The 109,481-nt window shown below is 34.2% G+C and overlaps 12 protein-coding genes across 16 annotated transcripts; 8 read left to right on the top strand and 4 right to left on the bottom strand.

Annotated features, from left to right (window-relative positions):
* The first annotated feature begins 5,120 nt into the window (after window positions 1-5,120).
* On the top strand, window positions 5,121-6,665 carry LOC147412123 (Leucine-rich repeat (LRR) family protein). The gene has a single exon (XM_086456545.1). It carries the CDS (start codon window positions 5,140-5,142, stop codon window positions 6,409-6,411), a length of 1,272 nt encoding a protein of 423 aa, XP_086312671.1. The 5' UTR covers window positions 5,121-5,139; the 3' UTR covers window positions 6,412-6,665.
* A 2,454-nt stretch (window positions 6,666-9,119) lies between these two features.
* LOC147412122 (profilin-1) lies at window positions 9,120-13,833 on the top strand. Its single transcript, XM_086456535.1, has 3 exons — window positions 9,120-9,365; window positions 10,570-10,707; window positions 13,372-13,833. The coding sequence occupies exons 1-3, from the start codon at window positions 9,243-9,245 to the stop codon at window positions 13,504-13,506; spliced, it is 396 nt and encodes a 131-aa protein (XP_086312661.1). The 5' UTR covers window positions 9,120-9,242; the 3' UTR covers window positions 13,507-13,833.
* Window positions 13,834-16,861: 3,028 nt separating this feature from the next.
* On the top strand, window positions 16,862-19,317 carry LOC147412121 (profilin-1). The gene is made up of 3 exons (XM_086456526.1): window positions 16,862-17,074; window positions 18,413-18,550; window positions 18,869-19,317. The coding sequence occupies exons 1-3, from the start codon at window positions 16,952-16,954 to the stop codon at window positions 19,001-19,003; spliced, it is 396 nt and encodes a 131-aa protein (XP_086312652.1). The 5' UTR covers window positions 16,862-16,951; the 3' UTR covers window positions 19,004-19,317.
* A 6,900-nt stretch (window positions 19,318-26,217) lies between these two features.
* On the top strand, window positions 26,218-27,171 carry LOC147412120 (uncharacterized). The gene is made up of 2 exons (XM_086456516.1): window positions 26,218-26,664; window positions 26,772-27,171. The coding sequence occupies exons 1-2, from the start codon at window positions 26,372-26,374 to the stop codon at window positions 27,058-27,060; spliced, it is 582 nt and encodes a 193-aa protein (XP_086312642.1). The 5' UTR covers window positions 26,218-26,371; the 3' UTR covers window positions 27,061-27,171.
* A 6,147-nt stretch (window positions 27,172-33,318) lies between these two features.
* Window positions 33,319-36,421, bottom strand: LOC147412119 (protein IQ-domain 26-like). Its single transcript, XM_086456507.1, has 4 exons — window positions 35,867-36,421; window positions 35,030-35,452; window positions 34,279-34,485; window positions 33,319-34,182 (listed from the first exon to the last, which is right to left on the bottom strand). Exons 2-4 carry the CDS (start codon window positions 35,408-35,410, stop codon window positions 33,517-33,519), a joined length of 1,254 nt encoding a protein of 417 aa, XP_086312633.1. The 5' UTR covers window positions 35,411-35,452; window positions 35,867-36,421; the 3' UTR covers window positions 33,319-33,516.
* Window positions 36,422-41,561: 5,140 nt separating this feature from the next.
* Window positions 41,562-47,509, top strand: LOC147412118 (nuclear poly(A) polymerase 4-like). The gene is made up of 10 exons (XM_086456498.1): window positions 41,562-41,739; window positions 41,819-41,896; window positions 42,073-42,180; window positions 43,692-43,754; window positions 43,828-43,989; window positions 45,661-45,774; window positions 45,855-45,917; window positions 46,008-46,337; window positions 46,420-46,584; window positions 46,743-47,509. The coding sequence occupies exons 1-10, from the start codon at window positions 41,620-41,622 to the stop codon at window positions 47,022-47,024; spliced, it is 1,485 nt and encodes a 494-aa protein (XP_086312624.1). The 5' UTR covers window positions 41,562-41,619; the 3' UTR covers window positions 47,025-47,509.
* Window positions 47,510-48,630: 1,121 nt separating this feature from the next.
* Window positions 48,631-56,677, top strand: LOC147412117 (nuclear poly(A) polymerase 4-like). 4 transcript variants are annotated; one of them, XR_015182283.1, is made up of 12 exons: window positions 48,631-49,307; window positions 49,409-49,486; window positions 50,623-50,730; window positions 52,078-52,140; window positions 52,236-52,397; window positions 53,835-53,948; window positions 54,031-54,093; window positions 54,185-54,514; window positions 54,597-54,761; window positions 54,920-55,783; window positions 55,885-56,056; window positions 56,159-56,677. XR_015182283.1 is itself a non-coding variant. In XM_086456479.1 (12 exons), exons 1-12 carry the CDS (start codon window positions 49,179-49,181, stop codon window positions 56,181-56,183), a joined length of 2,178 nt encoding a protein of 725 aa, XP_086312605.1. In that variant the 5' UTR covers window positions 48,633-49,178; the 3' UTR covers window positions 56,184-56,677. The 4 variants fall into 4 exon arrangements, 3 of the variants coding, with proteins under 3 accessions (XP_086312608.1, XP_086312612.1, XP_086312605.1); XM_086456479.1 differs by having other exon boundaries at window positions 48,633-49,307; window positions 55,980-56,056; XM_086456482.1 differs by lacking the exon at window positions 55,885-56,056.
* Window positions 56,678-64,078: 7,401 nt separating this feature from the next.
* On the bottom strand, window positions 64,079-65,361 carry LOC147412116 (6-phosphogluconate dehydrogenase family protein). Its single transcript, XM_086456474.1, has one exon. It carries the CDS (start codon window positions 65,276-65,278, stop codon window positions 64,256-64,258), a length of 1,023 nt encoding a protein of 340 aa, XP_086312600.1. The 5' UTR covers window positions 65,279-65,361; the 3' UTR covers window positions 64,079-64,255.
* A 2,699-nt stretch (window positions 65,362-68,060) lies between these two features.
* LOC147412115 (mitochondrial import inner membrane translocase subunit TIM17-2-like) lies at window positions 68,061-71,713 on the bottom strand. The gene is made up of 2 exons (XM_086456467.1): window positions 70,911-71,713; window positions 68,061-68,360 (listed from the first exon to the last, which is right to left on the bottom strand). Exon 1 carries the CDS (start codon window positions 71,595-71,597, stop codon window positions 70,935-70,937), a length of 663 nt encoding a protein of 220 aa, XP_086312593.1. The 5' UTR covers window positions 71,598-71,713; the 3' UTR covers window positions 68,061-68,360; window positions 70,911-70,934.
* Window positions 71,714-75,447: 3,734 nt separating this feature from the next.
* Window positions 75,448-77,537, top strand: LOC147412114 (tRNA/rRNA methyltransferase (SpoU) family protein). The gene has a single exon (XM_086456466.1). It carries the CDS (start codon window positions 75,679-75,681, stop codon window positions 77,416-77,418), a length of 1,740 nt encoding a protein of 579 aa, XP_086312592.1. The 5' UTR covers window positions 75,448-75,678; the 3' UTR covers window positions 77,419-77,537.
* A 4,505-nt stretch (window positions 77,538-82,042) lies between these two features.
* LOC147412113 (uncharacterized) lies at window positions 82,043-90,183 on the top strand. Its single transcript, XM_086456459.1, has 14 exons — window positions 82,043-82,431; window positions 84,257-84,312; window positions 84,443-84,617; window positions 85,283-85,384; window positions 85,813-85,884; window positions 86,333-86,449; window positions 87,109-87,186; window positions 88,026-88,088; window positions 88,209-88,305; window positions 88,611-88,689; window positions 88,777-88,988; window positions 89,203-89,348; window positions 89,556-89,678; window positions 89,817-90,183. The coding sequence occupies exons 1-14, from the start codon at window positions 82,345-82,347 to the stop codon at window positions 89,967-89,969; spliced, it is 1,560 nt and encodes a 519-aa protein (XP_086312585.1). The 5' UTR covers window positions 82,043-82,344; the 3' UTR covers window positions 89,970-90,183.
* Window positions 90,184-92,091: 1,908 nt separating this feature from the next.
* On the bottom strand, window positions 92,092-95,556 carry LOC147412112 (auxin-responsive protein IAA26-like). 2 transcript variants are annotated; one of them, XM_086456449.1, is made up of 6 exons: window positions 95,083-95,556; window positions 94,268-94,960; window positions 93,326-93,597; window positions 92,902-93,049; window positions 92,493-92,557; window positions 92,092-92,389 (listed from the first exon to the last, which is right to left on the bottom strand). In XM_086456449.1, the coding sequence occupies exons 2-6, from the start codon at window positions 94,852-94,854 to the stop codon at window positions 92,343-92,345; spliced, it is 1,119 nt and encodes a 372-aa protein (XP_086312575.1). In that variant the 5' UTR covers window positions 94,855-94,960; window positions 95,083-95,556; the 3' UTR covers window positions 92,092-92,342. The 2 variants fall into 2 exon arrangements, with proteins under 2 accessions (XP_086312575.1, XP_086312568.1); XM_086456442.1 differs by having other exon boundaries at window positions 95,193-95,556.
* Window positions 95,557-109,481: the final 13,925 nt, after the last annotated feature.

Here is a 109,481-nt window from a genome sequence, read left to right as displayed (position 1 = left end):
CGTTGAATTTTGTAAAATTTGTCGGACCATGATGTCAAAACTTTCATTGTTGAATTTTTTCTTCCGACAGGTCGAAATCATCAAATTAATGGAGGATGAGAGAAATTCGATGGCTCGAAGCCGTCGAATCTAGGGAACATGACAAGTTACAAAAGCCCTAAGCCATCGAATTTTTCAGTTTTCACGTAGTGGTCGACCTCTCTAACCCAATTAGTAAATGAGTCATATTTAGGTGAGGTACGTCAATCTGCTTAACTCTTTTAATTTTCGTGTCATTATCATGTCGTGTTGACCTTGGTACAAGCCAACTTGTATATAACTTGTTTAAATCATAAAATGCATGAGGTATCTCAAATATTAATAATCATTTAAGGGTTTCTAAAATTATCTATTTTCGCCATAATTTCCTAGAATTTTTTCACCCATATTTTCATAATATATATTTTAAAATTAAGAGGGTGTTTAAAATATTTATCAAATAATTACAAGTTAAATTTTTAATTTAGGAAATCCTCTCAAAAAGACAAATCTGGATGCAAAATACATTAAATCCTTATTTTCTTGGTTGCAATTCTCTGTGATAATACAATTCTCTCTTGTATGATTCATCTCTGCAATTTAAGAAAAACTGCAATTTAAGAAAAAGAAGAACGTCATCAGGCTGCATGGTTGACAGGTACTTCTTTATCCCCTTATCTCTTTCTTACTCTCATAATTTTTGCCATTTTTTTAATCAAATTAGTAGAGATATTTAGTTTTTGTAGTAGGGCATGGAGAAGTTTTCTTTATTTTTTTCCCATCCATTCAAGAATTAAGATTGTGTGCACTCTGGATCGTGCAATGAAACTCTCCTCCCACACCTCATTACATGCCACGTAATACACAATTCAAGGAAATTTTGAAAAATGAGAGATTTTAGACTTTGATTTATGAGATTATAGTTTATGTGGCATGTATTTAAGTTTGGGGGGAGTGTTTCATTCCTTCATCCTGAGTGTATAAGATCTGGAATCTCCCTTCAATTGGGTGTGGAACATTTTTTTGGTGGTGAAACTAAATTTATATTTTGTAGTACTTTATTTATATTGATAGATATTGGTTTATGTTTGTGTGACTTTATTTTTAATAATGATTTTTTATTTGGTTGTGAAAATAGAAATTCTTTTTTTCACATAAGATTAGAATTTTATTAAATAAGTTACATGGGTCAAGTCAGATTATCTATTTATGGATGTATTGTGTTTGAGTTAAAATTTTTAACACGATTATTAAATAAGTCGGGTTTGGGTTGGGTAAATTTTCAAAAGAGTCCGACTAACCTTACTAACATAGTGAGGAAAAAAAAGACTCAAAGACGTTTTTATAAATCTCAAAGTCTCTTTGACGGTGGATGAGACTTACTTAGGCCTTTTCCCCCACTATCTTAATTAGTAAGGAAAGGGTTTCTCTTTTCAGAATATCCTTAATTACCTCAACCCGACCTAACTCATTGCAACCCCTACTTTCAGTCAAAAATTAAATTAGGTCAAGATAGAACTAACTGGTTGGTAGGTAGAATCGACAGGATGGTAGGTGCAGGTGCAGTAAGTGCCTGGTCTTAATAAGTAGGGGTATAAATGGGCTGGCACCGTTTTGTACATTTAGATCCTTGTTTAACATGTTTTTAAAACTCATCTAATTAAAACTAAGATGAGTCAAGCAAATGATCATCCTGATCTCGAAGGCAACCAGATGAGATTATCAATGCAAATCATTGATCAAATTGACTCATCCAATATTTTGAAAATATTAGCCAATATGTTGTTTGATGAACAATGGAAGTTTATAGAATGGTATTTTTCTAAAAAAAAAATACTTTTTAATACGAAAATTCTGTAAAATAATCAAAAAAATATATTTTTTTATTTACTTTTTTTTATGTTTATCTTCTGTTTTGACAAAATATTAAACAAACTTTTGAATAACAATTCCTAAAATTCTCGATCGAACTTTCATGTATCAATCTTTCAGTTTGCCCACCATCGCTGAATTGATATCAAGGGATCATATTAATAAATTGAGGATTTGGGTCCTTTAAAAAATAACCTATTGTTTCAATTAAATTGAAATAAAAATAAATAAATCTCTGATTTTAAGATATATTATTCAATTGTAGGAAGTTGAAATAGTATAGAGTGGGGAGTCATCATGATATTGATGTTCTATAAAAGAAGTGGGAGACAAGACACCATTACAGCCCACCCACCACTATGTAGCAGTGCCACTCATGGATCGGAACATACCTGCACCTAGCTACACCACACCTTAAATGTATAAATAATAAAGAGTACGCATTTTAAGTAATTGTATTTTTTTTTTTCAACTAAGAGATAAGTATGCAGTTGATTAACATAAAAATATAGTAAGATATAGATAATATTAAAAATAAATAAATTGATACAACAAAGAGTGAACAGTCTAGATCTTCTAATAAAATTGGTTGAATTAAAAAAGAATTAGGGTTCTTGAAGGAGAAAAAAAAATACTATATTAGAAACATGGTTTTAAAAGTCGGCTGCCAAATATCAAGTTGTCTCGGACGAGTTTTCTGATACATTTGAGACATCTTGTTAAAAATTGAGAAAAATGAACATGGGATTTTAAATATCGTCTGAAAGTTTGATTTGTTCGTCCGTCTCGTCCATGCCTAATACAAAAACGACTCAGGCGAGTTTTGAAATCATGGTTAGAAAAAGATCAAGTACGATGAATGCTTGTCATCAATTAGACAACACACAAACATATCAAACATTAACAAAAACATGTAGTTGTATCTCTAAATAACTTATAAAAAATAAGATAATTTTTTAAATAATTACAAAAGTTTTTAGTATTTCCGAAATATTGTTAATGTTGACAATTCGATAACATTTTGTCAACATTTTGTAGTAGTTGTGCCAACACAAGTAACACTTTTGATAACTTTTAAAATTTCAATAATAATTTGAAATTTTATCATAAATAATATGGAGTTTTTGTTTCTCTTGTCATATTTAAAATAAATTGAAGATATAATAACATAAATAATTGTGATTTTTCTCTACAAAGTGCAAGTACACCCACATTGTACTATTATTGTAGGACTTTCAGCTAATAGTGTTGCACTTGAAATTGGGATTGAATTTTGTTTATTGTTTTTTCTTCCTTCTTTTGTCTTTTTCCTCCGTTAATTTTGATTAATTGTTATTGCTTTGGGATTGGGATGCTAACTGCCCCAACATTGAGATAAGAAATTGCACGCTCTCATCATTGATTTCGTTTTCACATTTTCTTTTTCAAAATACAATGACATTGAGATAGCAACCTCTCTCTCAAATTCTTCGTGTTCATATGAGGCAACATTGTATGTTGTTGTTTGCTAGTGATAGTTGTCCCATATATTGACTTGCTAGTATTCATGTTATGGGTTGGCAGGTTTTAATAACAGCTGCCAACTTGACACAATCCCTTTGGTAATATAATGTGATAGGCAGAGTTTGAGCGGATATGACTTTTCTACAGTACTTCGTGACAGTTGCCTAACAATTAAAATAAAATAAAATTATAAGACGGTGGTAAGATCAGATATGTTTTATGGATTTTGTCAACGTGTAAAATAAATACACTTTGAAAATTGATAAATGAGGGTATTTCGATAAAAAAATAAATGTTTTTTATAAAGACATTTTTAGTACAAAATTCAATTTTCAAAATGTATTTATTGCACTTTAACATGTACTCCCTAAGCGCACATGTTAACAAAACCCATATTTAATAATAAAAAAATATCATATTAATAAAGTGAGCGAAGCAGAGATGAGGATGTTGAGATCTTACGTGAGTGGAAAGACTAAAAGATAAAATTAAAGAAGAATACATTAAGAGAATTATAGGAATAACTTTTATAGGTGATAAATACAGAGAATGTTAATTAAAATGATTCAGTAATAAAATAATATTTAAGCTGAAAATCCCATAAGAGAGGAAAACTCAATAGAGCGTGGATGGTGATAATGAAAAATTGACAGAGTGAAATTGAAGAATAATTCATTAATCATTGGGATACGACTTCATTGTTCCTTAATATAATTTTAATTTATCTTTGTCATCATCAAAGTCTTATCACACTTATTCCATATTGGTTATATAGATTTGTGTCTAAGTTTGTTCAATTTGTGTCTATGTAATATATAGTATTTATAAAATAAAATAAAAAAAATTTAATCTCAAAATTTCATGAAAGAAAAAAAGAAGAATAAGGAAGAAAGTGTACAAACTAGTAGAATCTAGCTCTGAGGACCGAGTTAGGACTCATCCAAACCCGACCCAAATCATTCGTGGTTAGCGTAAGGCTGTGTCTTGCAAGTCATGGGTTGGATGTGGATTGTATAATTAGGCCGTTTATATATGTTAGGCCCAATTTATATTTAATGGGTATTTTATAATGTAAATACATATCTATATATTTTCAGGTCAACCGTGCCCGGACAATAAATAGGCTCCAATACGTACAAGTCATGATAGGCTTGGACATATTCAAATAATTATTAGGCCGACCCAATTGTCAAATACACTGGTCTTAGGTTTGGGAGCCTGGCCCATTTCTGTCTTTTTTCTCTTGTTGGTTACATAAAAGGAAATTAATTCCCTAGATAACCTATATCATCTTTCCTTTTTGTAACTATCCCATTGGTTTGAATTACATTAGATTCTTGATTCCAAGATTTTTGGATATTTTGTATCCACAATCAGTTACATAGTAAGATGTTTGAATATACGTATGGTAGAAAAACAAAGGCCAAAATGAAATAGGCTGCGTAGATTCTAGATTCCACGTGGCACAAATTAATTGCTCTTTAGACCCTTTTGTGTCCAACTTTCTTTGACTATTTTTATAAAACAAAAATAAATAAAAATATTATGAGCTGTGTTAGGATGGTCTGGTCCTGAGTCCTGACCCCAGTATTAAAGGACCACAAGAGGAAATGTAGTCAACACTCAACAGTTTCGATCTACGTGTACACTTCTCCACACATTCTTTCATCAATGCAACTGCACAATAATCCCATTTAAGACAATTTCACCAACAAATCCCTCAAAGTAACTTGTTTTCTCTGAAAAATGGGGATGAGTTGTTACTTTTTTGCTCTTCTTCCCCTCCTCCTCCAAATCATTCCAACAAAGGCTGCTTTTGGTGTTGGGGTTGGGGTTGGTGTAGGTGTAGGTGTAGGTTTTGGTGGTGGTGGTGGTGGTAGTGGTGGTGGTGGTGGTGGTGGGTGGATGGGTGGAGGAGCCCCAAACGAAAACCCATTTGGATCTCCAAATTCAAGGTTCAAAGAAGCTTACACAGCTCTCCAAGCATGGAAATCTGCAATATCAGAAGACCCATTTGGTATCTTAAACTCTTGGGTGGGCACTGATGTTTGCACTTACAGAGGTGTCTTTTGTGCAGACACTCCAGACAGTATGTCTTCATCACCAACCCCTGTTATTGTAGGAATAGATCTTAACCATGCCAATCTCCAAGGCTCACTAGTCAAAGAACTCTCACTCCTCACAGATATCTCTCTCTTTCACCTTAACAGCAACAGATTTACAGGCACAATTCCAAACACCTTTAGATCTCTCACATTTCTCAAAGAATTAGACCTCAGTAACAACCAATTCTCAGGTCATTTTCCTACTATCACTCTTTTCCTCCCTAACCTTATTTATTTAGACCTCAGATTCAACAACTTCACAGGACCCATTCCTGAAGATCTCTTCAACAGGAATTTTGATGCTATCTTTCTCAACAACAATCAATTTGAAGGTCAAATTCCTTCAAATTTAGGTAACTCTCCAGCTTCTGTAATCAATTTAGCTAACAACAAGTTTACTGGAGACATTCCAACTAGTTTTGGCTACATGGGTCCTGCATTAAAGGAAGTATTATTCCTTAATAACCAATTAACAGGTTGCATTCCCGAGGGAATTGGGTTTCTATCAGAGATGGAAGTGTTGGATTTTAGCTTCAATTCATTGATGGGTCATTTGCCGAATTCGATTTCGTGTTTAAATGTGATTGAAGTTCTTAATGTGGCTCATAATAAGTTATCTGGGGTCTTACCTGATCCAGTTTGTTCTTTGAGAAGCATTGTTAATCTTACTGTTTCTTATAATTTCTTTTCCGGGTTTAGTGACGAATGTTCCAAGTTGTATTTTAGAAATGTGGGTTTCGATTTCTCGAAGAATTGTATACCAGGAAGAGGAATGCAGAGACCAGGACCAGAGTGTTCTTTGATACCTGGAGGTGGGTTGAATTGCTTGAGAATTCCTATAACAAAGCCTTTGATTTGTGCTTCATTGGGTCAAACACCAGAGACTAATCCAAGCCCTTCTCCTACATCTTAGCCCCACCTTATTAACCTTTCTCATACTCATGTATGTGTGAGATGGAGAGAGAGTAACAGAGGTTAGTGATGTTTAATTCACTTTATAAGAGTATATCAAAATCTCCAAAATTGTAGTTTTTTTTTTTTCATGAATTAAGTGTTTTTTTTCTGTTTAAAAGGCATTTGAAGCTTACACTTTGAAGTTCTTGTTGGATTGGCAATTCTCGAATATGTTACTCACATGGGTTCTTTACTATTTTTTTTTTTTACTCATATTCCTTCTGTTTGGGTAAAAATTCCATGTAGCAGTAAAAATGTCTTGGATTCATTTGGACAATAATGATTCAATGGCACATAATACATTGTAACTTCACATCCTTAGTTGGAATTAATTCACTAAAGAAATCAACGTAAATATTATAAGTTGGATTTGATTGCCCAAGATAGAACTCCTCAAAAAGTTCTCATTTTTCTTCATGATTTTAATTTTATTTGTAATAGGAGGTTTTCAGCTGAAGCATTGTATCTAAAGACCATTCTTTAGTCTTGTAATGGTTTTGTTATCTCAATTGAGTCAATTTGAAGATCATACTTCCATTGGTATGATTTCAATTTGATTGATCATGTTGTCATTTATTTGATTCCAAACTTCTAACTCTCGATTAGGAAATCTCTAAACTAGAATTAAGTAGACTACTGACTGGAGATTGAACAACTTCACAACAAGCGACTTTAACATCTCAACTAGGAATTAGGCAAACCTTCCAACTATGAGCTTAATTTATTTCTTGTTTTACAGATTCATGATGTCAAATACACAAATGTTGAAGTCGATGAAATTTGCTTAGGTTTTCTTGTTATGACAATGCAATGGGATTGATTCTCTTTATAATCGACTTAACTCGTTTTTTGAGGACGTCGCATATCTAGCCCAAATTAATGTAATTTTAACATAACCAACACCTTGCATCGAAGGTATACTATGTTCAAAAATTTGGTCGTGTGATTAAATTTGAAAATTAATAATAAATAAAAGAAAAAATAAGAGTACAGACAAGATGAGGAAAAGCAAAACAGCTTTTGAATTGTGGTGAATTAAGTATAATAAAAAAAAAATGGAAGATAATTGGGTGTAGCTAATTTCGATTTTTTATATTATCAAATGATTGACCCTCCTTGAATTATTGTGAATAATTGCTTCTTGTGAATGATGATCGTTACTCTTGATCTTGGCTGGATCCATCTGTATAATCGGGCCTAAAAGTCAAAGCCCACCAATTTTGCAAGTATCGTAGTGGCCAACAAATTTTTATATGAATATTGCTACACTTACTGCATTCGACATTACATTCAACACCGAGTTGACGTGTTAGCGCACAGATAACCATAGATTTGTTTGACAAACCAATTCAGTGTCGAACGCAGACAGTTTATCATTTTCCTTGTTTGAAACTATAAAGTGATGGACTTAATCAGTCAAATATTCATTAATGGAGTATCTTATTACTCGTGAAGAATGACTCATGAAAAAAACACATAATCCCAATCCCAACAATGTAAAAATGAAATACAACGGTAAGGATTTGTCACCGGAATAAGTATGTTTGAGATATGTATAAATCTTGACAATAGTATATTTTGTGTTTACTCTGTTGGGATCTTGTGTTTTCTAATGAGTCATTCTTCATAAGTCGTTGACCCCGAATCTTGGACAATATAACAGGTGGATTTGAACAATTTCTTGGATCTAACAAACATTCAACATGACACCAGGGAGGGGATTATCGAAATTTTGAAATATCCTTCTGCACGCCCCATCATGGGAAGTTCAAGAGCATACCATGTCTAAGCATGTTCTACGCAATGAACATTACTCAAGGAGACGTGGTGGGGTGACATAGTATTTACTGTGATTCTCACAATTCTGACTTGGAGATGCATGTATAACTGTAGATGGATTTTACTCGTATGACAATAAATATGGCTATGTGCACATCCCACGTCAGACTTGTGAGAATAGCAGTAAAAACGCTGTGCATTTCAGCATTTTCCTTACTCAAGATCAATAAATAGGTCCTTCCTAAAATTTGATAATTATTTGATTGGGTTCCAATTAAGTCAATTCGGATAAATTTAAAAAAAAATAATAAAAGTACAAAAACAGGAAATAGTTTGCAAAATATACAAATGGTGTTCTTAATTCAAACCCATCATCTTTATCCTCCCTAAAATATTACATTTCTCGTATGATTTGATTGTTGAAGAAAATAAAATTGAAGATGAAGGATAATATGTTGTCATATTCCCTGATTAATCGATAAATCACTAATTAATTCATTGAATTGTCAATTTAATTGACTAGTCCCTTACTTATTTGTAGAATTTTACAAAAAAAATTAGTAAAAAATGGGACAATATTGTGACTATGGGGGTGAGACCCATTGATCGACCTAAATAGACGGTTCTGATCCCCTTTCAATGATGTGCTTATTGGCAGTTATTTCCAATTCGAAGTACAAGAACGGAAAGTTTGACAGGGGTCGTTTCGTAATTATGATCAACACCATGAGCATATTCATGCATTTTTTTTCCTTTAATAAAGGCCACACATTGAATCGGATTGAATGGACGGTTGAGCGAACTTCAGATCAGAGATCCATCATCGCATATCCCTCCCATTCGTTTCAAAGCAAAATTTTCTATTTATTATTTTTAATTTTTACACAAATTTCTTTAAGGAAAGAAAGAGAGGGAGATAGATTCATATATAACTTCAAAAAAAAAAAAAAAACACAGAGAAGAGAAAGAGAATCTCATCTCATCTCAGAAGAGAAAAAGAGAAGAAAGAAGATGTCGTGGCAAACATACGTGGACGAACATCTGATGTGCGACATCGAAGGTCAACGTCTCTCTGCCGCTGCGATCATCGGTCACGATGGTAGTGTGTGGGCCCAGAGCGAGCCTTTCCCTCAGGTCTCTCTCACTCTCTGTTGTCATTGGTGAATGGTGATTGATTTGAACTCCATGGCGATGATTTTGGTTGTTTTAGTTCTAATTTTATTAGAGTTCGATTTTATGATTTAATCCAAATTTTGATTGATTGAGTATTTGTTGGTTTGTTCAAATCCAGTGATGAATGATGATATATTTGATTATATATATATATATTTTTTTTAATTTTATTCTATTTAGCTGATCTATATCTGATCTGGTAGTTTATATCAGATTTTCATTGTCAATGAATGGCGATCAATTAGCTTTGGCTATAGTTGATTTTGTTGGATATGTGTTGATTATGTAATTCGAATGGACAGACAACATGATAAGATCAGCACTTTTGGGATCTGTGAAAATGTAGTTCATTTCATGGAAAACTACTTGGTTTGAATGAATGTGAGGTTCGATTTCTTTTTTAGGATTGAATTACTGAATTGCTTTGCTTAGTTGATCCAATAATTCTTATAATGTACCTATCAATAAAAAAATCCAAAATGAAAAACACAAATAGTGATGGTATTTAGCCTTTTTTTTTTTTTTGTAATTTCCTAATACAATAGTACTCTGATTCTGATCATGGCGGCACTTGCTCAAAATGGATTCCAATGAGCCTCTTTGTATTAGGTTTGTTAGTTGTCTCTGTTGAGTTTAGCCCACATCGGACACTAATTGCCTTGTCTCTCTCCTTATAAGATCCTGGGCCTCTCACTGCCAATTGGTTTTGAGTTGGACCCCGTCTTTCTCACCTCCACGTCACCCAGTTCATATCTCCTCGTGCTTTGGCCCAGTCCGGCCTACACGTGCAGGGTCGTGTTGAGTTTAGTCCCACATTGGACACAAATTGCCTTGTCTCTCTCCTTATAAGATCCTGGGCCTCTCCACTCATTGCCAATGGGTTTTGAGTTGGACCCCCAAACTTATCAGTCTCTGTAGCGGGTGACCTACAGCTGACGTTTCTTGCTCATAGATGATTGATATTGCTTAATGTTTGAAATGTCTTGTTAGCCTTTTCTGTTTTTGATGAATCTCGGTTTGCTAGTTTCTTTGTAGGCTTCTCTAATTTATTTGTTGTCATGATGGTATCAATCTTGGATGATCTTTAGTTAGAATCATTTTGATATTTTTTCATTTTTTAATTAAATAGTTTGAACTATTAACCATTTGGATATTTTATTTGCAGTTGAAGCCTGCAGAAATTACTGGCATCATGAATGATTTTGCTGAACCGGGATCCCTTGCCCCAACTGGATTGTACCTTGGCGGCACAAAGTACATGGTAATCCAAGGAGAGCCTGGGGCTGTGATTCGTGGAAAGAAGGTGATATTTTTGTTGACTCTTTTGATTTCATACTGTCGTACTTTTATTTTGTTACATACGTTTCAACTTTCAATTTTATTTATTTATTTATGGTAGATGCAATTTTTAGTATGCAATGCTTTAAAGTAACCATATACTTAAAGCTCAGACCACATGGGCACATATGTATGTGGACATTTTCATGTGCTTTATATGTCCTCAGCATGCCAAATGGGCAGAAGAAACTTAGACGAATGATGCAGGACAACTTGCAATGGTACCAAATTTGATGTAAAACACTTAGGGTTCTGTTTGAAGTAAGGTTTGTAAAGTGTAAAATATGAAATTGATATGGGAGTCAAGGCCTATGTTGAATCCACAAGTTGTAACATTGGGGGTCTTACCCTCAATAATTTTTAATATATCTGGTTTAAACAAACTTTGAAGATCTGAAATTTAGGATAGAAACATAAGAGGGGAAAAAAAACTACATTACTGATTTTTTAAGCAAATAGATAGCTAGATTGTCTCATATCCCAAAAAGAACAGATTTTTGGAGTCTAACCAAATTTCTGTAATTTCGGATTGATTGGAGTTGCACCAACCGAGAAAACTGTTGTAATTTGCAGCCAACACATCATAAACATTCTCTATCAGAAAAGTTGTGGGGATTTCATCTATTTATAGTGGCATGGGACAGGTCTTACTCGTCTTCAAATTAATGATGTATATCATACCTCGATTGGACGACCAACAAATAAATTAGGTACAAATTTTCAGCAAACATAATGAGATTGATTATTATGGTTGGTGTTTCAATAAGAATCTTTGGCCTTCTCACATAAAGCTCTAGTTTTTTAAGTTTTTGGCATTCTAACATGGTATGTTTTTCTATCAATGTAGTAATAAAGTCAATTAGAAACACTTATAGGCCGATGGCACATGCACCGTATAAATTAGATTGATTGAGTAAAGTAAAGGAAGAAAAAGATTAAATTCATCTTTAGGGTTACTTTTAGGATAGAAGTTAATAATAAGAGATAAATAAAAAATAAATAAAAATATTATATGTCAAGCCTGCTGATCTGAGGCTTCAGCTTTGCTTGCACTACATGCCTTGAGGCTTAAAAGCTTCAATTTAGTGAGGCATAAGCTTCCTATAAGTCAACTGATGTGAATGCCACAATGTTCTAGAACATTGTGCATCGCCTCAAGGCATAAGCGTCATGTGCCTCGGGACGAGATCTTTTAAATGATATATAGGACCTTTGTATTTTTCCTTTTTCCTATTTTCTTTTGTGTTAGTTGTGCTATTTCACATAACCGTAACCCAGTACAAGATAAATACTAAGACCCAGATGTATCTAGAATTTGAAATCTTATGTAGATGCTTTTTAAACACTAGCACACACTTAAGTCTCCTTCGACTTTCCATTTTCCTCGAATAGCATCTTTCATACTTTTTGGGTTGGTGGATCCAACAATAAGTGCACCTTCTGAGATCAATAGGTTCATTTTTATTGATTAGGTCACTCAATAGAACCACCTGTAGAAATAATAGACGATTATAAATCTCAAATGAGATGGTCCTCAACCATAGTCACCAAGTAGGGGTATGGGCTTAAAACGGTAAGAGAAAACGTTGGAAAAGGGTAATACATACTCAGTAGACATTTATTCTAAGTTTTCAATGTATTTTTGTTCAAAAACATACAGTTGAATATTTATACACGATAACATTTTTCCACACGTTGTTAAACATGCTATGATGCTAAACAAGTATAGCCATCAACATATATTTTGAGCAAAATAAAAGACTATTTACTAATGATCATAACATTAATCTCACATTAAACACATTCATGAACCAAATCACAAGTGAAAAAAATGTGTTTGAAGAAAATTATTATTTTTAGTTAAAAAATCTGTTTTTTTGCATTTAAAACATAAAAACAAATTCTTCCATGAAAAAAAAAATTCACATTTTTGCTTATTTTATTCATTAGAGGGACAAAACATAATATAAAAAAAATGTTTTTTTTATACTATGCCCCTAACAAACTTTTTTCAGTTTGCTTTCACTCTTCACTGGACTATTGAAAAAGGGGGCCCAGATTGAGCATGGCTTCCAGCACCAGCTTGCACTTTATAAACATCATATCAAAGAGGGTCCTCCCCCATTAAGTGCATGTTAGTAATCTAGGCCAGAATCCAGCACAGACACACATGAAAGCAAACACACGGGCCTGGATTGGTTTTGCTTTTGCTCTTTATCAATCCCGTCAAGAAAGTGTTATCGTCTTTTGGGCGCTTTTTTGGACTATGGAATCCAATGTACTTATATTTATAGTCAATTATTGGATGAACACGGACAATCCATTGTTACAGAGCAGAATCTCCAGGGAAAGTATTATTAAAAAAATAATATAATAACAATAATACCTCTTAAATAATCTTAGTTAGATATACATGCAATAGAACGTATTTCCTATGATACCCAAAAGTGTATAGATTGTTGGATTTCAACGGCATTATCTCAATATCTAGATGTTTCATAAATATTGAATTGTTTTTATTGACGTTTCCATCTATATAAGTGGCCTGCCTGAGATGAATGTAGATTCCGAAGCAAAGTTCTCACATGTGTGTGTGTTTGCACTTGTACATGTGTATTCCATTTGGCAGGGATCAGGTGGAATTACGATAAAGAAGACTAACCAAGCTCTAATTTTTGGTGTCTACGACGAGCCTTTGACTCCAGGACAATGCAACATGGTTGTTGAGAGGTTGGGGGATTACCTCATTGAGCAAGGCCTGTAGGCCCAGCCTGCTTTCATGATTTCCTTACCTTTTTTTCTTTTACCCTAAGGGATGCCATTTTTTATTTTTTATTTGTTTCATTTTTTTATTTGTTTGGTTCTGAGCTTGCATCTTCTTCCATTTGTGGCTATGAAGTTATTGCAGACAATAACCTTTTTGGATGGTGTCACATAGGTCCTTTGATCTCACTTCTCTTCATTATTTTTGTGTAGTAAGATGTATGCCTTGGGCTTTTTGTTTAGGGATCGTGATATTACCACACCATTATGTTACGAATAAACATTAATTTATGATTTTATGTGGTAATATTCCAGTTGTTGACTCCAACACCTTGGGTGGTGCATAAGGGGAATCGGGTTGGTAAATTCTTGATGCTAACCCAATGGCAATTACATCCGTTAGAAGTAAATAGGTGCAGAAAGTTAAAAGTCCTTATCTCCTTAAAGTTGTAACATAATCATGTCCCACAGCCATCGTTAACCACAGTTTTCGCTCGATTATCCTTCTTTTGGCAGTTTTCACTCTTGAGGGGAATAAAATAGTCTTTCCCCCTTTCCCTTGCACCAATGTTCTCAATGCCAACTCCAATACCACAGATTACATGAATGAATCAAAACAATACACAGAAAGCACTTGCATGGTGATGGTGTGTGGCAAGTCAAGTTCATATGTTTTGGGGGTCGTAATAAATTGGCCATATGGTTTGAGCATTTACCTGATCTGATTCCCCGGTTTAGATGGATTACTCACAGATCCACTAAATCATTTTCACTTTATAATATCTATATATATATAAAGAAAATGCTGACTGATTGTACTGACGTGGCCACGTGTAACACTGTACGAAAGATATCTATGATTATGTGATATTTTATGTAGTGGGAATGGGAAATAAAATATCTGAGTCACCGGAAAAAATACAAATTACGTTTGACGCTGTACATACAGAGAGATATTCTTATGGATTCTATAAGTTATTATTATATTAATATATGTCCCTAGAAAATCTGCTGTTTCTTTCACCTAGAAGTATCGATTGACAATGGGACCCAGAAAAAAAATGTAATTTGGAAGTACCCCTCATACTTATGCTAAAATTTAGAGACACCTCTGTGGGAATGAAATTGATGAAATGCCCTTTGACTATGGTCTTTCACTAAATATTGATATAAAATGATTGAAATGACTTCATCTTCAACGTCTTAAAAAAACCCCTTGATTTTTTATTTTTATTTTTTCTTCTAAGAATCCATTCTTTAACTCTATGGTAAAGTTCTTCTAACCCCTTTTCAGCCTTATCATCAATCTTATTTCTCATTCCTTGTCAAAGCCTATAATTTTTCTTCCCAAAAGCCATTGTCTTTGACCCGTCTAAAATCTTATCTTCTTATTAAGGTTTGAAAGTTTGAAGGCCTAAAATTTTAAGTTTAAAATAGATAACATTTTTTTTTACTTAATCTTTCTATTGAGGGTATTTTAGTAAAAATAAAAGATTTTTTACAATAAATTGAAAATGAGGGCGTTTCAATCATTTAATATAATAGTTTCTCATGGAAATACCAAATAAAAGAGGTATGGCATCGATTTGAAAGCATGCGACATATAACTTTAACCAAAACCTAGGAGGGCATGCCTCAAAATTATTCAATTATGATCAAGAAGGACTGCCATGCTTGCTTATAAAATGTAAAAAATAATTGAGTGAAAAAGAAAAAAAATAAAAAAGTGATAAAATTAGAAAAGTATTATTGGCAGTCCAATGCTTACTTATTACACCCTCGACTTCTTTAATTATTTATCACACTCCAATTAAAGATTAAAACACACTCTTCAAACATTACAAAAGTTTTGCTCAAATTATAATCTCAATATTACAAAACAATACAACACTCAATTCAAAGAATTTCTATAGTTGTTTACCATTCACTTATTTTCTTTAGTTTTAATTGGAGTGTAATAGGTAAAAGTTGGTGTGGCAATAGAATCTCTCCAAAATTATATAGTTCTTGGTCCGTAATCTAAGTGGATAATGATTGATTCTTTTCAAAAGGGAGTAATGAATACATCATTGCAAATCATTATAACTACAGCTATAAACCATAAAATAATCATAAAATTTGCCCTAGAGTCGTAAGCATTATATAATGGGAAAAGTACCCAAATGTTCATGCATAAGACAAAATTATAACTAAGTCTTGCTTTTTAAAACGACTCGTGATTTTCTAACCCCCCCCCCCCCCCTCTTCTGACATACTCTCTTGATGTGGCATGTGTTATAATATAGATTTTTCCTTGGGATTCACAACTGCACATCCCCATAACTATGTGTAGTTATGTATCCCATTAAAAAAAAAATTTGTTCTAGCACCTACCATGTCAGGAGAGTATGGGGGAGTATGTTAGAGGGAGAGAGTCAAGAATCATTATTCTTTTAAAATAGTAGAGATGCATGTGTTCGAAATGTTCTCAACCTTAAACTCATGCCAAACCATTTGATTTTTTCAACCCATGCGTAAGTATGCAAAGAGTCTTAGAGCTAGAAGGGGTTCCTAGATCAAAACCTTTTGGTGCTTAAATTAGTGAAAATTAGAAGAAAAAAAAAGTAAAGTCGGAGAACAAAGTCAAAAGTCATTTACCTTACCAATTTCCCTATTTATAGATTTGTTGTTTTCTTCTTTCTTTTTTTAGAGTAATTTCAATATCCTTCTTGTTCTTGATTAAGAATTCTCTAATCTTATATGTTATGCTTCCAAATTCATTTAGATCTCTTTCTATTTTCATCTTTCTTTGATAGTCTTTTTAAGTTTTCCAATTACAAGGGTATCGAACTTATAGGCCCAACTAGCAGAGACGAGGCAACTGACGTCTTAGAACATCATATCTCGCCTAAATACCTTGGGTACATGCAATACCCCACAAACCACACATACTAGATAAGCAAGGATAGATCCCTAAAGGTGACCAGTGAGAGGGACTTGAACTCCAAATCTCTCTCTTTTTGGAGGGATGCCCTAGCCAATATGTCTAAGACTTGTTGATTCTCTCTAATAGACTTTCTTGTATTTAAAATTTTAAAAATCTTAAGAAGGTGGGGGGTGAGTGGACTGAATGTGCCCTGAGGATTACTCAATACTCCTCACGAAAAAAAAAAAAGAAGAGGGTATTTCGGTCAATTTATATTAGTCTTTCGTGGAAGATTGATTCAGTCAAGGACATGCTGTCAGTTTGATAATAAAAAAAAGGGGGTATCTTTAAATTTCACCAAAACCCTAGGGGCATCTCAAAATTACCATTTTTTTTGGGTGCCACATTTCGTAAATTTGACGCTATTATTTAACTATTCTCTTGGCACACAACACGTAGATGCACACAGCACACATACAGAGAAAACAACAGAGAGAAAAGAATAGAGAGATCGAATCGAAGAAGAAAAAATCGGTAGAAGATGTCTTGGCAAACTTACGTAGATGAGCATCTGATGTGCGAAATCGAAGGCCATCATCTCAAGGCCGCAGCGATCATCGGGGTTGATGGCAGTGTGTGGGCCCAGAGCGCGTCCTTCCCTCAGGTTTGCTATTTTCTGCTCTACTCTGCTTCATAATTAGATCTGTAAGATCAATTTTTTCTTGATTGTTATGGTTTTATGTTTATTGGGTATTGGAAATTATTGATGGGTTTTGTAGATAATATCGGATTTGTCAGGAATCTGTATTGTTTTTGTTTGAATGGATGATTAGTTTTATATGGTCAGATGAAAATTTGTTTTTTGTTCGTTATATTTGTCCTATTTGATTATTGAATCGATCTGAAATGAGCTAATCTGATACCCATTATCTATTAAAATAATAATTATTATAATAATCTGATACCCATTTTCTGTCAATGTTTATTAGATTTGATGCTGTAAAGTTATTGTAGAGAATTTTGTTTATTTATTAGATTAATGATATTCTTCTGGATTATGTCAATCGGTTTTGTTAGATTAAATATTGTAGTGGGTGTTTTGAATTGGGTTATTTTTGTTGGTTATATTTGTCCTATTTGATGTTTAAATCGATGTGAAATGTGATAATTGATAACCCATTATCCATAACAAATATGGTTTTAAATCTTGTCAGATGACTCGTCTGATACGCTTGTATCTCTACTAATGAGACGGATAGACAAGTCAATGTATTGGACGAGATTTAAAATCCACATTCATTTTTCTCATTGTTGAACGAGACGTTTCAAACGCATTGGAAAATTCATCCGAGATGACTCAGTCTTGTTCACAGACTAGAAATCAAAACGACTTTTAAAACCATGATAACAAAAGATAATTATAATAATCTGATACCCATTCTCTCTCATGTCCATTAAATTTGATTTTGTATAGTAGTGATTGAGAATTTCGCCTCTATCAGTTTTATTAGATGAGTGATATTCTTCTAGATTGATTTCGAGGGAACTCCTAATGTGCAACATATGATGTATATATATTTCAATCTCATTTGAGATAATATGGAATTCCGTTGACGGCTCTGCAAAACTTGGATTAATATGCATATGATGCCGAAGTCACAATTAATTAATGTGAATATGAATCTGCATCAGGATGGATAGATGGATCTCATAAATGAATGAAATTCCCCCTTAGAGATATGAGCAGAGGAAGTCTATATAGACAATCTGTCACCCAACCATTGGGTGCCAAATATTTTAATCCTGTTTCAATTATTGTTGTAGTTTTTGTTATATTATGTTCTATTTTAAGATAATTATTGTTGTATTTGTCAATATATTATGTTCTATTCAAAGATAATTTTAACTAGGATGTATGTCTGATTGCTGAAAGAGAGTGATCTGTGTTGTTCTTTTCCGTTAAAAACCCTTTCTCATTGATGTTACATTGGAGGTGATGTAGTTTAAGCCCGAAGAAATAACTGCCATCATTAACGACTTCAATGAGCCTGGATCGCTTGCACCGACTGGCTTATACCTTGGTGGCACAAAGTATATGGTGATCCAAGGCGAGGCTGGGGCTGTCATTCGTGGAAAGAAGGTAATTATTTTGTATACTATCCCAGCTAACGGACTTGTATATTTTTCTTCAAAACATAAAATAATTATTTATTATAAGTGATAGCCAACCCCAAATTGTTGGGATAAGCTATGTTCCTCACCATTTTGTCTAGTGTTACAAAAATCTCGTCTGGTTTTTTTTTTTTTTCCTTTCTTTCACGATAAGTAAAAAGAGATCTGTTAAAGTTAACAATCCTATTGGGACAATGTTACAGTTAGATTTTCGCACTATTTTTTATCTCAAGGTCTTACTGTTCTCTGGTTTCTTCTTGGTGTCTCCATTGTACTTCATTTGCAGGGCGCCGGTGGTGTTACTGTCAAGAAGACAAATCAGGCCTTAATCATCGGTGTCTACGATGAGCCCATGACACCTGGCCAGTGCAACATGATTGTTGAGAGGCTTGGTGATTATCTCATCGATCAGGGTCTTTAAGTCCCACTTTGGTTCGTGCACAAGTTACTCTCTCACTATTCTTTTTTTGGTTTCTTTATCATTGGCTGGCTTGCATCTACCTATCTATTCTGTAATGAAGTTGCAATGAAATAATATTACATAATTTGTGTTCATGGAGAAGTCTGTGTTGGAACAGAAGGTGTTTGGTATGTTGTGGAAGGTGATGATGATATGGTTTTTCCTTTATTTCAACTCTCTTTGTATTTCTCTCCCTATGGAAGTGAAGTGGTTATTGTGGATTTTTAAGTGTGGTATCTCTAATCTATTTATTTGGGAGTTTTTTGGTTTCTCAATTGTGTTTGTTAGATTTGATTATTTCCTCATATTTGTTGGCATTTGTTGGTGTCTCTGAAATCAATTACTGGATCTAAAGCTTTTGTATTTTTGCAAAAGTTTACTACTGTGTGCACTAATATCCTTTATTTCTTCTTCTTTTTTCCCTCTTCATTCTTTATTTCACAATTTCTAAAGCTAGACAAACCAACCAAAAACAATTACCACCACAACATGATCTAATTAGATAATGAAACAGTGTTATCTGTATGCACTATAGTATAATACAACCTAATCTAATATATTACACTTACAAAGAAAAAATTACAGTTTTCAAAAGATTGAAGACTAGAGTTCTTGTTGAGCAAATGTCATTGGACTTTTCATATAATAGAGGCCATCATGTTCAATTGTTTCAAACAGACTGGCCGTAGAAGCTATAATCAGCTCAAGTGCTTGAAATCTTGAAACTTAATTGATGCTTTCAACACATGGTTTTCTTTGTTCGAGTTCATATATTGGTTCACATTGATTAGATCAGTTTGATTATATGTACAATTTAAGCATATAAACAAGTTACAAGTACATTTGTAAGTAGTCTCAAGCTCTCTTGTCGGCCTAAAGGGTTTTCAGAAACTTAATTCACAACAAGGACAACAAATCTAAATCTAAATTCATACATTTTGATTTTGAAAATCTTCTAGAGAAACATATTCCTTACTAACATAGGAAGATTTTAAGTCTTACTTACTAAGGTTCATCTTGCACGATTGGATTATCACATCAGCAATCCAACACCATGGCACCCTCAGTTTCACCGTCAAACTCTGATAAAAAATAAAAACAATCACAAAACAATTTCTTTTGTACTTGATCCAAGGTTTTGAAAATAGATGGTTGTCGAACCTCCACATAACTCCCAAATTTAAAATTGAAATTCAACAATGAAAAATAATTTCTTTTGGATTTTTTTTTACCTTTTTCAAAATTCATAGAATTTTATCCTCTACAAATCCGAACATGGTTTTAAAACTCGTCCGAGACCGAGACGTATCGCCCGAGTTAACTCGGTATCAGCGGTGAACGAGACCAACTCACAATGAGTTATGAGACGAACGCGTCTCGTGAGTTATGCGAGTCGTCTCGGACGATATTTTCGCAAAACTCGTCCGAGACAAACGAGATATCCGAGATATTACAGATTTTACATTAACTCGCGAGACAAACGAGTTGTATCGGACGAGATTTTCAAAATCTCGTCCGAGTTAACCGAGACAACCGAGTTTTGTGAAAAAAAAAGTTAAAAATGAAAATTTCTATTTTATTTTTACAAGCAATAGCTATTGAGTGATATTATTACTTTCTTGTGATAAATACTTAAATGTATTTTTGATAATTTGTTTTATTTTTTCTTTAGAAGTTTTTTGATGAAAATTTCAGTAGAAATTTATACTAATCTTTAGGAAACATGTGTTTTATTTAATGGGTAGCATTCAATGACTAACTTTTTGGCAAAACATTTTTCAAAACATGAGTTAGAAGTTTTGGAATGGGCTGATTTTTGGTGAGGATGATCTCTATGGTGAGGAGATCATCCTCACAAAAAATCAGCCCATTCCAAAACTTCTAACCCATGTTTACAAGTTGAAAAATCGTGGACCGTCCATTTTTTGTAAACTATTTTTTATGGGGTTAGAAGTTTTGGATTGGGCTGATTTTTGGTGATGATAATCTCCTCACCGTAGAGATCATCTTCACCAAAAATCAGCCCATTCCAAAACTTCTAACTCATGTTTTGAAAAATGTTTTGCCAAAAAATTAGCCATTGAACGGGACCCTTATTTAATTACCTTGAATTTGATTGATAGGTATATTATAATTTTTTTTTAATTATATATTTTTTGAGGGGTTCATTTTTTTAATAGGAATCAATTCTGAATTTTTCCTGATTTTTTCAGATTTTTTAAATGGTTAAAAACCATTGTTTTAATGTTGAACGAGACGACTCGACGAGACGAGACGTATCGTCCGAGTCAACTCGGTATCAGAGGTGAACGAGACGAGACCAAATACCGAGTTTAAAAACCATGAATCCGAAGCATATTTTTGGATCCCACAAGGTGAGTCCAAGGACTCTTAGTAAGGGTAAAATCCGGACTTAGTAAGGCTAGTCAGACTCGATCATCTAACCTTAATATATCATCCTACCTAGGCCTAGGGGCATCTCAAAAATTATATAAATACCCCTTAAGTCGTCTCAAAGTCGGGACTTTGGAGGACAACGCTTTCCAAGTCCATAAACTAGTTTCAGCGAATTAGAAGATAAAAATCAGGAAATTATTTTCGTAGATCATCCATTCTCACATACAACTTTGAAATACCCTTGTGTTTTTAACTAATTACATGTCCCATTTGAAGACGACATTGCCTCCAAAATGAGTCTTGCTCGTAGATTAATTTAAAATGATCTAAATATCATTTTCTTCAACTTCTAATCATAAATCTCTGAAAATCTTCTAGGGATTTAGATATCTTATCCCACTTGACTGAAAGTCATTTTTACTGACTGATGGTGAAGTAAAGGTGAAATTTTGATTTTATTCCAAAATACTCAATATACCCTCCAAGTATTTGAATTATTAAAATGCCATTATTCCTTTTTCTTACACAAGAACAAATAAAGATTGTTTGGTGAATCTACACTTGGTTGGGTTAAATCAATTGAAATCAAATTCATTCGATCGAACAAATTATTCTTCTCAATTGAATCTTATCAAGAATCAAAAAGATTCTTAATCATTTTTTATTAGGACCTTCTTCATCATAGGTCTTCTACACCCACACGAAATGTCCGGGTCCACCATCCCAATCATGATTTTTTTTCATTCCAAGAGAGGTAAATGAAATCGTGAGAGCATCCTAAAATGGAATTTTTCCTCAACTAAAACATTTTTTCACCTAATCTTGCTTTATTTTGGGTTTGGAATCAATAAAGTTGGGTAAAATAAACAAACCACAAGTGGTAAAATCTTTTCATTTTTTTCAAGTATAAACTCTATTTTGTTTTAATAGACTTTTTCACAATATTTTTTAATAACTTTACTTATTTAAAAAAAAAGATTAAAATACATTTTTTTTAAATGATCTCAAATATTCAACAAAGGTAGCTTTTATTGGCACTCCAGCTTTTATTTATTACACCTCAATTAAATTTAAAAAATAAAAAAGTAATAGGGTGAGAATAACATACTCCCACCTCAGAAAAGAACATTAGGTTTGGATTTTTTTTTTCTCTCTATTTGATGGAGAGATATCAAAGAGAGAAGAGTACGAGGTCAATATCAAGAGATCAGAGTAGATGATCGTCGTTGATGTCGATATGAGTGTCAATGGGTACCCATTTAACCGAAATTGAATGAAAACCAATACCCCTGGTTCTAATTCTTTTTTTATTTGAATCGATTAGAGTTATTTATTTATTTTAAGTTATTTATTTATTTTAATATAAATTATTGATTGGAGTTTAAAATCAATTCTCTTCTAAAAATTTATTACTTTTAAATAAGATAATTTTTATTTATAAAAAAAAAAATCATGAACTTATATCTTTAGTATAACAAATTATAACTAAGTCAATAATTTTGTAGACAATATACTAATTATTTAAAAAAAAAAATTATAATGATTTCAAATACTTTTTTTTTCTCATTCAATTCATAAGAATCAAAACCGATGGTACTTATGTTTTTTGATGATTTTGATTCCAATTCTATTAATCGAAACAAATATAATGATTTTCTAAATTCCTTAGGAATCGATCCATTGATAGTCGTGATGGTAATTTGTTCTTTTGATGGATTATTCTTAATAACGAGAGTTCATGAATTTTTTTTTTAATTAAATCTTGTGCAAGCATCATGATGAGAATTTTGATGTAGAAATGTTATTCCTATTTTAATTGACGCACGTAAATTTTTAATTGGTGAGCAACCGAGTAATAAATAACTTAAGTAATTAGGGTGTAATAATAAGTTGGAGTGCCGATAGAATTTCTCTTCAACAAAACGTTGTCCCTACTCATGAGTTTTTTCTCTTTAGAGAGAATATATTAGTTGGGTACGGAATGGTTAATTATTTGAAGGGATGGGACAGGACTAATCAATCATGTTGAGTGGTGGATAAGAAAGTGGGGGATACATGGATTAGAAGAAGCGGTGGAGCTTTTAGTGCCCATCAACACCGTGACTTGTACACGCGTCGACTCTCTTATCCTCTCTATCTCTCACTTCGCTTATCCTCCCTTCACTTATTCGCTATCTTTCACTTTATAGAGAGGGACCCATTCACTCTCGATAATTAATTACTCCTAAAGTCAATCCCTTTGAACTTTAGTCTTAATTATTCTAGGGTTAGATTTAGTGCCAATGAAATCCTTTCTCATAATTTATTGTCACTTTGAGTTCCTTTCTCATAATTATGAGGGAATTATATCTTGACTTTTCTTGTGCAACTTCCTTCTTTTTATTTATTTTGGAATCTACATTCTTATCGTAGAAGATTAAGTTTAGGAAAATGTTGATTCTCACAAGTCTGACGTGGGATGTGTATATAATCATAGATGTATTTTCTCGTGATACAAGTAAAAATCATCTAGGATCATGTATGCATGTCCATGTCAAAATTGTGAGAATCACAATAAATCCTGTGTCACCAAGCACGAGTCTTAAGTTTAATATCTGATAAAAATGAAACTTGATTGGGGGATCAAAATATAGATTTAAAATCTCATCTCAAGATAATTTTCGATTAGGAGAAAGATCAAAATAATCTTGATCAAAATGTTTCAAGACCAAAAATATTCTCGAAACATACATTCATTAGTTCAGGGTCAATATTTGATCACTATGGTTTAAATCAAAATATCTTAAATGAAACATTTCGAGATGGTTCACATAATTTGCTCTTGTTACTTGAATTAAAGTTAATTTTGGGCCTTTCTCTTGGCCTTCTTATAACCTTTAATTTATTATCCACTTGTTATTGATGTAAGGACAAACATTACATTTTGGATTTGGGAGAATTAGTTTTATATTAATAAATCTATAATTATGATTAGAATTGTAATCATTCTCAACATAGTAAATCTCTTTTATCTCTCATTCGTGGACATAAGCTCAAACAAAACACATAAATCTTGTATTTTCTTGATTAATAATTTTCCATTGCATATATCACTAGATCTAGGGCCCACTCTCACAATTAGTTTCATATGCATGGGTTGTTAATGGAACGGGTTAGTTGATCATCCAATCAATCCAATAATATCGAGCCTACATTCAGGTGGGATTGGTCCGAATCATAGCGACAAAATTCTTTGATTTTTTTAAAAAATTCACAATTAATTCAACGAATTTTCAATCAGCAATTTATTTACAATTTTTTTTAAAAACATTTTATATTTTATTTTAATGTGATACTTTTGTAATTTTTTTTTTTTTTTACTTATGTTAAGTAATAGTATATTTTTATTTTATTTTTTCCCCAATTTTTCAAAACATTTTATTTATTTTATGTTAAATCCATTCTTGGATCTACCCAAAACTAATCCAAACAGCTCTAATAATTAAGAGTGCTGATTTTCTACTTAGAAAGTCTTCACTCCATCAATACTAGACTGATGTGGCACAAAATCATAGATTTTTCATCGGGATACACAATTGCAAATTCTTATAAAAGATGTACAGTTATATATCCCGAGGATAAAGATCTATGGTTCTATGTCCATGACACGTCAGCCGAGTATTGACAGGGTGAAGACTTCCTATTTTGCAAATTATTATTCAATCATTAATCCTCCTTGAAAATTGAATCATTTTCAAGAGGCCCCCATAATCTCCTAATCTAAATTAATCTAGAAACTATGTTTGTTTGACCATAAATTTGTGACAGCTCATAGACTTTGACATGAATCTCACACACATGAAATATGGGGTCGGAGGAAAAAATCTGACAAGAATCGGATTGGTTTGAATTTTTATTGGATCTCAATATTAGGATCCAAATCCAATCTGATAATAATTATACAGGTCTAGATCTGATAAAATCCGATTTCTTTACAAAATATATAACATTATTTACCTAATTTTTGACATTTTATCGGATCAGGGCACTACAGAATTGTCAAATAGATCCTTATTGAACCCAAACCCTCGATCCAAATATGAAGTCTAGGCTGATCTAATCCATTTACAGCCCTGTTGAAAGATACCCAAATCCTCCAAAATTGCGTCTACATTCAAAGTTTTGACATAAAATTCTCTGCTAAATTTAGAAGAATCCTTTGACATTTGATGTTACATCTCGTTTACATGAACTATGGGCTGGTGGAAGATACCTAAATCCTCCAAAATGGCCTCTAGATTTACCTAAAATCCTTTACTAAATCTAGAAGAATCCCGTCGAGAATGATACAAAATAAAATAAAATAGGGGAATTTTGATACTTTGACATCTATCTTGTTTACATGAAATATGGGTTGGTGGAAGAAACTCTAGTCCTCCAAAACAGCCTCTTCAATTTATCCTAAATGCTCTTCTAGATTTACTTTAATGCTTTAATATTAAAAATATAAAAAATAAAATAAAAAAAAGGGTATTTTTCTTATGGGGGCAGAGATGGTGACTTGGATATATGGATGCCTTCAAACTTTAGACCTTATCCTCTTTCCTCAGTACAATGTGAAGGGTGTGGAATTCAAACCATAAAGATGATAATGTCGAATCTCAAGATAAAGCCACAATAATACTTAAAAGATTAAAACAATTAAACTACTACTTTTTCGTTCCCACCATATATTTTCACATAAACAACTCCATTTTTTCAATTATAATAAAACCCAAGAATTCAACAAGAACATGTCTCTCTCTCTATATATATATATATATATATATATGCTCCCTCATAGACCTACCCAATGTGTGTAAAGGTGTCTTTCTTTTGGTCTAAGACCCTGTAAACTATTTCTTCATCTTTTCTTCCTCTTTCTCTCTAGCTACCTGAGGTTTGATTGCCACAATGGGTCAAGGCACTAATCAAATTTTCAAGAATCACCAGATCGAAATTGATGTTTTTCGTTCCACTGATGTGCGAAATGATCATTGGGTGATCATGGATGGTGATGATGATATTTTTGACATTGGATCCAATTCATCTTCCTTCGAAGATTTGACGACTTCTGTTGAATCATCGTCCACGTCGGATTTAATAGAAGATGCATCTTCTTCGGCATCGTATTCGTCGTCACCGATACAATCTTCTAAAGGGCCTTTATATGAATTATCTGAGTTAATGGCTCAACTCCCCATCAAGTGAGTAAATTTGGACGATTTTGTTAGAGAATCTAATTATTGTTGATCATTAAAGCATCAAAACTTCTTACTAAATAATTAGATTGATGGGCTTTTGATATTTGCAGGAGAGGACTTTCTAAGCATTTTGAAGGCAAATCTCAGTCCTTTACATCTTTATCGAGCGTGAGGAGTATAGAAGATCTTGCTAAAAGGGCGAATCCTTATAGAAAGAAGATGAAGACATGTAAGAGCTATGGGGGTGGATTGGATATAAACAAATCATTTGCCCCTAAGACTTGTTCCAAGATCATATCAAAGAAGGCTTCAAGGGGTTCATTTTCTTCTTTACTAGGTAAGAGAAGTGGCTTCAGTGGGAGTTTTAGGCCTCCCCTTCATGTACAAAGGAATTTGTGAAGCGAAACTCTGTTAAAGCTGGCATGATTTTACTGCCAACCAACTTAAGATCATATGTTTATCTACAGGAAATTTTAACAAATAATAATTGATTTCTATTTATTTTTAAAATTTCTTGAAGATTCAGATTATTTTTGCAACTTTGAAAGAAGTGTTATTATATGATGGGAATTTGCAAAAAAAAATAAAGGGCACTTCTCCAAAAGGAGAAATCCGAGGGGTTGGACTCACAATTGTTAGACACCAATGGATAAGGCCTTAACTTTCACATCATCGTCACTTAGGCGTTATTGGTATATTTGTTTGTGTGCTACAAATGGTATGAGATCCACCCCCACATCTAGGGTTTGAACAACTTAATGCAAACTTAAAATTAGGATTGGAATGTGATTTGTGATTTTTTTTCTTAATTTAAGAATTTATTTGTTAATACTATGAATAATTTGGGTTTAGGTTGAATTTGTTGAGAGATACCAACAAATAATTGGGTTCAAGTCCAACTTACCTACATAAAAGTTTAAAAAAAAAAAAAAACAAATAATTAGAATCAGACTGGCAATTCTAAGAATAGATCATTTATTTGTTATGTCCCCAAAGATAGATGGGCTTTTAAACATTCTCCAAACACCTTGGAGCTTTTGGTGCATTAAATTTGTGTATATCATTTGACATTAGAGCCAACATCATGTCTCTTCGAACATTGGATGAGCGAGCAACCTGGGAACTCTGCATAATGAGCGTCAAGGGCGTCGGTAAAAGGGGCTTGAGAAGGGTAAGAGAGTAGAGTCATGCTCGTTAACTATGGTAGAAATGTTTGCACTTTCTAAAATTAGATATACAAGACAAACTACTTCTAAAGCAATCGATCAGATTTACTCTAAAACAATAATTAATGAACAAGTGTTTGAAAACAGATTGCAGAGGCAATTTTCCCTTGTCGAGAAACTCTCGTGATCTCTCTCTAGGCATAAATGAAGTGGGTACATTGTCTAATGCAATCTAGATTCAATATTTACAAAAGACAAATGATAATCGGACTCGAAATTCTTTCACTCAGCCTGTACTTGGTCGACATGGAAAGTGCATAGAATCATAGATCTTTTTCCACATGTATCCTGAAGGAAAAGATCTATGGTTTTAGTGCACTTGCCCCATTGACCAAGTACAGGCCGAATGAAAATTTTCAAGTCAGAATATCACAACTCTTTACAAAATGGCTAAAATATCAAATCAAAATATTATCATATTTTCTGAAATACGCTCTCATACGACCCCTAACTTGGCATGTGCTAGAACCATATATTTTTTCCCTCAAAATACACAACTGCACATATTTATTGGGGTGTACAATTGTATATCCCTAGGAAAAAATCTATGGTTCTAGCCCATGCCACGTCAAGGAGCATATATCAAAGGGGGCGTCAAAAAATCACGACTCTAATTTAGGAGATCCACCAAAATACAACCCCAAGGTTGGCAAGCCAAACCTTGATACGCTCCTCAGGAAGGGTAACTCAAGTGTTTGAAACCCCACGAAGCTATGAGTTCCTTGGGGCCACCCTCCAGGGTCTAGTTGACCCTTGACTCAACCAGTTGCATGTAGGACTTTCAGAGGGGGCAGTGTACGTGACCGTAGGATTAATCTCATCAGAAGAAAAGAAAAGAAAAAAAGATCCACCAAAATGCAACAATGAAGTCCAGGACGATCTTTTGAAATCGTTAAAAGAGCATTTTATTTAGAAAAGACACAAACAACCAACATAATATATATTGGACTTTGTGAATGTATGCCCTAAGGATACACGTTAAAGTGCATTAAATACACATTGGGATCTACTTTTTGTAAGAAAATTACCCTAAAAAATTTTATTTTTGACAAAAACTACCCCCAAGTGCTTGTTTCCTTGGTGTATCTAATACATTTTACCGTGTGCCCTACAAGACCCATATATAATACAAGAGTGGGTTTTGTTAACGTGTGCCCTAGGGCACACGTTAAAGTACAATAATTACACCTTCAAAATTGGAATTTGAGGATATTTTGGTAAAACAAAGTTTTTTTAGGGGAATTTTTTATACAAAATCCAATTTTCAAAGGGTATTTATTGTACTTTAACACTTACCCTTAAGGGCACACGATGACAAGACCCTACAAGAGTAGTGATAATCTGACTCCCTCCTCTAACATACTCTCCTAATGTGGCATGTGCATAGAACCATTGATTTTTCCTTGAGATATACAATTGCACATTCCCATAAACCATTTGAGGGTCTGGGTTGACCGATTTGACCTATAACCCATTTGACTCAATCAGATCATTAAAAAGAGTGTAATCCTTCTAGTGAAAATCCTGTTATGGATAACACACCTCACACTTTGGTTTTTTTTTTTTTTCTCTTATTACAACTTAATCTAAAATGACCAGAATGTCTCATCTTCCAAATTCCATCTGCAACTAAAAAGCGTATGGATCGTTCTTTCAAAAATCAGCTATTGACAACAACTTCAACCTTTATGGTAAAAAATTTAAACCTAAACCCTCATCTTCTATACATCATTTTTATCCTAGATAAATTTGGAAGTTCAATTCAAAATCAATTAACAATGAATAGAGAGGCCCAGGAGCTTATAAGGAGAGAGATAAAGTAATTTGTGTCTAATGTGGGACTATAACACGTCCCCACACGTGAGGGTCGAATTGGGTCAAAGCACGTGGAGATATGAACTGGATGACGTGGAGGAAAGAAAGGCCCGCTCTAATACTATGATTAATTTGAGGGTCCAACTCAAAACCAATTGACAATGAGTGAAGAGTGAGACAAGGCAATTTGTGTCCAATATGGGACTATAAGAATCATCATCTCAATCTCTGATAGAAAATCCTTGATTTTTTTCTCCCCAAATCAAGGCATTTTCTTGTTTTTCAAAAAGTTAGTTTTAAACAAATGAACTTTATCTTCAATCCATTATTCTCAATCTAGCCTTAATCTCTTTTAGAAAATCTTTGATTTTCTCATTTAAAATTTGATCATCTTTTATTTCAAAAATCTAATCTTATTTGTGAGATTTGAAGGTTGAAGAAGTACATAGAGAATGGTAAAACTTTAATTGTGTTTGGATTAAGAAAAATGAAGAGAAGAGAAAACAAGTGAGTTTCTCTCATGTTCTCTTATTTGGATTGTTAAGTCGGGAGAGGAGAGAAGAGAGGACAAAAAATGGTGAGTTTTCTTTCTCTCCAAAAGTGTAGAAATTTGATGAGAAATAGAGAAAGACCTTTTTAAAATATTTTATAATTCCAACTCTGCCCCTAAAACTCTTTTTAAGACATTTTAAAATTTCAAAGTTTTCTAAATTTCTCTTATGTCAATCCAAACATGATGTAGAGAAACTGAGTTTCTCTTCTCTCCACTTCTCTCAACTCAAACAAAGTTTAGTGAAGAGGTTGAAGATGCAAGATTTTAGATCTTGGTCATTATGTTTGGATTGAGAGAAATGGAGAGAAGAGAAAGTCGTTAAGAGAAGAAAAACCCAATTTCTCTCCACCATGTTTGAATTTATAGTAGAGAAATTGGGATAACTTTGAAATTTTAAAATGTCTTAAAAGAACTGTAGGGACAAAGTTGAAATTATAAAATACTTTAAAAGGGTTTCTCTTAATTTATATTGATAGATTTACATATATTTAAATTAAAATAATTATAATTTTTTTCATAAAGTAAGATAAATTAGAAAATGTTTAATCATAAAATCATGTTTTAATTATTTTAATCAAAATCCTAGTTGACTCGGTTGAGTCGCCCGAGACATCTTGTTTATCTTACAAGATGATGTGAATGTTGAGACACCATGTATTTCTGTATCATTGATGAATGAAACCGAGACGACTCTGGCAAGTCATCTCAGTCTTGCACGAGATTTAAAACCATGGCTGTTAGAGGATATCTAAAAATCCACCTCACCAGGAACGCCACAAGGACAATCAATCTATAACTTTTTCTTTTAGTTTTAAAATTCAATTGGTGAATGAGATCGATTGACCAAACTCTTGTGTAATTCGGCATTAGATCAGTGGAATAATGGAACATCTTTGAACGTGAGATATTAAGGGTATGGAGCAACGCTAGTCAATTGCGCTTGTTGGGTTGCCGAAGATATGGAATTGTATTGGGATTGATTCACCTTAATTGGAAATCATCGAAGCAAAAGAATATTTAGAAAATTAAATATACGATAAAAGAAATTAAATAATTTTCATCAAATTTCTTTATGTTTTATGGGTGGAGTATCTAGATGTTAGAGTTTACAGGAGAATATATGATGTGGAGTTATAACACTAGTAGTTCTGATTGATTGTATACAAGTGGTGCATAACGGAAAGATCCACTACGTAATCTACCATTTTTTTCCTCGAATCTAAACTTTGTTACTATGTTCACCATTTTTTATTTCTAGAGGTTTTGAGGTGAATCAAGTTCTGAAACCATGTTCTTGTTAGTTATGTGAAGACGTCAAACCAAGTTCTGAAACCATGGATTGAAGTCAGATTTATGTTTTTTCTTATTTTTCTCAGTAGTTTTTCTGAATCCTAATATGGGTTGCCTCTGATGTTCTTGTTAGTTTCTCAGTAGTTGTTGTAGCATTAATCAGATCAACATCTTTGTTGATCTAGAGGAAGGTCAGATTTGATATTTCTGTTAATTTTTCGCAGTGGCTATTCCAGCACTAATCAGATAAACTTCTTCGTTGATCACAAAAGTTTTCTCCTTAATTTGTTTGTTTTCATTTTTCGTTTATATTGCTAATCTGTTAAGTCTAAAAATAGCATAAAGACCTTTTTTATGTTCCTCACGTCTCCCTCAATAGAATATCTCAAAAACGTTTTGAGAAAGAAACCTAAAAGTCATTATGTTTTTCATTTGATGAAAATATAAAATGTTGGGCTTAACATTTTTCAAACACCTTGGAGCTTTTGGTGTATTAGAATCCCTTAGATTGTGGCTTACATGGTATGTGCTGAGGTGTGAGAGGAGGGTTTCAATCCCCCATCCACTACTTCAAAAGATTAATTTGTTGGAAAGGGAGAGAATTATGAATATAAGAGAGTCATGGGGTTTAACATGGGTATTATATACTTGAGTGTGGAGGAAAATATACACTCAACACTCCTCCTCACCCATAAGGGTGAAAAGAATCAAATCTGTGACTTATACAAATCTAACGCTCCGATACCATATTAACCAGCCAACTACTCAAAAAGACCAATCTATTGGAGATGGGGAGAACATTAACATGAGTATTATATACATGAGAGTAGAGGAAAATACACACTCAACAGCACCATGACTCTTGAAACATTGGACGAGCAACTTGAGGCCCAAAATGAATGTCACCAAAGTAGAACTCGCACAGTGAGCTTCAAGGGGGTTAGGGAAAGGGGTGAGAGGGGCTTTAGAAGGCCAATACGAGAGTAAAGTCATCAAAAAGAGCTACCAAGGGTCTTAAAAGAAATGTACCATAGTGAAAACCACCAAGTGAGTATACAAGTAAAACCCTATATAAAAGTGTACACGGAACCCAACCCATACATGTAATTATAATTATAATTATTTTCATATAAATATATATTAATCAAAATTCGTCCCAATCAACTAAGATTTTATATATTTTAATTAAAATAATTAATTTTTTAAATTTAAATATTTATTATCCAAATAAAATATGATTCTGATTAAACATCTTCTAATCTATCATATAATATAAAAAAATAATTTATAATTATTATCATATAAATATATATATGATAATAATTATAAACCAAGTTAAATAATTTATCACTTCTGAGACAAGTTGACTCGTCCGAGACAACTTGGTCTTGCCCATGAACTAGAAGACATCAAACTAAATTTTGAAACCACCATGGAATGAAGATGACATATAAAGCATAATGAGGGTGGACAATTCTAGATTCTATGAAATCCCAAATCAACTTTTTTGTGCTAAAAAGAAATTCTACTTTTTGTTCCTTCAACAGCATTACATTACAGTTTTTTTTTTTAATCAAAATTTGCGGGATGTTTTGGTGAATATTTGAGAGAGACCCTGTTTTTTAAAATTGATTACATGCCACCTTGTTGCCCCTTCAATTTTTGGGGAAAATTTGATTGACATGCCCCCCTCCCCGATGTCTTCAAACTTATAAAACCTTTGACCTTGTTCTTCTTTTCTCAAATAAGAGAAAATAACCTAATAAATACCCTCATCCTTTAGCTTGTAAATTTTAAAAACATTCAGAAGATTCAACATTTCATTACCAAAAATAAATTCCTACTCCATCATATCATGAGATACAAAGAAATTCAATAAGATCCTGTTTTCAATTTACACACATTTTGTGTTCTATTCTACTGATTATTTAAGAGAATGGGAAGCACTGTTAGCTGATTTACTCTCTGCCCTCACCATCTTGTGTGCAAGTCATCCATCTCTGACTCCCTAACAAACTCAGCTGATCTATCAAGCCTACCCATTACAGCATTCTTGAAATTTATAGCTTCTTGAATTTGTGAACATGATCGCCTCATCCGAACTCCACTTAGACTTGCCCTTGACTCCACCATTTCACTCAATGTAAATCTTTTCTTAGGCCCCGGGTCAGGCCGTTGCTTCGGTGCACTGTAAGACCTTAGTTTGGCCTTAAATGACTGAGTGTTTGCCATGTAATTAGGGAAATTTGAATATCCACAGATGCTTTTAGCTGGTGTGACCGGGGCATTCGACCCACTAAAATTTGTAAACCGAGGAGTGCTATGTGCAGTTGAAAACCTACATTCATCGCCCATGTACCCCCAATCAAAATCTTGGCAATTTTTGTTTTCGGATATGGGTGGACGAGCCAGAATTTGGCACGAAAATGGAGATGAGGGTATTTCATAATGTGGGTCTTCACAAGAATCAGACATTGATGTGTTGGTTCTACGGAAGCGAGATTTAGTCCTGTAGGTGTCGATTTCAACAATCTTTGGGATTTCATCCAAGGCGTTGATGGAAGATTCAATGGATGCTGATAGCCTCCTACTGTGAAACGATGTGGTGTGCTCACTTCTTGAGTCATCATATCTTTCCTGAAGATAAGAAGTGCACCAAAGATAAAAGCTTTAGACAGCAACAACAAAAACAAATTGATATTCTTAAGAAATAGTACTTCAATTAAAGCTTACAATAGATTTTCGGGGTCGAAATTCTGGATGAAATCTGTGATCTTTGTTGGCGAGGTCACGTGTTTTCTGCAATCTAACTGAAGTTTGAGCTCTTATGAGAGCTTGCATACCGAGAAGAGTTGCAGTAGCTTGTTTCCTAACAAGATAACCTCTAACAAGAGCTTGTAACTTAACTAGTCCCTTTAGAGCTCTAAGAGCTTTTCTTGCCTGAATAGAAACACATATTAGATCCAAAGAAACAAAGCTTACAGAGTAAATCAAGACGACCAAATTCAGCAAAAACAGAACTAAATCTAGAATAACTTCTAAACTCAGATTATTTCATCAAAAAACTAAAACACCCAAGTAACAAGTGAACCAGAAGAACACAGAGAAACCAAACACAAAACTGAAACAGAGAAAGCAAACAGAACCAAATCAAAAATAACTTTTAAATTCAGATTCTTCCATTAAAAAACACAAACACCCAAGTAGCAAGTGAACCAGAAGAACACGGAGAAACCAAAAACCAAACCGAAACACAGAAAGCAAACAGAACCAAATCAAGAATAGCTACTAAACTCTGATTCTACCATTAAAAAAAACACGAGTACCCAAGTTACAAGTGAACAAGAAGAACACAGAATATAACCCTTAAACCCGGCTTCAGCCATAAAAAAACACAGAGACCCAATACTTGAATCTCTAAATCAGAAGAAAAAAATCAAAACTTTTTTATCAAAAAATTAGGTAAAGTGGAGAATCCACTTACCAAATATCCACGAAAAACAGTCTGGATCTTCATTGCAGCCCATCTCTCTCGTGCCCCACCAAACATTGTTCCTCTTCCATGGCTTGTAAGCCTTACAACGGCTACAGCCGCTTGAGCCGCCGCAACAGCAGCATCAGCCGCAGCCGCCGTCGCTGCAGCCACCGCAATTGCGTGCTTGTTCTGTTCCTTCTCGGTCTCTGTGTAATAAGATCTCGGCCAAGCAGCCTCAGTAGCCGGAATATGAGTCACGCTGCCGGAACCCCTCCCAGACTTCCCAAAACTCCATCTTGACTTCTCTTTCCAGTCGTTAGCAGTCGAATTCTCTTTCCTTTCTTTCTTCATCCCCAACAAGCTCTTAAACCATCTCATAGCTTTCCCCATTTTTGTGAAAAACTGAACAAATGGAGAGATACCCAATGAACCCTACAGAGTACAGATAGAGAAGATGATAAGAAGGGGAGGAATCGAAAACCCAGAAGGAATTTTTCACTTTTCAGAGAAAAAAGTTATTAAGGATCTCTACATGTTGCAATCAGAGAACAGTTCTATACAGAGAGGAGAAGGAAAGAATAAATAAAAAGCAGTAATCTTTAGAAAGGGAAAAAAGGGCGATAAAGATCACAAATTAATAATTTAAAAAAGAAAAAAGAGCAAAAATACTGGCACCACCTCGTGAAGAACTGCATTACAAGACAAAAAGATGTGACAGAGAGATAAAGAGATTAAAAAAGATAAAAAGGGTTAAAACCCAAATAAACAAACATAATTTACAGCCAACCCGGTACAGAGAACCATTGAAAAATCTTATAATTAAAGAGAGAGAAGAGACTAACCCACCTCAAATTCAAAAGAAACTCGAAATCTACAGAAAGCACCTCTCTTTCTGTCTCTCTCTCTCTCTCTAATTACTTCTCTCTTTAACTTTCTGGAGCAATGTGTCCTTTAAAAAGTAAGATACCTCAGTGTTCTCAGCATCTGACAATGTCGTGAATTTCTTCAGTTTTGACGATTTTTCTATCACCCCTAGTGTTCTAGTCTCTCTGCAACTATTCTCTCTCTAGAAATTTAAATTACTCTTTTGTCCTCTTTGCTCACTTCTGCTACAGTAACTTTGGGGTTTTGCAAAAGAGGAACAAATAGAGAAATGGGTATCAGACATCTTTACATCCCTCTGCAACACAAACTCTGAATCTCCATTAAAGCTTGACCATTTAAAGGATTTTCTTTCTTCAACGACCCACCAAGACCTGTAACTTCTTTCTCTCTTTTGGGTTGTTGAAGATCTTTCCGTTTTGCAGTTTCAAAATTCTCTTACTGATCTTCCATGGTTTGTTGTCACTCTTCTGCAAAAGATCTCTGAATCGAAGCTTTAGTGAAAAAGCACTAACGTAAGAAAAGATTCATGAACAGTAATTTTTCCTCGTTTTTCAAAAATAGCAAGTGTGGTGATATGGTGCTAGTGTACGCTAATTTGCTAACCAACTCCAATTTATTCTGCCTAAAAACAGAGCAAAAAGTCCCATTGAACGGCTGAATATAATCAATCAGGCCGGTTTTATAGGATAGAGACCTGTTAAATAGTTGCTAAATATTAATCGATCAGTGGGCCCACAAGAGCCTAACAAGTGGCGTATAAAGAAGACGTGAACAGGTAAATTATGCAGTTCATGGAGTACATGACTCTAAATCTTTCTTTATTTTCTCAAGAGAATTAAAAAAAATATACCAAATAAAGGAAAATAAAGTGCTCATCTTATCTACATTATTTACGAAAATGCAACTACCATGCAGTGCAAGTGGACACTGTGTATGGGTAGTTTTGTAATTTTACTTAAATCGTGTCGGTGTCTTAGCTGGTTTTTCTGTAAGGCAGGGACGTGCCACATAATCCACAGATGGTTTACTAAAAATGCTACTTTTTTTTTTTTACTAGAATACCCCTCTTGTTTGGTAGAGATAAGCGTCACTTTGTACGGATTCTACTACAAATATGGCAGGCGAAAAGAAAGCCCCTGATTGGTTAGACAATTACGGAAATGCACGTTGTGTTGAAAATGTCACCCGAAATCGACGCATCTGTTGTACAACAGTTACCAATTTGGGCAATTTCGTAATTTTATCTATCCGGCAGTTCATCCATCTTTTCAAACGAATAAATAAAGAATAATAATGAATGGTCCACCATCATACCCTCTACTAGTGAGAGGGTACAAGATATGATCTCAACCATCCGATCAATTAATTTTGCTGATAATATATAAGAGGTTTAGGGATGTACGAAGTACGATTTACGAACTAACTATTATCCTTCGAGATTCGTTTTAAAAAAGATCAATGGTCTGGATCTAGGGACGACCAATAGGTACCATGGGTAAGGATGGTACCATGACTTTCCTTTTTCGAAGTTCCCGCGTAGATCAAGAATCAGCCAAATTTTGAAAATTGAAAGCTTATAACTAATTGTTCTAAAATTGTATTAGGGTCAAGTTCCATGACTCGTGGAAAAACGCATTATTCAATGAGTTTGATTACTAAATCTTGGAAATACGTATATCTCGAGAATGTAAACCCTTGACATATTTATTTGAAGGACAAATCCTGATCGTTGGATTTCATGGTTGACGTTCTCCAAAAGTAACCTGAAAACTCCAATGCAATATCAATCGTGCGACCCATCTCCAATCAATTGCCAATTTGGGTCGTGGAGCAGATAAATTGCAACTCCAACACATGAACCCTTGCCATATTTTAGGTCTTTTGATTCTCACGATTGAAAATCGATAACTCCTCCCAAGTTCCAGACAATTGGAGTAGGGTTTAGGGGAAGGTTTTTGACCTTTGGAAATTCCTTACTCTGTTAAAAATCATAGAATCAAATCTTCAATAGCAACACACGCACCTACATCGAATCTCTATTAACGATGTCGTCTCAACATGTCGGTCTCTCTCTTTTTGTGTGGCATCGAACCAATTGGGGGCAAAGATAAGGTCCTCGATCCTTTCTTTTGGCACCCCAACGTTTGCTCATTTACAACCCAAGTAAAAAAAAATAAAGAAAATTAGTGAATGGTTGAGATCGTAATAGTTGGGGCGCCAAGAAAAATTCATTTGGATATCATTTGAAAAATAATTTGGATTAAAAAAAATATTAAAATATTTATGGATATCCAATTTGGGTAGCATGGTTGGAGTACATACCTAGGGTTAGCAATGGGTTGGATGAATCTATTTTCATATCCTTATCCAAGTTGGATATATATACCTCATTATGAAAATGATGGAAAAACTTTAATTTTGGATTATACATGTATTTTATTATGAATTTACCATATTAAATTCGGATAAACAGATAATCAGGTTGGATAAAATCCATATCCATACATGGTTCTAAAAATATTTAGATAAAAATAATTGCAGATAAATTTACCCAAATTCTTAATTGAAAAAATAAAATAAAATTCAATACATACCCGAATAACTTAGGTAGGATGAGTAGGGTAAGCAGATATTATCCGACCCATTACCACCCCTATGCATACCCCATGGATATCCATAATCACTTGATGACCCATAAAAGGGTGAGGCTATTGGTATTTGTGTGGAGTTGCACTTATAGGGTAGTGTTCACTTATCAAATATTTGGCCGACATGTTTTATGTTACAGGGGTTAGAAATTTCATAATTGGTTGATTTTTTTGTGAGGATGATCTTTATGGTGAGGAGATCATCTTCACAAAAATCAACCAATTCCAAAACTTCTAACCCTATAAAAAATGATTTGCAAAAATTGAACAGTCCACGATTCTTCAACTTGTAAATGTAGGGTCAGGATCAAGGGTCATATGAAAAAACATATGTAAAAACAATGTAACATTAATAAATTTTCAAAATATAGGTTAGAAGTTTCGGATTGAGTTGATTTTTTGTGAGGATGATCTCTATGATGGGAAGATCGTCTGAAATAAAATAAAATAAAAAAATCAGTCCAATATGAAATTTCCAACCCCATTAAAAGTGATTTAGAATGTGGATCGTTGATTTTTTTATCAATTTTTGTCAATAATTTGTAAATCACTTTTGATGGATTTAGAAATTTTAGATTGAGCTGATTTTTTGTGAGGATGATCTTCTCATCATAGTGACCATCCTCGCAAAAATTCAGCTCAATCCAAAATCTTTAACCCATATTTTGAAAAACCATTATTTTTACATATATCCCTTGAACCGCCCCCATATATATATGCATGGTATTCTTTTGACATTTTGACAAAAATTTCAGAATGTGCTGATTTTTAATTAATTCTGAAATTTCTAACCCTAATTTATAAGATGAAGAATAAAAAATCGTCAATTTTTACCGTTAGTTTGTGACTACTTGTCATGGGGTTAGAAGTTTTGGAATGGACTATAGAAATCATCTTCATAAAAAATCAGTCCATTCCAAAAAAATTTAACAATAAAAAATAAAATTTTGTCTAAAAGGTTATTTAGGATTGTATCATATATATATATATATATATATATATATATATATATATATATATATATATATATATATATATTAGTCAAACTAACTACCTAAGGAACATATGTCTGACTTCCTATTTCCAACTCAAGTGTGTTGGTATCAAATATCAAACTCGACATAAAGCGCCTGATTTCAAAGTCAAGCTGGAGATCCTGACTTAGTGACTCATATCTTGAGATTACACATGTCACCACCTTGACCGATTGTGATTCATCTATGGTTCCATCTATCCATCAAAAGAATATCAACCAATGAGAATCATCTACTGTGACCCCACTGTCCTCTTCGCTGGCCTAATGTTCTTCTAAACAGAGAGAACGGTACTATAATATATATTTTTAATTATATTTAGTTGGGGTTGAGATAAAGTTGGGGTGCTAATAGAATCTCTATAAAATGTGACGAGGATAGGGACTAATAACTAAGCCAATAGCACACTCCAAGTACGTGGTATGAAGCTTTGTTGTTGTTGTCTTCATGGTCATCTTTATTGCACTCTGTTGTTAGATCTACAAGACTGTTTTATTGAGAAAATAAATTATGAGATTAGCCAAAATCACCTTATAAAAGAAAAAAAAATATTTTTTATGGTGAAATGGCTAATTATACTTCAACAAATCGTATTTGCTTGAGATACTATCCAACCTAAAATGAGTTGAGTACTTGGAGTTATAATTTTATATTTTAAACATACAAACTTTGATAATTCTCATCCTAAAAATGATTTATTGCGCATTTAATTGAACTCACTAAATGAAGTATAATGTAAATTCTGAGGTTTGAGGGGGTTGGGAGACTCCATGTCAAGGTGTAATATTGAGCAACAATCCGAGATAGTCCCAATACTAATTCAAATTGAAAATAATACCGTTATTGATATTTTGAAATTGAAAGTATTTGGGATTCTGAGATGGAAAAGACATACATACCAGTTCTCTCAAAAGGTCGGTCATGTGAGTTGAATGTAAATCTCGAATTGAAACAAGAAAGATAATTGATCTTGATAAAAAGCATCTATGATTCTGACATACATCCATGTCAAAAATGTCCCTCCTGATGTACATTTCAATATTAATCTAACACGACTCTACTTAGAAAATAGGACAATGGCATCATTTTGACACATAATGATAGGCATGTGAGGAAAATCATAAACGAAGCTTCCATACCAACGCAGGTCAACATCTACGTAATGATTGAACTAAACCAACATAAATTACAACTAGAGTCATTGCAACAATAAATAAGTAATAGACAAAGGTTTAGCCAATAAAAATAACAACGAAATTGATATAGAAATTGATGAATCAATCACAAAAAATTATTAAATTTGAAATCAAATTTAATATTTGATACATATTTACCAAAGATCCCTTGTACAAGGTTAATGGACTCAAAATGGTCTTACAAGACACAACTACATCAAGGGTCCCTATCCGTGGCCAACAGTTTGGCAAACACTTTTTCAAAACATGGGTTAGAGGTCTTGGAATGGGCTGATTTTTGGTGAGGATGATCTCTACGGTGAGGAGATCATCCTCACCAAAAATCAGCTCATTCCAAAACTTCTAGCCCCATTTTACAAGTTGAAAAATCGTGAACCGTCCATTTTTTATAAACCATTTTTGATGAGGTTAGAAGTTTTGGAATGGACTGATTTTTGGTGATGATAATCTCCTCACCATAGAGATCATCCTCACCAAAAATCAGCTCATTCCAAGACCTCTAATCCATGTTTTGAAAAATGTGTTTGCCAAAATGTTTGCCAAACTGTTGGCCATTGAACGCTACTCCTACATCAATCTCAATAACTAGTTTTACTTTTAATGACGTAACATCCTAAACTAGATTTTATTTGAGTCACGCTGGGGTGACACAAACGGAGACACAAAGGTGATAAAATGATGTGGTGTCGCCTACATTACTGTAGATGTTTTTCCTCCAAATACAAGTAAAAAGGCATCTATGATTATATGCACGCCACCACATCCTTTTTGTCAACTCTGTGTCTCGTTTGTGGTGTTTTGAGAATTAGGGTTGACTTTTTTTTTTCTCGGTAGATATGGCGAGTTCTATGGGTTCGCCGTCCCTATCGCTTGCAAAACATCTTGGGGTGACAGAACCGATTTCCATTGCTGGGCCGACGGACGCAGATTTTCAGATAAGTTTGGAATTGGAGAAGGTATGCTTTGTTTGGTACATTAAAAATTGCTTTTTTTTTGTATTAATTTTTCTGATAATAATTGTTTGCTGAATTGAAGTTCTTGGTTGATGCTGGGCTTCATGATAGCCGGGACGAAGCTATAAAGAGAGAAGAAGTTCTTGCACATATCGATCAGGTAACATGCAGACTCAAAATCTTTATGAAAACATATTATGGTTATGTGATCATAAGTGCACCATTTGTTCTCCAAAGCTGTTTATATTTTCTGCATACTATTTTTCAATTTGCTTTGGAAGTTTCAGTTTTCCACTTCTTGAAACACATTTCATTACTGTTTATTCTATGTTTTAGGTTGTAAAAGCTTGGGTGAAGCACTTGACTCGTCAAAAAGGGTACAATGAGCAGATGGTTCAGGATGCAAATGCTGTTATATTTACATTCGGATCTTATCGATTAGGGGTAAGATATGTGTTTGAGATTGCACATTTGTAAAAAAATTATTTTTAAATACATGTCCCGAATTGTATAGCATGGAATAATCATGAAATTTGAATCTTGAGTGTTATGATCTTGACTTGTATAAAGTAGCATTCGAACTATGTAGATAGTTATGTTATCATTGTCAAGTACAGGATATACTAATTGACTCAGGGAACAAATTGGTACCCAAATATAGCTGAAAATCTAAATTGAAGAATACTAATTTTGAGCTGTTGTATCTTTACTGTAGTCGGAAACTTATTTGTTTGTCAATTTTAGCCATCTAGACTTTTGGGGAGCTTTTTGGGATTTCAGTTGGTGCGATTGGCCATTTGATATCTCATCTGCAGTTTGCGGACAATACTCTAGTTTTCTTGGATGATTCAGGTTCTCAGTTGAGATTTTTGTGTGGTGTTTTGTGCTTTTTCGAAGCTATTTTGGGTATTCCGGTGAATTTCCACAAAAGTAAGATTTTTAGATTGGCGATATCCCAATGGAAAGGCTTATGGTGGCTTCTTTTGGATTCCAGGTTGGTTCGCTTCCCACCACTTACTTAGGGTTACCTTTGAGGCCCCCTTATAATAGCAATAGGTTGTGGGATCCCGTCATTGAGAGAGTTGGGAAAAAATTCCTTTCTAAGGGTGGAAATTTGACTCTTATTAAGAGCTCTTTGGCAAGCATTGGGCAGATTATTGAGGTGCTTGGATGGTTTCAACTTCATCCTACTTCTAAGGATAAGAGGTTAAGGGTGGACTCGAATGATGGATTGTTCTCGGTTCGGTCTATGTATAAGCTCATTACACACTACTGAGGAGGTCTTACAAAAATTCTGACCAAGATCCCTATTTTCATTTGGCTTGCAACATTGGAGAATATTTTGACTTTGGACCTTCTAATCAGGAGAGGATGGGTAATGCAAAACTTTTGTCGTCTTTGCAAAGCGAATGGGGAGTCTTCGAGTCATCTTCTTTTACACTGTTCTTATGCCAAGCAGATTTGGGATCATTTCCTTTCCTTGTTCGGGATGCTTGGGTGTTTCCCTTGTTCAGTCCAAACCTTGTTCAAAAGTCTGGCCCCAATTGGGGTTCTCCTTTACTAAGGCAAAGAGGATTTTGTGGAGCATCTCCCCGTTTGCCATTTGTTGGACTATTTGGAAGGAACGCAACAGCCTGAGCTTCGATGGGAAAGAGACTGATGTCAGGGACACAATGGTTTCAGTTCTAACCTCACTCTTTAAAACCCTGCATGGTCTAGGCGGCCAGAACAGGGCCTAGACACATCTTTGACATCACTGCAGTCACCCATAAATGTGTAATCCTGCTTTGGACACTACTCAGCAGGTAGCCTGCTGCCAGAAACTATTATAGAGTTCCATCACTTGGCCAATTCTTTACTGTCATATCTCCTGATATTTTTTCATTTTAATGGAAATTATTTAATTCCCCTTTTTATTGGGAGTTCCAATGAGAACTTACTTGGAATGTTGATAGGTACATGGTCCTGGAGCTAACATAGACACTCTGTGTGTTGGGCCATCATACATAAATCGAGAGGTACAATGCAGTTGGCTTATTCGTGTTGATCATTGTATTCAGGTGATTTAAATTTATTGGTTGTTTTTAACAGGAAGATTTCTTCACCATTTTACATGGTATCCTGGCTAATATGGAGGAAGTGACTGAACTACAACCAGTTCCGGATGCACATGTCCCAGTAATGAAATTTACGCTATGTGGAATATCAATCAATCTACTTTATGCGAGTATTTCCCTTTTAGTTGTTCCAGAAGTAAGTCCATGTGAAACTGCCTCAGTTTTAAAAAAAAAAAAGTTTTGACTTAAATCTTATTTCCAATTTTCCTTGGCTTTATGGTTATGGAAACCTTTTTTTTCCCTGTATATGTTAGTATTGTTACCTACACATCAGCGTATAGGATATTTAGTTCTTGTTTTTGTTAATTAGCTAATGCATTCAAAGTTGCTATGACTTCTTGATATTTCCCTTGATGAGATATGAACTTGTAAATAATCTCTGACTCCTCCATGTTGAGCTAGAAAACATCAAAATTTTCGTAAGATTTGGTCTTTAAGTTGCAGTATAGGTCTTGACTTTTGGATTGGTTCTGCTTGGGTATCTGACTATCAAATCTATTCTTTTGGTTGAGCTATTGCTTTCACATCTTTTTTTTTTTTTTTTCTCTTTCTTACCTTTATTTGTATATATTGGACATGCATCAATAGGCTCTTAGTTTTTACTTGAGTTATCCTTTTTTTTTTCGTATCTGCAGGTAGGGTTTATATTAGAGAGTTACTCTCACCACACCAACTATGTGCAATTCTTTGGTGATTTACATAGGAATTGGAGTGGCATTAGTAAAAGTTGGTGTGGCAATAGCAGTTCTCTTTATGTTATTCAGATAATATAGTAATCTTTCTATAACATATTATACTTAGTCAAATGATTAAAAAAAAATCTAGAACACCGTTAAGATGGTGTATGAAGTGGTTACATTTAAGGCTTCATGTTATCTTTAATTGCTCATAATCACATGAATACATTTTTATGTGGAAGAGGAGATTTTTAGATTTTGATCTCAGGGTGCTTCTGTGAGGATATGGTGACACTCCTGATTTATTGAGTGGCATGACCTGTTACCAATATCTTAATATGGTGGGTACTGATCGTGTAATTTTTTAAGAGAAGTTTCATGGTTAACCTTTGTTGGGGTTGTGCGATATGGGCTAGTAGTTGTATTCAATTGTCTAACCCATCACCTCCATCTTAAATCCCTGACTCTGGTCCAATGCCATGATGGGAGTTTCTTGAAGCATTTTCTAAGTCCTCTCATGCCATAGTTATCTGCAGGAATTTCTGGTTTGTAAATTTAAGATTTAATTTTCTGATAATTGATTGTTTAAAGATAGTAGCTTCCTACATGCAATTATTAGAAAAATGGTAGGGGCAATGTTGCTGGTCTCCACTTAGGGAGATAAGATTTGCCACCACATTCCACGTACTACTTTTCTACCATGGCTGCATTTATTGAGAAGTTCTTTTCCAATGTGCAAAATGTCACTCCTGGAACATTACATACCGTCTTGATGTGAACTATTGTGAATCCAGACAATCTTGCTTTTAATTCATCCCCATGAATTCTTACAGTCGGTCTCATGGCTGGAAACTTAACGGTTCAAACATAGTTTGTTCTTCTGATGCACGATTGGTAAAGAAAGCTTGGATTGGATTCCCTCATTGCCTTTGCTTCGTGCCTTTATCCTAAAGATTTGGGGTGGCTTGCATTTTCATTAGCTCTTAATTTTTTCATGTTGTGCCATGTTAAGCTGAATTTCCTGTTTGATGTTAATAGATACTCATAATTTCTCATATATCAAATTAGTTATATATTGTTGCTTTTGTTTGGCTTTACCATGTCCCGTATCTGTAACCACTTTTGTACAGGACTTGAACATCTCCTGTGGGTCTGTACTGAACAACGTTGACGAGCAAACTGTCCGAAGTCTTACCGGCTGCAGGGTTGCATATCAAATTCTCCGACTTGTTCCCAATGTTGAGGTGAACATTTAAAATACTTAATCTTGGAATTATAGTTTATGGGTTCTCAGATCCTTATTTGGAGCCGTATCTTTTTTTAGCATTTTCGCATGACACTCAGATGTTTAAAGTTTTGGGCTAAAAGGCGTGGTGTATATTCAAATGTAAGACATGCTCCTTAACTGTTACATTTCTCGTTTGGCGATCAGTTTAAGATTGCAATTTTCAATTTTTTCCTGCTCTGCTTTGTTCAGGTGACTGGATTTCTTGGTGGTGAGAATTGGGCTCTTTTAGTTGCTCGTATATGCCAGCTTTATCCTAATGCCATTCCCAGCATGCTAGTTTCCCGATTCTTTAGGGTTTATACACAGTGGCGCTGGCCAAACCCTGTGATGCTCTGTCCGATAGAAGAGGATGAACTTGGGTTTCCTGTATGGGATCCTCGCAAGAACCCACGAGACCGAACTCATCATATGCCGATTATTACACCTGCTTACCCTTGCATGAACTCTAGCTACAATGTCTCAAAGAGTACTCTTCGGATTATGATGGAGCAATTCCAGAATGGTAACAATATTTGTGAGGTAAGATTGTGCAGAATTTTCTAACTATTATTTATCTACTCTTGGTTACTAACATACTCGTTTTTTCATTTCTTTGATATAGGAGATTGAGCTGAATAAAGCCCGGTGGAGTGTTCTGTTTGAGCCATACCTTTTCTTTGAAACATATAAGAATTATTTGCAAGTTGATATTGTTGCAACAGATGCTGATGATTTGCGTGCTTGGAAGGGATGGGTAGAATCCCGCTTGAGGCAGCTGACTCTGAAGGTAAAATATATGTTATTGGGATTGAGCTAAGGACTAAGAGACACAAAAGTCCATACTTCAATCAAAATCACTACCTGTCTAAAGACGGGTAAAAAAGAACAAGACAAATGACGATTTTTTTTTTCTCATCCTTGCTCTCCATTTGAAACAAATTGCAGATAGAGCGCGACACACTTGAGAAGTTGCAGTGCCATCCATACCCTACTGAGTACATAGACACTTCCAAGCAGAGTTCACATTGTGCTTTTTTTATGGGTTTACAGAGGAAAGAAGGGGTTGTAGTGGAAGAAGGACAGCAATTTGATATTCGTGGAACAGTCGATGAATTCAAGCATTCGGTGAACATGTACATGTTTTGGAAACCAGGGATGGAAATTTGTGTTTCTCATGTACGTAAGAAGCAGATACCTTCATTTGTGTATCCAAAAGGGTATAAATGACCTCAACCATCAACAAGGCTTACTACAAGTCATGAGCCCGGGGAGAAGAAATCATTTCATAAAGATGATGGTGAAGAGTGCAACGTTGGATGTCTAAAGAGAAGGAAGGATGCTGGACGACAAGTGGATGATTTGAGGCCAAATAAACCAAAGAGACGGGCTACTGTTAGTCCACAGATGCCTGAGTCGATCCTATCTCCTGAAAGTAGTAGCAGGTCTAATGTGCTGCCCCCAAAGAGAAAGGGGTTGGGCTTTAGGATTTTATATTTCAGTTTTTTTGCCATTCTATTTGGTTATGTCCTTTATTTTAGGTTTCTGAGATTTCGACCGCAAACATCTTGAAACCAATCCCTTGCAAGAGGAGAACACATGTAACGTAGCTTCACAACACAGTCACCACTTGCCTTTCGCCATAATGTAGACATACTATGATTTGGTGCTTGAGGTCCAAAATGTTTATGTAACTTTTTTTGTTTTTTGTTTTTTTTTTTAATTGTTGATTTTAGGGATACAAAAGAAAAATGATTATCGTAACAGGTTGAAGATGAGGGAATTTCAGTCATCTTCTATTTTAATCTCCCGATAATAAGACCAAGGTAAAGGGTTGTTCGCACCAATTTGGAAAAACGTGGAGTATTAAGTGATATATATGATGAATCAATCTTTCACTAAAATCATCATATTCAGTCTTTGGGGGTAAAATTGCCTGCCCATGTCTCTAATTTTAAGATTTGATTTCCTTCAACTTTCAAATCTTAATAATCGATTCGGTAAGTATTTACTAAACAAAATTTTCTCATGTGAATGATTTTGATTTGATTAGAAGTGTTTGTAGTAAAAAATTAAAAAAAAAAAAAATCAATACTTAAAATTCTTATTGAAATCTTTTAAGATAGAAATAAGAAAAATAAGACATGCACGTGTATGTGTGAGAGAGAGAGAATAAATGATTTGATACCTTTAGATGTGTACAATAAATAATGGAGGTTAAAATAAATTATTAGGTGTGTGCAAAAAAATTAGGAGTGTGTAAAAAGACATTATAAAGTTAAGGAGGGTATAACAAACAAGTAGGTGAAATGAGTTATTTCGGTGTATGCAAATAGACCCAATCTTAGATAATAGGATGATAACGCCATTCAAATACTCACGTGAGGGTAGGCACGAGAGGAAATTGATAAGGGAAGCTTCCATACCAACACTTGTCAACACTTATACAAATGCAATTATTCTCAATTAAATCGACATAAATTACAATCATAGTCATTGTGACTATAAATAAGTAATCATCAAAGGTTCATCCAATAAAAAAAACAATTAGATTTATATAAAAATCGATCAAGGATTCATCATGAAAAATGATTAAATCGAATGGTTGGAAGTCGTCAATTTGTGTTTAATGTTTACATATCGTGACATCAACCAAAGACCCTATATAAGGTTAGTGGGCTCGTAAATATCTTCCAAGACAACTACATTGATCTCGGCAGTTGAGTTTTGTCATCTATGACGTGGCATAAAATATAGATAGTGAGGAGTACGTTCGACGTGGAGGTGGATTCGAAATCGGAGTTCGAGATAGAAGAGAATGATTACGTCACAATCCTTAATAGAAATAAATACTAGCATATTCCGCCCATTGGCCGTACGTTTGGAATCTCTCTCTCTCCGCGTCGGTCTTAGGGTTACTGTTCGGAAATATCAATGTTCTAATCTCACACTCAAATCTCAGTGTGTGAAATCTAGGGTTGCAATCTTAGATTAATTTCATCGTTTCTTGCTCTCGCCCTTTCTGCACATCTCGATTTGCCTTGTTTCTTTGATTTAGGGTTTTTAATCTTTGTTTCTATTCGAATCTTGCAAGAACTTCTCGTTGAGAATTTAGGGTTTTTTAGGTCTCTCTTGTCCGTTGGTTTCTTCAAGGTCCGTTGTTCTTTTGATGGTTGTAGGCTTTTTTGTTCATCGATTTCTCCGTTTTTGGTAATCCATCGCCATCGATCTGATTCCATTACCGTCTTTATTTCATTCTATTTGCTCGGGCTTCAGATTCGATCTCTTCCTTCCTCCGTCTTTAAGAATTAGAGCAATTTTTTTTATTTTTTTATTTTTTTATTTTTAAAATTTTTAGGGTTAGGGTTTTTTGTTTCCGTAGAGATGGTGAGTTCTGAGGGCTCGAATGGTTCGCCATCCCCACCGCCTGCGAAACAGTATGGCGTGTCAGAACCGATTTCTGTCGCTGGGCCGACCGAGGCAGATTTTCAGAGAAGTTTGGAATTGGGGAAGGTATGTTTTGGTACATTAAAGATTGCTTCTTCTTTTTTATATTCTTTACTTGTTATCCAACATGCAGATTTTCTGATAATAATTTTTTGACCCTGTTGAAGTTCTTGGTTGATGCTGGGCTTCATGAGAGCCGGGAAGAAACTATAAAGAGAGAAGAGGTTCTTGCCCATATCGATCAGGTAACAAACGAAATCTCTATGTAAGAAAAATCTTCATGCTTTGTTTACATGTTTGGATTATTGATTCACACTGAAAACAGTAGTACATTGTGTGGAAATATTTACATTAACCTTTTTTTTTTTTAAATTATACAAAAGCACATAGACAAAGAATAGATCTGATGACAAAACCATTTTTAGAACATAAGAAACTAATAATTTCAAAGAGCATATGAACATAAACAAAGAGATTTTTCACTAGTTCTAAGAAAATGGTAAGATATAGTGGATATGGCATATGAACAAGTTTGGACAAAGGGAGGTGCTACCTTGTTTAGGCTATCTGTTCGTGGTGATACCCACTGATCTGGGATTTAAACCCCACCTTCACGCTTCTTTACTATTATAATGTGAGAAGGTGAGGTAGAAGTGGTTAGATACCGAATTTTGGATCCCACAAATGCCACACCTTTACATTTTAACCTAATATAATCAGGGTCATTTTGGTCAGAAACTAAGAAAATTGTAATCCATGACTCTTGATAATCATGTTGATTAGCTTTCAAAATTATAAGAATGTCCTTTAACTATGTAATATTAAAAAACCCTTTAATTAATATTTTGAACTACAAGTAAGCCTTTTTATACATGTGAGTTTTTCATATGCCACCTTTTAGTAAACCTATAAAAAAAATTGGACAACATGATTCGTAGGCCAACCCATGTTGATTACTCTTTTCACATTCTTCTGTTTTGTCCTTATATATATATTAATATAAATTTATGTTATAGCTATTTGTAATTTGCAGTTTCCTTCATATATTCTAGGAGTGGTGTTCTTTTTGTCCTGTGATCGTAAGTGTTTTCATGGTAATCATATGTGGCAGTTTATAATGTGAAATTTCTGCCATGGGCGTGTTACAAGCCACTGTAGCAAATAGTAATAAAAAATCAAAGAGTTGTCATTTTTTCTCCTTTAAATCAGAAATGCCATGAAAAAAATATTATGGTTATATGACCATGAGTGCACCAGTTGTGCTCTAGATCTGATTACAATTGTATTCTATATTTTCTGCACACATATTTCTCAATTTGCTTTGGAAGTTTCAATTTTCCACTTCTTAAAACATTTCGTTATTGTTTATTCCACATTTTAGGTTGTAAAAGCTTGGGTGAAGCACTTGACTCGTCAAAGAGGGTACAGCGATCAGATGGTTCAGGATGCAAATGCTGTTATATTTACATTCGGATCTTATCGATTAGGGGTAAGATATGTGTTTGAGATTGCTCATCTGTAATATTTTTATTTTAAAATACATGCCCCAAAATGTATAGCATGGAATAATCATGAAATTTGAATCTTGAGTGTTATGATCTTGACTTATATAAAGTAGCATTGGAAATATGTAGATGGTTGTGTTATCATAGGTGAACGTAGGCTTTCTCGTCAATTACATGATATACTAATTGACTCAGGGAACAAATTGGTACCCAAATATAGCTGAAAATCTAAAATGAAGCATACTAATCTTGAGTTGTTGTATCTTTACTGTAGTTGTAAACTGAGAAATTGATGAGTGCTTTAAAGACAAGATCATTATGAACATTGTATAAAATATTAGAGTTGCATGAAAAAATAAAAAAGACAAATTGAGCTAGTTTTTTTCATGCAAAATGAAGATCAATAATAGTGTTAGTGAGGAGGAAGTCGTAGGTGAAAGAGTCCAAAAAGATGGTATTTGGGCCAAAACAAAAATTGTGGAAGGATGGTATTAAGTTCAAATATCAAGGAACTTTCCGTAGTGGATAATATGTTTTTTTGACTGGAGGTGTAGTTGAGAATTGATGTTATATATTTGTTGTGATGCACTAAGACATGTGGAGTGTTGTTCCCACGTCCCTAGGTTCAAACCCCTTGAACACAACTTCATTTGCTAACTAACCCCTAACCCTATACCAAATGTATATATAATGAAAGAAAGTAGGGAAATTGCAAACTTGCCAATAAAGCCATAGATTCAGCCATCCAAGGTTGTTAAAAGTGTTGTGGAGCCTAGGCGGTGGACTCCTTTGAGGCCTAGATGAGGACGAAGGGTCTAGGTAGGGCTTAAACGACAAAAAAAATTAATGTTTTAATTTTTTAAAGTGTAGTCAAGTCTTTCTAAGAAAGAAAGAAAGAAAGCAGAAAGCATAATCTAAATATGTCATTACTAATAAGATAATACTAACTACCAAGCAAGCTGGTAAGTCAACACAACTAACATTTAAGCAGTGTTTTCAAGTAGCGTATGAGGTGATATTTGATCAGGATTTACCATGCACATAGGTGATCCACATAGCATATGCGGTCGCATAAAACATTTTTGTGCTTTTTTTTAATAGTAAAAATTGAAAAAATGAAAAAATTGCAATTATTAAAATAGTATTGGAAAATATTTTTATGGTCTTTTTATATCTAATTTCATTATCATTTACCATATTTTCAGGTTTAGCAAATATGTAAGAATGAATAAACTCAAGAATTTTGAAAAAAAAAAAAACAAGAAGTCTTGCTTGTTGAATATTGAATTGTTGATTATGGCAATAATCCTTTAATCTTACTATATTTTTAGGTACATGGTCCTGGAGCTGACATAGACACTCTGTGTGTTGGGCCATCATACATAAATCGAGAGGTAGAATGCAGTTGGCTTATTCATGTTGAATCATTGATAAATGAACCCTGGCTATAATATTCGGGTGATTTAAATTTATTGGTTGTTTTTAACAGGGAGATTTCTTTATTATTTTACATGATATCCTGGCTGATATGGAGGAAGTGACCGAACTACAACCGGTTCCTGATGCACATGTCCCAGTATTGAAATTTAAGCTACGTGGAATATCAATCGATCTTCTTTACGCGAGTATTGACCTTTTAGTTGTTCCAGAAGTAAGTCCATGTGAAAGTGCCTGAGTATGTTTTTAAAACAGTTTTGACTTAATTCTTAAGTCCAATTTTCCTTGGCTTTATGAAGACCCTTTTTTTTTTTTTTCTCTGTATGTGTTTGTATTGTTACCTACACATCGGCGTTAGGATATGCTAAGTTCTTGTTTCTGTTAATTAGCTAATGCATTAAAGGTTGCTCTGACCTCTTGATATTTCCCTTCGATGAGATATGAACTTGGAAATAATCTCTGACTCCTTCATATTGAGCTAGAAAACAGCAAAGTTTTCATAAGATTTGGTCTTGGGTTGCAGTTTAGGCCTTGACTTTTGGTTTGGTTTTGCTTGGGTATATCTATTATTTTGGTTTAGCTATTGCTTTCACATCTTTTTTTCTTTCCTTTATCTATGTATATTTGAAAAAAATTAATGATTGAGTAATTATTGAATTTTATTTTTCTGTGTTTCTTTGTTGCATTTAAAATAGTCCCCCCACCCACCTTTTTCTGTGGTGTGTGGTTGTCGTCCTTTATATTATTCAGATAATATAGTTATCTGTCTATGTCATTACATCTGGTCAAATGATAATAAAAAATCTAGTACGTCTGGACTGGTTATAAATTTCCCGTCATTAAGATGGTGTATGAAGTTGTTACATGTAAGACTTCATGTTATTTTTATTGCTTATAATGACACATGAATACTTCTTGTAAAGATAATAGCTTCCTTCATGCAATTATCTGAAAAATGGAGGGGCTATTTTGCTGGTCTCCACTTAAGAGACAATTTTTGCCACCACATTTCACTTACTACTTTTCTGCCATGGCTCCATGTATTGAGAAGTTCTCTTCCAATGTGCAAGATTTCATTCCTGGAACCTTACATACCATCCTGATGTGAACTATTGCAAATCCAGACAATCTTGCTTTTATTTCATCCTTGCGAGTTCTTATATTCGAACTCACGGCTGGAAACTAAACTGTTCAAACATAGTTTGTTCTTCAGATGCACGGGTTGCCATTTTGTCCAGCATTGTTTCTTATTTGCCAAATCAGCACATCAATAGTAATATTGAGCTTTAAATTTTGGGTTTGACACTCATATTCATGGAATAATCAAATTGGGGAAGAAAGCTTGGATTGGATTCCTTCGTTGTCTCATTGGATTCCCTGTTTAAGGCAATATTCTGCTAAATATTGACTGTATACTGGTTACTAAATGCTTAATGCAAAAAAAGAAAAAATATTGGACATGCATCAATTGTCTCCTAGTTTTTTCATGTTTTTCGGGATATTGACTGTTGTGCCATATCAAGCTGAATTTCCTGTTTGATGTTAATAGATACTCATATATCGAGATAATTTCTCATATATTGAATTAGGTATATATAGTTGCTTTTGTTTGGCTTTACCATGTCCCGTATCTGTAACCACTTTTGTACAGGACTTGGACATCTCCTGTGGGTCTGTACTGAACAATGTTGACGAGCAAACTGTCCGAAGTCTTAACGGCTGCAGGGTTGCAGATCAAATTCTCCGACTTGTTCCCAATGTTGAGGTGAACATTTAAAATACTTAAATCTTGGAATTTTAGTTTATGGGTTCTCAGATCCTTATTTGGCCCCGTATCTTTTTTGTAGCATTTTCGCACGACACTCAGATGTTTAAAGTTTTGGGCTAAAAGGCGTGGTGTATATTCAAATGTAAGGCATGCTCCTTAAGTGTCGCATTTCTAGTTTGGCAATCAGTTTAAGATTGCAATTTTCAATTTTTTTCCTGCTCTGCTTTGTTCAGGTGACTGGATTTCTCGGTGGTGTGAATTGGGCTCTTTTAGTTGCTTGTATATGCCAGCTTTATCCTAATGCCATTCCTAGCATGCTAGTTTCCCGATTTTTCAGGGTTTATACGCAGTGGCGCTGGCCGAACCCTGTGATGCTCTGTCCGATAGAAGAGGATGAACTTGGGTTTCCTGTATGGGATCCTCGCAAGAACCCACGAGACCGAACTCATCATATGCCAATTATTACACCTGCTTACCCTTGCATGAACTCTAGCTACAATGTCTCAAAGAGTACTCTTCGGATTATGATGGAGCAATTCCAGAATGGTAACAATATTTGTGAGGTAAGATTGTGCAGAATTTTCTAACTATTATTTATCTACTCTTGGTTACTAACATACTCGTTTTTTCGTTTCTTTGATATAGGAGATTGAGCTGAATAAAGCCCGGTGGAGTGTTCTGTTTGAGCCATACCTTTTCTTTGAAACATATAAGAATTATTTGCAAGTTGATATTGTTGCAACAGATGCTGATGATTTGCGTGCTTGGAAGGGATGGGTAGAATCCCGCTTGAGGCAGCTGACTCTGAAGGTAAAATATATGTTATTGGGATTGAGCTAAGGACTAAAAGACACAAAAATCCATACTTCAATCAAAATCACAACCTGTCTAAAGACGGGTAAAAAAGAACAAGACAAATGACGATTTTTTTTTTCTCATCCTTGCTCTCCATTTGAAACAAATTGCAGATAGAGCGCGACACACTTGAGAAGTTGCAGTGCCATCCATACCCTACTGAGTACATAGACACTTCCAAGCAGAGTTCACATTGTGCTTTTTTTATGGGTTTACAGAGGAAAGAAGGGGTTGTAGTGGAAGAAGGACAGCAATTTGATATTCGTGGAACAGTCGATGAATTCAAGCATTCAGTGAACATGTACATGTTTTGGAAACCAGGGATGGAAATTTGTGTTTCTCATGTACGTAAGAAGCAGATACCTTCATTTGTGTATCCAAAAGGGTACAAACGACCTCGACCATCAAGACTTACAAGTCATCAGCCAGGGGAGAAATCATTTCATAAACATGGTGAAGAGTGCAGGGTTGGATCTGTGGAGAGATGTTTAAAGAGAAAGAAGGATGCTGAACAAGTGGTTGATTTGAGGCCAAATAAACCAAAGAGACAGGCTACTGTTAGTCCACAGAGGATGGAGTCTCTATCTCCTGAAAGTAGCAGTAGGTCTAACATGCTGCCAAAGAGGAAGATTGATACTGAAAATGATCTGAAGCCCGAGAAACCAGAAAAACGGGCATCTATTAGCCCTCGTACTCCATCTGAAGGTAGTAGTGGCAGGTCAGATATAACATGTGAGGTTAGTTTGGAAGAGAGAAATGCAGAGGATTCTGCTTTGAGCAACACGAGGAATGATGAGGCTGGATCTTGTAGGAGACAGCTTACTGTTGAGGATAATGGACAGGCAGTTACACCAGAGGAGACTTTGAATGAGAAATACATTAGGGTTGAACCTGTAGTTGGTAGCACTGGTGAGGGAGATTCGGAATTACTTTTGGAGAGGGGGACATTTCAGAATGGCCTCACAGAAGAATTAGAGGTCTTGCATCTTTTTTCCTTCTCTTTTTCCCGTTTCTTTTTCTGATTCATTTTTTTAATTCTGGATTATAATTATTGGGGTACGGCGGTTTTAATTTCAAGGAACCCCAAACTTGAGCATCCGGACGAGTATAGCACCTTTTTGGCTAAGATCTTTCATGTTGCTTTTTTGTTTCTCTTGCTTTTGCAATGTGAAGCCAAATCTTGCACGTGGGATGGTCGTTCAAGCTCGCACGGGAGTCAAGTCTGAATCCTTGCAGAAACCGGTTATAAGGCATGTGTTTTGAATCGCTAAATTTTGATGAAGGATTAATTATTCATGATGTTTTACTCTTTAAGCCTTGTGTTGTTTTTTTGTGGGAAATCTTTGTGGCAGGTTGAGTCTTACAACAACAGCCTGAAGATACAAAAAGTTTGGCTGTAGTCGAGAACAGCTGAGGAATGGAAAGCCAGCAGTTTGGAGGGTAAGTAATAGTATTAATTGCTGGCTTTTCATATTGCTTTTTCAGGTTGTTTTGTGTTATTCACATATTTGGAACGAAGGGAGGACACTGATATGAAGATCTGTGCTAAGCTTGGGAATTTTGTGTACAGTTGTGTATTATGAAGCTGTGCTGCAGAAGCTGTTAACACCCAAAGCTCTTTACAGTGCTTTGGGTGTTTCTAATCTTAGCAGCCAGTTTTCTTTTTCTTTTTTTGGGGGTAGTAAGTCATGTCTTGGATATTTGTTCTAATTGGGTGGGAATTCTTTGAACTGTTAGGGAGATAGGAATACTAAAGGGGTAGTAGTTTGATTTAGTAGAGGTGGTTGGGGGTGTATCTATAGCTTTTTTACGTATGTCTAATTAATTTGTACGCTGGTGCGTTGTAATACAAAAAGTTCTCTTTCTCTCTCTGTTTGTGTGTGTGCGCGCTCTTCTGATTTGATCTATAGTGTTTATAGAGGGGTGTGAAAAGTCAATGTAATACACCTCACCCATTGAGACCTTTTTAAGATGATGAATTGTTTTATGGAAGACTGAGGTGGCAGTGGGCTTTTGTCGTTGTTGATGGATGGCCAAGGCTTCTATTTGTCCATCAATCTTACCTCTAACCATGGAGATGAGGTAGTACCCAAGACACCCCTTGAAAGATATGAGAAAACCAAAGCATATGCAGTGACGACAGAATCATTATTTAGATTTCTATTGGGTTTTCAGTGTGTTCCCCTTAATACATATTTCCCTGATTTTTAGTCAAGTAGAGTAAAAAAAGACCAACACATCTTGTAGTCCTTGGGGGATTTAGAAGGTAAAATTGAAAAAGTATGTATGGTTCTTGTCCACTTTCACATCAAAGAAGTGCCTTGTGAGGTCACTGCAGACTCTTATTTTAATGGGACACATGCCTGTCAATTGGGGCCCATTGTACCATATCCACTAGTTTATAATCAAAATATTAAACCCATTGCATTAATATCCGTATGATTTTTAAACTTTTATCAAAACTCTAATTCGTCACTGGACAACATGGATGACAAACAAAATAAAATTGGTATTAACTTAATTTCCACCAATCCTTCCAAATGCAAAGCAGTCGTCTTTTCACACATTTCACTTCTCTTATTTTATTCAATTCATGAATCTAATTGATCTCTTTCCCTTTCAAACATTATTTTTCAATTGAATCTGGGTTTATCCTTCTAATTGATCATAAAGGGAATTGGGATCACACTTATTTCAAAGTAATAACAGGTGGTGCAGGTAACTCAGTGGTTAAAGTCTTTAGGTGATGATACTAGAGACTTAGGTGTTGTTTGTTAAACTGAAAAAAATAAGTGTCGAATAGCATTAAGCGCTGAAACTTATAAGCGCTGAATTTAAGTGCTGAAAAAGTTGTTTGTTTAGATGCTGAATCATGTTTGTTACACATTGTTGAAATTGGTAAATTGTCTTTGTTACCCTTACAATCATATTATACATTATTTGCATGTTTCAAATGCTTATTTATTATCAAACACAATAAAATATATTATTTCTTATAAAATTAAAATATAATTTATTTTTAAATAATAAATAATACTCAAATCTTCAATTTATAAATAATAATTTCTATTTATAAAAATCCACAAATTTCAAATTAAAAATAATAATGTCATACAAGTCACCAAAATTTGAAATTAACTTTAAAAGAACTTAATTTTTGATGAATAATTTTCGATGGAAATGAAGGATGTGTAATTATAAAAGCACCTTATGAATTAAGAAGGGCAACTCACACTATAGCCATTTTTTGTTTTGTTTTATATGGGTTAAAGTTTTTGGAATGAGCAAATTTTTAGTGAGGATGGTCTATATGATCTAGAGATCATCCTCACCAAAAATCAGTTTATTTTGAAACTTCTAACTTGTCAAAAATAGTTTTTAAAAAAAAAAAAAGGAACAATTTACGGTTCTTGAACTTGTTTTGATAGGGTTAGAAATTTCAAGATGTGCTGATTTTTTGTGAGGATGATCTCCTCATTGTAGAGATCATCCTCACCAAAAATCAACTCATTCCAAAACTTTTAACTCATATAAGACAAAATAATTTAGTTATGGTGTGGATTTAGTAATTTGTGGGGTGTTTATATACTTATCCATGGGATATAAGAGGTAATATCCTTTTAACAATAAGGGCATACTTGTCCATGCTCAAAAAAATAAAGGGCATACTTATCCATATTGAAAAAAATGAAGTGCTTATCGCTTCAGCACTTTTTTTCAGCATCAAAATAGTGCTGAATTTTTTTCACTTATTTTCAGCAATAAGCGCTGAAAATATAAAATAAACAAACGTGCTATTTTGACAAAAATGCTGAATTTAATTTTTTTCAGCAATAAGCGCTGAAAAATAGCACAAACAAACATAGCCTTAGGTTCAAATTTCGTCAGCACTAAGTTATTGAACTCATTCTCATCGGCAATTTAAGATAAAATATATATATATTTTTTATATTAAAACTCTCACACAACCACCCCTACATCTTAAGATTTAAGGTTAGCAAATGAAATAACAGGGTAGACCATCTTTTGGGTCTATCCAAATTGTACTAAGCTTTATATATATTAGAGTCGTGCTGGAGTGGCATTGAAATCAACATTGTTTCACATAATCATAGATGATTTTCATTCGTATCTTGATGAGAGGCATCTATGATTTTTTAACACAAATCCACGTCAACAATGTGTGAAACGATGTCAATTTCAAAGTAACTTGAGCATTTTCCTATATATTATTGAATCTGGGTTTTTATATTGTGGTAGCCAGCAAGGGGGGCATCACGCCCTTCCACGGCAAAATGAATAGCAAGTTGAAAATCTAAAAGAATAAAGGGTCATCCCCCGACCCCCACCCCCACCAGTGATGGATTGGAGATAACAAAATATATATACATATAACTAAATTACTGAAATACCACCTTTAAAAATATATATAACGGTACTGCCATTGTTGAAAATGGACTCCTCTTAAATATACTTTATTGTATGATGTACCTTCTTCGTAGGAAATATTACTTTTTACGCCAAATGTACGGACTCAGCCATGTTTTTATTTTAAAAATATTTATCAGAAGAGCTATAAAATCGTTTTGATATATTTTATTACAGAAACAGATACCCACTGTACTGTCATATTTGTGATTTTACTGTGTTAACCTTCTTGTGAACCACAAATAGAAGACCATTTTTTATTTTTTATTTTCATACAAAATTATGGGAGAGTTAGCGTAGTAACAAAAAAACACTCCCAGTGTTTTTTTTTTTTTTTTGAACAATAGTCTCACATGGCAAAAGCTATAAAGGTAAATTAAGCTGTGGTTTTGACTGAAAACAAAGTTATGAAGGTAAATTAAGCTAAATGACCTTCCTTGTTTGTAAAAATCAGTGAGATTCTTATGATCTTAGTGCATATTTGATTTCTTGACCATGCAATTAGTTGAGGGAGGATGTGCTATGCAAAAGTTGAAGGTGAATTTGGAACAAAGAATGTAGGGTGGCTGATTTAACTCGATTTGTTTGAATTGATTGTCTTGAAGAAAGAAAATCTGTGGGTGGTCCACACTTTCTAAAGCCGAGACTTGGAAAAGATTGTACACAAAAGGGTGGAATCGAGTTCCTTTATTCGGCATGTCATTTGGTAATGATAAGAACACTTATTTGGGATGGATACATGGCATCATGATGCTATCCTTACCAACTTGGGTTAAGAAAATGAAGAATCGACTAATTCGCTTTGATTCTTGATTCAGGATATGAATAGAACCAAGAGTCATGCTAAGTGACACAAACGGAGACATAAAGGTGACAAAATGATGGGGTGTCGCGCACATTACCATAGATGCTTTTCTACGAGATACGAGTGAAAAGCATCTACGGTTATGTGTGCGCCATCACATCATTTTTGTCATCTTTGTGTCACTGTTTGTGTCATTCTAGCATTTTCCTAGAAACAAACCAAACTTAGAAAAGACCTCCTTATAAATAAATAATTACATGTTATCTAATTTATATACCTAAATATCAATCACGAAAATCCAGTCTCTATTTTCTTTAAAATTCAAAGATTTAAATCATTAATAATAATGTTTATTTTTCTATATTTAAGTTTATATGGATTGGACATGAGAAGGTGGTGTGTGATTGATTATCTTATCTTGGTTACCATTTAAAAGTTACGGACATATATTATTGATTAAATATATGAAAAAATTATTATTATTATTATTTTTTTATTAAAATATATAGTGTTTACAAATAGGTTTATAGGATATTAGCAATCCAGGAAGTGAACCAAATTTGGTTTGATTTGATTTTAGGGTCCGGTTCTAATTCTTGTTATAATGGAGATTTGGTACCGAACCAATATACACCCCCATTATTACCCCCTTTTTTATTTTTTTACACTTTATTAATAATATAATAAATAATGGCTATCTTGTAAATATATCTGTATCGAGTACCAAACTTCATAGCTACATTTAAAAAAAGCCCTTTAAAACCGCGTACACACAGTGCAGAGAATACAGAGTAGAGGGGGGAGAGAGTTTCCCAATCCCAGGCCCTTTAAAACTGCGTGGGATTGGGAATCGACCTCAAACAAACATTTTTCTCAATGGGAGAAGGAGAAGACAGTTTCTTTAAACTCTTGGAATCTCCTCCTCCGCCAAAACTGGCGGAATCACCTCCAAATTTAGCTGCACTTCCATTTTAGCTCTCTCTCTCTCTCGTTATTGGTATGTATACGGCAGACAGGATGAAGCCAGGCAACGAGTGCAAGCCACGTGGTATCCATCTATTGGATGGAACATATATACAACTTCCCTACCCATTCTACCTATTATTTGTAATGCTTCGTTCTCTATTTTCTTCTTTAATCTCAATGTAAATTTCTTATGTTCTATTTATTTTTATTTCGAATCTGTAAAATTAAATCTTTTTTCTTTTAATTTTCTAATTTTTTTTTTGGGTTGAGTTTGTAGACCTTAGTGGGGGTGGGGGTGTGGGTTTTAGAAAGAACTCTTACTTCAGTCCAACTTCTCGTTCTTTTTTTGCGTTGGAGAAAAAGCGCTTTTTAACCACCTGAGTGAAGATTGAAGAATCGATAGCACGCTTCAATGCCCTCATTATATTTCTATAATTACTATCATACCCCTATTGGATAAGCTAATGGTTTTGATTTCGTCCTTCTCATTTCTCCCTCATCAAAACCATCCTTTGCCTTTGTTCGACGATCAAGATTGTGTACCTTTTTGTCCTCGAATTAAACCAACCACCATTATACAAGAGATAAATCTATATGTTGAACTCAAACTGAGTGGCTTTGAGCACAATTAGTACCTCAATCATTATATTAACAATACCCAAACACCATATGTTTGGTTGGTAGGAACGAATCCAGGATTTTGTCTAAGTGGGGGTAATCAAGATACTTAAAAAAGTTTAATTTTTTTTCTTTTCTTTGTGGGGGCAATAATGGTGGATTGTTTTTCACCGCTGTTATAGTTTTAAAAATTCTCGTGGGAGGCAAGTGCCCCCACTGTGAATCCACCACTGAAGTTGGGTGCTGCACTTGGGAGGATTATATAACACCATGTAACATTTTCTACTTTTACGACTCAAGAGACCAATTTTTTTTTTTTCTTTCAATGAAAATATGAATATTATTACTACATGCTAACAAAAGGGGGAAGAAAACATTTCCACCAAAAAAAAAAAAGCTCAATTAAGAAATATAGTTTCTAGAGAAAAATCCATGGTGAGCCTAGTAACTAAGTTCGGATTCAGCATTATTCACTGATATCAGTTTGTTTTAATTCAAATTAATTGGAGAAATTTGGAGGGAAAATCAGAATTTTTTTAGAAATTATACAAGTGATGCCTTGTTTGTTTGCCTCAAAAGACCCATCACTTCATCCTATCTTGTTCTTAAGATTTGAAAGTTGGAAAAAAAAAAAAAAAGAGCGAAAGTAATGTAATAGGCAACTTGCCAATTAATTCGTTGATTTACCAATTTGATCAATTGCAGAATTTATATCCTAAGTTTTTTAGGGGGGGAAAAAAACATCAGATTTTGTGACGGATGGTAATGAGCAAAATACAAATTGAGATTACAAGAGAAAAATTGGAGGTTTCTTAGATCTTTTTAAGAAGTTCCTCTTATGAAATCAAGCTGCACACCTCATTTTGAGGTAGGAATTCATTGAACTCATGCCTTGTAAGGTTCACAACAACAAAAGAGCTACAACCCGAAATCCATTTCGATGAAAACTAACCTTAAAACTGATTTCATACCATCACTAAAACTATTAAGGTCCATGGGCCTAACTCAACCTCAAAACCATGGTCACAAGGTGAGGGTTGCCTTCTCCTTATATACCGCATGGATTGGCAATGTGAAACTATCATTCTAACACCCTCCCTCATGTGGGACACCATGTGCAGAGTCAGAGAATCGCTTCCACACATCCAGAAAAGACAGGCCAACTCTGATGATATACTAAGATACATGGACCTAACTCAACCTCAAAACTATGCTCGTAAGTCATAAGGTGAGGGTTGCCTTCTCCTTATGTACCACATGGATTGGGTACCCACAGGTCATGTGAGACTATTGTTCTAACAAAATATAGTTTCACACTAGCTGAGGTGAAATGACCAGAAAATCCCCATGTTAAGCTCGATCATATCATTGGTTGGCCAGAGTTGATACGGCATCAAATTGGTGGTGCCATATTGCTGTTGCCATACCATGCCATCGGTCGGGAGCTTACCTATTCATGATGCCATTGGTTCATGTTGACCTCACAGTGGCTGCAGCTACTGCCTATTCGGTAGACTTGCCAGGTGGTTCCTGCTACCATGTCTCAATTGGTGGGGGGCTACGTTGTTATAGCCTACCTGTCAAGTATCTATTGGGGTGTGCTCCTAACTGGTGACATCTAACAAATTCTATCCAAGTGACCTCCAAACCTAAGCAATGTATGAAATCCCCTTTTGGTGGAAATTTATCGGGTTAACGACAAATGAGTCACTGAGGAAGCCTAATGGTACTGCAGCTCAAGGCACCAAATGTATTTGACAAGGTTACACCAGTCGCCAGGTATGCCACATGGTGGCCTCCAACAAGTTGCTTGGGTGCCACAACTTTTCACAATGGCACAATTAGCATTTCAAACTTCAAGTTTGAGAGCTCCTAGAATTTTGAATCATCATATTCAAATAGTAAGATTCAGATAAAAATCACCGTATATATGGAATTGGAGATTCAATTATTTGGGTTTAGAAAGATACACAGCATAGGATTTGAATCGTGAATCATACTTAAATTATATAATCCACACAAAAGTAAAAGCGTTTTATCCAAAGGGATTCAGATATAAGTCCAAATGGTTTGGTTAATTAAGATTCAACACTACAGGTGTCTCTTCAATCCCTTCCTTTTCCAAACCCTTCCCTCATTTTCCTGTCTACATCTGTCACTCTCAAATATTTATGAATGGATGAGAGAAAATTCTTATTGTGAAGAACTCTAAAGAAACAATTAAGATGGAAGGAATCAGAAAACTGGAAAGGGAAAAAAAAAAAAAAAACTCTTAAAAGAGGTTTATAACAAAAGTTTTTTAGGCATATGATGATGAAAAAGAAAAGGCCAAACCTAATATCTCAAAGTTCATGTATCTCACTCCCAATTTTTTCCCTCTATATACAACTGTACATATATTTCAAAAAAATCAAACACAAGAGAACACAAATAATCACATAGAATCCAAGCATGCTTTAACACAAATGGAAGGGGCATCTTAACATTATCAGATTCTTCTAACAAAATAGGGGCTGATACCATTCAATGAAATCAAACCAAAACAACCAGCAATACAATGTCATTCCCCACCACCACCACTACACAAAGCAACACCACATAGAAACAAAACTAAAAGATCAAAGTTACCAACTTAAGCCTTAGATTTAGATTCAAGACTAATATTGTTAAGTCGTTCAAGTGCCAAGATAAGAGCTTGTGTGCCCAAATTTCCTTCTCCATGAGCCTGAAGTGATATATAGAGCTGCTGAGCCAAAGCCAAACCAGGTAGTGCAACACCCATGTTCTGACATTCTCTCAAACAAATACCCAAATCCTTCACAAAGTGATTCACAAAGAAACCAGCCTCAAAATCCCTCTTTAAAATCCTACTCCCATACAAATCCAACGACTTTGATCCTGCCGCACCTGTCGAAATCGCTTCCAAGTACAAACCCACATCCAATCCAGCCTTATGGGCATAAATCATTCCTTCCACCAATCCCACCATTGTAGAAGCGATCGTAATTTGATTCGCGAGCTTTGCAAATTGCCCTTTTCCAGGCCCTCCCATGTAATTAACTTTCCCCAAACATTTAAATAACGGTTCGAGACGACGGACCACCAATTCATCACCTCCAGCGAATATTGCTAGGGTTCCGGCCTTGGCACCACGATCGCCACCTGAAACAGGGGCGTCGATTGAGGAGCAACCCTTGGCAGCGGCGGCGGATGATATTTCTACGGAGAGGGAAGGATCACTGGTGGTCATATCGACGAGGATTCCACCGGATTTGAGGCCGTGGAGAGCGCCGGAGGGGCCGATGAGAACGGAGTGGACGTCAGAAGGGTAGCCGACGATGGAGAAGACGATGTCGGATTGGGATGCGACGGCGAGTGGGGATTGGGCGAATCGGGCACCCATTTCGAGTAAAGGTTGGGCTTTGGATTGGGTTCGGTTGAAGATGGTGAGGGTGTAGCCGGCTTTGATGAGGTGGGCGCACATGGATCGGCCCATTACTCCTGTTCCGATCCAGCCCACTCGGGTGTTGGTTGGATTCACTGAGTCGGTGGTGGTGGAGGTGGTGGTGATGGTGGTGGAAGTCATGGTGCGGCAGAAGGTTAAGGAACTGGTGTGGGTCAGTGAGCGGAGATAGCTTAATAGAGGAGCTCGCATTAGACTTCAGAGACAGACACACAAAATCCTAGAGATGTTCTACAGCCCAATTTCAAGACTTTTTTTATATCCATTCGATCTTAAAGTTCAGCTAGCAGTTTATTATTTATTGGGGGCATTTTTATTAAAAAAAACTCCCTTAATTTTCAAGTTGGTTTGCTTACTAAAGAAACCTTTAACCAAGCTAGCCTGACTTAATTAGTAAGATTTGAAATCTTACCAAGGGTTATTAAGCCCACACATATAATAACATCAGCAATCCAACACTTCAGCCTTCTAGATTTCATGGAAAAACTCATATTAAAAAAAAATAATAATAATAATAAAATCTATTTTCAACTTGATACATGATGTTGAAAATAGATCGCTACTAAACTATCATATTTAAAATTAAAATTCTAACGTTAAAACTAATTGTGTTTTGCCTTTTTTTTTTTTTTTAATTTTGTTTTAAGAATTTTGTCCTCTACAGCCCTATGGCATTAAATCATGTTTTTAGATGACACAAATTGATGGAGAGAAAAAACTTTCTTACTAACTTAGAAGGGATGTAGTTTTTTTTATTTTTCTAACAAATCATGGAGTGATCCACATCTTATCTTTTATAAAGAATAAATACTTATAATACTCCTTTTATGTTTTTTATATAATAGTCTGCCTACCCTTACAAAGGAAAGATTTCACCCTCACTAAGAGTCCTTAGGCTCACCTCGTGACATTCAAAAACATGATCATGCTTCAGGGGGTGCAGAGCATCAAATTTTATGGACTTTGAAAAAAAATTCCAAAAAAAAAAAGTATTTTTTATCGTTAAATTTTAATTTTAAGTTTAGGAATTATGTGAAAGTTCGGTAATCATTCATTTTCAAAATCACGGAATTCTAAAGAAATTATTTTTTATTTTTATTTTTACAAATGAATATGAATTTTTCGAAGAAACTTAAGAGGGATGTGATTTTGAATTGTTGATGTAGTAGTCTATTTGAGCAAACCAACCCTTACTAAGGCTTAAGATCTTACTAGGTAAGAAAAAGATTTCTCTTCGTATAATGGGTATTTGATTGAAAAATCTGAGGCTATGATAGGTATTTAGTCATTTACAATGATGTGAATTCCACTCTAAGTTTTGTTAACAAACTTAACAAATTGATGACTTGCTCCTTTTGACTGATGTCTTATTTAAAAGATTTAAGGGAAATTATAAAGTTCTAACAAATAAATCAAGGAAAATGCTGAAGTAACATAAATTCACATTGTTTCAGGCACTGCTGCTGTGGGCATGTCTATTGAACTATAGATGCTTTTCATCGAGATACTGGTTAGAAACATCTATGGTTTTGTGCACACCAATGTACCAAACAATGTCAATTTCAATGTTCTTCCTACAAGACTCATAAATCAATTATAAAACTGTTTTTCATGGAGAATCTTGCCAAATAAATTAAAATTTGAAAAAAAAAAAAAAAAAAAAAGATATTGAAAGGGAAAAAAAACAAATCAAACTTTTAACCTTCTAAGGTTCAACTATTTTGGCTGGGTTCTGAATAAAATTAAAAAAATAATAATTTATTTGCCAAAAATATTGATCAGTGGAATATACATTTTAAAAGGGCTTATACCCACAACTACTGGAAGACGTGGGTTCAAGTCCAATTTATCCATCAAAAGGAAAGGAAAATAAAAAATAAAAAATACTGAAGTGACCTCAAGCTTGCACCTCACATCGCACATCGTGACGTGAAAGTGTGTTCTGCTTGCTTTTGCATAAAACTTTACCGGATTTCTTAAGGTTCGGGTGTATTCCACCATTTCATATATGTGGTTTTTTGTGATTAAATATGAACCATATGTGAATTGATCAGTAAATAAAGGTGGGCAATGGGCAATATGGATTGGAACAGCCTTGCATAAAGGCCATGTAGATACATGCATGCCTTCCAAATCATCATCTTGGACTCATTGCTAAGTGAGCATGCAATCACATTCATCCAAGAAAAGGCTAAATTGTGATGCAACCAAACGATCAAATGGTTATTCGAGAAGTTAGGATAGAAAGATTTCATAATACTGTATGCTTGGGATTATTTCATCCAAAGCTAAGAAATATATGTTTTGACACTCCGTTCAACACAACGCTGAAGTGGAAGTGTTCAGATAACCATAGATTTTTTGCTCAAGATAAGAGTGATTGACCATGTAATCATGCTACTTCCTAAAACCATAAGATCATATCCCTCAGAATAAGGAAAAAAGGTGACATTTTAGAGGAAAGTTAAGGGGGAGGCAAAGAGGGAAGGTGGTTTAATTTTCGAGCCATTATTCTCTGCAATTTTGATTTTAACTTCAGTATCGGAAGGTGTTTGGCAGTAAGTTAGTTGGACAGCGAGAGATGGACTAAACCAGGCTTCTCGGGATGAGAGGGAAGTATAAATGCCCATAAGCAACCCATGCATCATTCTCTTTTACAATGTTATTGTTTTGTTCTTTAATTTTCTTTCTTTTTTTTTGTTGGGGGGAGGGGGGGAGGGGGGGGGGACAAGGAATTTATTAAGATTGTAAATGTTGAGTCATCATTTTTGCATGGTTTACAAATGAAAATCTTTTTTTTTTTTTTTGCTTATAAAATGCATAAACAACAATTCACCATACTTTTCAGACTATTATCTTGTTATTAATCTTAACAAATTGATTCTCATTTTCCATGCAATTTACCAAAACAATCTTATTTATATACCCCTAAGGAGCTTGGCAAAGTAAAAAAAAATACCCCCCTATAAGAGCATGAAACCGATGGCCAACACCATATTACAACTTAAGAAATTAACAATAACATTAATGACTTTGAAAAGATACTTGGATTATGTGAACTCAGTTGTACACTAGCACTTGAGATAAAAGACACAATATAACTGTTAAAAGACACAAAGTGAGTAAGCATCAAATCATACCAAATATTTGATATCGTCCCATGCAGTTTGTGCCGCTCTTTACTATCATCCTACCTGTCAGTCATCTCATCCTCCAAACGTAGGAGTTGTAGGTGATCAACCAGAGATAGATAAAGCCTCATCGTCTATCAAACCTACAAAAGCATCATTAATAGATTCAAGGAGTGTCCAATTCACTTATGCATTTCAAGCTGAGTTTTTTTGCAGTAATGGAGCTGAAAATAGTACAAGAAAGTAAACAATAGGATCCATGATGGCTAGAAATTCTAATAGGATTGCGAAACAAGCAAAGATAATTATAATATGAACACGGCTTGTAAATGTGCTACACAAGAATCACCTATATCAGCTAGTTGAGCCTTCACTTGTAAAAGGGGTGCTTGATTTCTGGTGTCATGCAAAAGAAGTAACCACAACCAACAAATAGATGCCACAAAAAGAAGCCAAAATTCTCCAAACACCTTTAGACCGACGGGTCTTACATTCTATAACTTTCTTTACTTAAATTTACTATTGAAAAGCCATTGGATATGTCGGAGAGATCATTATAAGATCTAAAACAGCTACTTCACAATTTTTATGGAGATTTTATATTGGGCATCAAAATTGTTCCGTTGCGAACCTTTGGCCTTTTACTTGGATTAGCACCCAGTTGGAGGTTTTCCCAAGATATTCTTCTAAGAAATTTTAGCATTGAGGTTATTGAAGTTGATATTGTTCCTTTACCCTACTATCATTCCAACTTCAAACATTTTAGGGATAAGATCCCATCAAATAATCACCCAAACCAGCAAATGCATAAAGTCAAACAATGTGCTTCACTTATCTGCTGAAGTCCAAACACATGCATTGAAGCATCTGGACACACAATGTGATGTCTTTCAGTTTAAACAAGTAATCACAGATAAGCTGAATAAGAAAAGAGGGTGGGGGGAGAGAACTTTTAATCAAATGCTATTATTACATGTTCTAGAATGAATTCATTCTATTTTTATATTTTTTAAACTTTCCACTCATTCATCTCAACAACCTCATCCACGCTACACTCAATCTGTTAACATGCGCCCAACATTTAGTTCCATAAAGCATAACTGATCTAAAGTCATCAAATAAAAGTTTTCATTTTAATTTGAAACCCCATTTAACCATCAAGATCTGATTCTATGGGCAAAAACTTCTCCAATCTCTCCATCCTAATGTATAATAGACCTGAGATAATGAAAATAGTTGTTCCAAGGTATTTTCAGACCATCAATTTTTTACTGGACGCTCCTCTAAATGGATGCTGGAAGTGGGTGACCATTGAAAATGGAGACTGCCATGGAACCTTACTAGTTGCTACATATATGTCTGCGTAGCCAGTTATGTAGCCAGAAATGTAGTGACTTGCTAAAGCACCGTCCATGGTTAAACTGAGAAGCTTTACGATGGAAAGTCAAAAGGCAATGCTTGTGAGGAACCCCAATCATAATTAACACTCCCTAATCCCACTAAACATAGGTATGTGGGTTGGGATAGGAATCTCAATGCTTATGAAGGATGTGGCACAATTTGCTTACATAGGTTTGTCTGAATGACAACACACGGGAAATTCTGCCAAATTCTGCATGCTCCTCCATACAATTTGACTATCACAATGTCTTTTGTTAATTCAATTGAGTGCCCACTACCTCAATCCACATACTTCTTTGATCTTCCTTTTGGTCTTCTGTAAAACCTTTGACTTGCACATTCCTTCTAATCGGGTTGTTAACAGTCTTCATTGCACATGAAGAAACCAGCTTAATTGATTTTCCCCTTGTATCACTCTTGTTACAACTCCTATATGTCCATGTACCCATGTATTTTTTACTAGCTTGCTACAAAGCTTGAATTTTGATTGCAAATAACTGTTTATGATAGCACAGTAAGGTATATGTTTATTTCATTTTGTTTCTTAACATCTAACTATCAACACAAACAATATATGTTTTCATATTGCTTGTTCATGTCCCAATGTTTTAGTGCACCATTAAAAGCACAAAGTTTAGGCCAATAGTGAAATTAAAAACAATGTCAATTTTCAGTACTAGTACCAACCGATGCTGAGAATTGCACATTTTTAAAACATTTAATTATGCTTGTCAATGTTTTCACTTTTCAAGAAACTATTGCAAGGAGACGACCAGAAAACCGATTGGGAATAAAATTAGGAAAATGCTGAACCGACTTTGTTCGACATTGCATTGTAAACTGTGCTGATGTGGCAGTGCACAGAGAACCATAGGTTTCTTTCCTTGTATCTCGATGAAATAAATCTATGGTTCTGTGTTCACTGCCACATCAGCAGTGTTGAACTGTGTCAGTGTAGCATGACTCATAAAATTAATATAAGTAATAAGACTACCAGCACAAATAGAATACAACTGTGGCCAAAAAAATGGGACACCAGTCTCAAAGGGATACTTCGATTGTTGAGCAACTTCAAAACACTCAGTTAAAAATTAGTAGGTGGTACTCAAAAAGCAATCTAAATGCAAATGTGCACCAACATATAAAATCATATATACATAAAGCACACAAAATCACAATTTAAGGAAGGAGAAAAACATAATCAGCAACAAAAACTACATCAGAAGTATCACCATCTTCATAGGATTCAAAACCCTAACTCCTTGAACAATTAAAATAAATCTCAGTCTTACCACTACGCAACCTCCATAACCATCTCACTTATACTCAAACGAGGGTATAGGCGTGCTCGGCGCATCAAAACTCTCCAAAATCTCAGTTTTGCTCCCACCACCACTAGTTGTCTCCTTCTTCTTACCGCCAAACATACCCCCAAACCATCCTTCTCCCGAGCTTTCGGCTTCTGGTGCTGAACCAGGACTCGGCAACTGCCCCATCGAACCTAATGCCCCAGGAGGCAAATTACTTGGTAACGGCTCTTCCATTGGTGGAAAAGTTTGAGGTGCACTAAGAACCCTATTGAGCATGATTCCTGCACCTTCGATCAAAGCAAGGAGCACCCCACCAAACATTGCAGATCTCGCCGATGCACCGAGCCCTTGCCGCATCTGAAGAAACCCACCGGTTGCGGCACCAGCAATGATCGAATTCCATGGATCTTCCTTTTGGCGGACGTAAACCATGGTACAGTCGAAGGCCGAGAAGAGTCCACCCCATACAGCGAAGCCTCCACCGACACGTGGCGCGTTCATACGCACAGCTTGTGAGCCACCGATGAGGCGTTCGCCTTTGGGAGAGTTGTAGACGCCTTTCAAGAAGTGGAAGGCTGAGCCACCTACAGCGCCCATGCCGAAGGCACCACCTATGTCATCGAGGATTCGATCTGGGCAAGGTTCGCGAGATGTCTCTGGAGTTCCCATGGAGATCTCACAGAAATTCGAGATTTTTAGGGTTTTGGCAGAAAGGGCGTTTTCTAGGTTGGCAGAAAGGTTCGCGCGATTTATGTAGAGAGGCTCCGAGGGTAATTTTCGTTATTAAGAAGGAAGATTGTTTAAATGACTAAAATATACCCATTTATAGGAATAATGCCTTACACCTTTTGATTTTAGGTGCTGTTTGGTAAACTGAAAAAAATAAATGTTGAATAGCATTAAGACTGAAATTTATAAGTCTTTAACTTAAGTACTGAAAAAATTATGTGTTTAGATGCTAAATCATATTTAGTACACATTACTGAAATTGATAAATTATCTTTCTTACCCTTACAATCATATTATACATTGTTTGTATGTTTCAAATGACTATTTCTTATCAAACATAATAAAATATATTATTTTTTATAAAATTAAAATATAATTTATTTTTAAATAATAAATAATACTCAAATCTTCAATTTATAAATAATAATTTATATTTATAAAAACTCACAAATTTCAAATTAAAAATAATAATATCATACAAGTCACCAAAATTTGAAATCAACATTAAAAGAATTTAATTTTGGATGAATAATTTTCGATATAAATGAAGGATGTGTAATTATAAAAGCAGCCTATGAATTAATAAAGACAATAGTCAATTTTTTTTATTTTATATGGGTTAAAATTTTTGGAATGAGCAAATTTTTAATGAGTATGGTCTATATGGTCTAGACATCATCCTTACAAAAAATCAGTCCATTTTGAAACTTCTAAACCATCAAAAATAGTTTTTTTTTAAAATGGACAATTTATGGTTCTTGAACTTATTTTAATAAGGTTAGAAGTTTTATGATGGGCTGATTTTTGATGAGGATGATCTTCTCATTGTAGAAATCATCATCATCAAAAATCAACTTATTCCAAAACTTTTAACCCATATAAGACAAAATAATTTAGCTATGGTGTGGGTTTATTAATTTGTGGGGTGTTTATATACTTATCCATGGGATATAAGAGGTAATGTCCTTTTAAGTATAAGGGCATATTTGTCCGTGCTCAAAAAAATAAAGGGCATACTTGTCCGTGTCGAAAAAAACAAAGTGCTTATCATTTCAGTACTTTTTTTTAGCATCAAAATAGTGCTGAATTTTTTTCACTCATTTTCAGCAATAAGCGTTGAAAATATAGAGTAAACAAACGCACTATTTTGACAAAAAGTGCTGAATTTTTTTTTTCCAGCAATAAGTACTGAAAAATAGCGCAAACAAACACTGCCTTAGTATTTTACTACCACAATGGTAATAGAGGTTAACACTCTAACATTTACTTATTATATCCCAATTAAAAATTAAAACATACCGTCCAAACTAGGGGTGCATATGGTTTGGATTGATTTGAATTTTTACAAAATTGGAATCGAATTAAACATAATCGATTCTACAAATTTATAACTGAATCAATCCAATTACCTTATAAAATCGAATCAATCCAAACCAACTTTGATTCGGATCGATTCTAGATTCTCATACTTACTATTTTCAATAGTAAAATTAAAATAGTTAAAACTTAAAACTAAGTAAAATAAATATTAAACAAAACATCACGCATAACACATAACACACATAAATAAAGCATCAACATACTTATTATTTCGATATAAATAAAGTATCACGCATAACACATTAAAAATAAAAATCATTTAACACTTAACTTGTAAGGAATGATTAAAGATTAAAGTTATTGTTAAAATCATATGTTGTTTGTTACTTGTTCAAAGTCAAAATTAGATAGTACTTGTTGCTTTGTGATTAAAAGTAAAGGGATACATTTTTTATGAGTTTTTGTTAGAAAAAATAAAAAATAAAAACAGAGGAGATGAAGTTGAAGACTTTGATGAGTTACCTCTAACACACTAACACAGTTGTGTGTGTGTGAGAGAGAATAGAAGAACAAAATTAAGAAAGGATTTTATTTTTAAATAAATAAACATATATATATGGGGGCAGTTCAAGGGCCATATGTAAAAACATATGAAAAAACAATGGTTTTTCAAAATATGGGTTAGAGGTTTTGGATTGAACTGATTTTTTGCAAGGATGGTCACTATGATGAGAAGATCATCCTCACAAAAAATCAGCTCAATCAGAAACTTCTAAATCCATCAAAAGTGATTTACAAATTATTGACAAAAATTGGTAAAAAATCGACGGTCCATATTCTAAACCACTTTTAATGGGATTAGAAGTTTCAGATTGGACTGGTTTTTTTTTTTCAGATGATCCTCCCATCATAGAGATCATCCTCACAAAAAATCACCTAAATCCAAAATTTCTAACCCATATTTTAAAATTTTATTATGTTACATTGTTTTTACATATGTTTTCTCACATGGCCCTTGAACCTGACCCCATATATATATATATATATATATAGGCAATGTTCATCACCAAACATTTTGGCAAAACATGGGTTAGAAGTTTTGGAATTGGCTGATTTTTTACGAGGATGATCTTTACGGCGAAAAGATCATCATCACCAAAAATCAGCTCATTCCAAAACTTCTAACCCCATTAAAAATGGTTTACAAAAAATTGACGGTCCATGATTTTTCAACTTGTAAACAGGGGTCTAGAAGTTTTGGAATGGGTTGATTTTTGGTGAGGATGATCTCTACGGTAAACTTCTAACCTATGTATGACAAAAATGATTGGCTAAAATGTTGGCCAAAATGTTTGGTGCTGAACGGGACCCTATATATATATATATATATATAACCATATCAATCGGATTTTTTTTTTACAATCCGCACCTGAACCAAATCATGCTCAATTCGAACCAATCCAATCCAAAAGACTCAGATTGGTTTGATTATCAGATTTACCCAATCCAATGTGCACCTCTAGTCCAAACATTACAACGGTTTGGCTGAAGTTATTATCTCAACATTCCAAAATATTATAACACTCATTTGCAACTTCACTAGGGTTTATAATTAGAATTAAGCTCATGTATATATATATATATACTTAAAAAAATAGAGAATTTCTAATGTCACCTCATTTTTTATTATTCCCAACGTTTCATTTGTTTTTTTATGTGTAATTGGAGTGTAATAAGTAAAAGTTGGGATGCCAATAGAATCTGTCAAATGTTATATCATTGATAATCCTATCCTTCTCAAGAACAGGGAAACTTTACAAAATGGATTTTCTTAGAACATACGGGGGTTGGGTGTCCATGGATCATATCGGATGTGGTTGATTTGGTACCCAATCTAACAAGGATCTAATTGGACTTTATTGGATCACGTCCAAATGAGGTCAAATCCTATTTGATACACAAAATCTAAATAAAATTTATATATTTAAACAAAATACATAATTATATTATATAACTTCTCGCACGTCATCAGATTTAGACATTGTCGATCCAAAATCGATCTAATAAGATATATAATTAGAGTCTGGTCGGATCCTTGTCAGAATTAAATTACTCAGTCCCAACCTAAAGTTATCGAATTATTGGAAGACATCAAATTTTGCGTCTGGTTTGAAACATTGACAACCCAATATAGTGGATAAGATTATGCATTTTTTCTTGGAAACCATTTTCTCACCTATAGCAGTTTTTTGTTTAATAAATTTTTTTTTTAATCAAACAACGTGACCAAAACCCAAGTTTTTTTATTTTATTTTTGTGTGGAAAAACCTCTTTTTTTTTTTTTTTTCCTTTTTTCTTAGCTATTTGTTAGTGTAACCATTTTCTCTAGTATTCACTCATACGGTATTATAGGCTTTTTACAAGGGTGTTTTGGTCATTTAAAATCTATAAGTTGGTCTCGTCCGCAAATTCGACGAGAGGTGAGTAGCGCGAGCCGCCAGTAAAACAAATACAGAGAGAGTGACAAAGAGACCCCTCTGCCATTCACGGGGTTTGGAGGTGGAAAGGATTCTTTCTTGGAAAGATCTATTATCTCTCAGTAAGTTCTATCCAGCTTAAGTTTCAACTTCTATCTCTATCCGAGCCTTTTGTTACCAAGTTCATATTTTCTCTGTTAGAAAAAATATCCTTTTTGATTTTCATGCCCATCATGTACTGCAACTTCGCAAAAAGCCAAACATTTCCACTGGTTTTGAGGATATATTCGCAACCCAAATGCTTTAAACCCTCGCTGACATTCAAAACTCAATCTTTCTCAAATGGGTTTTTTCCAAAACCCTTACAAAGCTTCAATGGAGTTCAACTCGGAATTCTCTCTAATGGGTTTTTTTCAGAAACCTTCGGAAGCGCTTATTTAGAGAAATCCCGAAATTTCTCATATGGGTTTAGTAGAAAAGGTTCAGAAAACATCATTTGGGTTGAAAGAAAACCCAGAAATTTCTCAAATGGATTTCGTCTCCATAACACCATACAATTACATAGTACTAGCTTAATAAGAAAAAGAAATTTCTCAAATGGGTCTCCTTGGAAAATCTTCGAAGGAGGGAGTGGTGTTAGAACTAGAAAACCCCTTCCTTGGATTGCAGCATACAAGAATAGAGAAGCAAAGGGTTTGGATAAGGGGTCGAGTGGGAAAAGTGGTCGTTCTTCTTGGGAAGAGTCGGCGAACAACTTTTTCCTGCAAAATGGTATGAGAGCTCCAGTGGAGGATAATAGGGTGAGTAGGAATAGAACAGTAGACATGATTGAGAGCCCTAGAAGTGGTTCTCGAGAAAAGGATGAAAGTGGGGTAGCAGAGGAGAAGGATGACGAGGAAATTGTAGAGGATCCACGATGGGATAATATTAAAAGGAGGTATAAGAGAATTACCGATAGAGAAACTGGGTTGGAAAAACCTGAGGTCCATAGATGGAATAAACAAGAAAATTGGGGTAGAAAAACATGGAAAGAGGCTTCGCCATCAACTTTACCTAGAATTATTGGTGAAGAGGTTTACGGAGTAGGTCCTGTTTTAGCCGCATTATCAGCCGGAAGAAGAGAATTCTATGCTTTGTATGTCCAAGAGGGATTGGACTTGAGTAGCAATAACAGGAAGAAGAAGGACAAGAAAGGATTTGAGAAGGTTTTGAAAATAGCTGACAAAATAGGATTAACCACAAAAGAAGCTTCAAAGCATGATCTCAATATGATTGTGGAGAACAGGCCCCATCAGGGTTTGGTGCTAGATGCTTCTCCATTGGAGATGGTAAGTATACGAGAATTGGACCCTGTATCGATCGAGGAAGATAAGGGTCCTCTTTGGGTTGCCTTAGACGAAGTTACGGATCCTCAAAATTTAGGGGCCATTATTCGTTCCTCTTATTTCTTTGGAGCTGCGGGGGTAGTATTGTGTGCAAAGAATTCTGCCCCATTGAGTGGTGTCGTGAGCAAAGCTAGTGCGGGTTCACTCGAGTTGATGGAGCTTAGATCGTGCAAGAATATGATGCAATTCTTGTCATCATCTGCTGAAAACGGATGGCGTGTTCTTGGAGGGTCAGTTTCTTCAAGAGCTCTTCCTTTGAATGAGGTTTCAGCCGGTGTCCCAACAATTCTCGTTTTGGGAAGTGAAGGGACCGGGTTGAGGCCTTTGGTAGAGAGAGCTTGTACTCATTTGATAAGAATACCTGGAAACATACCCCTTGACACATGTGCAAGGGCAGCTGAAGATGAGAAAACTGAAGAGGTGGATCATGGGTTCTTGGGTGAGGAGTTTCAGTCCTTTTTGGCTGTTGAGAGCTTAAATGTTAGTGTCGCTGCTGGCGTCCTCCTTCACCATTTAGTTGGAAGCAACAACAACAAATGTCACTTAGTTGATGATAAGCAAGCAAATGTACTTGAGTGAGACTCTCTTGCTCCTCTTGCATCAATTGTGTCCTCTTCATGGTTATTTTACATCTTGTATCATTATTGTTATTGTTATTTTATTGTTGGTTCTTATTGTCAACTTAGATAACTTTTTCCTGATAAGTTTTATCAACTTACATAATTGCTTTAAACTTTTGATACACACGAGTTAAAGGCTCTCTTAGTTGCTAGGAGAAGGCTCAAACTTTGGACTGTTTCAACAATCCTTACAAATGTTGGTATTTGTCAAATAGGAACTTTAGTATCATGTTATTGAGGAGAACTAGTCAGACTTTATTATGATACCATAGAATATGGGTAAATATTTGGTAGCTGCTTTTGATTTCGTGTTGCTACTTAAATCATTTCTTACTTTTGTCCCACTGGCACATAGCATTTCTGTATATCTTACTTGAAAGTAAAGTGGGTGTTGGGGTTGGGATGGGTGGTTGATGGGCTAAAGTTAGAAAGGTGTTACTTAAACAATGTAGTGCTCCTATTCCCTCCACATTTCCGTGGTTTAATTTTTTATCTTCTCCCTCAAATAAAAGATTGGTGGTGTGCCCCTCTCATCATAGTTTCTACGTATACTTGGAAATAGTTTTGAACCAGCAATTGGCAAGCCTCAGTTACAACCTGCTGCATACATCAAGCTACTTTGCAAAACGTTAAATAATTTACACGATCTCTACCCTTGAAGCTTCATTATTTTTGTGCATATTCTGTCTTAACAGATTTACTCCTTTCTTTTGTGAACTTAGATTACATATGCTGCAGACGTTCTTTTTCTTCCCTTTTTTTTGTCTTCTTTCTAATCATGTTCACATTTGGTACTATCCTTTATTTTCATGATTATCTAATCCAGTTCAAGTGTGATCGATAATGTGATTAAACAATTGGTGGTCGTCATTTAAAATTTTTAAAGTACCGTACTCTAAACCATTTTACCCTTTCGTTGACAAAATGTCATCACCGAATCCCAGTTTTATGTATTGTACAATATTTACATTTTGATTTGGAAAGGGCCACCTTGCTGATTACCCAACCCTTATTTTTGTTTTATTTTTGTTCTTGTCACATACACATGAAGGATATGTCTTGGGTGTCTCAGTGCTTTTCTAGGGTATCTGCTTCTCTATTACTTTCTTTTGGTTACTCTTCCATATATTATCTTCAGATAGAGACAATTTATAACATAATCCCTGCTGCTCTTCTGCTTGGCAAGCGTAGGCCCTTTGAAACAAGACAGCCCGGGTAAATGTGTCTGTTTTGTCCACTTTATCTACATATCTCTTAATTTGAACCCGTGCTGTAGCAAACTTGATGCCATAGTTTCAACCCAATTCTTAAAATCCACCAACTTCAACTACCCAAAAATGTGATCTTGTGGTATAAAGGTTGAAGAAGACAGAATCTTGAGGTTGAAGATAAGTGCAAATTCGTTTTATTTTTCTTTTAACTTTTGTGTTGGTCTTTTGATAAGGAGATACCAATTATCAAATTTTATTTTCTGGTCCTCTTTAATGCAAAACCAAAGTGCTTGTCTGAATTGAAGTATTTGACCGTGAAATTGATCTCTTGACTTTTTGGTTACGTGCTCACCTCATAAAATTTGGTCATCTCCAAATTCGATGATGGCTTGTATCTTGTTTGCCTCAGCAGTACATTCAGGACACATTTGCAATGGAGACACTATTATGCAATTGGTTTTTATTTGATAATTATGTTTAAAGAATACTTTTTCTCACTTAGAAAGAATAAATTTTGTAACTGACATTAATGCATTTCAAGATGAGACTATTACGAGGAAAAGACAAGGCCTAGAGGGATGTGACAATGATCATGAACTATAGAGTATGGCTAGAGCCTCCCTCTAAAAAGGTGAGGTCCTGAGTTTTCAAACTCCTAGATGATAGGACCTATAAAATAATGCCCCCTAGCATTTTGGGTTGCGAACACTGTTTTTACTAACATAGTAAGACTTTAAACCTTAGTAAGGGTAGTTTTGCTTAAAATTGATTACTACATCAGCAATCCAACACCTCAATCCTCTAAATTTTATTAATTTAGAAAATAATTTCCTTTTAATTCGATCCAAAGTTTTAAAATAGAAGATTAATAAATTACCATATAACTCCTAAATTTAAAATAAAATTCAATAATAAAAAATAATTATTTTTAATAAAATAAAAAAAAATTGAAATTTCATATAATTTTATCCTCTACAACTATGAAAACATCGGATCATATTTTTTTATAGCAAAAGTTGAAGCAAGGACCCTTACTAAGGTCAGGTGCCTACTTGCAAATAAGGCTGTAATTGAATGAACGAAGCTCATGATTGGGGTTGTCCTACAAAATTATACCCAGCTCCACTTTGATAAGGGCTTTAACATCAAAAGATTGATGCAAAGCTATCAAAATGATAAATTGATATTTGAGCCCCACATTAATAGGTATCGTTGGATCAAAAGAAGGTGTCCTGTGTTATTTTAGGGATGTCAGTAAGAAATTCTGATACAAACTTTACGAGGTTCTTCCCTTACACGTGTGCCCCCAAAGATTCCTCGCAACCTATACCTATAAAAAAACTACCTGTCATCTGTCTCATCTAAATTTTGCTGTATTATTTTTTTTCAATGTGACAGCACTATCCACTAGTTGCCTTCGAATATAAAATTTAGTTTGTCTCTGGTTCCTCCATTAAGAGAGTTTTGATGACTCGGATTTAATTCTGAAGAGTTAAATCTGTCTTACCTAAAATTAAGAGAAATACTAAATTGACGTGATTTTTGGCCAACACCCTAGACGTCCCATATGACATGTTGGTTTACAACCCAACAAATGCTCGACATGTGGCACAATGATATCAATAATAGAGAAAACTTCTCTCGTGCCCACTAGTCACATATTTGTTTTTTTAGATTTTAAATTTTAAAAAAGATAGTTGACTTTAAATTTATTATCACATTGATAATCTAACAACACAGTCTTTTAGATTTCATGAAAATATTTATATTAAAAAAATATTATTTTTCGTACTTGATTCAAGGTGTTGAAAATGAATGACTATCGAGAATCCAAATTTAAAAATAAAATTCAATGATAAAAAATAATTATTTTTTCCTTAAAGTTCATATAATTTTATCATCTATAATTCTAATGCTTCGGATTATGTTTTTGAATGTCAAAGTGATCAAATCAAAAAGTTTGTTTTTTTCTTACTATGATCAGGAGAGAGAAAAGAGCCCGAGGAGTACTGGTCAAAAACAGCATGAATTTAACATCACTCTATTAATAATATATATAAAAAACTATTACTTTAATAAAACAATATATATATATATATGGGTCCTGTTCAGCAACAAACATTTTGGCAAAACATTTTTTAAAACATGGGTTAGAGGTTTTGGAATGGGCTGATTTTTGGTGAGGATGATCTCCTCGGTTTTGGAATGGGCTGATTTTTGGTGATGATGATCTCTACGGTGAGGAGATCATCCTCACCAAAAATTAGCCCATTCCAAAACTTCTAACCCATGTTTATAAGTTGAAAAATCGTGGACCGTCCATTTTTTGTAAACCATTTTTGATGGGATTAGAAATTTTGGAATGAGCTGATTTTTGGTGATGATGATCTCCTCACCGTAGAGATCATCCTCACCAAAAATCAGCCCATTCCAAAACCTCTAACCCATGTTTTGAAAAATGTTTTGCCAAAATGTTTGTTGCTGAACATTTCCCTATATATATATATATATATAAACTGTTCCTTTAATATTAAATTTATTATTCAAACACTATAATAAAAAAAATATAAACAAGCAACACTTAGGCATCACGCTTCCATTCCCTGGCTAACAGTTTAATGTTATTTGTATTCTCTCAAGAGGATCTTGTTGTGTATATTCCATTGAGAAAGTCTACTCTTACTAACTTAGTAAGATTTTACTAAATGTGGTTGAGCTCACATTGTGACATCCATAAACATGATCCCAATGCCAAATGGATGTAGAGAAAAGAATTCTATGAACTTTGAAAAAAAAAAAAAAAATGAATCCAAAATTTTTCACAAAATTTAGAGTTCTATGATGTTGGATTGCAGATTTGGTAATCCATTTTATCTCGACAGCCATAGCAAAATTTGAAATCTAATGCAAAGTAGGCTCCAAAACACATTAGCAAACACTACCTAAGAAATCAGCTTATTTAGTCCATTTGATTTAAGATTCATCTTGGCCACCCATGGCTGGTCCATGTACCAAAAACATTGGAATTCTGCACCATGATCAAAGTATCTAAATCAGAAGGCCCAGAAAATAATGCCACCTACCTAATATTTGTAATCCGTTAGTCATGACAGAATTGTCCACATGTTAATAAGGAAGTAATTTAATGATGCCAGCTCATGATTAGTATTGAAACCAAATCGTAAAATTCCACTTTTTGAAAAGGATATGAACATCAAAAATTTGATGTTAACCTATGAAAATGAGATTCTATATAGTTGGCCCCACAAAATGAGGTAAACTGGAAGCAAAAGAGTGTTTTGTGGCATTTTAGGAATATCCGTAATGAATCTTTGATATCGACAACTTTATCAAGAAAAATGCTTACCCATGTGCCGAGTGCCACTCGCACGATTCCAAATTGCTACCTCTACCTGTATGGCTGGCTGTAGATATAACTGCCGGTCAAACGGTCTCTCTCTCTCTCTCGCGCTCGCTCGTAAAATTTTCTGTGTTTGTGGCCAATGTGTGTCAGCACTAGCTGTCCTCTAATATAAAAGTACGCGGTCTCTCTCTCTCTGATCGCCTCTTCTGCAGCTCTGTTTCCTCCCCCCATTAATGGAGCTTTGAAGACTAGGATATATTTCTTAGATTCAAATCTGCCAGACAGTGAGAGCAAAAGAGAGGGAGCAACAATGGTGGCGTTCGAAGCTCTCGATTCGTTTCTCTTTTCTGCGAGCAGAGCTTGTTGTGGTCCTTTAGCTGTTTTCATCCAGATCCAGGTGCGCTCAATTGTGTTCCTTTTCGTTGAAAAAACTGAAATATTTCTTGTTGAAGGATTAATTGATTGTTGGATCTAAACTTCACATTCTATTGTGGTCTCTTGTTTGCTTTTTTTTTTTTTTTTTTGAATGATTGATTAGTGGTTCTCAATCAGTAAAAAATTCATCCTTTTAAAAAAATTGAGTAAAAAAAACATTTGTTAGAGATAAATTTTCTGACTAAATTGATTAATGGTGACACGATTTTTATTAGTTCGGATGAAACAAGAATTTTTTTTTAGCGATGTGGATATCAAGTGTTTGAATTATTGCATCAATAAAGAAGAGCTAGTTTGAGATTTCAAATTTGAAAATTTCCATCGAAGGGTGCCTCTTATTCTCCCTTTTTCATTTATAAACAAAAGTGGGAGAAGAAAAAGACAAAAGAATGAGTTGGCACTGGAAACATTATTGTTAAATTTTGGCTGTCAAGTTTTAGTGGAACCTTATGTGGAGATTATTATAAATTGAAAATCTTTTTTATGGTCTCTAGTGGTTTTTCTTTGGTAGAAAAAGGTATAGCAATGTGAACATTTTCAATTACTGATCACCTACCAAGTGTTTGGTAGTCTGTTTGTCTTTAAATTATATCTGTATGCGAGAATGGGAAATGGGAAGAAAATTCCTTAGCTGTGTTTATTTTGTGTGCTGGAAATGAATCTGCAAGTTGTGAATCGTGGTTTCAAATCCAAAGAGTATGAATTCAGACTGATTCCCAATCTAGGAAATTAATAAAAGTGGGTAATTTGGGCGTGCCTCAATTTTGATAAAGGGACGTGTCTATGGCACTTTTTGGACATTGCATTTAATGCAAACATTAATTTTCCTATGAAAGACCAAATTTCCTTCACCTTAAAAAAATATTGAAAAGGTGAGGGCATTTTGGTACCATCTCACTTCAGCTGATTAAATATTTTTTGTGGTGTGACTTTTTGAGTGGCAAATCTCCTGTTACATGAGCTATTTATCACATTTCATGTATGGTGGAAAGTTATGATTAACAGCCACAATGGCATGTTTCACAATTAGCATATGCCAAACTAGAAGTCTAGGACTATAGAGGGATACCTCAGAAACTAAGGGATATGAGATAAGCACCACCACCACAGAATCTATGCAGTGCAAATGAGACACTAGATAAGATTGATGCGAAAGAATTCCCATAATTCCTGTTGAGTGGCTTAAAGTGGAGACACATACATATGGTAATATGTGATCGACGCATAACAATTAAACTAAAGGAAAACATTTTATATGAGAACAAAATGACCAATATCAAATAAAACACTATTGAATGTTGTACTATGAAGACCAATGCCGACAACAATGAAGAATGTTTTGGTGCTAGTTGAAGGATCTAAAATGATAAGAAGAAAATTGAAAATGGTATAGATTCAGATAGTAAGAAAGATTTGAAGACACGTGTCTAGACAAAAAATATCGATAGACTTGAGTTGCAAAAATAGGATTTATGGTGCCAACCTTACATTTGGAGTAAGGTCTAGATGGTGATGATACCGATACTTTTGTTGTGATCTTGAGATGTAAAATCTGGTTGATTCTTGATATTGGATTGTGGTTATATATTTTTCCCATTTACAATGGCAAGCTTTGGATAGTGTAGTAGTAGCATGTTTCTCATAAACGACTCTTGTTTTTTCTTAGGGATGTCTAATATGTTTGACTCTTGACATTGGTGTTTTTTTTTTTCATTTTTTACAATGGCAAGCTTTGGACAGTGTTATAGTAGCATGTTTCACATAACTGACTCTTGTTTATGTTTTAGGGATGTCTAATCTGCTTGACTCTTGCTCTTGGATGGGTTTGTGCTGCTTATGTTAGGTATCTCATTTCAAAATATAAAACTAGATAATATTGTGTCACTGGTTCTTATTCATCTCTTTTTGTTGCTTTTATGAGAAAGCTCACAATGTATAGACAAAATATTTGAAACAATGTTTCCTTCTCATAGGAATAGAGAGATCAAACGGATGAAGGATAGTATGAGAAGTGGCAATAGCTTTGCTTTTCTCTGTCAAGATATCAATGACCTCGAGCATTCTTCCCAGATCAAGTTGCCAAGAGTTTCAGTTGTCATGCCTTTGAAGGGTTTTGGAGAACATAATCTACAGAACTGGAGAAGTCAGGTCACAATGCACATTTAATTAAATAAAGTCTATTTTTAGGTTCATTTGCAATGCAGTTTCTTTTGAGAAACAAATGAGAGGAAAAAACTATATGTTTGGTCTGTTTTTCTGTTTCCATTTCTTAGTTTTTAGATCACCATGATCCATGAATCTGTCCTTTAAAGACCACATTAGTTAACTAAGTGTTGGTTTTGATGTGATGTGCATACAAACATGCACATTCGCAGAAATTTCAGTAGGCAAAAATATTGACTTCAATAAGGTGATGTCTTAGTGACTAAAGAAGGCATTTCCTCATGACTGATCAATAACAGAAAGAAAACCAATATTAAGTTGATGCTTAGATACTGTTTTTTTTTTTTTTTTTTGATATGTAAAAGGACTGAATAAAACAAAAAGGAGGTAGAGATGACTAACCAGAATTCAAAGAGAGAAATATCAAAGAAAGACAAAAGCCCCAAACCCTAGACAATGTATCTTCCTTTTCTATCAAAGCATATAATTTGCAACTGACTGTTGGACTTAATTCCAACATTTTATTTATTTTGAGTTGAGAATTTTTACCATGCACATAATTTTTTTTTAATGTTTATGCTATTACATCATGATTATGAGTTCACTCTGTTTATTACACAACAATTTTCATTCTCGGATAATGAATGCAGATTACATCCCTCTATGGTGGTCCTTTAGAATTCCTTTTTGTGGTGGAAAGTACAGAAGATCCCGCTTACCATGCTGTTTCTATGCTAATCTCAGATTTTAGGGTAATATACCTTATCCCGTGTTCCCCTGACTTAAATTATGAGAATCAAAAGCTTTATAAAACACATATGCTTCTGTTTGGATGGCCAACTTCTATGCCCATCCTTTTGTAGTACAAACTACAAAATACAACTGCGGGAACATGTATGCAATTTATATTTTGCATTCGTATATTATATGTTTTCTTATTTTTTTTTTCTTTATTAAATTCTCCATTTTCGTATTCACGTACACACACAAAAGTGACAGCTTTGAGTTCTATCTTGTACTCTTCGATGCAACCCGTGGTTTTTGAATATGATCAGTATGCTTCTGTAGCAATTAAACACCCAATGATCTGTCATTTCCTCAGTCATCTCAACTACTTGTTTTATATGATGGATCTCATTCTCCTTATTTTCCTCTCATGACTTGTTATATTTATCTTCAGGATAGCGTTGATGCAAAGATTGTTGTAGCTGGGTTGTCAACAACATGCAGTCAGAAAATTCACAATCAGTTAGTATGTAAAGTGTCCTCACTTTTTCATGTTGTCTCCTTTATAAATGTGAAAGTGAGCTCCTAGATTTATTAAATTGTACTAAGCCTTTTCAGTGTGCATGATATGACTATTCTATGAAATATCTTCTGTTTATTGTGAGATGTCGGGAAATTTCCTGCTGTTGACAATGTGATTTTATTTGTCCTTCACCTTTTCTTTTTCTAGAATTCAATCTTTTTTGGAGTTTCATTTTAAATTGAGTATTTTCATATGGGTGAGTATGGTCATGATGAAAATGCAGCAACTTATGAAAAGCTATGGGATAACCATAGAAATGCAGTTTTATATTTCTATTGATGTTATGCTTACATTCGAAATGCTGTTTGTTCAAAATAAAAATTCTCCATTATTGTGATTGAGAAGCAAATGAGTTTACACTTTATCTTATTTTTGTGGCTCAATTGAACAGGTTGGTGTGGATAGGATGCATAAAGAAAGCAAGTATGTGTTATTTCTGGATGATGATGTTAGGCTGCATCCAGGATCCATTGGAGCCCTTACGGCAGAGATGCAAAAAAACCCTGATGTATGGTTTTAAAAGATTTTACTTGTTCTATTCTAATCATGCCCTATATCTCTAGATAGAATTGAATGGCAGAACAAGGTTCATGTTGCCTACCCACAAATAGTTGAGATAAACCCCTTCTTATGATGACGTTAATCTAATCATTCCTATACCAATAAGCAATTGTTACCTCATTGTTCAAAATATTTTGTTGGTTGCAGGAAACTTCTATGTAAGATTCTTACATGGTTTTGCACATGGGAGTGTAGGACCCTTGTGGAGTCTCTATGTCTAATTTTTGGTGTGTATGATCCCCAATATGAGGAGATCATCCTCACCAAAATAAGAGAATTCAACCCAATCAAAAGTGGGTTACAAGTTAAAGCACTATGGGCAATCATTTATTGTCAACTTTAACAACAGTTTTCATGGGTTAAAGGTGTTAGAATGAGCGGGTTTTGTGTGTTCGGATGATCTCCATCCTGATCATCCTCACAAAAAATCGTCCCTTTCATTGTCCCTATGGACCCATGAAAATATTGTGTGCATAAAACTCTATATGAATATCCCAAACCTTTTTTTTTTTTGTTTATCATACTTCTTCAGGTATTAATAGTGCACATCATGTGAATTAATCATATTCTTTTCCACTGCATTAACTCTGTTGGTATAATATGCAGATATTTATTCAAACTGGATACCCTCTTGATTTGCCTTCTGGAAGTTTAGGGAGTTACTGCATTTATGAATATCATATGGTATGCACTATCTAAATCATCTATTTCTGGTTCTCTCATTTTATGTAGATTTCTTTTCACCTTGTAGATTGGGAATGCTTTTATTCTTTATTTGCTTTGCTGCCAGCATGTTCGGTAAGGATGACAGAAACACATAAATTTGTTACAATCACTATCAATCATCCCTAAGCTTGTCAGGGGAGGTACAGATTGGAAAATTGCACATCGGATACTGGATTGTGGTCAAATAAGATCTTAGAACTCCTGCACACCAAAGTTTATTTTCAGGAGTTGAACCATAAAAATTACATAAGAAGTAGAAAGTAATTGATATTTACCAACAAATAAATGTTGACGACTTATTGTTCGTGAACTTAGCGAAGCTTGAAACAAAATACATTTAAACAATGCATTTGATAATCGACATGCTCACAAAATATAAGATTTCTACAAGTAAATAAAACTGTACTCTTATATTGAATGGAAACATAGCGACGATGAATAAACTCTAGTTCCTGATGGAGCTAATAGGAAGCCTCCTTTTCTGCCATACTCTTCAATGGGATTATTTTGTACCAAGTAAGATTGAGTCCTTCGCGAAAACTAAGTGACTCGACCTTAAGGATTTTAACCACCTCATGTCCACTAAATCTTTTAGGAGGAAGATCCAAAAGAACGTGGATTGAGGGAAAGTGAATATGAACACACTTTCAACGACAAAAGATGTTGCTTTGGACATAATTGAATGAGGAATAGGATTCCTTTAGCCAACCCCAAAACTTTGGGATAAGGCTTTGATGATCACGACAGAGAAGCACAAAGAAAAGAAGAAAAACTCATGAATATTTTTACTGTTTCAGCCTTGCTCGATGGGGTTTGCTACTGGTGGAAGAACATTCTTTTTGTGGGGAGGATGCATGATGGTAAAATCTCTTTACTCTCTTTTTATGCTATGGATATATGGAGTTAAAGCCAAAAATTTATTATTATCAGTAAAGTCAAATTCTTTGTTCTTATTATTATATTTTATTTTATATTTTCAGATGCATGCGGATGACTTTAGAAATGATCTACATGGTGTGGTCAGTGAACTCCAGGACGGCGGATACTCGGATGATATGACCCTTGCAGCAATAGCAGGTATATTTTAACTGTTTTAATTCTGCATTAGTAAACTTAGAAGCCACTTCACCATTGATATCAATAACTGGGTACATTAAAAAAAATTGCACATAAATTAAATCATTAAATGCTGGTGAGCCTTCATTTCTGTAAACCGATTGAACATCCATATTGTTCTTCTGTTCTCTCCTGTGACCTTTGCAAGTCATTAACAGAGAATACCACTTTCATAATTTTATGAACAAGTTGGTCTTCAGAATCCAGGATTCAGCTCTGTATAGCTATACTTGACAAGTGAGCTTTGATGGATTATTCCTTTCCAGGGGCGCATAAGAGGCTCATTACATCACCACCTGTTGCCGTCTTTCCCCATCCCCTTGCAAGTGATCTTAGTTTCTCGAGGTTTGTGCTGTTCATGGTCAGTTTTTTCACTCTAGCACATTTAATATCCACTTATTTCCATGTTATCTTTTATTTTTTCTTATATAGGTATTGGAATTACCTAAGAAAGCAAACATTTGTTCTGGAATCATACACCTCAAGAGTTAACTGGATGATGAACCGTGCATTATTTACTACTCATTTCTATCTATCCTGGGGATTTGTTGCACCATACTTTATGGCGATGATTCATATTGCAGCAGCACTAAGAGTATATTATTTTGCTTATCCATTCGGGGAAACAACCATTACTTCTGATGGTGAGCACATTATCCCGTTTTTTGGTAGGTTTGATTCAGTTGGAAATACTTATCATGCAGGACAATATGATGTATCAGACCTTTTATCTACCCTCATAAGTCGATTACAAGATCTATTCGTAGGATTCATAAAACCTGTATGAATCATCAAAAAGTAAAATTGGATCGATTTTGAAAAAAATGGCTTACATTTTCATAAATTGCTTTTTCCCAGGTTTGGTCCTTGTAGGATACTTAGCTATATGCACTGTTGTGGAACTCCTTTCAATGTGGAACCTGACAAAGGTGGAACTTCAACTGTGCAACATTTTATCTCCAGAGGAGCCTCCAGTCTCACTTGATCCTTATAATTGGGGTCTAGTAAGTACCAATAAACCTTACATGAAGAAGAAATTTGTTGAAATGCGCTTATTGCATTTCAAGATATAGGATTCATTTGTTTCGAATTTATATAATATCGTTACTTATTAGATGTCTGCATGCATTGTTGGTTCAAAAAGATTTTCTCGCTTCATGCTACTGAGTTATCTGTATGCATCATGACATTGATAAATTTTTACTGGGCAGATCTTTCTCGCCATGCTGGTAGACAATTTCCTGTACCCCATCTCTGCAATAAAATCACATTTTTCTCAGTCTATCAATTGGTCCGGTGTCCGATATCACTTGAAGAATGGGAAGATAAGCAAAGTATGTTTTTTAGCACTATTTATGTTTGAAATTCGCAATCATCATTTTTTGTGTTCTGGATCTTAGTTTCAATCTTGACTAAGCAATTACAATTGCTTCTCTTTAGCTATTTGTTAAAGAGTTAATTTGTTTTTGCAGATTGAAAGAAACAAGAAGATTGGTTCAAAGTATACGGATTTAGGAGGAAAGCACCTGTATGGAAAGAGAGGAACTCCAGCCAAAATCTCATTTCTCAGCTCTGTAGCCAGAAGTTTGGCACAGTGGCACGAACCCAAGAAATTTGATTGCTAGCCTTACTTTCGAATGTGAATCTTTGCTAGATCATTTGTCTTCTCTCTGGTGACTTGGGGCAATTTATTTTTATTAATTTTCTTTTGTAGGTTGTTTTTTCATTATTCTTATTCAATCGATTTGATTCTTGAGCTTTAACCCAAATATGCTGGGTTGATTTTGTTCGTGTTACAATATACTTACATAATTAAGAATTTGGGTTTTAGACAATCAAGTTTTGAAATCTCCATTTTTTTCTTTCCAGTTTTTGTTGGCAACTCATATGAAAAGAATCAGAATCTCTACTGGTTGTAAGTCATTGAAGAGTACCCATCTTTTTTCAGTTCTTCATGATCAAATTCGTTCTTTTGGCTAGAAGTGAAAACAAACAAGAAAGTTGTAATTTAGTCATCCAATTCATCGTAATGATCTTGATTATTATTAACACCATTTGTATATTTTTTCCACCCACCATGTATCTCCCCACTCTATCAGATCAGGGGGATGGACTGGAGTGATTAATCTTTAGGATCTGTATGATTAAAAATTGATGGGAAAAAAGATTTTACAGAAAAGAAGCGCATAGGCGTCTGATTGCATATATTTGTGGAAAAATCACTCTCAACCAAACCCCATGAACAATGATTTTCACATCAGAGCTGCCCAAGTGATTGTCCCCACCCTCGAAACTAAAAACCAACTCTCTATTTGACATTTTCCTAGTCAGGATCATTTTTCCATGTTAATTATTTTCCCAACAAAACATTTTCTATCCAATCATATGCACCCTCTTTCTAAGATATTTTTTTTCTATGACACAACAACATCAACAAAAAAAAAACAAAGTCTTTTCGTCAACTTTTCTATTATTGGAAGTGAGTTGATCTATTTTCACTATCTTCATCCACATTGTTTTCTGTCCTCTAGTTCTTTTAAGCACCTTTTTAACTTCAATATTCCCTGCTTTGTGAATATTTCTTTTATAAATGTTTTATAAGATATAAATAAATATATATATTATTTAGATATATGAGTATATATTATTATTATTAAATCGGATTTGATTGTCATCAACTCAGATTTGCATCAAAATATTAATAACTGAACCCTTATGGTCCCAATCCAATATCCAGATGGCTCCAACCAGATCACATCGACAGTCCTACAGTTGGTAGCTTTCAGGTAGATGGAAAAAGGAGAGAGAGAGAGAGAGAGAGACCAAACGCATCTCTGCAATAAATTCCTTTCGTGTTCGACCAGAACTTTTGCCACTTTTGCCAGTCCCTACGACTTAAAATGATGTTAGGTAGAACACAACGAAAACGACCATTCCTTCCCTACATGGTGCTCCCTAGGAGCACTGAAAATATGTTAACCCCCTTAACTCTCTTTACATCTAAACCGTCCAATTTGATCCAACAGACGATATGGGCTAAGATTATGATGGGTTGACTGGGCTCAACAGGTGTAGGAAGGAGCATCATCTGAATTTTCTTTGAAATTTCAACATCCATCCAACATTGATAAATGGGTCTCTCTCCCTCTTATCCTTTTTTTTTTTTTTTTTTTTCCCAACTTAAAAGGCTATGAAGCCAAAAAGACCCATTACGAATCTTTAAGTTATTGTTGTTTCAATTGGATAAAAAAAAAAAAAAAAAGCTTAAGATCTTTACAGCCCATCATACCTCAAAATTTTAAATGAAACTATTCTGTTTCATGTGCAGGCATTAAAGCTGTGGAATGTCGGTTCTGGGTCATTAACATTGTATCAGACCCAACCCATTATTAAGTGGGTTCAAAGATGGAGCTAAAAGAAAAAAAATGGACCCCAAATTTTGAATTAGAGGGTTGCAGTTTGCAATTTGATTTGAATTACAGAGGATTATAAAGTTAACTGATTTCACGTTGCAAGTACCATACATGTATTTTAAGAATTAAAACTTTTATCATACAAATCACAAGAAGGGTTGGAATTAAGAAACCCATGAATCCATTTCATTGGAGTTGTTCATGACATTAAGAAGTGCTGATGGGTATCAAGGTTCACTAGTAGAGATCTGAAACCTCTATTTGGACTTGATTAACAATCAGACCCCGTTTTCCCATTGAAAATGCTGTTTAACATCCAAAAATGAAGAAGATCTAAACAACAAATATGACATCTGTGGGTAACAATACTGATATATTTACCTTGGAATAATACTTCTACAAACATATATATCTAATTAAAAAGGGAAACAGGAAGCAAATTCATACATTCCTTCAAGAAAAAAGAACGGAAAAAAAGGGTTCAGGTTGCAAGCTACAAATTTTTAGTAGAAAGGGAAAGCAAAATGTAAGCCAAGTGTCATCTTTAGAGATTGTCCAAAGAAAATTCTCTCCTCTTCCTTCATTTCACTGTATAGAGTGTAGTGATGTCTTTTCTTGCTTACTGCTACCAACTGAGAGAAAACAAAGACAACCCCAATATATCAATCCAAAGCTCATTTTATGTTGTTAGCTCTGAAAGCAAATTATTTGTGGTGGTGTTAATAGTAAACTCACGGCGCAATGCAGATAGCTCGGATCTCTTCAACACTCGCAACCTCTTCACCGTTGATGCAAACATGCTACATAATGTGTTTAAATATTAAAAAAATAATATGGAGAACTTGTTTATAAAGTAATTTATGAAAGTTTACTCTGCAGGACTAAGAAATTATAAGATAAGGTTTTGGATGGCGATTAACATGCAATTTTTCTTTTATTTAAAATTAAAAGTGCCATGTCATTGTCTCAGATCTTGGGTATGGGAATTGTATTATAAAAAAGAAGAAAAACAAAACAAAAATTGATTAACAAATAAAGAAATGAGATTAAAAGATAAATCTTGAAATGGGTTAGTAACTAAATTTATCCAATTGAAACTGCAATGTTTTTTAGTGGCTCAATTATAAAGTGGGAAGATGCTTACTCCCATGGGACATCCCCAACCAGCATCATGTCACCTTCATTATCCTCATAAAGAAGAGTATATTCCCCACTTCCATCTAATAAACCTGTAATTGCCTCAACTTCTACCATTTTGTTATGGTTTCCAGTAGCAGAGGAATCTCTTTGAACTAAACAAAGACACAAAAAACAAACAGATAAGATTAAGAAAAACCCAATCTCTCTTCTTAATTTTTTGCTAAAAATGGCATAAAAAATTCATGTAGAACAAAAGATAAACCCACACAAAACAAACAAACGAACTAGAGAACCCATAAATGTTCTCAAGTATTTTAACCAAATGGGGAAAAAATTAATGCAAACAGTTTTCATGAGAGCCCAAACCATCCCAAATTATTGAGTCTATATGAATATATAGATCTAATAACAAAGTTATGAAGTTGAACCTGCTAGAAGATCTCTGAAGAGCTCATCCACTGCAGAGGAGAGTTTTTCATAACTTTCATGGGCTTTGAGATCAACTTTTCTTCCAATGGGTACTCCATCCATATTGATCTTCACAAACAAACCTTTGCCGCGACTCTCAGGCTTTCCGCTGGCCTCTTTGGGTGGAATTTCATTCTTTGATTCTTGAACTGGTTTTGAAGAACTGCTACTTGCAAGATTCTTCCTGAATGAACGGATTGGAGGCCACCCAACAACTGGAGTAGGTGCAGTTCTGTTTTGTTTTATAGGAGAAATGGAAATCGAAACCCAAGTCAAAAAAAAAAAACTCATAATAAAAAAGGGAGACCAAACCAATATCACCAAAACAAAGATTTTAGGGTTCAAACACAAGAAAGCCTAGAACAACAGGAGAAAATACTCCATAAAGTAGGAAAAAGAAGGAATCAAACCCAAATTGCCAACATAAAGAACTCTCATAATGAAAGAAACAGTGAAAAAGCTGATATTGTTTTAAAAGGGAAATCTAAAACAAAAATAAAGGGAACCCAACCATCAAACTTGAACCATAATATCTAACCTAAATGAATGAACATCATTTATCAAAGGGAGAAGGACAAAAAAAAGAAGGAAGAATGGGTGGAGTATCTTTTCTGAGAGTTCAAGCACATGAAAGACTAGAATAGCAAGAAGGGACGATCCTCCACAGAAGGAGAGAGGACGAATCAAACCCAAATTGCCAACACAAAGAACTTTAATAATGAAAAAAGCACAGCAACATTAATTCTAAAACAGTGAAAAAACTGATATTGCTTCCAAAAGGAAATCTGAAGTAAAAATAAAGGAAAGCCCAAGTGCCCAAATACCAAACCTGAATCACCTAAATGAATGAAATTCATTTATCAAAAGAAACCCAAAAAAGGAAGAAAGGGTGTGTGGAGTACCTTTTCTGAGAGCTGTTGTTCAAAGTTGTATTTGCAGAAATAGACATAGAAGATGGAGAACACACTTTCTTCTCTGGGTGGTTCTGCAACTCTACTACTTTAGTAATAGTGTTACTTGTCTGAGAGGATTCCTTTGCCATAATAGGCAGGTTTTGTGGGATAGATGGAAATTGAAGATATGAAGGCTTGGCATGATGTTGGGTCTTCAAATGGAAAGCTGAAGGAGATGGAGATGGTGAGGGACCAGAACACCATGGAGAGGAGAAAACAGTCCCACCTTGTTGACTCTGATTTCCACTGTTGTTTATCAACCAAGGGTTGTTATTGTGGGTCTTGGAAGTCATGGAAGAAAAGTACCCAAGAGAGAGAGGAGACCCATCTCTTTCTTTGTTGTTTTTGTTGTTGGTATTTCCATTGATACACCAATCTTCACCTGGTGGACCCAACTTCAGCTCAAGTTTTTTCTCCTCTGCAACACCAAAGCTTCCTTCATCTCCTCTCACAATCCATTCTTTGTCTTTATGAATCAAATCAAGTAGCTGAGGACATGCCTCTCTGTTCCTTGAACCTCCTCCTCCTCTCTCCATTTCTTTAGTAGTTAGGAAATAAAGTGTAAACACACCCTCTTAGGCTCAACTTCAAAGTCTTCAGCCACAAATATTGAGAAAGAAAAAAATCACCTTTCAGTTTTCACTGCAACAAACAAAGAAAATGGCAGAAGCCCAAGTCAAATCCTTCATAATAAAATAATAAAACATGAAAAAACAGACAGGAAATCAACACAAAAGAACCAAAGAAATCAACATAGAACAGACCCTAACCAAGAAGCCAAAACATCAAAACCCACTTGCCAAAATCACAAAGAAGTATTGTTTTTCAACTTTTAACCTCAAATCAAAATATGAAGATATATGGAGAAGCACACCTCAAGATTATCACCAAAGAAACTCCCACCTACTATCTTCAAAACCCAAAGCACAAAAACAATGTTTAACAGCTCAAGACCGGCCAACCCGAGAGAAGAGAAGTAAAAATCTCTAAGAAATTGCAGAGGAGAGAAAGAGATAAAAAAAAAACAAAAGATAGTGATGGGTTGGTTTGGTTTGTATAAGTGTACAAAGTGGTCTCTCTCTTTCTAGAGTCTATGGGGCTAAATGGTGAGAAAATGGATTAAAAGAGAAAAAGAAGAGGAGAAGCTACAGAGATTCCTTCATTTGGAACCGAACCAGAAACGGTATTAGAGAACTGTCCACGCAACCGAGTGACACACAAAAGCAAAGTAAAGGAAAGCTAACGTTGTTGTTATGTTCGGAAAGCTTGAAATACTCCCTTCTTATATATTATTACTTGTGAAGAAACCAACGGCTAGCTTTATTAGGTCACAACCCCACATCTCTAACCTCTTTAATTAGATAGGATGACTAATGAGAGGAAAGAACCGTAAAAATAAACTTAAAAGAAAGCTTTTTTTTTTTTTTTCCTAGGACTGTAGAGAGGTGAAACTTATAAGACACTAAACTTAAGGGCTTATTAAATGACATCTTTTTAAGGTCTAAGGGAAAGAGTAGATGATAAAAGTAGAATAAATATGGTAATTTTGAGGTAACCTCTCGTTTTGAAGAAAGTTAAAGATACCACTTATCCAAATAAATAGCCATGGTTTTAAATCTCGTGTCCCAGCATCTAATACATCTTAGTATCGTCCATGTCCACAAACAAGACCGATAGACACGTTATCTCAAATTATATGTATCAAAAAACTTATTCGAGGCGACATGGTGTCGTTCATGGAAGAGCGTCAAAATGAGTTTTAAGACCATGCAAATAACATACTCCTTTTACTTCTATCTTTTATGGGATACCGATAGAAGATGATTTGATAAGCCAATAGATTAAACAAATTGAGTGTTCTAAACAAATCAATATAATAAAACACAATGAAAGATTTATATCAACACAAAGAGTGGTTATGATTTAATGTATCTACAAAATAGAGAGTACAAACCATTATTTTTAATTTATTTTAGACATTATTCAAATAACAATGTGAAAAGGGGGGAGGCAATTTTAAGATATTCCTTTAGGTTTTCATGAAAATTAGAGATATCTCAAGATTTCGATTTGCTAACATGCTCTTTTCACTTTTGTCTTCCATAAAAAATAAAAAATAAATAGAAAAATGATTGAAATGCCATCGCCTTCCTGCAAAAAAAAAAAAAAAAATCCCTTGATTTAAAAAAAAAATAAAATAAAGCATCATCAACCTCTAGGGTAAAATATTTTATCTTGTATTCAACTTCAAGATCCTCTCTCCATTTTTTAAATCATTGAAAATTATAGTTTTTTTTTTTTTTTGGGGGGGGGGGGGGGGGGAGTCAAGGATTATGGCGGAGATTGAATAGGTAATGAAATAAAAAATACCTTTTAAAGTAGTGAAATTTTGATTTTTTTTTAAATAAAAGTCATGAAACTTGAGGTTGAAGACAAATGTGTTTTGAGCATTTTTTGTGTTAGTCCTTCGTTCAAGACCATAGTAAATGAGATGTCATAAGATGTAAAACTTTGGAGTATATTTAATTTTCATGAAATCGTGGAATTGTACTTTAATAAAGAAAAAAAATCAACCTATCAAAAAAAGACAAGGAATTTTTATGATTTATTACTATGTTTGTGTCCATGATAATACATCTATATTTTCTTTAAGTTTTCCCATATTTAGTTATGAATGCCTTATGTTCCTTGTAATTTGTCCATTAGCTTCTTATTGTAGCTAGAAATAAATAAAATCCAATCTCCTAATAATAATAAGAAAACATTTATATAAAATAATAAATAATTTGCTTTGTCTAATTTTAGATTTTTTACTCTAATTTGATTGGAATTTCATAATTATAGATGAAGTCCAATAATTGGATATAAAAAGTCTCCTTTAACTAGTGTCATGGAAAAGTTGATTTGACCATCTTTTTCAGCGTGAGCCTAATGGTACTTAGTGATTATAAATACATAGGTAATATTTCTATTTAAGAGAAATATGCCAAGAAAATGAATTTTCGAAAACATCAACTCCACCTAAGAAAATATTTATTAAAATTTTTTTTTTTTACAGAAATAGAGGATAATTATTGAAGAAAAACATTATGATTTTTTTTTTTTTTAACTTTAAAGAAGAAATTATTTTTCCAAGCAATCTTATGAACTATTTAAACAAAAAAGAGAGCCAATTTTCAAAAGGGGTGAAGATTACTTATAAAATATATGAAAACCCAACCGTTAAATTAATCATGATTTTAAAATTCATTCAAGATCAGGACAACTTGTCAAATTCATTTGGGTATCGTCCACCAACCAAATGGATTGACAAATTGTCTCAAATCTGACGTGTCTCTTAAATGTCAGTCGATTATGTTATTGTTGAACAAGACGGGAGCAGTTTGATTTCGTTCATAGACATGACGAGACACCAAATCGAATTTAAAAATCATGATTGAAATACAAATTTTAATGATGAAAATAAAATAATCATCTTGAGAATATATTATGTAAGATAAATATTCCCACACTTTGGGGGATTTGACTCAATAGTAAAATTAACGATATAGATTGTGTGTTCAGAATTGGGTGATATTCACTTCAATAACTTTATAACAAGTAATAATAGGGGTTGGTTCACAACGTGTTATAAAAAAAAATTAAAAAATCTCGTCCATTGGATTTTATATAGGGTCCCTTTCAGCACCAAACATTTTGGCCAACATTTTAGCCAATCATTTTTATCCTACATGGGTTAGAAGTTTTGGAATGAGCTGATTTTTGGTGAGGATGATCTCTACGGTGAGGAGATCATCCTCACCAAAAATCAGCTCATTCCAAAATTTATAGTACCATGTTTACAAGTTGAAAAATCGTGGACCGTTCATTTTTTATAAATCATTTTTTATGGGATTAGAGGAGATCATCGTCACCAAAAATCAGCTCATTTCAAAATTTCTAACCCATGTGTTTGCCAAAATGTTTGGTGCCGAACATTTCCCTTTTATATATAATGAGTTTCGAGGTTTTCAAGAGGTTAACCCATCCTAACCCTTGAAAATAAAATCTCAAATCAATGGTTAGAAATTAAAGACGATTTCAAAGATTTGGGTAGCCATTCTTGTTTCCTAATTGAGAGTGGTTTAATTATGTTAATTTATTTATTATTTTTAGAGAGAGAAAAGAAGGAGAGAGAATATTCTTATAGAGAGAAGATTTGCATGATCTATATTGTGCAGGCGCAAGGCTTGTGCAATGAAAACATGCAGATCCCATGATCTTGTCTGCTCTCTCTCTCTCTCTCTGAGCGCCGTCCAGATCCCCAAACCAAGGTTCCCTCGTCCGTACAATGTTGTCATCGTTAATAAATCGGATAAACCACCTAAACTGATTTTCAAGTTTTATGACTAAATCACCCCCGTGGGTATTTATAATGACATCCCTCAGCTTAATCAAATTTGATACCCGCAAAAACTACATTAGAAGAAAACAAACAAACAGAAACCACCAAAACAAGGTTAATTTTTTAATTAATTAAGAAAGAGATCATACCTTTTACAAAAATTACTATAAACGTTTTAAAACGTTGGATTGTCTATTGTTTTAATAAGTCGTTGGACAGTCCAACGACTTAGAAATTTACATAAAACAATAGACGATTTAACTTGTTAGACTATTCAATATTTGGACAATCTAAAAAAATTCAGAATCGTGATAATTTGATTATCCCACTTAGCAAATTCAATCAACTACCCTGACGTGACAAGTTCGGGATCATAAATTTCCACTCCTCAAGAAAACACTATTGCACTTCCCCATAAAAATGTATCTCAAGGGAATCGTGTATCCCGAGGAGCTTAGATGTACGATTCCAAACTTGTCACGTCAGGGTAGTCAGATTATCACAACTCAAAATTTTAACTTGTAAATGGTTTTAAAATGTTAGACCATCCAATGAGGTAGGTTGGTTTTTTGTATATTTTAAAAAATTAGTATTTTTTATTAATTAATATAAATAATGGTGTTTATATGAAAAAAAATATTTAAAAAATTAATGAGTCCCATTTAATCAAATTTTAGCGGAACTAGGGGTGTCAACCAATTCATTCTCAAGCTAGGTATCAATATATATGTAACAAAAAATCATATTATATATAAGGTCAAGATCAAGAGATTAATAGAAAAATACATGATCCCAACCATTAAAATAAGAAATCCAACTATCATAATTTATACATATTTTATTGTCGAAGTCACTTTTGGACAATCATCCATGTTTCAAAATTTATCTCAACAAATGTTACTAACACCAATCGAAATCAATATCTTAAATAAAATAGAGAGATAACACAACAAGAATTTTACATGATTTGTAGATTGAGTCAGCAACTATGTCCTTGGGTTTCAAATTTGAGTTAGTGTCACTAAATAAATTGTTATTACAAAATTCAGTCCGCCTCCTTTTACAATTTGTTTTTGTTTTTTGTTTTTTTTTCCAAATATAATATGAAAATTTGATGAAATGTCAAATCTACACGTAAATTTTCTTGTACATAGGTGCCGTGTGCCGTAATTGTCAAATCGATATCTTGATAGGTATGTTATTATCTCACTAGTTGCATAACACCTTAATTAAAAATCGTAATTTCTTCCATGCTTAGCACTTGTAGTAACTTCAAATTATTGGAGATGAACTTGGATAATGAATAACCATTATACTTGAGATTGAGGGGATTTCAATTGCATAATCTTCAAACTCAAGTAGGTTAAACTAAGGCACAACAACAAGAAGATACGGTCATAACATGATGGAGTGAAACTTTCTATCAATATGCCCTTGCGCGGTGGAAGAAATTCCATCGTAGTAGGTTTAAAGGCGAGGCCCCGGTTCAGCAATGGAACGGGGGAGGGGGAGCGGGAAGTGGGCCCCCTCACATCGGGTTTTCGAGAAAGAAGAAAGAAAGGAACGTTATCCCCCTCTGCGGTTTCCTCTCGAATGGCAGACAAGACCTACCTTCTTAGGATCAACCCGCTGCGGCAGGTACACCGACAGAGTATAATCTACTACTAGGCCACCTTGCACTGCTCTTACCTTTGCTTATGGAGAAACTACTTGGTCTTTATTTTTACATACAGAAAAAAAAGGTGCCATCTTTGATTATATTATTTATAAAATTTTGATTATTTTTTTAATATAAATCTTAAATATAATTTGATTCTTTCTGATATTACAATAGGGCCTCTTATCGAATTTTATTCATGTATTTGATTTATATTATGTGTAACTTGTTTCTCACACCCGGGTAATAAATCTTAACGTTGGATTAAATGTTTAATGGTCAAGATCATGTTAATTTTAAGGACTCACACAATCCCAACCCTTACATCAAACAGTTTTAATGATGTAAAGAATGAACCATAACAAATATATATTTGATTCTAATAAAAAAAAATTGCTTAGTAGATTCTAATTTGAACCATGATCTAAAGGATTTTGTAACATTCCTAAATCCATATTAAAAAGGGTAATTTGGTCATTTTAAATAGCTGACAGTTTTGGCACCCAGAGGTATAACTCGGCGAGTTTATTGGGTCTAGGGTTTACTTAACCATTGTTGGTTATGACAGGTATTACCTGAGGTTTAGTCAACTGGTTATTGGGAGACGCGTGCGAGTAAGGATTACAACCTACTAGTCTACGACACGTGTCAATCAAAACTCCACTTTTGTGGGCCCCAAAAAGGCACTGTCCTTTTCACGTGGGGGCTCGTGACTCGGCCTCCGACCACCCAACATGTTCGACTTTTAATGCCCGAGTCGGCTGTATTATTACGTACGGCTCCCGCAGTTTATCCTTTTTTTTTAAATTATAATATATATATATATCTCTAACATAACAGATTCTTTTATTTATTTATTTTTTGTTCCAGTGTATTGCGTACTACCATATTAAAATGGTTTACCTTGCTCCAACTCTGGGAACCATCGATTCAATTCTAACATTTCCTAATATGTCGAGATTATATATCTGTATTCTATTAAGATGTTGATCCGTTTTGCATTTTTGTATAATAGACTGAAGGTGGCGTTGATATAATGATGCTCATCATGAAATTCGGTTCCCACCAATGGTTTTAGGAATTAGACCCCAATAGAATAGGTGGTAAGAAAGCATCAGATGATTTTCTAAGAATAAAAGTATAATTTTATACTCAATTGTACACTTGTCACCTAAATATAAAAAGATGTTTAATATTAAAAAGAGGAAAAAGTAGAATTGATTGGTATGGTAGAAGATTTTTAGATTGATTAGGACTGTATGGAATTTGATCCAATCATGGAGGTTGGGATCGTTTTGAGGAAAATCTTTATTCAAAAGTAGTAAATTTTAAAAAATAAAAAATAAAAAATAAATTAAATTAAATATTCAAAGATAAAAGGAGATTATTTACTATCTCAACAATCATGGAGACAAATGTAAGTAAACGATGACTATTGAAGATTTTTTTATGAGAAAGGTCAAATTTCTTAGGGGCCACATTGGGCGATGCACGAGCCCGATCTATTGTCTACATGAATAGTTGATCATAAATAATAAAAAAATATATTATTTAAATATGGGATCAATTCATATAAGAAATTAACCAACTATCAACATCATGATTTTTAAACTCGGTATCGAGTCTCATCTCGTTTAGCTTCGATACCAAGTCGTCTCGGATGAGTTTTTCGATATATTTGAGACGTCTTGTGAGATAACTCAAAAAATTGAACGTGAGACGTAAAATTCGATAAAAAAATGACTTTGTGAGTTGGTCTCGTTCAGCTTTCATACCGAGTTAACTCGGGCAATATGTCTCAATCTCGGACGAGTTTAAAAACCATGGTCAACATTACCTAAAGATAAACATACTCTTGAAATATCATTAAATATCCCATTCTATAAAAAGAAGGGATCAACCAACTTTATTCTCGATAAAAAAAAAAATTAGCTAAGGATTATAGAAACTTTAGAGAAGATTTCTCCCTAAATAAATTTGGTAATTATTCGTGGAGTCCCTCGAAAAAGCCTAAAAAACACTATAATCTCCAACCCCTACCCACAAAAAATTACCAAACTCCATAGGTAATCCCTAAACATAAAGGAACATTGATTCTACATAAAAACAAGTTTAAAATCCCTAAGAAATACTAGGATCATTAAGGAGAAAATCAAGATTTCTTCAAGTATTGCAAAAAGGGATATTTTAGTAATGAAGAACATTCCAAATCTAAGGAAACAAACCACAACACTACTCTACCTATCTTGATTTTCGAAAGGTTCGAGGTACATAATTTTTTTTCTTTGTTTTGCCTGTTAGATATATCTTCCATCATTTAAAAGTATATATGTTAGTTCTATTACCCATCATCTAAAAGTATGGTAGATCTATCTTCCATCATGTGAGAGCATGTTTAAGTCAATTTTCATTGTATTAACATCTAAAGGCATGTTAAATTACTTTTCATCATGCTAAAAGCATTTATAGGTTACTTCCAATTTTAAACATAAAGCATGATAGATTTATTTCTTTCTAAAGCATGTTCAATCATGTTAGAATAGTTTTTATTGGGTTAGAAACCTTGATTTAGTGCTCGTTCGACTTGAAACCAACTTAAAAAAACGAGTGGGCTTTACATTACCATCTTTTCAGTGACATAGTGCTAGTACAATAAAAAAATGGAAAATCCCAAAATTACTTCGTGTAAATATGAAATTCAATGGTCGAAATTTATATTTATCTAAATAGCACAAGTCTCGAGGAATTTTATTTTAAGAATAAATCTCAACCATTGGATTTTATGTTTACCAATTGGGATCATGTGTTGTTTTTTTTTTCCACAAGTCATTCTTCACGAGTCAACGGATCCCAACCCATCTTTTATACCTAAACAATTTTTAAATCTATGTTTTCATCACATACATGTTATGTTAATTTATACATATTGTTGTGGGCACCCTAATAAGTATGGGTATGCTTAGAATCAATTGGATTGATAGAAAAAAAGAAAAAGAAAAAAAGGGCAAAGAAAGGGTGTAAGGATTAATTGTAAGTTTGGTAGGATTAGTGTCTAACACCTTCTAAATCTCATAATGCTATTTAAATCCTAAATTTAGGTTAAGACCTACTATAATTTATAAATTAGAACAAAATTAAGCTTGTAGATTGTAAAATCATGTGAAGACTCCAATCTAACACACAATCACAAAAATTGATCAGATCTAAAATCCAACTCAAACCAAATCAAAGTCCCTTGAGAAGACTTGAATTTGTAAGAGAATATAATGCATCATATTACGATGCATGAGATACAATGTATCAAAATTGACGTATATCATCACAAAAAAAAGGTAGTGGTGGAAATTAATACACGTAGAAAAATGAATTTTACTTATTGAGAACTCTTTGATAAATAATACATGAAGGTATTTATAAAGATTACATCAATGTAAAATATCCTAATTGATATTGTTACATATATTATTTCCATCACTACCTTCCTTTTGTGATGAGATATATCAATGTATCTCATGCATCATATTCTCTTACACCCCTGACTTGACTAGGGATGACTTGTTTCAAATTCAAATCGAGACTCTCATAATGACACTTTTCATTGAGCATAAGAGGTATGCCTAAAGCCTTACACACATATTCTTCGTTCTCATACTAAATTAAGTAAAAGAGAGAGATTGTTACATCCATCTAGATACAAATGTTCAAAGAGAGTAGATACAAATGCCATAAATCTTTAATTAAGAATAGCTAAAAATTTGTACCCCTACTCCAACAAACGTGGGATTAACTAGAGATGAAATGGACCAAAATTTAATCCATTGTAGTTTATAAACTACTACTCCCCCGCAAGCACAAGAACCAGACTCGTGCCTCCCACACAAGCATAAGCAAACAAGCTCACGTAACCATGACGTTTCATAGGCGAGTAAGGATGAGAATGCGTGAGTTTGAGTGTTTTGTTGACTCTTTTTATCACGTTTCTACAAAAAAGGAAACATTCATTGAACATTTGAACAACGCCATCCCAGTATCCCTCCATCCATCCCACTAACACCAACGCACACTTCTGCGAAAAAATACTTATTGCTGGGACCAATCACCCATTAAATTATCTCATCTTCCACGTGGCGTAGAACTGTTTCTTCATTTCGACCTCATAATTTTCTACCGTCCGCCGTCCATGCAGAAAATAAACTTATTTCGCATGGAGTCAAGAGTCAACACTTGCCTTGCTATGCTAACTTGGTATGATTTCATATTTTACTACGAGTCCTTGGGTCCACATGGACTTCAACATTGGCAATCCAATGCCACAGCTCTAGATTTCATGGAAAAGCTGAGATTGAAAAAAGATAAAGAAAATCTTTTTCGAATTTGATAAGGTGTTGAAAATGGACTGGTATTGAACTCCTACAAATTAAAATTCAAAATAACCTCTTTTTTATTTTTTTTGTTTGAAATTTCATAATTATTAGAATTTCGTCCACTACATCCGATCATGTTTATGTATTGTGTAACTCAACTTGACAGAATAACTCAAAAACTCAACTGACGTGTACTCTGCAAGAGTCATAGATTTTCTCCATCGGGATACATAACTGAATATCCCCATAAAACATGTGCAGTTGTGTATCCCAAGAAAAAAAAATACGATTCTTACACCTATCACGCCAGTGAGCTTTTGAGTTACTCTGCAAGTTTGAGTTACAAAATCAACATGCTTATGTATTTTCCATACATGAACACTATGTTGAATGAGTGTTTTTTGTGGTCTTATTTTTGTTTCCTCGTATATAAATTATCACATTTGGTTGTCAATGCTCATTGTCCTCCACGTATTGCAAAATGTCCGAAGCTTTTGCGTGTCCTCACATTTCTGTAATTATTTGAGGCGAGGAAACCAATTACTACTTGGATGCCTTCCTTATATCTTGACTATTATAATGAGAGAAGGTATAGTAGAAGTGGTTCGACACCAACATTTTAGTGGCCAGAAATGCTTCCAGTTCTATATTTAATGTAATCAGGTTCATTTTGATCAAAAAAATTACAACCCACAATAATTTTCAAAGTTACAAAAAATATCCTTTTTATTTTTATTTTTTATTATTATGTAATTTTCAAAAATCCTTTTAATCGATATTTTAAGAGTCGTGATAAGTTATCTCGAAAAATTGACTTGAAATTCACTCGATTGACTTAAATCACAAATAAACCCCTTTTAATACATGCCACCTTCTAATCGAATATAATATATTTTCTATATCGAAGAACAAAAGAATTTTGAATGGCTAGATTTACTCGAGTTATCCCATAAACAAATATAATGATAGTTAAACAAACGTTTGAATCAGAAGTTGGATCCTATTAAGTTCAAGGTTGTACAACATTACATTACGATCATATCCACAACATTCATTATTCTTTGACTATAAAAAAAAAAAAATGAATATTTTTTGATGAAATAAGATTTATACATTCAAGCTCAATATTTGAACCCAAACATAATGATAATGATGATATTACTATTAATCCATTTGGGGGTGGAAATAATTATAATATATAAAAGAAATGGGTTTTAAAAGGCGGCTTTAAAAGAAAAAGAAATGGGATTTTTTTTTTTTTTTTGGGTTTAAAACAAAAAAACATGGGTAAATTGCCTTGTATTGTGGGTCTCACTGTGAGTGGTAGTAGGGGGGAGATTCATTTAATTTGGTAGGTTTATTAATTGAATTTTGAAGGTGTCTCTGGTCAAGAATACTCAAGACTCCAAGAATCTAAAGAAATATGACCCCATCTCTCTCTTCCATCCAACTACTTACCCATTAAATCTAAAGAGACAAGCCTCCTACATTCCCACCAAGCTGTCAAATTCTTTTGAAATTCTTTTTCCATAGTTTTAAAACTTGTAGAATAATCTTGAATCTTGATTGAGTAAACTCAATTCGATTTGATTTCACGATGACTTGACTCCAAACTTATGAATAAACTCATTGAGTCAATTCATAAACTCCATTTGATCAATCAGGTCGAAAATGCATCGAGTGTGGTAAAAAACCTGATTGATGAAGTTATATGCTTATATATAACTGTTTTGTGGAGACCAAAAAAGTTATATTTATATTTATTTAAAATATTAACAACTATTTTTTAAACACTTATAAAAGGCAAAGAATAGAAAAATCCAAAGCCTTGATATAATTGTGTTGCTTATTAGGGGAGACATTTTTTTTACTTGATCAAGTTTTATGAAAAATACAACTATTCGAACGGGGGATTAGGCGAGTTAGTGCCGTCCCTGGTTCAGAGTGAAAATCTCCCCCTATGTCTTTCGATTTTGTTCCGACTCAATACTTATCCCGAGTTAAATAGGCCTCGACCGATTTTCTTTTTAAGATAATAATAATTGCCTTTTTTTTCTTCTCCCTATAAAGAGTGCATATGACCAGATTACTTTCTATTTGTTATTTTACTAATAATCCTCATATCTAGATTGGGGAGGGGGGGACTGTTGCTGGTTACATATTATGCTAATTTTAGATAGTTCTAACTACTTTATAATTAGGGTAAGAGAGTCTACTTGCTTTTGCTTGATAATGACTTCTCTTTGTGTCTTGGTTTTTGGGTTTGGTCAAGTTTATGTGAAACTTTCTTTCTTGTATAAGGTAAAAATAAAGGCATAAAGCAAAGGGTCCTTTTCTTAGGTAATTGTGAAATTTATGGAAAGAATTACTATAATCATTCTTAATATTGTATGAAATAATATTACTGAATTATTTTATTACAATTAACTATATCTATATATTTTATCTCTTTTTCACTCACTCGGTAAAAAATTGATTTTACGACAATTTCATTCTGATATCACAATTTTTCATTTTTACACTTGTTGCATACCAACAATTACTATTATGAACTTTAAAATATTTCAAAATTTACGTTGACGAAGTATTGAGAAGGTTTTTTGGCTTGAATTTCAGCCCAATGTTATAAAATACCACCAAAATGTGTAACACCCCCACTCTACAAAGAATTGCATTTTGATAGTTTTGCAATCTAGGCTTCCTAATGGTAGCTGTCTTATCAGTGATCCACCAAACCCATTGTGTGTAAGACTTGGATTCTATATTTTTTCCCCAATTAATAATATTGAAAAGGACCATGTTTGAATATAACAAATTGTATTCAAGGTGTGTTGGATTAAAGAAAGTGACTTAAAATAGTGCTGCTACAGCTTCCTATATAAGGCCCTGCATGGTTGCATTGGAAATTTGGATAGAGATTGAATTTATCAAGAAATTCGATTGCTCATTTTCCCTGAAAAAGGGTTTTCTCATTGGGGGTGGGAAAGTTCCCTAGGTGCATTAAACTCCAACAAAAACGTTTCATGTAGACACCGTTCTAGATCCTAACTCAAGTTAAAATATTGAATTATAATCCCAATTTCTATTTCTTCCATTTTTCTTTGACAATAGCAAAATTAGTAGTGATGGATTTTTCGTTCAATCCAACACCTTGAGATCTCCAATGCGATCAATTCAACTTTGTCTCTTGGGACTTGTCTGGTATCTATCACAGAAGCTCTGATGCCTAAATTAGACCTAAAATAACTGATGTAGGACTCTTGAATGGTCTCTCACTTAGAAGATCTCACCAATGAAATTGGGATGCTTTACATGACAGGCCAATGGGTACTTGGGATTTGTTTATCCCTCTGTCTCTCGTTGTGATTTAATTTGGGACATATTCCAATATTTACCAACACATGAAAATGATTTATGCTATCAGACTCAATATTTGGAATCAAATATGAATGGCCATGATAAAGAAGAAATGGGTTTTAAAAGTAGCTTTGGAAAAAGGAAAAAAAAAGGATTTTAAAAGAAGCTTTTGCTTTAGAAGGAAAAAAAAAATGTGTAAGCTGTTGCCTTGTATTTTGGGTTCACTTGTGAGTAAGAAAAATGAGAGATTCATTTACTTTCGATACGTATCTTAATTCAATTGGATGGTAACTATAGTCAAAGATTACTCGAAGACTCTAAAGAAATAACGTGTGGGCAACCGTTATCTCTTTCGATTCCACCAAACTACCTACCCATTACATTAGAACACACAGACAAGCCTCCTACATTCCCACCAAAGATGACACTATCCTTTGAAATTTTGGACCTTAAAATGGAAAGTTCTCTAAACTTCAAATGGTTTTGTTTTGGTCTAGCAGCAACCAAGGACCATATCACTGCCAGTCTTCCTTCCTTTCTGTTTTGAATATGGGAGCATACCTTATGTCTAGCCCTTCAAGGACACTAAAAACTTATTCCCCACCTTTTTTCCTTGCTTGGTCAACTTGAATTATTCCTGCCTAATTTTAATAATTCAATGGGGTTACGGAAGACTTTATGAGTAACAAAAGAAGAAAATTCAAATTTGTCGAAGAGCCGTACAATTATTCGTGCAACAAAGATCGATAACAATCATGTTAGAAAGAATATGTAAAATGCACGGATTGAGGTAATAAGAATGGATAGAAACACGCTTGAGTTGATATAAATCTTGGATTTAGAAAGAATTGAATTGAGGAGCTTGATTCATTCGGTGTACTCCAAATTTTTAAGATAAAAGATCTGATGATGAGTCTTCTCAACGCTCTAACACATACATACGATATTGATCAAACTGTGTCTCATGGCATTTTGAATCCAGCTCACACGTCGCTTTAATAGATGAATTGCCCAATCCTTGAAACATACTACAACCCCAAGTGTGGGCTACCCAAGGTTTGGGTCAAATCGAAATCCAATGCTTTTCGGATCTTAAAATCGTTGCCACAAAGCCTGGCCCATCTGATGGCCGCAAGCACTTGGAGATATTTACAGCCGAGCTGGGCCAAACCCAATTTTAAACACCTAGCTCCCCAGCCCAGTCCTAAACAGGAATAGGGTCCAGTTAGCCTTGCTCAATTTCTAAATGGACTAGTTATTCAACCCAAACCAGATCTAAAATGGGCCAAAGCCCATCCCATAGACAGCCCTAACTCAGTTGCGAGGAGTTGACGTGGCAGGGTCAAACCTTCCCTCAATGCAAACTCTTGGGGAAGATCAATGAGAGATTTTACGAATGTT

This window comes from Akebia trifoliata, chromosome 1, assembly GCF_017979445.1.
Source record: "Akebia trifoliata isolate Shusen 1 chromosome 1, ASM1797944v1, whole genome shotgun sequence".
NCBI classification, from domain to species: Eukaryota; Viridiplantae; Streptophyta; class Magnoliopsida; order Ranunculales; family Lardizabalaceae; genus Akebia; species Akebia trifoliata.
This window is presented reverse-complemented; position numbering and strand designations above follow the sequence as displayed.

Excerpts from the sequence above, each read along its gene's own strand:
- LOC147412123 (XM_086456545.1), top strand. The coding sequence starts at position 5,140 with ATGGGGATGAGTTGTTACTTTTTTGCTCTTCTTCCCCTCCTCCTCCAA.
- LOC147412114 (XM_086456466.1), top strand. The coding sequence starts at position 75,679 with ATGCCCATCATGTACTGCAACTTCGCAAAAAGCCAAACATTTCCACTG.
- LOC147412113 (XM_086456459.1), top strand. The coding sequence starts at position 82,345 with ATGGTGGCGTTCGAAGCTCTCGATTCGTTTCTCTTTTCTGCGAGCAGA. Across the intron at positions 84,618-85,282 it reads TACAGAACTGGAGAAGTCAG|ATTACATCCCTCTATGGTGG; the intron begins GTCACAATGCAC and ends TAATGAATGCAG. Across the intron at positions 88,306-88,610 it reads GACCCTTGCAGCAATAGCAG|GGGCGCATAAGAGGCTCATT; the intron begins GTATATTTTAAC and ends ATTCCTTTCCAG.
- LOC147412117 (XM_086456479.1), top strand. The coding sequence starts at position 49,179 with ATGGTGAGTTCTGAGGGCTCGAATGGTTCGCCATCCCCACCGCCTGCG. Across the intron at positions 50,731-52,077 it reads TCGGATCTTATCGATTAGGG|GTACATGGTCCTGGAGCTGA; the intron begins GTAAGATATGTG and ends CTATATTTTTAG. Across the intron at positions 52,141-52,235 it reads CATCATACATAAATCGAGAG|GGAGATTTCTTTATTATTTT; the intron begins GTAGAATGCAGT and ends TGTTTTTAACAG.
- LOC147412120 (XM_086456516.1), top strand. The coding sequence starts at position 26,372 with ATGGGTCAAGGCACTAATCAAATTTTCAAGAATCACCAGATCGAAATT. Across the intron at positions 26,665-26,771 it reads ATGGCTCAACTCCCCATCAA|GAGAGGACTTTCTAAGCATT; the intron begins GTGAGTAAATTT and ends TGATATTTGCAG.
- LOC147412115 (XM_086456467.1), bottom strand. The coding sequence starts at position 71,597 with ATGGGAACTCCAGAGACATCTCGCGAACCTTGCCCAGATCGAATCCTC.
- LOC147412119 (XM_086456507.1), bottom strand. The coding sequence starts at position 35,410 with ATGGGGAAAGCTATGAGATGGTTTAAGAGCTTGTTGGGGATGAAGAAA. Across the intron at positions 34,486-35,029 it reads CTGTTTTTCGTGGATATTTG|GCAAGAAAAGCTCTTAGAGC; the intron begins GTAAGTGGATTC and ends GTTTCTATTCAG. Across the intron at positions 34,183-34,278 it reads TTCGACCCCGAAAATCTATT|GAAAGATATGATGACTCAAG; the intron begins GTAAGCTTTAAT and ends TCTTATCTTCAG.
- LOC147412118 (XM_086456498.1), top strand. The coding sequence starts at position 41,620 with ATGGCGAGTTCTATGGGTTCGCCGTCCCTATCGCTTGCAAAACATCTT. Across the intron at positions 41,740-41,818 it reads TAAGTTTGGAATTGGAGAAG|TTCTTGGTTGATGCTGGGCT; the intron begins GTATGCTTTGTT and ends GCTGAATTGAAG. Across the intron at positions 45,775-45,854 it reads GACTTGTTCCCAATGTTGAG|CATTTTCGCATGACACTCAG; the intron begins GTGAACATTTAA and ends ATCTTTTTTTAG.
- LOC147412121 (XM_086456526.1), top strand. The coding sequence starts at position 16,952 with ATGTCTTGGCAAACTTACGTAGATGAGCATCTGATGTGCGAAATCGAA. Across the intron at positions 17,075-18,412 it reads AGAGCGCGTCCTTCCCTCAG|TTTAAGCCCGAAGAAATAAC; the intron begins GTTTGCTATTTT and ends GAGGTGATGTAG. Across the intron at positions 18,551-18,868 it reads CTGTCATTCGTGGAAAGAAG|GGCGCCGGTGGTGTTACTGT; the intron begins GTAATTATTTTG and ends CTTCATTTGCAG.
- LOC147412116 (XM_086456474.1), bottom strand. The coding sequence starts at position 65,278 with ATGCGAGCTCCTCTATTAAGCTATCTCCGCTCACTGACCCACACCAGT.
- LOC147412112 (XM_086456449.1), bottom strand. The coding sequence starts at position 94,854 with ATGGAGAGAGGAGGAGGAGGTTCAAGGAACAGAGAGGCATGTCCTCAG. Across the intron at positions 93,598-94,267 it reads AACAACAGCTCTCAGAAAAG|AACTGCACCTACTCCAGTTG; the intron begins GTACTCCACACA and ends AAAACAAAACAG. Across the intron at positions 92,558-92,901 it reads GTTGGGGATGTCCCATGGGA|CATGTTTGCATCAACGGTGA; the intron begins GTAAGCATCTTC and ends CACATTATGTAG.
- LOC147412122 (XM_086456535.1), top strand. The coding sequence starts at position 9,243 with ATGTCGTGGCAAACATACGTGGACGAACATCTGATGTGCGACATCGAA. Across the intron at positions 9,366-10,569 it reads AGAGCGAGCCTTTCCCTCAG|TTGAAGCCTGCAGAAATTAC; the intron begins GTCTCTCTCACT and ends TTTTATTTGCAG. Across the intron at positions 10,708-13,371 it reads CTGTGATTCGTGGAAAGAAG|GGATCAGGTGGAATTACGAT; the intron begins GTGATATTTTTG and ends TCCATTTGGCAG.